General features: G+C 37.4%; 9 protein-coding genes, 1 long non-coding RNA gene and 1 other non-coding gene across 13 annotated transcripts; 7 read left to right on the forward strand and 4 right to left on the reverse strand.

The window, feature by feature from the left end:
• Positions 1-2,896: 2,896 nt before the first annotated feature.
• LOC121740235 (complex I assembly factor ACAD9, mitochondrial) lies at positions 2,897-14,266 on the forward strand. The gene is made up of 9 exons (XM_042132875.1): positions 2,897-3,617; positions 4,018-4,179; positions 5,591-5,734; positions 6,394-6,544; positions 11,292-11,443; positions 12,283-12,398; positions 12,807-12,964; positions 13,712-13,783; positions 14,023-14,266. Exons 1-9 carry the CDS (start codon positions 2,966-2,968, stop codon positions 14,234-14,236), a joined length of 1,821 nt encoding a protein of 606 aa, XP_041988809.1. The 5' UTR covers positions 2,897-2,965; the 3' UTR covers positions 14,237-14,266.
• Positions 14,267-18,585: 4,319 nt separating this feature from the next.
• LOC121740237 (ionotropic receptor 25a) lies at positions 18,586-35,413 on the reverse strand. Its single transcript, XM_042132876.1, has 17 exons — positions 35,302-35,413; positions 34,716-34,919; positions 33,594-33,760; positions 33,021-33,197; positions 32,354-32,544; positions 30,150-30,309; positions 28,660-28,776; positions 28,043-28,147; positions 26,782-26,881; positions 25,612-25,789; positions 25,089-25,272; positions 24,428-24,549; positions 22,472-22,584; positions 20,384-20,474; positions 19,837-19,998; positions 19,159-19,232; positions 18,586-18,914 (listed from the first exon to the last, which is right to left on the reverse strand). Exons 2-17 carry the CDS (start codon positions 34,783-34,785, stop codon positions 18,619-18,621), a joined length of 2,307 nt encoding a protein of 768 aa, XP_041988810.1. The 5' UTR covers positions 34,786-34,919; positions 35,302-35,413; the 3' UTR covers positions 18,586-18,618.
• LOC121740238 lies at positions 27,421-34,891 on the forward strand. The gene is made up of 3 exons (XR_006037619.1): positions 27,421-27,505; positions 33,349-33,350; positions 34,880-34,891. It is a non-coding gene; the product is annotated as an uncharacterized LOC121740238 (long non-coding RNA).
• Positions 35,414-42,959: 7,546 nt separating the features above from the next.
• On the reverse strand, positions 42,960-53,836 carry LOC121740282 (single-stranded DNA-binding protein 3). Of its 3 annotated transcripts, none has more exons than XM_042132941.1 (7): positions 53,388-53,836; positions 51,728-51,946; positions 50,700-50,849; positions 50,147-50,335; positions 47,300-47,410; positions 44,826-44,933; positions 42,960-43,915 (listed from the first exon to the last, which is right to left on the reverse strand). In XM_042132941.1, exons 1-7 carry the CDS (start codon positions 53,731-53,733, stop codon positions 43,782-43,784), a joined length of 1,257 nt encoding a protein of 418 aa, XP_041988875.1. In that variant the 5' UTR covers positions 53,734-53,836; the 3' UTR covers positions 42,960-43,781. The 3 variants fall into 3 exon arrangements, with proteins under 3 accessions (XP_041988875.1, XP_041988876.1, XP_041988877.1); XM_042132943.1 differs by having other exon boundaries at positions 43,846-43,931; XM_042132942.1 differs by lacking the exon at positions 47,300-47,410.
• An 822-nt stretch (positions 53,837-54,658) lies between these two features.
• LOC121740285 (60S ribosomal protein L32) lies at positions 54,659-56,488 on the forward strand. The gene is made up of 3 exons (XM_042132945.1): positions 54,659-54,854; positions 55,520-55,629; positions 56,271-56,488. Exons 1-3 carry the CDS (start codon positions 54,740-54,742, stop codon positions 56,448-56,450), a joined length of 405 nt encoding a protein of 134 aa, XP_041988879.1. The 5' UTR covers positions 54,659-54,739; the 3' UTR covers positions 56,451-56,488.
• Positions 55,784-55,914, forward strand: LOC121725799. Its single transcript, XR_006035438.1, has one exon. It is a non-coding gene; the product is annotated as a small nucleolar RNA psi18S-841/snoR66 (small nucleolar RNA).
• Positions 56,489-58,656: 2,168 nt separating the features above from the next.
• Positions 58,657-61,994, forward strand: LOC121740284. The gene is made up of 7 exons (XM_042132944.1): positions 58,657-58,780; positions 59,074-59,197; positions 59,711-59,865; positions 60,777-60,908; positions 61,202-61,315; positions 61,451-61,549; positions 61,853-61,994. The coding sequence occupies exons 1-7, from the start codon at positions 58,682-58,684 to the stop codon at positions 61,973-61,975; spliced, it is 846 nt and encodes a 281-aa protein (XP_041988878.1). The 5' UTR covers positions 58,657-58,681; the 3' UTR covers positions 61,976-61,994.
• A 3,554-nt stretch (positions 61,995-65,548) lies between these two features.
• Positions 65,549-69,303, forward strand: LOC121725516 (DNA/RNA-binding protein KIN17). The gene is made up of 7 exons (XM_042112518.1): positions 65,549-66,056; positions 66,424-66,616; positions 66,837-66,981; positions 67,086-67,236; positions 67,766-67,925; positions 68,203-68,325; positions 69,190-69,303. The coding sequence occupies exons 1-7, from the start codon at positions 65,749-65,751 to the stop codon at positions 69,262-69,264; spliced, it is 1,155 nt and encodes a 384-aa protein (XP_041968452.1). The 5' UTR covers positions 65,549-65,748; the 3' UTR covers positions 69,265-69,303.
• Positions 69,304-69,549: 246 nt separating this feature from the next.
• Positions 69,550-105,827, reverse strand: LOC121740347 (unextended protein-like). Its single transcript, XM_042133020.1, has 14 exons — positions 105,375-105,827; positions 82,188-82,701; positions 81,569-82,108; positions 81,051-81,167; positions 80,391-80,562; positions 79,449-79,640; positions 78,543-78,686; positions 77,980-78,120; positions 77,381-77,523; positions 75,506-75,632; positions 74,608-74,737; positions 74,010-74,106; positions 73,410-73,487; positions 69,550-71,500 (listed from the first exon to the last, which is right to left on the reverse strand). Exons 1-14 carry the CDS (start codon positions 105,743-105,745, stop codon positions 71,411-71,413), a joined length of 2,856 nt encoding a protein of 951 aa, XP_041988954.1. The 5' UTR covers positions 105,746-105,827; the 3' UTR covers positions 69,550-71,410.
• Positions 105,828-117,802: 11,975 nt separating this feature from the next.
• LOC121725379 (proteasome subunit alpha type-2) lies at positions 117,803-126,578 on the reverse strand. Its single transcript, XM_042112275.1, has 6 exons — positions 126,517-126,578; positions 126,258-126,334; positions 125,942-126,040; positions 124,429-124,585; positions 118,321-118,476; positions 117,803-118,006 (listed from the first exon to the last, which is right to left on the reverse strand). The coding sequence occupies exons 1-6, from the start codon at positions 126,555-126,557 to the stop codon at positions 117,832-117,834; spliced, it is 705 nt and encodes a 234-aa protein (XP_041968209.1). The 5' UTR covers positions 126,558-126,578; the 3' UTR covers positions 117,803-117,831.
• A 12,946-nt stretch (positions 126,579-139,524) lies between these two features.
• Positions 139,525-142,342, forward strand: LOC121725551. Its single transcript, XM_042112559.1, has 4 exons — positions 139,525-139,957; positions 140,094-140,259; positions 140,484-140,646; positions 141,511-142,342. The coding sequence occupies exons 1-4, from the start codon at positions 139,654-139,656 to the stop codon at positions 141,886-141,888; spliced, it is 1,011 nt and encodes a 336-aa protein (XP_041968493.1). The 5' UTR covers positions 139,525-139,653; the 3' UTR covers positions 141,889-142,342.
• Positions 142,343-144,179: the final 1,837 nt, after the last annotated feature.

Genomic DNA, 144,179 nt, shown 5'->3' on the forward strand with positions numbered 1-144,179 from the left:
TTGTTTGGCATCTATTTGTGCCAGAAAAAGACAATAAAAGACAACCGGGCTTATATTGTTGTTCGCTGTGAAAGTATTATTATTAATTATTAGTAAGGGGGTTTTCTCTTTACAATGTTATTAAGCACGTAAAATATTAAGTTAACCTACAAAAACCTAAACATCTTCCCAACCCTAGAACAAGTACTTATTTTATTATTTCGTAACAACTCACTACCGCTCAAAGTTTTCTAAAAGAGAAAGACAAATATATTTGCTCTTATTTGTTTCTAGTTGGCGTCACGTCTTATTACAATATACGTTATTAATGTTAAAATAAAAATTAAAAGTGTTCGAGTTCCAAGAATGGTCTCTGAATTGGCTCAAGATGGTAGAATTTTATTCAAAATATACAATTATTAAATCGCCAAAGCGCGAAGGCCTATAATTAAAACTAGGCCTTTCAATCCGTTGTGGATGATTTATACAGTATTTTTCAGAGCGAAGTAACCACTCCTCAAATACTGTAGTGCCTGGGGACAAGATTTTTGAATGTCCGTTTGGTTGCCCAAGCGCATACGGCATTCTCGCATCATAGTCGGCCTAGTCCAGAGGAAGGAACTAGTCAATACGTCTGGGACCAACTATGTGCGGGTTTCCTCACGATGTTTTCCTTCACCGTACGAGCGTCCGTATTATGTACTTGAGATCAGAAAATGTCTCATAGGTACACGCCTCCACCCGGGCTCGAACCTGCACCCTCTAGGAGTGCGAACCGCCTATAATTAAACTTAGCATAAATAGGTGTGTAGCCTGCACCTGTGCCTGCAACTTTGTGCTCGTTTATCGTCTAGGAAGTGTATTAATATCTTATATCCTTTTCCGGGACTCGAATTATCTTCATACCAAATTTAATTTAAATTAGTTTGAGCATAAATAATTAAACAGACAGGCCGCTACACTTGGGCCGCTATAAAAAGTCAGTACTCAAGATACATCTCGGTCTCAAGACGCGGTTCGGCTTTATGATTGGTCCAAATTTTGACAGACAACCAATCACAGAGCCTGAACCGTGTCTTGAGACCGAGATGCATCTTGAGTACTGACTATTTATAGACTTTTATGCAATATAATATCATTAGTATGGATTAGCTATACCTACTTATCTTTTCAAAACTATTCTACCAATAAAACATTATTTTATTTCCTAAAATTATGTTAAGGGGGCGACTAACCCTAAAGTGTCGATTTTATAATTCATTTTTATACTTGAAAAAAAGCCCCGAATTGTTTCGTTTTCTAAAATTAGATATTACATTATATTTCCGAGAATTCGATCTGAGCAAAAACACGATATCTTAAAATTTTCTCGATAGAAAAAAATCACAAAGATGAATCCGCGTCGTTCTTTTTCACCTGGCATATGAAAGACGGGCGTGAGTGTGAAGAGAGAAGGTCGATGTTTGATTTTTGGGGTTAGTCGCCCTGTTAACTGGGTTTTTAATGTTTAATATTGGTAGAATACAGCGTTGCTAAAAGTTTTTTGAATGTTTATCTTTTTATTTGCGCTAAAATGACGTTTATTGTGACAATAGATAGGTAAAGTAGCCAAAGTAAATCCACCCCTCTACATGCCTCTACATCCCACAGATCTCACACCCATCTTCATTACGCAACTGTTTTTCTCAGCACGCTGCACGTACGTTCTGGCTTTCCCCGAAAAGCGGGACTGAGCCTGTCCCGCGCGGGACATTTAATTTTGATGAAAAAATCGGGACGACCCGCCAAAATCAGGACGTCTGGCAACGCTGGTAGAATATTAACCATTGGTGATTACTGATTAGACATTCGTTATCGCTGACAAGTGTAGGCAAATGCTGCAACTTCCGGAAACGTGTTTTTTTTGTGTTCCCTCCAAAAGTCCGCCGAAACTCGAAAGTTTTAGTAAGGTGGCCCATTCACTATCCTGCATTGCAATCCGCCGTGCCGTCCGCCGGCTTATGCTGGATTGTGATATCCTGCATAAGCCGGCAGACGGCAAGGCCGTGAATGGGCCCTTTTAGGCGTCTACTATCTTCACTGAATTGACCGACTTGACTCCTTGAATGTTTTAGTAGTTTTAACTTTTACTTGACTTTGACTTGACTTTAGAGTTTAGACTTGACGATAATAATTGTGAGAAGATGATGAAAATTATTGTATACGTGGGAGAGCCATGCTTCGGCACGAATGGGCCGGAGAAATACCACGTTCTTACAGAAAACCGGCGTTTCGCCGAGTGAGTGAGTTTACCGGAGGCCCAATCCCTTACCCTATTCCCTTCCCTACCATCCCCTATTCCCTTCCCTACCCTCCCCTATTACCCTATACCCTCTTAAAAGGCCGGCAACGCTCTTGTAGCTCTACTGATGCTGCGAGTGTCCATGGGCGACGGAAGTTGCTTTCCATCAGGTGACCCGCTTGCTCGTTTGCCCCCTTATGTCATAAAAAAAAGAAGAATAATATTCTTCTTACATTATTTTTTGTTCTTCTTCTTCTTCTTCTTTTTTATGGCGGCCTCAGTGAGTTGCCAATGTCAGAGTGATTTTGGGTAAACTTTGCTCTATATTGCAGGTCTGGTGAAGAAACAAGGTACAGTGTCTATTAATATCTTAAATTCTGTTGAATATATCTAAAGCAAACACAAACATATAGAGGTTAGTAAAACAACACAATTTTATATTGTTAGAATGAATATATTATGTACAAAGAATATCAATAAAAGAGGTATTTACATAACATAAAATTGATTTAAAAATTATTTTTTGTTACAAATGTTTTTAATATGACTTTGACATTTAGAATGAAAAAAAAGAAAGTAATTTCTTAATGTCAAAGTCATATTAAAAACAACCTCTTCTATAATTAAAATTGTAGAAATAATAAAGAAAAGTATTAATAAATCGATTTTAATTTACTCATAAATTGAATAAAAAGTGGTTTTATCATGAATATAACACGTAAGATTTGCCATTTACATTATCAAAACAGCCGCAAGAATGTTTACAGGAAATTTAGATTGTCGGCTGCAAACTGCGAAGCCTCCTCATCACAGCCTCAAGTGCACGAGAAATTTGACTTCGAAGACCTTAAAGTTGTAGAGCGTACTGAGCGGAGAAAAGCACAAATCCCACCGTTCATGAAAGATGTGTTCGTTTCAATATTCAACCGTGAACTGTTGGCCTTTCCCGAAATCTTAAACAAAGATGAATCTAGTGATGTCGACAGAAGAGTTTCGTCCCTAGAAAAGGTCTTCAATGATCAAACAAAAACTAGGGACGATAGGAAGGAGGCCTTAAAAAAGATAGGCATGTATAGCGCCCCAGTAGCTTTAACAAAAGGTGGTTATGCAATGAACAACACAGAAAGTTTGAGATATCTCGATGTTATATCGTCTGATGTACAGTTGGGTGTAGAATTAAGCAACCACTGGGTGGGGTTGAATGTAATAAAGTTGGGACTAAAACCGGAGAACTACAACCAAATTGTGGATGAGCTCGTCACAGGGGACGCAACAGTGTCAGTGTGTGTTAAAGAAAAAGTTTCAGAGCGAATATTGCAGGCTGACTTCAAAACTACTGCTGAAGTTGACATGAGAGGTAAGTCTTCTTATTTATAAAAATGGATTTTCAAATGTCTTAGTCGCGCTAAAACTCGAAAACGGCTGAATGGATTAGGCTGATTTTAGTCTTAAAATATTCGTAGAAGTCTAGGGAAGATTTTAAAGTAACACGAAGTTCACCGTGATGGCTAGTAATTCATAAATCAAAATAATATTTTAAATCAATTATTTTAAAGAAGAAGGAATAGGGTCTTTCTGGGATCTTTTCTTTGAGTAAAATGGCAAGAATAAAAAAAAATGTCAGCAATGCAAATAGATTGGAAAAATTTTGTCTCCAATGTTTTTGACTAAACAATTTTCTTTTAATTAAGAAACTTATTGTAAGTAAACATAAGACTATAATTGTTACTTTTATAATATCAAACACATATTTTCAGGAATTTGGCACATAACTGGCGAGAAGATATGTCATATTAAATCAGATTTTCAAGTAGTTCTGTGCTTAGTGGAAGGCATCCAGTATAGAGCATTTTTGGTCCATCGAGGAGCAAAGGGAGTCAACTTTGCAAACAATTTTATTACTTTCGACAAGACACCAGGTAAAAAATTTATTTAAATTCGAAAGGTATGTTATATTGAACTATTTTTTTTTTTTTTTGTTATTTACATACTGAAGATAATTAGAAATACAGAATATAAGTTATATTATAGTAAATGATAACTTTCAGCGAACAAACTTTGAATGCTGCAACAGACTGTCAGCAACTAATAAACTATCTTTTAAATTAATTAAGAATTGACATAGTTTTAAACTACGAATAATAAAAACTAAGGAAAAGTAACTCTGTCAAAAAACATGTTTTTATTTTTTTTTAAATAAGGGGGCAAACGAGAAAGCGGGTCACTTGATGGAAAGCAACTTCCGTCGCCCATGGACACTCGCAGCATCAGAAGAGCTGCAGGTGCCTTGCTGGCCTTTTAAAGGGAATAGGAATAAGGGAGGGTAGGGAAGGGAAAAGGGTAGGGGTTGGGCCTCTGGTAAACTCACTCACTCAACGAAACACAGCACAAGCGCTGTTTCAGGCTGGTTTTCTGTGAGCCCATGGTATTTCTCTGGTCGAGCCGGCCCATTCATGCCGAAGAATGGCTCTCCCACGTGTTCTACAATACTTGTCAAAAATTTGTACCTATAAGTACACATTTCAATGCATTTGCAATATTTAGGTGGCCTTGAGCGGTATCAGACCAGGCTGACTTTACATGACAGTTTGAAAGAAACCAAATTTAAAACGGTAATAGTATGGGAGTTATGTTTCCTTAGTTCTTATTATTCGTAGGTTTTAAAGCATTTAACCTTCAAGCGGGCGCGCGCTATTTTGTAACGGCAGTGGTCGCGCGTAACCTAAAAGACGTCGTAGGTGAATTTGGGAAACAAAACACTTTTCACTAAATATTATTTATTATTTCATTAATTTAATTATTAGTCTTTTTAAAAGTAAACAGTTAACCCTGAAAATTAAATGTGATTTTAGTAAAAACTTAATTATAAAATCCAGTGATCCAAAGAAGCTTATCTTGTGTGAACAGCGGCAGAAAAAGTGATCGGAATTTTCTTATCCTAGTTCCAATTTTTCTTCATCTAGCAATAACACTCGGTGTTATCGATCAACGACGACTTAGTTTATAAATAAACATAGAATTTGCCTCAATTATATGAAAACCACATATAAAATTATAAGAGAGGCGCGCGGAGTCTTTTCGACGCCGGCGCCGAGACCAAAACAATTGAGGTCCTTGCTACAAAGGAGGTGCGGAGAGTAAGTGTAAGCTATTTATTTTGGAGATAGATAAATTATGAAAAGCTACTGAGAGAATGATACAGATTCAACGAGAAATGTCGATACTATCAACGTAAATGTATTAAGGGGAGTCGATTCGACGCCGCGCGACCGCTTGAAGGTTAAGAAAAAAAACATCATCATTTAAGGCTAAATATAATTATGTTTACAGCTACTCCACTGGATGAAGTCTCAGAAAGCGATCTCTCTAAAGCTTTTGGAGTTTCACGCCTCCACGTAGCAGCTTTGTGCAGAAACAGCCTTCTCAATGCCACAAAGTCCTGCATCAAATATGTCCGGCCCAGGTTCCTATCAGGTAATTTCTAAATAAACTTATTATATTGGTCTGTCTCTCTCTTAGCTTTAAGTTTGAACCACTGAACATACTATACTGTACTCGGCGAATCATGGCGATAGCGGTCATTGACTTCCTGTCAAAAACTTATCATTTTCTATACAAAGCCGTGATTGACAACATCTGACACTTCATTGTCAATCGCGGTTTATATATAGAAAATGATTATTATATTGGTCTGTCTCTCTCTTAGCTCTTTAAGTTTGAACCACTGAACATACTATACTGTACTCGGCGAAACATGGCGGTAGCGGTCATTGACTTCCTGTCAACAACTTGTCATTTTCTATACAAAGCCGCGATTGACAACATCTGACACTTCTTTGTTAATCGCGGTTTATATATAGGAAATGACAACTTTTTTACAGGGAGTCAATGACCGCTACCGCCATGTTTCCCCGAGTACAGTATATTGATTTCAAAATCGCAACTATACTTTTAATTATTATTTTATGGTTTTGAAACACTCTCCTGTAAAATTTGTTTTTTGCGGATTCGTAAGTTTACCGTAAAGGTGACGAAATTACGAAGTCTAAATTTGATTTTGATTGATCTTATGAAAACTGAAAGACTCAATGTTAGTGATGATACCTTTGTTTTATTATTTTGTTACTTTTCAGGCCAGGCCTTATCAAGTCTGACATCAATACAGGCTGTTCTTGGAGACTCAATGATAATGTCATACGCCAGCGAGAGCGCCGAGTATTTCACTGCGGGTCTTCTCGACGGATATGTGGACCCTGATGCTGAAGTGGAAATGGCTATGTGCAGGTAGTTTTAATTTTTTTAATCATTTGTATGGCAGTATATTATACATGGACTAGAACAGCAAAAGATAGATACACCTGGAATATGTTGGAGGAGGCCTATGCCATGCTGCAAACAGATAATAATAAATAGAAATTAGTTAAAGGATATAAAAATAAATTAGAAATAAGGATCATTTAGAGTTAAGCATCAAAATTATTATGTAAGTTTTATGGGGGGGGGGGGGGGGGGGTTTATTTTCGATACGGAATTTATTGATTTGATCGCCGCGCTCAAAGCTTAAGGCAGCGTTTCCACTGACGCAGAGCGGAGAAGAGCTTAGCGGTGCCCGAATTGACCAATCGTGCTATTCCAGCGGGTAGACAGCGAAGATTTCGAGCATGGCGATTGGTCAATTCGGCACCGCTAATGCTGGATTTACACGGGTTACAAGCTGCACGATTTACGCCGCACTCCGAAAATCGACCGTCTAAATGGCAATTCGACTATGCCGCATCGCGGTTTATAATATATAGAAAATGATTATTATATTGGTCTGTCTCTCTCTTAGCTCTTTAAGTTTGAACCACTGAACATACTATACTGTACTCGGCGAAACATGGCAGTAGCGGTCATTGACTTCCTGTCAACAACTTGTCATTTTCTATACAAAGCCGCGATTGACAACATCTGACACTTCATTGTTAATCGTGGTTTATATATAGGAAACTAGATGTCCCACGCGGCTTCGCCCGCGTAAATTAGGAATTTTACAGAAAACGTACATTTTCCCATAAAAAATATTTCCCCCGTTTTTCCCGAATTTTCCTGAGTTTCTTCAGTCGTATTAGTCTTAGCGTGACAATATAATATAACCTGTAGTCTTACTCGATAAATGATCTATCTAACACTGAGATAAGTTTTTAAATAGGACCTGTAGTTCCTGAGATTGACGCGTTCAAGCAAACATACTCTTCAAGTTTATAATATTAGGTAGGTATAGATTTTTTTTAATTATCGCTTGACAAACTCGAGTCTCGATCTAAAAGACTATGAAATGGTATAATATGGTAGTGATGATGATGATGATGAATGTAATTTGCATAGTAGCATATGCTTTCTGTTCTTAAAACAACGCCGAAACTCCCAAACTTGTATATATAAAGAATCAGGAGTTCTCTCAGCACCTACCGAACCACGGTATACCAGGTATATCTCGGTGCAAAATCTAACTTGTTGGTAGCATATGCTTAGAATACTTCTCACGAAACCGAAGTCACCACATGTTTCCCTATACGTTTTGAGGAGTTCCCTCGATTACTTATGGATCCTTCATCAGATGACCACTTTTGTGAATATAATACCAAATTGGGATGATACCCTATATACGAAAAGAAAAATTTAGAAAATCGGTTAACAAACGGCGGAGTAATCGTTGAATATAAGAAAACAAACATAACACCTCCCCCATTTTGAAAGTCGGTTAAAATTGTAGCCTATGTATTCTGATGTATAAGCTATATTATTGTAAAGTTTCATTAAAATCCGTTCAGTAGTTTTTGCGTGAAAGAGTAACAAACATCCATACATCCACACATCCATACATCCACATATCCATACATCCAAACAAATTTTCGCCTTTATAATATTAGTAGGATGACAAGTTTTGTCAACAATGTTATAGGATATAAAAATAAATTAGATTTTTTTTTTAAAGGCTCTTTTATTTCTTGCAATCTGCCTGGTTCAGGGCATTTAGCTAGAGGTTATGTAATTTTAATTTATCTTGAATGAATCTAGCCCTTTGACTAATTCAATATTTATATTCTCTATATTAGATCTTATTCTATTAAAAGTTGTCTGATTTTGCATTAGATGGTTTGCTAGTGGGTTTGGGTGATTTTCAATGCGCTTGGCGTAAGATTTTAGTCTTTCTGAGATCTCCTGCTGAACTAGAGGCATGTTGAGGTCGCTGTGTAGTGGTTTGTTGGTTATATACCAAGGTGCGTCTGTTATCATACGAAGAACTTTTGATTGAAAACGTTGGAGGATTTCAATATTAGATTTGGCTGCAGTTCCCCATAGCTCAACGCCATATGACCATATTGGCTTTAGAATACTTTTGTAAAGCAAGAGTTTGTTTTCTAGCGATACTTGGGATTTTCGGGACATAAGCCAGTATAAGTTTCTTAGTTGTATGCCGAGTGCCAATCTCTTGGTAAAGATATGCTTCTTCCAAGTAAGCCGTTTGTCCAGGTATAAGCCCAAGTAGCGTACTTCGTCACTTTGTGGGATTTCAATGTCATTGAGTTTGACCGGAGGACATGTACCACGTCTGAGGGTGAACGTCACATGAGTTGATTTGTTTTCATTTGCCTTGATACGCCAGTCACGTAGCCATAGTGATATGTCGTTGAGACTACTTTGCAGTATAGCGGATGCTTGCTCTGGGTTTTCGTGAATTGCCAGGATTGCAGTGTCATCAGCAAATGTGCCCACTATTACATTTTCATTTACTGGGAGGTCGTACGTAGAGATTAGGTATAGGACGGGCCCCAAGACGCTGCCCTGTGGAACACCTGCCTCTATATCGTATAACTCGGACCTTTCATTTCCACATTCTACATAGAAGTGCCGATGTATTAAGTATGATTTTATTAATTTATAATAGTTTAGAGGAAGGGTCTTCCGTATTTGGTATAACAAGCCTTCGTGCCATACCCTATCAAAGGCTTGAGATATATCCAAGAAGGCTGCAGAGCAGTACTTTTTATATTCAAAAGCGGTATTTATGCCATTTACAATCCTGTGTACTTGTTCTGTAGTTCCGTGGGCTTCTCTAAATCCAAATTGGTGTAGTGGTATTATTTGTGAGTGCTCTATTTCAGATAGTAGCCTTTTTAATAGCAGAATTTCTAGAACCTTAGATGGTATTGGTAGCAGGCTAATAGGACGGTAGGATGTCACATTTTCTGGTTCCTTTCCAGGTTTAAGAATTAGAATTATTTCGGCTGTTTTCCACTGCTCTGGGATGAACTCAAGTCTCAAGATAGCGTTAAACAGTTGTGTGAGAAAAGTTATGCCAACCTTAGGAAGCTCTTTCATAACTTTTGCTGTTATAAGGTCATATCCTGGGGCTTTGTTTAGTTTGAGCTTGCGTATAGCTTGGCGAACTTCACTTTTAGAGAAAGGCTGAAGTGGATCTGTATGATGGTTTGTCTGCGACTGTGTCTCCATAACTTCTTTCTTTTTTGATGAGCCAAGATCAGCATTAGGTGTGAAAATGCGAGATAGGTGTTCAGCAAATAATCTTGCTTTTTCAGCGTCAGTTTTTGCCCATTCCCCGTTTTCTTTACGCAATGGTGATTGGAATGTTATTGGTTTTTTTAAGGCTTTAATGGCTTTCCAGAGAGAATAATCTGTGGCTGGAGTGGCGTCTAGTTTTTTTAAGTAATTTTCAATTTTTTCGTCTCTGATTGTTTTTAATACGTGCTTTAATTTCTTTACCAATTGATTGTAGGTACTTTTGTGAACCGGGTGTCTAGATTGCCGCCACGTTTTTCTAGCGTGCCTCTTTTCTTGTATTAGGTCTTTTATTATTTGGGGATAGGTAGGTATGTATTCAGCTTTTGTCGTCGTTGGAGTTGCTGCCCAAGCTGCCGTTTGGACGCATTTATTAAAGTTTTCGATAGCAATTGATATGTCGCTTTCGGTTTTAAGCGGTATTTGAGTATCCATATTATCATTTATGTATTTTCTGAATTGGTTCCAATCAGTCTTTTTTGTGTGCTATTTGCAGGAAGTTGCTACTTTGATGGGGTCGTTTGACAATTCAGCTATGATTGCTGTGTGGTCGGATGATAGGTCGAAGCAGGAATTACAAGTTATAGCCGAAGCTGGGAGACCTTTAGTTACAAAGTAGTCTACTAAGTCTGGTTTCATTTTGGTATTTGTAGGCCAGTATGTTGGAGTACCAGTAGAGTACACATTGAGTTTAAGTTGGTGGACAGTCTTACACAGTTCACAGGCCTTTTGGGTTGACAGTTCTGGAACCCCAATCGGTATGCTTGGAGTTATAATAAATAGCACCACCCGGGGGATACGTGTAGGGTGGGCCTTGGAAAAGGTGGTAATTTCTACGGACGTCGACGACATCATCCCCCTCATCATCAAATTAGAAATAAGGATCATTTAGAGTTAAGCATCAAAATTATTATGTAAGTTTTATGGGGGGGGGGGGGGGGGCTTATTTTCGTTACGGAATAATTTGATCGCTGCGCTCAAAGCTTAAGGCAGCGTTTCCACTGACGCAGAGCGGAGAGGAGATTAGCGGTGCCCGAATTGACCAATCGTGCTATTCCAGCGGAATGACAGCGAAGATTTCGAGCATGGCGATTGGTCAATTCGGCACCGCTAATTTATTTATTTATTTTCGACTATGCCGCATGCGGCTAAAGCCGCAAGCCCCAAAGTAGTGCGGCAAATGGCCGCATGCGGCTGGTGACTAAAATCGACCGTGCAAACGCTCAGTCGCAAGCGATCGCTTGCTGCAAATACATAGTTTGTCGGCACTGTAGCGAGCGCAGACCTCGGGCGGCACAGGCGATTTTAGTAGAATGTGTAAATGGTGTGGCGATTCGGCTTGGACAGGCGATACGATTCGGCCTTAATATAATTGATCTCTGTACATACATTAAAAAATTGTAACCACCTTTATCAAACCAAGTATTTTACTATCAAACGCACTACTGCAGCTACAGGTCTTTTGTAGGAATTTCATAGCGAAGCACGCTCAGGAGCTCATAGTGAAGATCCTGGCGATCCCCGGCGTGGAGCAGCAGGAGGAGTGCAGCAGGCTGTCGGAGGAGCTGCGGAACCTCGCTCTACTCGGCGAGAACGATGACCATGTCAATATGTTTATTGGTAAGTATTTGTGAAGTAATAATTAAAATGAGGAATAATAAAAATCGGCCAAGTGCGAGTCGGACTCGCGCATGAAGGATTCCTGGATACTATTATAGAGCGAAAGTAGGGAAAAAAATGTGATTTTTTGTATGGGAGCCCCCCCTTAATTATTAGTTTTATTTTAATTAAATATTAAAGTACACTGTATATTATAATTATTGACAATTTTGTGAAAATGTCAATATTTTTCCATTATAGATTACGAGCCAAAAATTGTAGTGTTGCCATTATAGATTACAAGCCAAAAAGGCCAAAATAATGACGTTTGTTATATGGGAGCCCCCCTTAAATATTAACTTTATTTTGTTTTTAGTATTTGTTGTTATAGTGGCGCCAGAAATGCAGTCTGTAAAAATTTCAGAAGTCTAGCTATAGCGGTTCTTGAGAGACAGCCTGGAGACAGACAGACAGACGGATAGACATCGAAGTCTCAGTAAAAGGGTCCCGTTTTTACCCTTTGGGTACGGAAACATTTCTGTAGCAGTGTTGTGCAATTTTCGCAATGGGTAAAATACATTAAACTTGCGTCAGGATTCGTAAGATGGAGACAAAACAGACCGACGCGCGACGCGTCGTAGGACAGCAAGTAATATTTTTTTATGGAATAACAAAAAATATGTGCCTATAACTTCCTTGCCCACGTTCTGGAATGGAATGGAGAGACGTTGAGTTCGGAAAGAGGACATTAGAATAGTTTTTATCGTGGAAAACGTACGGTTCCCGTTACAAGAACAATTTTGCGTGCAGCATAGAGTTTACTGTTTTGGTAAAATGTTTGTGCTTTGTCTGCTTTTTAGTTCTCAGTGGCTTAAACCACGCCGGCAAAATGTTAGCTGAAGAAGTGAAACAGATCAGAAACCCGCTATTCCATCCAGGGTTCATACTGAAGAAGATGGTGGCCAACAGGCATCAGGTATGTTTTATTTCGCGCCAAAAAGAAAAAAATACGCTTTTATCTTATCTATCGCCCCACTCATAAAAACTGATTAAAGTTCCAAAATACTACCCAGTAAATTGGCCAGTGCCTATGACGTCATGTAAGTATAGGATGCTATATTGCACTGGTATTATACCACCATGTAGTACTGGTTGAGACAAGTGTTTATTGTAATGAATTTATTTTGATGTATTCGCAACGACATCTAAACAAAGTCATATACATTATACGTCAATGTACTTGCACCGATTCATGATGTCATGAGCACGGCCCAGTAATCAGTATACTGGGTTAAATTTTGGAACTTACCCCGTATGAAGTATGCGTCTCGTCCCACTACACTCTGTCATGTATCTCAAACTGTCAACTATCAAACCCTCCCAGGAGAACGACAACCCGAAGTTGACCCTCCACCTGTCAGAGCACCTGCACCCGACGCTGCTGCGGCACGCGGAGGGGCTGGAGTACGCCGTGCTGCGCATGCGGTACGCCGTCGAGACCGTCATGGCGCGAAACGGCGCTGAGGTCGAGGGCGCCGCCACGTGAGTCACAGCTATATAATATCCCTATATGAATAGGGTTACACCAGGGGTTCCCAAACTGATTTTGTCCACTGCCCACTTTGAGAACAAAATATGTTTTAGCGCCCCCATTATTTCACCTACTTTCTTTTCCTAATTTAAATTAAGGGGCTTTTGCCACCAGTTGGTAATATTAGCCTCTACAAAACACCACCATCTTTTTTCTGAGTCCCACACCTTTAAACCTTCAGCGCCCATAAAGAAGCGTGGGGGCCCACTTTGGGAAGCGCTGGGTTACACGGTCAGTCTGGCATCATTTCAGTCCATTAGTCTGATCCAGACTGACTAAAAAATTATCGTGTAACCGTGTGATTGACGGACGGATCCTATTTTTTTTTTGTTATGTTCTTTCCGGCCATCATTCTGGCATCAGTCTGAGACTGATGGACTGAACTGATGCCAGACTGACTGTCTAGCCCTAGTCTATAATCTCCATGTTTCGGTACCCATAATCCTGCATCGCTCTATCTAAATCTAAGTGCGTTTGTACACATACGACAGCTAAAATCGATCGCGTAGGCTTCTTCCTGACCGAGCATACTACCTCGCTCGGTCGGAAGATCTTCCTTTGCGGCCACCACGCATATTCCCACATCCACACTCCTGGATCATCTCTCTTGTCAATCAGGTGATCAGTCTTTTTATTTTTCTCTTTTGGCCGAAAGTTTTCTAAAGAGTGTAATTAATAATTATCTTTTACTATTTCAGGGAATTACTCCGGCTAGCTGAGGCTGGTTCGGAAATTTTAGCCATGGCTGCTTCCCTGGCTAGAGCTTCACGGTAAGTGTTTATATCATTTTTGACCTATTATTTGGAGGTTTGTGGTCACTTCTTGGACGTTTCTTCCCAATGGGCTATGGCGCCCAACTGCGCTGACCAAGAAATTTGAATCAGCGGTCTAAAAATGTATGGTAATGAGCTACAACAACATATTTTTTTCATAACATTTACCAGTCTGCATCAATGATTATAGTGTGTTTGAATTAAATAAAAACAAGTAAAAAAACATAACTTTGCAGGTCCTACTGTATAGGTGTAAGAAACGGTGAAATCGAGATGAAGTTAGCGAGCTGTTTCGTCGATCAAGCCAAAGAGAGAGTGAGGAAACTTATTAAAGAAATAGACGATGGGGAATTCTTAAACTTGGACCGCTATAGGACGAGTTTTGGCAAGAAGATGCTGGAGTCCAAGACAGAGCTCATAGAGAAACCGACGGTTAGAGTGTTTTGGTAAATAAATGTTATATAAGTACTGTTACAATTATTATGTTTATTTCTATAACTAAAGTAAAGGTACCATAAGTTAATACAGACTGCGGAATGTGTCAATATACAGTGTGGAAAACGAAATTCATAAATTCACCCTTACCGGCCGCCTAGGCGAGCAATTGTATTGCCAATATCACTCTTTAATTTTATTGAACCCATAGCCCAGTCAAGTTTGACATTTGAGGTTGCAAAAATTTGCACCAAGCTGAACATCGGTATTATTTTAGATTTAGATTTATTTGTAGATTTATTTATATTAATAACTATGTGAACGTGTCACTTTAAAACCTTCCCTGGACTTTTAGGAATATTTTAAGACTAAAACTAGCCCAATCCGTCCAGCCGTTTTCGAGTTTTAGCGTTACTAACACAATTGAAAATCCATTTATATATATATATATATATATATATATATATATATATATATATATATATATATATATATATATATATATATATATATATATATATATATATATATGTGGGATGAGGCTCAATCCAATGCAAAAACGTTTTAAAATTCTCACTAACTTTATTTTTCTATAACAATCGAACCAAACCATCTCATTCATCTTGCTTTTACCACTGACAACTCTACTCCCATCTGACAAGTGTCACCTCTGCCAAGTCATCACTTATCCGGGCTGCTGTACATAGACAATAGAATACAAATTAAAAAGTTAATACTAAATTAATAATTATCCCACACGGTCATCCTGCTATTCATCTGCCTCAGATGAATCATCTTCCTGTGCGACCCAGGGCTTCATGAAATCTGCTGAAGAAGTTGTATTAAACGGACCTTCGCCATTGCCAACCTTTCTTACAGAATAGCGATCGTTTTTGTTACCTTTAATAATCTCGTAAGGTCCTAAGTATTTGGGTAATAGTTTACTTCCTTGTGCAAATTGGGTTCTCTTTATCGCGACTAAGTCGCCTGGTTTATACACATTGGCTTTTTTTCGCTTCTTATTAAATGATTTCAAATTCTCTTCCTGCATTTTTCTTATAGATTCTTTGGCTTTCTGTCTAAGTACTTGTCTTTTTTCGTTGAAAATGTCTATCTCTTCTTCGTCTATCAACTTTTGGAGTTCTATATCTTTATCCTTCATTTTGGTACCAAAAAGTAACTCAAACGGCGTCGTTTTAATAGCTCTTTGGTATGTTCCATTTAGGCATCTTTGAACGTTAGAGACATGGCGATACCATTTATTAGGGTCATCAGCACTTAATTTGCTTAATACAGCTATAATGATTTGGTGTATACGCTCTACTTGTCCATTGCCTCTTGGCTGTTCGGTAGTTATCGTATAAAGTGCAATATTCTCACTGTCACCTTCTTCATCTTCATTTTCCGCTTCGTCTTTAGATTCTTTCTCTGGGCCATCTTCTGCTTCTTGATTTTCGTTATCCTGTTGTTCTATATTATCACCACCATCTTCTTCATCACTAGAAACTTCTAGACCGTTCTTGTTGTCTTTTTCTTCGTCTTCTTCATTTTTATCGTCTTGTTCTTCAGGTATGTTGTCTTTCATGACGTCAATGTCGAATGGATTTTCCGTTTCTGTTTCACCGTCCATATCATCCTCCCCTTCTTCACCATCCGCATTCATATCTTCAGGTAAATTTAAATCTTCTGGCTCCGGATATAGTTGTTGATTGCCGTGGTATGGATCAATCTGATCATCATCAATTTCGGGTTCCTCCATTTCGTTGAAATCTTTCTGTTTCTTTTTATCTTTACCATCCGATCCATCGTCTGTCCCTTTCTCTTGTTCTTTTGCACCCATTTCTTTTTCTCCAGTGCTCTCAACTGTACCTCGTTCTTCCTTATCTTTTATATTCTGCACTTCAGGGTCCTCTTCATCTTCGGAACCCCGTTTTTGCTGGTCCAGTTTCTCAGCAGCGTTGTCTGTTTCACCCATTTGCTTATCAGCATCGTCTTTGTCATTTTCTTCTACTAAAAGCGTAAGGTGACTAATCTTTTCCATAAAAATTCCTTCTGAAGTAAAACAAACTTTAAAGTCGTGTAAAATGGGATTACCTATTATGATATTAACTGGTATCTCATTGTCTTGGACTACGTACAACTTGATATCTGCGTAACATTGATCAATCTGAACATTAGCTACAAACATACCTTCTGTATAAACTTCGTTCTTTGCTATACCAGTTATGCACGTTGTTTTATTTTTGTAGTCTTTTACATTTTCTTTAATTTTCTCGAATTGCGATTTCGTAATAAGGTTAATGTCACTTCCGGTGTCAATCAGAGCTAAAGCGTCTTGGCCGTTAATCTTTATCTTCTTGTAAGGAACTTTCTCGTCATCGTTTTTACTTTGAATGTTTAGTGTCCTCGCCGAACATTCAGTAGCTTTATGTCCAAAGTCATTGCATTTAAAACACTTGACTCCTTTTGAGCAGTTGGATGAGACATGATCTACGTCTCCGCAGTTGTAGCATCTATGGACGCGATTCTTCTTTCCAAATGATGTGTTTCTAGATGGTTGGACATCACTAGTAAAGTTTGCAGGCTTATTAGAAATCTTCTTTTGGAACTCGCTGTAGATTTCCAACTTTTTGCGAAATTCTTTGATATCCGAGGCGCCATATAGAATAACTTTATTTGCATCCAGGTCACGAATACCATCTATCACATACTCAATTAGAGCAGCATCTTCGACCTTGCCGTGAAGCGCCAACTCTTTCATAGACAAGAAGTACTGCTGATATGTCTCGTCATTTTTCATCTTACGAGAAGCAAGCTTTTTATGTACTACTGCACTGTTGATCTTTGGTCCAAACTCTTCTTTAAGTGCCTTCTTAAGACTGGAATAATCTTTAACTCTTCCCAAAGAACGTAAAAACAACTTTGCTGTTCCATCTAACAGTCGCTTCGCATAGATCAGTTTTTCGACTTTTGTCCATTTCATAATCTGCGCAGTATCTTCAAACTCATCAATAAAAGTCTCAATAGGATAGGTGTCATCTCCGGTAAAAATAGTCATAGACTTTTCTAAATCCTTGAACGAAATCGTTACCTCACATTCTATTTCTTCTTCGTCTTCGGTTTCGTGTTTATCGTCTTTTTTCGGTGGCATTGTTACAATAAAGCTAGAACTCTTCAAACTAGAATCTCTATTTAAATTGCGTCTTCTTCTGGCAGTCGTGCAAAATGATGGCTTATCTGGGGTCATTTAGTCTTTCGTCTTCAAGAATAAATCTTTAATCCAAATTTCCAAAAGCTACCATTTTAATAGAATTCTGTATCTAACTTAATCCGTCTTGCGTCTTCCGTTTCACATCAGATTTTACTCCATCCCGGACGAGCCCCCAAAAAGATGTGGGATGAGGCTCAATCCAATGCAAAAACGTTTTAAAATTCTCACTAACTTTATTTTTCTATAACAATCGAACCAAACCATCTCATTCATCTTGCTTTTACCACTGACAACTCTACTCCCATCTGACAAGTGTCACCTCTGCCAAGTCATCACTTATCCGGGCTGCTGTACATAGACAATAGAATACAAATTAAAAAGTTAATACTAAATTAATAATTATCCCACATATATATATATATATATATATATATATATATATATATATATATATATATATATATATATATATATATATATATATATATATAGATAGATAGATATTGCTTAGAATATGATTATAAATGATATTTGAAAGTCTCCCATGGTTCCCCTATATGGTTTTTTTACCCAAGGTCAAAGGTCCAAAAAACGATTTTTTCATTTTTCACGATTTTTAGCAAAACGGTAATGTTTTTCATAAAAATGCCTGAAACAAAATTGTAGGTCATAAAATTATCTACAAAAGGGTTTCAAATTCAAAATTTTTTCCCTACGAACCACCGTTTCTGAAATATTATAACGATTCAAAAAGTTGTTAAAGTTGTAATCGTCGTTTGGGTGTTTTTTTCCACATAAGGGAATAATAGGGAACTTTCAAATTTAATTTTTAATCATGTTCTTAACAATTTTATCGAATTTTAGCTTGGTGCGAATTATGCAACCTCAAATTCTAACTTGACTGGTCTATGAAGGCGCGCGGTATTCAATATCAACCCTAGACGGTCAATAATATTTCGCAATACGTGATATTGTTCAATATTATTGTAGGTCTAGGCGCCCACTTAAGTGTCACGATTTGTAACACTGTTGAAATTTTAATTGCACACTGCAAGTTAAATTAGAACTTGAGTCAGATTTCACGGATTAAAGAAAAGTTTCGATGATATGGCAATTAGAAAAAAGATAGTTTATTATTTTATTAGTGCTACGGTATTAAATGAATAAATAATAACACATAATTTACTTAAGGTAAGTAATCCCCTTTTGGATAAACACTAATGTACGAAATTCCCTGATCGGCGGGTTTGAAACTGTCACCGATTGTCACTGTCTTCGTGACGTCCAACTTCTTCTTTCTCTTTCGTAATTTGCCAACACTGGCTTCTTTAACTTTTTTCTCCGGGAATGCGATAGTTTTGTCTACTTTCGTCTCCATAACTTGCACTTTGGTTTTCTCTTTTCGTTTGTAGTAGAACACTTCCCAGGCTAGAGTTATCATCGCTAATCCAAGACCGAATAGTGTCGCTATGAAGACACCACCTGTAACAGATATGGAATTGTGAGTTATGTTAGTTGTGTGTAGGTTTTTAGATACCTACTAATCTACAATAGCCAAGATAGCAGAAACTCGACCAGTGGGCCGTGACCAATCGCTTGTTTTTAACGCTTACGAATATTTGGCCATCTCATGTCCACCGAAGCACCATAGCAATATTTTTTAATTTGCCGATTTTCTACGTGTCCCAGGCTGTATGGCTATATAGCCATAACATGTAAAAAATACCTAAACTTTCAAGAGTAATTCCTTCTGATTCATCTGCGTCCGGGCATGATTGTCTTGCGGTCTCGTTCCAGTATCTGAAAGAAAAGAAAAGTATTACAAAAATGTTATTACAGTTACTTTTTATATTTCTTATAAATTATACACCTTATCCTATCTTAGTTATACACCTTCAACAATGAATATGGCTATTCGTATCTTAGCCCGGGCGCACACTAGCGGCCAAACCGCAGCGGCCAGGTCGCGACGGCCATCGAGATAGATACCTTAGTATAAAACCGCCGTAGACCACGCGCACCTGGCCGCATGCTGTCAAGCGGCCACACCATACTTTCGATGGCCGCCGCTGCCTGGCCGCTAGTGCGCGCCCGGGCTTACACTAACGCAAGAATGCATTGCTCTTTCGTTGTCGTTTTCACAGGTAAACTTTCTAATACATTTCTATCTTGTTTCTACAAGATAGAAATAGTTACGTGTGTGTGTGTAAAATAGATTCCTATAAGCGATTCAATGTGCTAATTTCTACGTACTCTAGCTGGACTTTAGTTCAAAAAATAAGGCGAGAGGATTCAATTTAATCTGTTGCCTGTTTTGCACACTTACACACCCCATAGCCCGAAAAGGAGATAGAGATCGCACCCCCAACGTCCACATGCCAACAGCTTATTATGCCTAACTCACTTGGCAGTGAGCTGCTCCAGCACGCGCTCCTTCTGCAGGTTGAGCAGGGCCTTAGACAGGTCCTCCTGCAAGCGCGAGCCCTGCTGCACGGCGAGCGCGTACGGCTGCTCAGCGAACACCTCCCCGACCTCCGTCAGGTTGCAATTGTGGGTTATCTCGTATCTGGAGAATAACATTTTTAGAGATTATAAACCTCAAATATTTTTCATGAATTTCATGATGGCTGCCACCGCAGCTCTTTGCTATCCACCGTCGTTGCGCTGAAATTCATTTGTCACGCGGTAACCGTACATTTTTCGGGATCAAAATCCTATGTGCTTTTCTGGGGACTCAAAATATATTTATACAAAATTCCTTCAAAATCGGTTCAGCAGTGTATCCGCACTGTTCACGGAGTTCAGACGTTGTTGTTATTGTGTGTCTAGCTATTTTATAACATGTACAAGGACAAACCATTGTTCAACAATACATAATGTCACCTTTGTTCATGGGGAACTCTTAATAAATAGATTTAAATTATTTGAATAAAAAACAAGGAGCGACTTACTTGATTTCAGCGGAGTCGTGTATGAAAGCGAAATCAGCTTCAGTGTGCTCGTTGACTTGCTGAAAACCTGTTTTAGCGTCGGGCACCGGACCTGAACACAGTAAACGTTTACATCTATATTCTACACATATTATAAAACAGTCGCTTTTTTCCCTCATGTCCCTTTGTTCCCTTTAATCTTTAAAACTACGCAACGGATTTTGATGATTCTTTCAGTGTTAGATAGCCCATTTATCGAGGAAGGCTATAGGCTATATTTTATCACGCTAAGACTAATAGGAGCGAAGAAATAGAGGAAAATGTGGAAAAACGGGGAAAATTATTTGAAAGGGCTAACTTAAATGCGCTAATCTCAGGAACTACGGGTCCGATTTGAAAAATTCTTTCAGTGTTAGATAGCCCATTAATTGAGGAAAGCTATAGGCTATATTTTATCACGCTAAGACTAATAGGAGAATGTGGAAAAAACGGGGGAAATTATTTAAAAGGGCTTATCTCGCGAAGTACTGGAGCAATTGTTTATGTTGTTTGGCACAGATAAGAAGTAGACCACGTGAAGGATCATAGGCTATCGATTTTAACAATTTTTTCAGTGGCTATATATTTTATACCCGTGCGACGCCGGGGCGGGTCGCTAGTATTACAGTAAATCTATGTTGCTCTATTGCGTTGTGGTGCGTTGCATCAGAAACAGTTCATAGAATAATCCATAATATAATATAATACCCCCACACCGGTTTCAGTGACGGTGGCCGGTTTCATTGAAACCAGGCCAGTTACGCAGGAGAAATTTTATAGTGCCCACGTGTGTGCGCAGTACACAAGAGCACACTCTCTTCCTTTACTTAACCTAGTGGGACGGACGACCGACACGACTGGTAAGAGATCAGGCGCAGGACCGAATTTTTTCAGTCCATCCGACGCACCATCATCTTGCTTTTCAGACAATCAGGTGATCAGCCTGCATTGTCCTAACCAAACTTGAAAATAACACTTTTCCAACGCGGGAATCCAACTCACGATCTCCGAGTCGAGAGTCACGCTCTAAACCACTGGACCACGAAGGCGATAAGAATAATCCAATACAGGTATTCTTCGTTACGGCATGTTGAAACAGGGCATCGATTATGCTAATAAAGTTGGCGATTAGTTGTAAACTAGTAATCAAAGCGTCTCTGACGATCTCCGTGGCTCCATGGTTGAGCGCGTGAAGCATGATATTAAATTTTAGTATTGGCACAGAATACATATTAGTTTAACAACATAAATCTCACTCCTGAAATCCGTTTAAATAAATAACGACTCATGCTACGATACTATAAAGTTCAAATAGTTAGTAATATATCTTTTAATAACCCAACCTATATTTTATAGTAGTTTTATATTCGATTATAATAGTGCAGGAAACTTGACAATTTAACATAGTAACTTGTGTTTATTTCTGTGTAGTTTGTGTATTTTTTTGTATGAAATTGGTTTATTTGCTATGTTTGTATAGTTTTTATCTACTTTTTGTATTTAAATACCTTATTCAAATACATATTTCATTGGTCTTTTTTAATTATTCATTTTTATAAGATTTATAATGATTTTGTCACAGCGGTTAAATCAGTATCATGAATAAAATTCCTCTATGATCAGTATACAGTAGATACGCGACGAAAAATCTTGCGCGTGCGTCACCACTCGCTTGTGAGTCCCTTATGATGTGCCACCCGCGGGTGGTACTTACAGTTCGATGCCTACACGCGCGAGTGGGACAGGCCTTTTTTTGTGGGGTTCATCGCGGCGAAGATGGTATGTGCCGCGACCCTACCCACTAAAACTCTGCGACCCTCCTCTCGCCACCCAAGACGAAGCCACGGGCACGACACACCCACCTCAACTCCGTCAGTGTGGAACAGGCCTGGTATAGGCCCTTCCCACACTTCGGGGCAGGGCCGGATTTATATTTTTATAAGTATAGGCCACTTTAATTTTGCCACCCCTATGTGCGAACTCTGCCGCTATCCTAGAACGCTACCGCCCGCCATAGGCGTTGGCCTATACTGCCTATACACAAATCTAGAGATGCTTTGTGTCACTGACCGGAGGCGTTGATGGCGAGCAGTATGTGTCCGTACTGCTCGCGCACGGGGTAGTCCCACACTCGGTACTGCGTCTGGTCCGACGTCGCGTTCAGTGTTATCTCCTTCCACACCCTGGAATATGCCACATATTTGCCATATATTTCATGCCACAGACGCAGTTGAGAAGTCAAAATTAGGTTGCTACTAAGTTGAAAGTTAATAGACTACGGATCTCTAAACTCGTCAATTTAAAGTTTTTACACAATCAGTTAGGAGGGAGGGCGACGCTAAGCGACCGCCCAGGGCGCCGGATAAAATGGTGCGCCGAAGGTAACCCCGCCCCTTTTTAGTTAGCGCTGAATAGGCACTGTGTCAAAGTCTGAAAAGTGAAAATCCCTTATCTAGCATCCAGTGGCAGTATAAATATTTAATCCAATATCCATACATAACTGCAACAGGGAATATGCAAAAAAAAATAATTCCATCTCAAATATATTTTTCTGTAATCTTTATCATACATTATAATGAAAAGGTATTTTTTTTTAATTAGTTATCATTTAAACCATTTAAAAATAAAATGTTGTTTAAAAAATGAAAATTAATGGAGGGAAATTCAAACTTACTAAACGCGCCACCATTGGTCGAAACGAAATGTGACGTCAGATGTTACATATCGGCGTCGATATTCATACTGCGGTTATAGTATTTGTTAGAAAAATAGTTTAAAACTGGCGATCTCTAGTGAATCTATATTTATAGTGAATCTACATAAGTATATTAGGTTTTATAAATAAGTATATTAGGTTTTATCAAATCACAATCGGACTATCTACCGAAAATAAATGCATTTATGATGTTAGAATATTTTGCATCAAACCTTGATTTTACGATTTTATTTAATTAGACTATCTGACTCGGCAAAGTGGTTTTGCCATATAAATTATTTCTAGTATAAATTTAAAAAGTGATCAAAACCTATTCTCAGACCTAACAAATGTATAAGTATACAAAATTTCAACAAAATAAAAAAAAAAGTTTTGGAGGTGTTCGCGCACAGACAGTGACACGAGAATTTTATATTTTTATATATTAGATATTCCAATTATTATGAACAATTTACGTTGAGTACCTACGTAAGTAGCTACTTGTTCGTTTCAGATCTTCTATTGCAAAATTAATTTACTTTTGATTGAATCGCATTAAGATGTATAACAGTAACATAAGTATGCTACATACGTACTACGTAGCATATTTACGTTGAAATGATCATCACCATAGTAATAAACTCGATAATGGAGATACATTATCGCTTTTCATCATCTTACACCATGGTTCTCGTATTTTTACATCGTTTGGAATACGAAAAATACTTTGTCAGGTGTGTTTCTAGTAATGCTTTTGCACTTCAGTATCACACAATACTTGTAAGAAGGTTTTTCAGCCTCTTCCATGATCTCAATAGCAAATAAACCCGAAAATAAGTACGAAGTAACTGAATCACTAAAGGAAACAAACACGGGACATAACATCTGACGTCATCGACATTTAATCAATGTTTTAAATTTCAATTTAAACAATAATTTGAATATTTTGAAGCCTCTTTATGTTTTATTCTCATTTATAAAGATATAAAGGACTAATTAAAGTCATAAAAAAATCGTGCATATTCCCTATTCGCATCACATCGCAAATATCTGCGTTAAAATTTATAATAAAAATGGCATTGCGATGCGATGCGAATTCGCAGTTTTGTGAGGGAACCCTTACGCTTACAGTGTACATCTGTAGCTCCACCATGAGTTTAACGCCGACTACAGTATATTTTTAGTATGGTATGGTAAAATCGCCATACTAAATATTTACGGTAGTCGGTATCGAGTATCGATAAATACTAAGTATAGCTTTAAACTCATGGTAGAGCTACTGCTCTAACATATTATGCTTAATGATAAGAGCGTGGCGACGCGTTACCCACCTGTAGAGCGTATCCTCGGCGAACTTCATGTTGATGAAGTACTGGTGGACGGTGGAGCCCTCCACCACCGTGTAATTGATCCGCGACTGACGCGCCAGCTGCTCCAGCGACGACACCGGCGTCTGTATAAACATATATAAACAAGGTGTAACAAAACTAAATGATAATACTTTATGGCGTGTATGGAAAACCCTGTATAGAGTTCGCTGTGATAATAGAAGCGCTGAAAAAGTAAAATATTATTTGTAATTTATATGAGCAAGCGCCCTCGCGTCCTGATTTTTTCCATACAGAGGTGGAAAAAAGTTACTCCTTCAGAGCTGCTACTTTCACAGCGAACTCTATACAGGGTACCCATACACACCCTAAAATAGTGTTACATAGTTTTGTTACACCTTGCATAAATTGGTTTTAATAGAAGTTTATGTGTGAGTGAAGTCGCTTATGATGAAATGGTCGAATTGCGAAATTCTCAATTCGACCATATTATACGAGTACCTATAATATTGTTTTTTTTTTATGTTTGTTCGCGGATAACTTCGCTTTTTATTAACCTATTTGGATGATTATTATTTTGTTGGAAAGAGGATACTCTAAAGGTGGTACCCATGATAATACTGTTTGAAATGGTTTTTTTTGTTTCTTTTAATTATTTTTTTACCTGCATCCTCTCAACGGTGAGGAAGGCGGCCAGGTTGGCTGTGAAGGTGGCCAGCATCAGCACCACGAAGAGCCAGTAGGCGGCGACCAGCGTGCGCCCCGACAGCGCCTTGGGCGCTTCGCCCCCGCCCTGCGGCGTGAATGACGTCAGCGCGAACCAGAACGACTCCTTGAGGGTGAACTCCCTGAAAATATCGACACAATAATCATAGATCATCTTCATACTTATATACCACTTGAATCGCACGTACGCACATATTTCAGATGACCTCAAGTAGCTAAACAAACCGACTTCTGTGTTAATTTGAAGACGCGATTCCGGCGCGTGGCCGCCGTGCACAGCGTACGCCGCGGTGGAATCGGGCCTTCATTGAAATTGTGTTGAGTTCATTGGTTTCCATGAATCTAAGCCAGCAGCTTGCTACCCAGCACCTAGTTATAGCGCCCAAGTGTGTGCGCAACGAACGAACGAACGTAAAAGCGCCATCTCTTGACAGAAATAAAGCGTTATCAACCACCATTACCTGCACGGATAAGGGTAAGCATCCGGATTATTCCTGGCCGAGTACGGGCTGTACTTCTCGAGGATCCATATCATGAAGCCAGTGAGGACCAGCGCGGCCACGATGCTCAGCCACACCTCCGTCCGCAGCACCGTCATGAACTTGAACAGGGACGTCTTGCGGATCGGCTTGCGGATCGCTGGGAGGATATAGCTTTGAGTATATCAACCAAAGATAGAAGCAAAAGCTATGACAGATGTAATCTGTAACCTCATTTAAACTTTTATTTAAGGCGCAAATTTATCAACAGGCACGCGCCGCATTTAAGAATCCGTTGTATGAAATTATGTAAAACCTCGCACATTCGTCCGCACCGTACGCGACGCATTTCGTGTACTATGCGGTGCGGGTAAATGTGCGAGGTGTCATATATAAATTTTTGCAAAATTAAAAATATACATCAATTACAGCAATAATTAAAATTTTATGGTTTATCCCAAGGGATTTTGGGAGTTTCTTTATGTATATGCCCTCGTAGTGACTAAACTACTTATCCAATTTTAACAAATAAAAAAAAATAGATAAGTAAGTAAGTAATGGTCAATCGGCTATTTTTTCAATTTTCTTACGTAGTCGCGTTATATTTATTAAACTTAAGGCCAGGACACAGAAACACGATACGACGTAGTGTCGTACCACGACGCAGCGTCGTTTCACGATGCGACGTCGTGTCGTGGAAATCTACGACGAGCATAACAACTGTCGTGAGTTTCTACGACGCGACGTCGTGCCGTATATCATGGCACGTCACGATGTCGCGTCGTAGGTTTTTACGATGCTCGTCGTGGATTCCCACGACACGACGTCGCATCGTGAAACAACGTCGCGTCGTGGTACGACAGGACGTCGTATCATGTTTTTGTGTCCCGGCCCTTAGGTATAAGAAATAGAAGTAAGTGTTATCCATTTGTTAACTCTTTAGGATTAAGCAACCGTTGCAGCAGCTTTATCCTAAAGAGTTGCAGTTGCAGCCACGATTTTGATGAAATGTATACTTTATGGCCCGGAAAAGACAAATAAGATAGCTTCGATCCGGAATAGCGGTTTCACAGCAATAAACGATCATTGGCGCAACCAAGCTGAGGGAATCATCTAGTATTCCATATTTAAATGGAAGTTAAAACCACAAACCAATAAGTATCCCAGTCTGCTCGAAGTAGGGCGCGACGAAGTCTATCACCTCCTCCCTCTCCGCGGTCATCGTCAGCGCGGCCACCGCTATGTCAGTCTCCTGCGAAGAATAAAGGCGGCGCACAACTTTAAGATCGCCTGACAAAACTAAAAAGCTGGAACAGCACAGAACAGGCGTAACTACACTGCAGCAGAGCGACGCGACAATTCCAGCCAGTGAACATAAACACGACACGACGTCGTGTCGTGCCACGACGCGGCGTCGTTTCACGATGCGACGTCTGGTCGTGCCACGACGCGGCGCCGTTTCACGATGCGACGTCGTGTCGTGGGAATCCACGACGAGCATCGTAAAAAACTACGATGCGACATCGTGACGTGCCACGATATACGGTATGACGCCGCGTCGTAGAAACTCACGTTGCGTCATCTTTGAATTTCTACCGGCCGGGACACATAAACACGACACGATGTCGTGTCGTGGGAATCCACGATGAGCATCGTAAAAAACTAGGACGCGACGTTGTAACGTGCCACGATACACGGCACGACGTCGCGTCGTAGAAACTCACGTAGAAATTCAAAGATGACGACATCGTGAGTTTCTACGACGCAACGTCGTGCCGTATATCGTGGCACTCGCGACATCGTAACGTGCCACGATACACGGCACGACGTCGCGTCGTAGAAACTCACGATGCGTTCCTGTGTCAGTGCCACAGTTGTTTATCCATTGCGAGGCCCGGGCGGAAGGTCTTTGCGAAGCCCTTTGTCTTCCAAAAACACGTTGTTAGGCCCCTGCAAGAGCGAGGCCCTGGGCGAATCCTGTTCGCTACCTAGGGGGTAGGTACGATACTGATGCTTTCAGCAATGCCGGTTACATCACATAATTTTTAGAATATTTCCGCGTCGCTCCGCTAACTTTAGCGGAGCGACGCGAAACGACTTTTTACTTAGGAGAGGAAAGCTGAAGAAGTAGGAGTATCAGTACTTAATCTCCCTAATGCGGACCTATTTTCATGGAAATGCGCAGTGATCGATTTTTTAGGGTCAATTCAGACCGCAACGCGACGCGTAGATGCATTTCTAAATTTGTACTGAATTGACATAATATAATACGTGAAACGACAACGTGCAAATCTGTCAAATCCATACAAATCTTGACATGCGGTTACGGTTTGAGTTGAACAAATTAGCCTTCTTATTAAAGCTGAGGGCGAAATATACGTAGGTACCTACTTTTCGACTAATTTATACTTACTCCAGTCATCAAGTCTCCGACGACGCCGTCCCAGGAGCCGTTGGGCAGTCGTCGGCCGAAGGTGCCCACTTTCGGCGTCACGATCTCGTAGTCTATGTTTAATTCCTATAAAATGTGTGTAATAAAATGTTGTTTTAATTTTTTAAATAACAAACCTGATGGAAACCAACTTTCGTCGCCCATGGATACTCGCAACATCAGAAGAGCTGAAGGTGCGTTGCCGGCCTTTAAGAAGGATTAGGGTAATAGAGGGTATGGGAGGGTAAGGAAGGGAATAGGGGAGGGTAGGGAAGGGATTAGGGTTAGGGGATTGGGCCTCCGGTAAACTCACTCACTCGGCGAAACACAGCGCCAGCGCTGTTTCACGCCGGTTTTCTGTGAGAACGTGGTATTTCTTCGGTCGAGCCGGCCCATTCGTGCCGAAGCATAACTCTCCCACGTCTTTACACAGCTAATAACTATTCAAGTTCAGCTTGGCTTTATCTGGCATGTTAGATAACGTAAATCGAGTTATGACAGACGCAGATGCCGAGATCTTGAATGGATTTGGGTGTATGTACTATGTAGGTATGGTATTAATTTCCTCAAAGATATTAAAAGGACCTTATTGCACTAACCTCGGCGAGTTTGTCAATGAGATCAATGCAGTATCCCTCGTAGACGGGCTGTCCGTCCTCTGTCATCATCACCTCCCCCGACTCCGGATCCACCTTCGGTATAGTCCATGGTACTGCCTGTTAACAAGTAACTTTAGCTCCAGCTTCTCTTTTTATCCAACTGCGGCTGAACCAAAAAGAAGGATAAAGATTTTGCTAGTCAATGTAATTTTTATGATTTTTATCGATTAGTGATTACCTACCTACACGTCGTATCGTGGTAGCTGTATATATCTTACTCTGCAGGATTTTCTTAACTTAGGTCAAACCCTTAGATAAATGATTGGTCTCGCGCGCGCGCTCGACTAGATACCGCGCTGCAGAGAAAATTTGATTTCAGAATGCGGCAACTCAATATTGTAGTGTGTGTAAAACAATGCACAAATATTGTTGTGTGCGTAGATAATCGGGTTGCCAGATACGTGACTGGTGCCCAATCAATGGGGAAAAATTAGTTGCTGTGGTCTTGTAATTTATTATTATTGTATAGTAAGTGCTGATTTTTCATTCACAGATAAACTTTACCATTGGAATAAAGTCCATTCGAAAAGAATGCGATAAAATAACAAAGTTGTTTAGGTCAACGAAATAATATAATGGGTACAATATTGATGAGAAAACAATACAAAAACAATGGTAGGAAGTTTAACGAAAGTTAAGAATGAGTCATAAAAAAGCAAATGTTAAATTTGTTTTCTCATTTGTTACTGTATTGTGTACATAAAATGTAAACTGTATTTAAGATTTTTATTTTAATATGATACTCCTAATTCATATTTATTAATACACATTCATGATCTAGGAACTTTGAAAACTTTTTGTTCCGTTGGCGGGATTCGAACCAGCTACGCTAGCTAGAGATTTTAATGCGCTCATCCACTCAGCCACTAATCACTATGTATATGTATATAAAAAAAGATATAATAAATAAATAAAAATGACAATCTCAGAAAAATTTAGGAATTTTTAGTTTATGGCAACTGGCAACACTGAACATCAAGCGGTACTCCGATCCGAATTTTCAGGTTTATATTATTTTTCTATGTTTATGACGATTTATATAATATTTACTGATGGTATGTGATGCCAGTACCTTTCTTGTTTCTTGTAGTGTTATTATTGCATAGTCTCACTACGCAAACTGGCATTTTGCTACGGACGTAACTTAAAATTTCGAAAATTATCGACACATCTACCTCACCCGAAGCTTGCGGCGCGACTGGCGCGGTTACGCCGCATCAGGCGTATGATTTGTTGCCGCATTTTTCAAGTACTCCGACGGTATCTAGTCGTAGCGCACGCGCGAGACCAATCATTCATCTAAGGTCAAACCCTATCCGTGCTGAATCAAATTAACAAGTACTTCTGTAATACAACACATTTTCCATAAGGATGATCAAATGACGCTTCTACGATATAATTTTAAGTGTAACTTGGTTCGTCCAACCTACCATAGTGGTGCCAATCCTGAAGAACTGCCGCAGTGGCTCCAGGTCCACACCAGGCAGCAGCTTGTAGTCCTCGTCCGCGGACCACGACGCCACACGCTGCAGACCGGCGTCCGGCTTGTACAGGGACAGGTGGAAACGGGAACGGACGAAGAGACCCGACCTGTGACAGTCACATATTCAGGGATTAACTCTGGGTCCGTTTGCTGCACAATCATTACCTACTTTTACCTAATGTGTTTTGTAACACCAAGGGCCTGTTTCACCACCTTCTGATAAAGTGCCGAATAGGCTATTCACAACTTTTTGACTGATTCTCCATACTTTATCTGTCAAGTTAAGTGGTTGATAGCCTAATCGGCACTTATCAGGAAGTTGTGAAACAGGCCCTAATAATAGTTTAAAAAAACCCTTTTTTTTTCAAAAATGTTAACAAATTGTTGCGTTGTCGTCAGTGACGGATTAAGACTACTTGATGCCCTAAGCAATCCATGTCTGTGTCCCCCCCCCCCCCCCCTATCTGTATGTCAACTAGAATCAGTCCTTAAACTTTTACCGCCTAAAAACATTAGTTTTTTCCTAGAAACTTTTTTGGTGACGAGAGAGTGAGACGTGATGCCCTCAGGACGGATGTTTTTTGTCCTTCTTTTGGTGCCCCCTCAGACGTGATGCCCTAGGCAATTGCTTAATTTTATTAAGGGTTAATCCGTCACTGGTTGTCGTTGACTAATACGTATGCAAAGTTTCGTATTAATTAGGCTACTGGATATAGGTAACACACATAAATGGTGAGTATGTTTATCAAATCAAATCATTTAATTCGGGCATCAGAGGCCCATATAACAAATACCTTAAATCTAACATACATATAATTATTATAATAAATACCTTAAAACTAACATACATATTTTATATATACTTAAAAACTAACACTGTCACATTTTGCCGGCGACGTGACTCGCTTCGTTCCGGAGTCTCTCCCGAAACCTCCGATAGACTACATCCATCGGCCAGAACTCCGGCGCCTCGAAAGTCGACAGAAGATTCGTCGGTACTCTCACCACAAAGGAGCTAAAGTTAACCTTGCGGCGAGACTGCAGACGCTCGACCCTCAGGCGCAGTGTCGTCTTCTTCTGGATGTAGTCCACGACGACCTCCATGGACCAGTGCAGGCGGGATATGTACAGGGGCGTCGCGGGGACCTCGCTCTTTATACCTGAGAGAGCCATGCTTCGGCACGAATGGGCCGGCTCGACCGGAGAAATACCACATTCTCACAGAAAACCGGCGTGAAACAGCGCATGCGTTGTGTTTCGCCGAGTGAGTGAGTTTACCGGAGGCCCAATCCCCTACCCTATTCCCTTCCCTTCCCATCCCTACCCTCCCCTATTACTCTATTCCCTCTTAAAAGGCCGGCAACGCACCTGCAGCTGAGTGTCCATGGGCGACGGAAGTTGCTTTCCATCAGGTGACCCGTTTGCTTGTTTGCCCCCTTATTTCATTAAACAAAATGTGATTGGTTACAAAATACAAACACTACTATTCCGGTGTAGTATGTTAGTTACCCCGGGGCTCAAAGTATCTCAATACCAAACATCATCAAAATCGGTTCTGCGTTTTGGTCGTGAAGAAGTTAGAAACATACAGACAGATAGACACACTTTCGCATTTATAATATTGTTAGTTATTAATTATTATCGGCGAAGCGTGCCACGCCCCCATAATATCTTTTATTTCTAAAATATGTGGATTTAACGGGGCGACTAACCCTAAAGTGTCGATTTTATAATTAATTTGTATACTTACTTGAAAATAAGCCCCGAATTGTTTTATTTTCAAAAATTAGATACTACATTATATTTCCGAGAATTCGATCTGAGCAAAAACACGATATCTTAAAATTTTCTCGATAGAAAAAAATCACAAAGATGCATCTAATTTTCACGAATTTTTCATTTATTGCCATAACCGTGCATTGAACGAAGTTAATATTTTAACACATTGTATAAAATTCTATCATTGAGAGATCGACCTAGCGGATTTTTAAAATGTTGTATATTCATCGAGTTATAGAGAAAAAACTAATTTGGCGGTGAATCCGCGTCGTTCTTTTTCACCTGGCATATGAAAGACGGGCGTGAGTGTGAAGAGAGAAGGATGATGTTTGATTTTTTGGGTCAATCGCCCTCTTATTAGCTATGCCTCACCTCTGCGCGTCCCAGTAGAACAGACTGTCGTTATTACTGGAATAGTCTTCTAGTGCCCTCACTACCTCCTCTTTGGTCTTATTGTCTCCCTTTACATCGTTACAATCGACTGTTGGTGTCAAATCTGACTCCAGCTTGGAGAACATGTCAGTCACGTGTTGGAGTAAGTTGTTGATGATGTGCTGCTTTTTCTGCAAAAAAATAACATGTTAAACAAGGGACTAAACACTAAACAGTCTCCAAACAAATTATCTATAGACTTTAGTACTCCCAAAATTGGATGTAACTGTCCTCAAAATGCGCGAATGACGTCATAATATTACCTAATGGAATGTTCAAAATTGAGCTATATAATGGGGCGCACTTGTTGAAATTCGAAAGACATGTTACTCCAATTAGTGAATTTTTATAATAAATCACTTTGAATATAAAACTTTGAAATTAAGGCAAACGATCTGCACCTTCTGCATACTTACATCTGCCTGATCTCTCGCCAGTCGTGTCGGTCTTCCGTCCCACTGGGTTATGAGAGTGACAGGAATAGAGAGTGCTCTTGTGTACTGCGCACACACTTGGGCGCTATATAAAACTACTCCTGCGTAACAGGCCTGGTTTCAATGAAACTGACCACCGTCACCGAAACCGGTGTGGGGAGTATTATACTTACATCAATATTATCGGGACAGTTGCAAGCTTCCCTCATGCCGATGAGCTTGCAACACTCGTTCAGATCAGCTTGCAGGATGAAGGTTGGCAACACCAGCTGGTTGGGCTCGACGCTCCTGTAGTCGGTCAGCACCAAGTTCCAGCGGTAGTCGCGTTTCACCAACTTCTCTTTTACTGCCTGTTGGTCAATCAATAAAACTTTAGTGATTGTTTTTTTTTAACACGCTTTTATAAGCTTGGGCTGTATTTAACTTTTTAGATATTAGGGTCTATGTCTTTAGCAACACTTAAGTAGGTATTGCCTGCAGCTATTCTGGAAAACCATTAAGATGTTGGCTCGCCGCGTCTTTACGCGAACAGAATAAAGAATCGTTTGAGACGATATTGAATTAATGATCGCAAGCCACATAGCTGCGATCCAGCGTCGTACGATATTGACGGTGTCAGTGCAACTCATGTCTCGTCCGTTGATCCACAAATCGCGACGCCTGACAACGCAACGCATCAATGTGGCATTGTCGAAGCGTCACCGCTGCGGCATCCCAACGCAAAGTAGGAACTTTCAATTACTCACCCGTTTATATGTGGTCGAGACGAAGTTCTCATCCCCCACCAGCATATAGAAGCTGGGCTCCGGGCGCATCGTCTTGAGCGAGTTGGCGGCGTCGCGCGATAGCTCGGAATGCACCCACACGCGGACCGTCGAGCGACCCAGCAGCTCGTATAGCGTGCGGTCCACGTCTGGAAGAGGTTTAGCACGTAGGCTGGTGAACCTTGTGCTAGTAATTATGCTGGCGAAAAAGGCTTACCTACCCAAATAATGTTGGGAATTATACAAAGTAGGTACCTAAGCCTATACTCTGATGGTTGGTTGTTTATTGCAGTAGTTTATTTATTTTGAATTTGAATCTTTAATTTACTGGCGTTTTTGATTAGCAAGCCAAAATGTGTTTAAAATAATATCTATGGATGCTTCACACCACGTCAGTCTGGCCCCGTGCTAAGTACCTATCTGAAGGACTTGTGTTACCTACGGGTACCAGACAACGGAAATACCTATATTTAATAATTTTATATTATGTGTTTAACATTTTTATTATATGATACACAATATATTTAATACACATCCATGACCCAGGAACATTGAAAACTTTTTGTTCCGTCGGCAGGATCAGTGCCGTAAATAGGGCGGTGCCACCGGTGCCCAGGCATAGGGCGTAGAGTCTTGGGGGGGCGCAAAATGGCCAAACCAGGCAGGAGTATTATTTTTTCGGTTTGCTCCCGATAATAGTTCCCGCTGCGCCCCTAGAGCACGATTCCAACAGTATAAAATAGACCTATACATTGCTTTGGGTAATATAATATCTAAAAAAACAAGGGCGCAGTTGTAAAAGCTCGCACAGGGCGCAAAAAATACTGTTTACGGCACTAGGCAGGATTCGAACCCGCGACTCCCGGCATGAGCGCTGACAACGCGCTCAGCCACTGAGCCACAGAGATCGTCGTACCAATAAAAATGACGCCGTTGAATTAATAAACTTGTTACTGCCAAAATAATCACAAAAATCTGTTATCTATATTTACGACAATTAGCTACATATTTTAATCATTTCAACAAACAAAGAAGTCGCAAGTAGAAACATGGTGCTTGCGATGCCTTATCAATTCCATACATTTTTGATTTCTTAGCTCCTACCTCTCTCCGTCTCCACTAAAATAGCAGCATCAGTCGCATTTCTCGACTCCAGGTACTGGTTCGCAGCCATCACCAGCTGCTGCGAGCCAAGCTGCGTGTGGATGAGAGGGATCCCTGCTGATGTGGCCAGCTCGTCCGCCGCGGACCACGCCGACCAGGAGAAGTCGAAGATGACTGACACGCCCTTACTGACAGCCGAGCATACTATAAAAACCACTTAAAATAATATATTGAAGCTACTGCGGGTTTTGAACTAAGTATAATTTTCCAGTTCATTAAGATATGGCATTGTTGTATGCGAACATTTATCATTGAAATGTCTCAGTCCGCGCAAAAGTAAATCCTGCAGGAAACTATTCCGCGTTAAAAGTGTTTCTCATTTCTGCTGGGTAACTCTTTAGGTTACAGTTATCCTATATCATCCGTAGGTACCATTAAAAACGGTACATACATTATAGCAGGAGAATACCTACGCCAAGCCAATACCTATAGGTACTTATTGCTTGGCGTATTTTTCTGCTAGTAGGTATAGTGTAGTTTACAGTAGGTAGGCCGTAGGTATACCTAATGAAGGTTTAGGTCTTACATTTTCTATTCCCTTCATCCTCTTTCTCCCGGTCCAGCTGTATGATGTCGTCATCAATCCGAACTTCTGGATTGTTCTTTTCCAGTGCTTTGATCGCTTCTCCTATCCTCTCTGGTAGATCCGTGTCAGGAGATTCTATTATAAATACTAGAGAGGCAAAGATAGAAGAAGTAAATATATGATTTAAGACAAGAAAGATATTATTTAATATTTTAATATACCTAACCCCTCAGGTAAGTATTAATAGCAAATGAATTGGAAGGCCTAGCTTTTTTACCTCTAAAAAACGATCTCGTCTCGGAAATAACAATCAATGAGTAATGGTGATTTACTAAGGGCTTTGTTTTTTTAGTTTTTTAAGTTAACACCTAACTATAAGTACATAGCTTACTTCCTCTGTTAGCTCTCAGCTACATTCGCTATTTACCAATCTACTTTTGAAAACCATACTAGATATGTGCTATTATAGCTTAGGTACTTCCTCTCAGCTCTCACACACAACGACTACCGGTCCATTTAAAAACGTCTCACCAAACCGCAGGCTCAGCTCAGCAGCCACGCAGCCCAAGTTGATCAGCAATATCATCAGGAACTGCATTTTAACAAGTCCGACAGCTGTTGCAGCTCCGTATCTTATTCACCAGTATCGCTGCTATGTACTCTTGCAGGAAGTACGGGATGAACAGAGTCAGAAATACGTAGAACAGGGTTCTCAACTTTTCGAACATAACCCGAGATTATCAAGCCGTTGAACTACTGTTAAATGAAATTTGAGAAGTTTAAATATGAACCATAATATTACACCTATGGTGTGATAAAATAAAAAAAGTTTAGGCAAATGATATAGATACTGCTTAGTTGTAAAGGAAAAAAAAATAAGGCAAAATATGATCTGCATAAAGTTGGTAAAGAGATTTACGCAAAAAATATTTGTCGAATTTGAACCAAGAAATCATTATGTAAATAAGGTCTTTTCGTTCGACCATACACTCTGCCATATAAGGAATATTCTTTTCAAGTATAACAATTATTTTTTGCTATATACTAGGTACATAAGCAGAAGATACTCCTAACTCCTCTAATCGTTACTTTTTTACCACACCGTTGTGCGTCTTAAACTAGCTTCTAAAAGGGCTTCAGAAGGTCTTGTGATAATAGACAATGGGAATACACGCCTGTAACTGAATTATTAAGCTTTTGACTGATGGGAGCTTAAACAAAGCTTTGATAGGCCATATACAAAATTATACACAACTTGGTATAAGTGTGTCGAAAAGGGTTTTGACTTTTGAGCATCACAATATTATGCTAAGTACTCACATACGGTTTTGCTCGATAGTTTAACTCCAAATCGAAGGAAATGCCATATTTGACATATTTCATTCCATCGAGTCAGAGCGAGCCTTCGAGCTGTCAGTTTTGGCGGTCCACACGGTGGTTATTGCTCGATTTGGAGTAAAACTATCGAGCAAAACCGTATGTCAGTACTAAGCATTATAGTAACTTTCATTTCAATTTATTTTTAAAATGTTATAAGTACAACATAGTATTTTATATACAGACTGTAACAAAACTAAGTGATAATAATTTAGGGTGTGTATACTGTATCTATACTAATATTATAAAGAGGTAAACTTTGTTTGTTTGTTTGTTTAATTGTAATGAATAGGCTCAAAAACTACTGGACCGATTTTAAAAATTCTTTCACCATTCCAAAGCTACATTATTTACGAGTAACATAGACTACTTTTTATTTTGGAGAATATAGGGTTCCGTAAGATATTTCAGTTTTTCGGAAACAACCAGAAAATTTACTTATTTTGCGTACGCTGCCTAAACTATAAAAGATAGAACTATACAATGTTCTAAGTAAATGTAGATCTTATAAATAACTACAAAAATGTCCGCGACACAATATACCTATCTATGTCAAGTGAGGCACAAAAACCATTTTTTTATTTAAAAATCTTGACTACATTTAAACGCATTTATTTTCCTCATGCTAATAATCCTTATCAAAATAAATAATTTCATCACTAAGTACAGTTTATGTAGATTATATTTGCTCTTTGAATGATTAAAATTGGACGTTTGGTTTAGAAGTAATGGCGAAATTAAAATATTGCGATTTACGCCCGTTTCGAAGTGGGCGCTACCAATGCCACAGAATAGATAATAGTACAAGTACCAATGCAGGGGTGCGCATTGTACACATTGAAAAGGTCTACAGAAAACTCCGCGATGGTATTTTTTTTTTATGAAATAAGGGGGTAAACGAGCAAACGGGTCACCTGATGGAAAGCAACTTCCGTCGCCCATAGACACTCGCAGCATCAGAAGAGCTGCAGGTGCGTTACCGGCCTTTTAAGAGGGAATAGGGTAATAGGGGAGGGCAGGGATGGGAAGGGAAGGGAAGGGAATAGGGGAGGGTAGGGAAGGGAATAGGGTAGGGGATTGGGCCTCCGGTAAACTCACTCGGCGAAACACAGCGTAAGCGCTGTTTTACGCCGGTTTTCTGTGAGAATGTGGTATTTCTCCGGTCGAGCCGGCCCATTCGTGCCGAAGCATGGCTCTCCCACGTATAAGTATATCTCTTATGGATATATCCCACAATAACATATTTTTTTGTCATTTACTTTTAACTTCAAATAATGGCTAATTTTCGAAGCGATTTTAACCAATACGGCAATAATGCTTATTCAATTAAATACTTTAAATACATTATTGATTATGGCCCTTTACAGCATAATTATTACGATTTTAATTTTAAATGAATATTTTCGAAGATATTACAGATTTAAAAATTGCGGGACGTAAGTAGCTTTTGCGGCAGTACCGACCAATGCGGGCCACGGGTAGTAATGAATATAAATTATTTAAAATCAAACTACTGGATGGATTTTAAGCATTTTTTCAGTGACTTAGGCCATAATTTATTTTATACCCGTGCGAAGCCTTCGTTTTACGTTCCTTATACAGTGTGTAACAAAAATAAGTGATAATACTTTAGGGTGTGTACGTGTTCCTTGTAGAGAGTTCACTGTGAAAGTAGCAGCTCTGAAGGAGCAAATTCTTTTTGTGATTTGTATGGACAACCGACAAACGCCCCAGCGTCATAATGTTTTTGTCCCAGTTTGCCCATACAAAAGTAAAATTAAAAATTTACGCTTTCTGCGCTGCTATTTTTAGAGTGATAGTATTTAGTATTTTTAGACTCATACACATATTATATTATCACTTTGTTTTGTGACATCCTGTATAGTATAGTATACCCTACTTTTTAATGTGCGATTTACTAGGCTTCTGCATAATATGGATTAGTAACCATTTACATAAACTTACTAAGCAATATTAATAAAAACTTCAAATGATCCTGCTAAAAGCATTATGAAGGATATTATAGTTAATAAGATTTAGATTTTATTTTACTTGCAGGTAGTTAAACCTGCTTATAAAAAAATTTTGCTTACGCTTGTGTCGTTGCCTGTACCTAAATATATAATTCAAGCAAGACGTTTTGTGTAGCTTGCACTGATTTGCCTAACCGCCGCACGCCATGCCTCGCCATCTATTATGTAGCCAAACAATGGTTAAGCCCACAGGTTAAGCCATATGTATCACATAATGACGTACAAACAAGACTGGAAAGTATTTGTGGGGTCCAATTATAAAATTAAGGCAAAGAGTATTTACGCAGCAGAAACTAAATATATTTTAGTGGTTTTACTTTAGATCAGATAATACTTGACTATATCAAAATATAATGTTAATACACTCCATTTTAATTCATTTTATGAAAATATTTAAAACAAAAAAAACTTTTAATTCAATTAATTATTTATAATGTTCCATTGTTTTCCTACATCGCCAGTTTAATTTGTGACATTTAAATTATAAACCCAAGAAAAGGTGGCTGTTGATAAAGATTGGCCAAACACAGCAAAGGTTAGAGACGGGAAAGAGGGGAGGCCTTTGCCCAACAATGGGACACAAATGGCTAATAAGAATAGAAATTATAGATTAGCCACTCAGGTGACCCAGGATAATGAGTCTTCTCATTATTTGAATTAAAATTAATTGACGGACTATGATCACTCTTCATATTAAAATAAGTATCATAATAAATATTATAATATAGTGATAATTTTAATTGCATAATTTTCCTTGCAAAGCTCTGCACTTGTCTTTTTACTTTTTGTATGAGCCTGTGTCACAGCGCTCCTAGCAGCAACTTTTAGTTGCCGTTAGGAGTGCTAGGAGGAGCTTTAGTTTCTATGCCAAATACAAACGCTAAGGTTGGGTTGCACCAACTTACTTTAACTATAACTGTAACTTTAACTACTATGCAAAATGTCAAATCTTTAGTTAAAGTCAAAAATGGACGCCATATTTAACCATAACCAGCTCAACAAGACTATAAATGAACGTGGCGAAAAAAGGAACTAACGCTGTCATCGTACAAAAACGCCATTTTTGACAGTTCTTTACCAGCAACGCCCACGCCCACGTTCATTTATAGCCTTGTCGGACCAGCTGTCATCTGTCAAATTCTGTGGTCAAAGTTAAGGTTAAAGTTAGCCTTAACTATAACCATAACTTTGACTATAACTTTAACTTTAACCATGCCTCTGGTGCAACCCACCCTAAGGAAATACTTCATTGTACAGGTACTTTAATTATTTTCTTAACCTACTTAAATCTAAAGATAAGGTTACCATTGACGAATAATAAAACGACTTATAATATATAATAACTATTTATGTAAGTATATAAACATTACATTGATGAAAAAAATATTCATTTACCTAAATCAATAAAATAGAAACATAAAAATTATTCTTAAACAATTTCCGATTTCACACTACACTTTTTAAATTAAACATTTAAAAGAACCATTTTAAAACATTTAAATCTTTAAAAAATTTCAAATGCATTGAGATAATGGTTGTTATTGGAGATTTCATTGAAATGGTACGGCAAGAATGGCCAGCACAGTACAAAATTATCTTATGTTTTACTTGAATTTTAGCAAAATGACGCGTTGTTTTTTTTAAATTTAAATGAACATCGAACCATAATAATTACTGGACCTTTGATATTATTACTGTAACCTACTTTTGTACTGACCACTTTAACTATAAACAACAGTATTATATCATAGCAATTGTATTAAAATATTATACAGTTTATATTGCATGAAAATGTAACATATTGAATCATTTGCTACAGAAGTACAAATAAAAATTGATAAAAGTGAAAATTATCTTAGTATGCATGATGTGCTTATACAAACTGCGCCTGCGCATTCAAAAAGTTGACGTTTACAATTTATGTGACAGATTGTTCTTTACATCTACCCTCTGTAGAGAGTAAAAGAGACAACATCAAACAAAAAAAGGAATAACACCCACTACCTCAACGGCCGGCTTTTTTTTGTGTTTACACTAATCTTAATACTAATCTTTTCAACTCTGCGTTTTTACATAGCTTTGGGTTCATTTAGTTCAATTCGCTAAAAACTTTCGTATAATCTGTAATTTAAAAACAACAATCCGAATTACATTTATTTACATTTACAAAAAAATATAAACAAAAAATATTATAATTTTATGCGTCGATTTTCAGTCGAGATTCAATTTAGTCTAAACGAACCCAATACCACAGAGCACGGACTTACCCTACCGTCCAAATCTCGCTAAAAATAATCTAATTTATACAATTCCATACACCCCAAAGAAAATACCTATGCTATGGTGATACCAGAAAAAATAATACACATTTATTTTGTATAAAATTTTGCATAAAAACTTTCCGAACCGATGCCGTCGACCAAAACGCGCGCGCTTCGAATCGTGCGCCAATTTTCCCGACGTATTATCTATTTTAGATGCTAAACTTCATTTCGCCCGGTAAATATTACATTAATTGATTAAATGCAAATTTAGATGTGAGAGGAATTCGACAAAATTCATTCACACTTCCAAATTTTCAGGTGCAGCGGATGATTTGACAGTTGCTATTTTTAAACATGGCGACTGTCTATCTGTCAATAATTGGTACCCTACTGCAACTTAATTTTACCCTGATCGTGATATTGTTGAGTTAAAACCACAGTTTCTTTGTTGAAGCCGCGCCATCTGGTGTGAAAAAACAGCAACCACCAAATATTGGTTTGTCACGACTGCGTCAAGAGAGGGTATAAAATAATACACTTAAGTTTGCCTCTAAATACAGTCTGTCAAAAAAGTCATGAAATTAAAAAGTGGCAACATCGTAGTGTCATCCCTTTCAAATCAATCTAAGAAAAAAGGGATGACACTGCGATGTTGCCACTTTTTAATTTCATGACTTTTTTGACAGACTGTAATTATGTGATAAAACTATTTAAGTATATGCGACAAAATGTCTATCTCTAAAATCTATATTATGTGCTATTTCGAAGTAAATTACAATATGTTTGTACCGAATATTTCTGATTAGCTAAAAGAGAAAAAAAAATCACTCTTTGGACAAAAAGCCTCAGAGGCAAACTTAAGAGCACTATACCCTATGAACTTAAAATAAAATACAGGTCTAGGAACATTAAGATCTTAAATAAAAAGTATGCTAAATAATTTAAGAATCCTGAAAAATATATTGTAAGTAACATTTACACGCACGCATCGTTCAAAATCGGTGCGTTATTTTTTATCTGTAATGTATATGTCACACTGTCTAGCGCCCTTCGCGTCAGATTGACACGCCCCTACAAATTACAATACATTCCCTTGCGTTCCGAAGCATTAATTCGGATTTTTTGACTAAAGTGTATATATTTAACAGCGCTTTTGATAAACTAACGTCAAAATTAACCAATCAACAGCACCATAGAATAGATAAACTCACGTCAAAAAAACCCCCAGAAACCTGTCATAAATAATTGTTGTCCTTAATTAAAATACATTTAAGCGATTAAAATTATATACAACTCACTGTCGGAAGAATGATAAATATACATAATAATTAAGAGTAAAAATATAAATTGATTTAGGAGAATACGAGCTATCACAAGATTGTAAGTCACAAAACGACAAATAAATACCACAATACATTACAGTTAAAAAATACAAATAATAAATTCAATCCCATATATTTTTTTTATATAATATACTGTATGAAAAAAAACTATTGCATACGATAAAACACCATCCTGCTATAAGTGCAATGAGATTATTTACAACATTGAATGGATATTTTTGACAAATTATAAATAATTGCTCCATTGTCTTGTGTATGGAATTAATATTTTGTTATAAAAATATTTTACTCGACGTATCTTGTATGAATGCTTTCATACAAACTTATATGATATACATTTATTTAGGTTTAAAAAGATTTGCGAATGCTCATTCCGATGTTTAGCTTGACCCTTATCTATTTTACAAATTCTGTCAAAAATATCCTTTTAAAGTCATCAAAATAAAACAGGTGCGTTTAAAAACTATTTAAATAAAATTTCAACATATTAAGAATGCTCAGATCGCTCGAATGTGAAATGCCAACCCATCGAAAACAACCATCCTGCTATTTTATCCAACATAAAGGCTGCGTTTCCAGATATGTGTTCCGAGAAACGTTTTTGAGAACCAATAGAATCGCTTCATTGACGTAAGCTTGCCATGAAATCGCTCTGCGCGGCGATCCTATTGGATCTTAAAAACACATTCCTCGCAACACATCTTTGTGGAAACGCAACTTAATACAGCTCTGATAATGTTTGGATTCAAACAGGAAAATATTATTCTCACGTACGAGAGAATGTCATTCTGGAATTTTGACCAATCAGAACTCGCTTGACGTTAGGTGACATTCCTATAGCGAATCAAAATCGAAATTTTATCAAAGCTGTAATGATGAATTTAAGTAGCAGATTCGACTGTTGGTATGCATAATTAAGGTCCTTTACACGTAGCCGTAGAAACACATGTTACGAATGTATTAAATAATGTACTAAGTTTGTGACGTTCTTAACAATCTATGTGTAAAGGACGGTAACTAATACCCCACTTGCGCCCGTCCCATTTCTTTGTCGAATATTATCTCTTCTCTTTCATAAATACGAAGGAATATACATGATATTTAAACAACACAGACTGGCGCAAATAGACCTTAGCTCCAATTTCACCAACGCGATAATGTTAGTATATATAATGTTAATATATCTTCCAACATTACGAAGAACGAAAGAAACACATTTAATGGATTAACACCTTGGTAAAATTGGCGCCAAAAATGGTAAGTCACATGACACCGCCACTAGATGACAATACCGTCACCCGATGACTCCGCCACCAGATGACGATATCGACACCAGATGACTCTGCCACTAGATGACGATGCCGTCACCCAATGACTCTGCCACCAGATGACACTGTCGTCACCAGATGACACTAAATGACGATGTCACCCGCAAGTGACGTGGGTTGGCGCATTTTGCACATTCACTGCATGAAATAGTCCGGGTGGTCGGGATCCTTCTCGAACCGCTTGGCCTCCTCCTGCATGCTCTCTTTTATTTTTAAAATGGCCGCCGATTCCGTCTGGTCGTTTTGGTCGCCGCCGGGCCCACCGAAACCTTTGAAAACGTTATACTTTTGTACACATTAGCAATGTTCAGTTTGGGAAAATCTCTTTACTAAACGCCGCGTTCGGTCTGGTGGCCTCGCTACCGCCTCGTACCTGAATAACCTCTAGCTTTTAATATTGATTCAAATGGACAATCAAATTATTAAATTTGGTTCAATTGTAACAAGACAGCAGTGCTACATATCCGATCAAAGAAAAAATGTTATTCAAAATTATATTTTTTTATTTCTGAGATCTGAATATCTACTATATTTAACATGATTCCTTTTCAAGGAGAAATAATTGCAAAACGAATGAACGCCATTGATTATATTATCACTCTGTGCAAGGTGCATGATAATTGATGCCTATCACTACCACCTATCATTATTGTCACTCTCCGAAGAATCACAATAAATTGCGTCGCCGGACAGTTTGAACGAGACCTTACGGCACTTGTCTCTTTCACACACTTCATTTTTACGCCGATCTGACGTAAAGCAGCCTCTACACGTTGGCCGTGTTTGCCGAACAGAAGGGGACGGCGCTATACCAGAAAGAAAGACGCAAATAATTCAATCTCTTTTTTTAGTATAGCGCCGTCCTCTTCTGTTCGGCAAACACGGCCAACGTGTAGAGGCTGCTTAACACACCGACGTTCAATGTGTGAAAGGGACAAGAGGGGTTTAGCCGACACGTTTTCTTCATATCATCTTTATAGAATCGCCGATCAACTATGTCCGGAATCGATAAAAGCATAATATGAGCTCGACATTCGACTCAAGTCATGTCAATTTCGTGCACTTTGATGGGCGTTTCCTAAAAAACGTGGCTAAGCCCCAACAAGCGATAAACCTCATTCTCATTATCCTGGAGTATCATGTGCAGTTACAAAGTGCCTAGTAACGTTCAATACTTACCTAAGTTGTAATCGCCCATCCCGGAGCCCGAGTCCTCGCGGGGAGTCCCCGGCCCTCCCCCGCCGACGCCGCCCGGCGACGACTTCATACCGTCTACTCCTCCCAAACCTGACGTGACAAAACTGTTAGCTGCCCGCCCACGTCAGAAAATGGCCGTTTTTTTTAAATAGAGCCCACAGTATACTCCACGAATTATGTTCGCTAGTTTCGACAGCGAGGTTAGATTTGAAAAATGTAGATACATGACGTTTCGGTAAGTGTCATGACGTTGTTAGGCATAGACTGGGTTGCACCAACTAACTTTAACTTTAACTGTAAATTTAACTTTATTTTTAACTTTAACTAAAGTTTGTGCGTTTTATGATGATATGCGTGACACATTATAATTGACAATTATACTAGGGAAGTTACCTAACAAAAATTAATCGATAGTTTAAAAATATCGAATCCCTTCGTAAAGGAATTGCAATCGAAATTATCGATTTCGTACTGATATTTCAGTGGTGCCGGCGATTTAAGATGGCCGCCCTTTTTTATCGATTTGATTTCGATTCAACAGAGTCAATCTCTATTGACATAAGTTCCGTTTTATGCATATGACATTTTTCAAATGTTTTCGTAACAATAATTTTATACTCTTATTTCACAGTTAATATTTATAATTTTTATTAATAAGATAGCATTTAGCATCTTTTCATTTTTTAACCAACTTCCAAAGAGGAGGTTATATGTTCGGCTGTGGAGATTTTTTTTTTATTTTTTTTTTATTCATTTACAATTATAGGAAACTTTTATTTTTGTAGATGGAATATAATTTATTACATTTTGATTTTTTTTGTTTTCTTGTAAAAAAAACCCGTAGCAAGGAACATGAAAACTGTCACCCATATCATCTTAGAACGCACAAACTATACAATGCAAAATGTCAAATCTTTGGTTAAAGTTAAAAATGGACGCCATCAAGACGCCATATTTAACCATAATCATAGAGCTCGACAAGGTTTTAAATGCATGTGGCGAAAAAAGGAACTAACGCTGTCATCATACAAAAACCGCCATTTTTGACAGTTCTCCTTTACCAGCAGCGCCCCTGCCCACGCGCATTTATAACCTTGTTGGATCAGCTGTCATATGTCAATTCCTCCGGACAAAGTTATGGATAAAGTTAAAGTTAAATTTACCTTAACTATAACCATAAATTTAACTTTAAATTTAACTTTAACCACGCCTCTGGTGCAACCCAGTCTTAAGAGTTAAGTCCCATACATTTTTGACATGTAACTTCGTCACCTAAACTAGCGTCAACTAAACGCAAACCATCTAAGAACCTAGAGTGCTTAGTCATATTATTGAATTCGCTAGTTTTGCCAGCGATGTTATATGTCAAAAATGTACACAGTTGACATAACGCATCGCCCAGTGTCATGACCATAAAGTTAATATACCTCGCGGAATAGAGAAACAAAGGCCTGAGCAAGAGAGATGTCACTATCCACTGAGTGGTAAAAAGAGACGTGTGATACATGACAGCAGCACTCTTTTTTTGACGTCCAGTCGGCACGTGCCGCACGTTGACAATTTAATCTCATAGAATTCATGTTCAATCATGCTTGTGTAAGTGTATACGTACACATATTTTTCACACAGATGAAAACCAATTTTGGTTTCGTTCGACAGCTCGAGATTGTTGCTCTATTCCGCTAGGTATATTAACTTTATGGTCATGACTCATGAGTCATGACGCTTGCGATATGTGAAAAATACGGTTTCGAAAACCGCGCTTTCGAAACTAGCGTACGAAATTCATATAGTGCAACGCATACGTCATACTGAAACTCTAAAATAAAATAATATTGATGCCTGATTATTGGTCCTACAAAGTATGACAAAGCGGGCACTCTTGGGGATATCTATGTTTACATTGAAACTATTGGTCATTCTTTTTGCTTCATTCTCCTATTGCAATAATATAACTTAAAGACTGGTCTAATTTTGCATGTGTATGGGCTCTAATGGTAAAATATTATTTTAATAACTACGGCAAACGTGACACATGAATTGAAATGTAGCTACTGCTTTTTTTCTTTACTATATTTATATTTCTACCATTTTATATAAAATACTTAAATAACTTTAAAAAGCAATAACAAGACATTCTTCAGATGTATAAAAGAGTTGTTTATTCGTAAAAATACTTATGTATTATAACAATAGTTTAACAGTTAGACTTGTAAAATTGGACAGATTCGTGAAGCGTTAATAAACATTGGGCATTACAAAAATCTCGCGATTACGCCTTAGTCGAGAGACAATCATAGATATAATCATAATTATGATCAATCATAATTGTAATCATAATCAATCATAATCGAAATCGTAATCATTATAATTTATAATCAATCGTAGTCGTAAAGGTTTGGCAAGGTTACGTCAGCGTGACGCCTAACTAGTCTTGATTTAGCAAGGCGATAGACCTTCGTTGTTGGCGGGGGGCATGTGCTGCGGCGCGGGGTGCTCGCCGCCCATGGGGTACTCCGCCCCCATCGCGCCGCCCGGCTTCATCAGCGTGTACATGTTGTCGCCGCCTGTCCCATCATCATTGCCATAATTGACATCTCCCCATGACCTCTGCCCTATCCTCCTCATGACATCGATCGACTCAGCAGATGATATGACACAATATGAAAGCACGTGACAAGCGTCTCGATTAGAAGTCATAAAACGTGTGTCCATAGTCTGTACTTTAGTATTAAGTCCTAGTCTTGTGTCACGTTGTACGTAGTTACTAGTTCATCAAACGCCGGTTGAAGTCAACACATAAATTAATATTCTAATAGCCGTACTCCGAGAGATTTAATGATAACTTAACATTAATTTAATAAAGAGTTCGACCTAAAAAATGGAGTTTATGTCAATTTCTTCAGTAAATTACAGTTAAATAATAATGAAATCTCTCTGAGTGCAGCTGTAATAACTAATAAGGCATCTACAAACTACAAGGTATAGCAAATAAATTTTGGGTTGTGACTTATGTTTTATGACTTCCAACCGGGTATGTTGATGTAAGTTCCCAACTAAAATCTGGGTCATATTAATCCTTAATTAAATACTTGATTTTTTTAGCAGAGAGCTAACACAAAGATAACAAAATACTATGTGATAATGTAAACACCATTATCCTCGAAACCATCAAATGAGCCCGTCAAAATGAACAACTTTTTCTATAAGAACAATGCTGGGAACTCAAGAAAAATGCCATCTTCATACCCATACGGATGCCCAGATCGGCAATTTGTACGGGTATAAAGACGGATTTTTTTGAGTTCCCAGCATTGTTCTCATAGAAGAAGTTGTTCATTTTGACGGGCTTATTTGATGGTTTCAAGGATAGCGGTGTTTACATTAACATCTTGTATACTTCAAATATAAAATTCAAAATTTGTTAAAATTACCAGAGCTTTCCTGTAGTTGGAAAAATACTTGTATATTTCAAACACAACTTAGTTACAGGAAATAACAACGAAAAGCAAGATATGACCCAAGCATGATTAGAGGTGAGAATGAAGCAAGCAGAACGGCAAGAAGATAATTGTAACAGTTACAATAACATCTCTGAGTAAATACACCTCTTCACAATATACTGTTTAATAAAGCAAATGAATTAGATGTAACATTAAATAATTTTGATAAAAAAATTTGCAAATTTGTGTCGCAAAAAAGAGGTGCATTTAATTTTAAGTGTTCCAAAACAACAAATTTGTCACTTAAAGTACCTGATCTTGTTGAAATGTAAAAACGGCCAATCAGCAAGTTATTGTAAGTAGCTAAATGTTTATGTATCTTTTTCATTGGATACCAACTCTTGTTGAAAATTAGGAAAATACGAAATTTATGTTATGCTCATCTTTCTAGCTTGATGATAAAAAAGAAATTGCCAAAATAATTACCATATAATTGTAATAATATCATTTTTAGTGGCAATTATATACATTTTTGATACACTTTTTTGTTCATTTGTTGTTATGTCGTCGATTTAAGAAATGCAATAATTCGTATTTACCGCTTTGCGGACTGTAAAAGATTTAGTTTCAAGTTATTATATTTTATTTTTATTTAATCAAGGTACAAAAATAATTAATGAACTAAGTCTTTAAAAATTAGGTTAGTAAGTTAATTATACATTGGTGAGTTCATTAATCTAAATATTGTACACAGCTTTTGTTAGTAACAAAAAGAAATTACATTGACAATATCAGCGTCTTAATTTAGGAAAATATTAACACTGAAAAACTTTAAGGTGCATAAGTATAACTAATTAACATCTAAAATAGTTTATTACAATCAAGCAAAGACTTCTTATAAGGAGAAATTTTTTGATGAAAGATATCGATATTTACATCAGACTTTGAATAAATTTCATTATAGGACTGACACATACGATGTAGCGGATTATTCCGTCCAACGTTGTTGCTAAAAGGTGGAATGTCAAAGAGCACTGGCTTTCGTTTAGAGCGTTTACTAATAGATAAATTGATGTTTGCAAGCAGTTCATCACTGAGCACACCATTGACAATCTTGTGGAGTGCACACAAGTCTGCAATATTGCGACGTTGCCCTAAACTGGTAAGACGGTAATGGAGAAGGCGATCCTCATATTCAGGTAGAGTATTTCTTAGGCGATCTCGGTTGCTTAGGTATCTTAAAAATTTCCGCTGTATTGTCTCTATACTTTCGCTATCAATTTTATATATAGGTGACCATATAGGTGAGCAATATTCTAATTGTGATCTGACCAAAGCGGTGTACAGCACCTTGAGTGATTCAGTATTTTTGAAAGGTTTTGCAGTTCGTAATACAAAATTAAACATTATTTTTGCTGCTGTGATCATAGTTTGATACTGAAATTTAAAATTTAATGAGGAATCATACCTGACACCTAGGTCACGAACTAGATTGACTCGAATCAGATGCGATCCAGCTATAGTATAATAGTATTGCAATGGTTTCTTTTTTTTTTGTGAAAGTTATATATTGGCATTTTTTTACATTAAGATTTATGTCATTTGATAAACAACTTACAAAGGTTTTCAATGGTATCAACTGTATGACTTTTTAAAATGTTAGTTTCAAATATTTAAAAAGCTTCAAACTTTTCTGATATTCAAATCAGGTTGCCCTGGCTCCGTTTTGAATATTTCAAAACTTTACTACTGACTACAACAACAATATTTCTGTGTTCTTACAATTTCAACTGTAAAACTTCTAACCAGATAAGTTTGAAGTGTCTGCGCCCGCCACCTAGAACAGTCTCTAGCACTTACCGGAATTTGACGAGTCCTGTGGGCTTGGCATTATCGGTGTTGGTGGTCCGGGTGGGCCGTTCGATCCTGGGGGGGCTCCGTACGCGCCGGGCGACCCCCCGCTGTAGTTGAGGGGGGCCGAGCCTCCCCCCGCCGCGCCGCTGCCGCCGGCCCACGCGCCTCTGGGCCCCATTCCCATTGGTGGCATACCTGTAGTCATATTTATTGAGAGGTTGAGAAATATGTACTAGTATTTAACAGTGTCACCAAATTAGAATTGCTGACAAACTGCTTAATGACTTGAATAAAAACCCATGGGTTATGAAATAATATTATTCCTTCTAAGCCTAATTTCATCACTCTTTGTTGTGGGCAATTGTTTCACAATAAATTACAATGTCCATGTGGTAAGTTTGCAGTTACAGGGGAATGAGATATCGTTCCCCATGTAACTGCAAATGTTACCAATACCCTTTCTCAATTTCTTTAAAATGTTACTCTCCTCTCTCACAAATGTCACTTCAAACATGACTACTGTCCTTTCCTCCTACTTCTGATTATCTTGTGTTCTCACCTGGTCCCTGAGGTGGCGGGCCGCGCATGCCAGTGCCGTAGGTGCCCGGGGACATGGGGCCCATGCCAGGGCGCGGCGGCGTCATGCGCGGCCCCCCCAGCATCGCGCCGCTTCCGCCCCGCTCCAGCGAGTTGCCCATCATACCCTGGCCTGTGGGTAAATATAAAAATATATGGGTGCTAGGGCCAATCTTATCTTGCTACTTCGTGCATACATTTTTGTAGTCCATGTAACATTCCCATACATCGTCGTGCATACATGTAACATTCCCAACAGTTGGTCCGTTGGGAACATTCTTACACACAATGTCATATTGTGTTAATTCTGGACATCAATTGTATGCCATGATTTATATGCTAGTTAATTCAAAAAGCATATCTTTTAAAAGTATCCTGCATATTTTTTGTGATTATAAATCCTCAATGCATGTCCCAAATATTTTCTTCTGTCTTTTTTCTTGAATGTTTTTCTAATTCTATTTCCATTTTCTTTTTTAATATTACTAGAGATCGCCCAATGGTCGAAATTCGACCTTAGTTTCAACGACATTAGGACTATTCATGGACTACTATGTTTAATTTGTAAAACAATATTGACTTTATCATATATTTTTTTCAACTCTCGTTTCTCGGACTCAGCTGATCTCAGACTGGCGGTGTAAGCATTGTCTAATAGTATCTAAGATTCAATAAAAAAAACTATAATCCATTTTCAATTTGTCAACTTGTTGTCAACAGACTTCAACCATAAATAAAAGAGTATAATTCGTATGTATAGGCTTGTCACTCAAAAATCTGTCATTTCTCATGTGTGTGTGTTGTAGTGTGTGTAATGTTTTATTTGTTAAAAAAATGAATGATAAAAGCATAATTTCAAAATAATATTAGTTCAATGCACTCCTTCACCATATAAACTATAACTGTGCAAAATTTCATGCACCTACGTTTCCCCATTTTTCGTAAAAAGGGTATCAAAGGTTTTCGTTCGCGTATTAATATTATGATTTATGGCACTAAAAAAATTCTTACCAGGTGGCCCATTAAAATCATTGCCCATGCCCATTCTCACTGCTGATCGTGGTCCTCCGGAGTACCAAGGTCCTATAAAAGGTTGTCCAGTGCCCATGTGTGATAATTGTGGCTGCGGTCCATGTGGTGAGGGCTGCGAGCCCGGGTGCGGAGCTGGCGGTGACGGTCGTAGTGATGAGTTGGGGAAGAATCCGGGAGGCATACCTCCACCACCCATTCCTGAAATATGTAATGCAAACATTAAGTCAAAGAGGAAAAAAATTCAAAAGCATATGGGTATTTTATGGTATAGTTTGCAGAAGAAGAATATATTCACTTGACCATACAATGCAATGGTTAAAATGTGTTTATCGGTCTATGTTTGTACCTAGTGTTTGCCGGTCCCTAGATGATCAAATGTATTGTGCAATATCATGCTTCAATTTTATTGAACAGTTCATATCGACCCTAGACGGTCAATAATATTACGCAATACATGATATTGCATAATAAAATTGCTTGTCTAGGGGCCTGCTTACACTATTTATTGAATTTTGCTAACTCTGTTTTGCATTTGTGGCCGTACCCACAATTTGCCTAACATTCCTGCATCGCGCTATCAAAGTTTCGGAGAACGGCAAGATATATTATACAGCATCTTAAATGACGTCAGTGGGCTTCGGCCTGACCGAGCATAACACCTCGCTGGTTATTATACTAATAAGGTCACAGTATCGTTTTAATCAAGGAAGAATGTGTGCTCCCCATGCAACAGAGGAATTTCTGCATGAATGAAGATTCAGGCAACATGTATTTCTTATAAAAAAGAAAAAAAAAATTGTTTGTTATGTTATGATATTAAATTAGAAAAGTACTAAAGAACACAGACATAGATCAGGTGTCACTTCGCATGCCATATCGCACTCCCAAACCACGAGCAGTGCTCATCTTTCGAAAGTCTGTTCTTTAGTCTGCTACAGGAATCAAAAGTCAATCGGAATTTTAAAAATGCCTAAATGCCTAAAAGCGCCGTGTTAATCTGTAGAAACTCAAACAGAAACGTTGGCCTAGATAATGGGCACTTTTTTATCATCGGTATGTCACAGTAGCTATAAAAAAGTGACACACTCGTTTTCATACAAATTAAGAGACATGCGGTATCTATCTTGATCTATGTCTGTGCTAAAGAAGGATAATATTTTAAATTTAAAATTAATAATAATTAACCACCCACTAGCTAAGCTAGCCAACTGAACCTTATAAAATAGAGTTTTTAAATAAAGACTAAAGTAGGCTTATTACTAAGAATTCAATCATAATATTATTATAAACAAATCCAAATTCTTAGCTTATCCCATATAATTAAGCCTAGTTTCATTAATTTATCTGTGCGAGACAGTTCAGAATCAATATAATTGTTGTATTGGATGTTTATTTAACCCAATTTTTGTCATTTCAGCCTTGTATCTTAACACACATAATATCTGTTTTATTAACGTGGAAGATCTTATAATTGTTTTTGATGCTAATAATGTTGACTCTGAGCATCGGGCCTCAATCGAGAAACATGAAATCAGATGTATTTACATTGAGAGATAAGAAACATCATGTCCCAATGAGCTGAGTACTCGCACAAATATTAGTGTCAGCTTCCACCCTACCGTAAAAACAAAGTTCATACCGTCATTGGGTGGTGCTGGGCCAGCGTTGTGACCGATTCCATTGACACCATATCCAGAATTGACAAAGCCATAGTCGTGGAAAGCTTTCGCCTCCGATGAGTGTTCACAAGTATCTCTCCTCTCTGGCGCCGCACAGTAAAGATCCCAGAAGACACACCACCATGAGTGAAGGAACCCAGGCGGTTCGCCGAGTGTTATATTTTTCTCCCATCGGATCTCCGAAAGGAAAGTCTGCGCGGCTTTCTGCGCCCCGACGTGTAGTAAGTACTCGTACACATAAAGGGCTAATTTCTCACGAGCCTGTGCGTCCGAAGGTACCGTAGAGCCTTTGCCCTTGGCATACATATCGACTGAAAGCCGATGTTTAAGTAAAAATTGTTTATTATTTACATTAACGCTTTATATCAATAAATTCAACTACACAAAATGTCATTGATCGATGGCGACATTTGGCGTCTGTGGCATAGACAAAATGGATGGTACTAGTTTACTTTTTCAGCGCATCTTGTAAACTGTCATAAATAATTGTCTATGATAAAATAAGCTCCACGTTCTAAAAAAACACCAAATTAATTGCAAATTAACAATAAAAATACGTAACAAACCATAACATTAACAATATTTCATGAATTGCTTGAATTTCAGTACTTAAAATTATAATTCCCATCTTATTTCAACATTTTCAACTAGTCAGATATTTTTAAAATTGATCAATGCTTGTTTTATAAACCACCCTAAGCAATTTTTATGACTATTTTATTCTTCCTTAACACATTTTTGCTCACAGGTTAGTTTTAACTTTTATATAATACTAGCTGTTACTAATTAATACTAACCGCGACTTCGTCCGCGTCAACAAAATGTAAAACACATAGGTAAAAAATAAAAAAGTAAAAATATGTCCTCCTCCTTTTTTGAAGTCGGTTAAAAAGTAGCCTAAGTTACTCCTTATTACATCAGCTATCTGCCAATAAAAGTCCCGCCAATATCGGTCCAGCCATTTCGGAGATTAGCCGGAACAAACAGACAGACATACAGACAGACAAAAATTCTAAAAATAGTTATTTTGGTGTATGCATGTAGTAAAAAACGGTTATTTTAATATTACAAACAGACACTCCAATTTTATTTATATATGTATAGATTTTCATTTAGAAAAATAGGTACATAAATCGGAAGTAATGCAATAGTTACCATAGACTTGACATATTTACTTTTTAATCTTGAGACAGCTATCTGTGGCCTGAGTCCTGACTCTAGACATTTTAATTATTGTCTATTCCTTTCCTTTCTTTGCGGCCGTGTCACCGCGTGGTTCTCAGGAGCCTTTACAAATAGAAACACATTCAAAATGGCAATCAGGCCGGTATATAGACCAACCATCGTCAAAAAGAGGACGAAAAGATTCATCAGACATCAATCTGACCGATATGATAAACTCAAGCGCAACTGGCGTAAACCCAGAGGTAGGTGCAACAACTTTGTCATTTACCAACCAAATATAACCTTTCAGGATACTATTTGAGTGCTTCATGAACTAAAATAACTACAAGAAGTTTAGTTACGTTCTATAAAATTCCGTTACCGGGATATATTCCTTGATGGAAACCAAGTTACAGTCAAAACAAAAGTTTTTAGGTTACTTCTAGCATGACATGCTCCAAAGTTCCAATTCTATATCATGTCTTTTGTTATTTACAGCTAGTTAGAAAGTGTAATATAAGTAGCATAAAACACGGTTTCTTGTTCGTAAAAACTTTTCTCTAAAATAATTAATACTTTATATGTATATTGCTTATTGTTGTGTGGACATGAAATCATGATTTTTAGGAAAGGCTGAGAAACATGATGAACAGAATCAACAACATGTTAAATAAATATGACTATTTATAGGATAGTAAAGACCAATACCATCCATATTAATATGTTGTCTGTATCAAAGAATTGTCTGCTAACTTAAATAAAATATTAAGTTGTCTGCAATTTTACTGTATGTGCCTAAGTTGTCTGCAATTTTACTGTATGTGCATAATCCGCAATTCTTTCCCCATACATATTTACCTCTTTATAAACAAAAAACAATGACCCATTAGCTTGTACAATTTTTTTCATAACTGGATGTGTGTTGCAGGTATCGACAACAGGGTGCGCAGGCGTTTTAAGGGTCAGTACTTGATGCCCAGCATCGGATACGGATCAAACAAGAAGACCCGTCACATGCTCCCCAATGGTTTCCGCAAAGTGAGTATAATTTAAAAAGTTTTCTCTACAGGTTATTGTTTTGTATGGAAAAATGTAAATAAAACCATGTTAGGAGATTATTAACTTACATAAGGATGTTGTTTGCTTATGTACTTGATGCTCATTCACTTTGAACATAATAATATAGTGACGATGCAAGGGCACTCTGTGTTATACATGATCAATATGTTAATCACAATTTGTTACCTTGCTAAATTAAATCTATTCAATCCTATTCCAATAAGTCCAACATGACTATATTGGTCATAATGATAGATACATTTCTAATGGAAAATTTTTTGTAGATAAACCCTTCAATTGTGAAAAACGAGACACAATAGAATTTTTATTGTGTCTCGGTCACCGGTGACAGTATGGGGCTTGATGAATTAAGAAAATAATAATTTATGTACTCTCTGTTGATACATTTTGATCTAAAAGTAAAGACAGTCAGTCTGCTGAGTTGACTGCTATTTCTACCACAAATTTAAACTGCACAATAACAGTATGGTATATAAACATTGGAATGGAGTGGTTCAAATTTTATTTTTCTTTACACTTAGATCTAATTTATCAAAATAGAGTAACAAAAAAAAACTACAAAGATTCCAATTTTAAAATACTATATTTAATTTTTTCAGGTGCTGGTACACAATGTACGTGAGCTGGAAATACTCATGATGCAAAACAGGAAGTACTGCGCTGAGATCGCCCACGGTGTGTCCTCCCAGAAACGCCTGCAGATTGTCGAGAGAGCACAGCAACTAAGCATCAGAGTCACCAACGCTGCTGCCCGCCTCCGTAGCCAGGAGAACGAATAAATATAAGATTAAAATTAATAAAAAATATTATAAAAATCTGTTACTGTTTTATTCATAGCTAGTAAACTGTTATGCTAAGTACTAACATACGGCTTTTCTCAATCGAGCAATAACGTCGTGCACGGTGCAATACCCGCGGCTCAGGCTTTCGTCCACATATTCAGCATTACTTGATAGTTTTATTCATAAACCTATAATGCTATATATTATAAGTCTATGGTTTTATTCTAAATCAATATATTTCATTCCATCAAATCTTCGAGCGGCTCGATGCGAGCCTTCGAGTAATTATTACTCGATTTGCAAAACCGTATGTGAGTACTTAGCATTAGAATAGTTAAATTGAGGTTTGGTTGCATTGACGTTGCAGTTATGAATGGGAAAGAATAGAAACGCTGACAGTTTTTGCTTCCGTGAGTATAATAATATTATGTGTTCTGTGGTTTTTGCAAACAAACTGACAGATTTCTTTTTCGCTTCGCTTCGACTCTGCGCTAGTATAAATTGACCCGGGAGATCGCAGACGACAGACTTTTTGTGCGATCGAGTCTGCGGCGCCCATACAGTCTGCGTGACCGCGCCGCAGACTCGATCGCACAAAAAGTCTGTCGTCTGCGATCTCCCTAATACATCACTTTGTCTACTTTACCGCAAGAATAAACCTTTCTATGGTGGCCATGCTAAGCCTGCAGCAGACTAGATCTAAAATTACTTCATTTGTTGATGCGATAGGTCATTGGTATTAGATTTTTTAAAAATAATACAAATGAATAGCATGATAAAGCAGTTCCATCATGCTAAAAAAAAAGCCCGAAATTATGTCACACAAGGTCATGTCATCGAAAATGATCGCAAATCAGCCATGCGTGCCTTCAGTCGCGTGCCGACGTGTAATAACTTCTTTGCCAAACTACTGTCGTTGATAAGGGAGGGTAGTATGCAATGTGCCTTCAGCTCTGTGTATGAATTCAGTTTGACTGACTTCCAAAAAAATTCCAAAATAAGTAACTAGTAACTACCTACCTATAAATATTAGTTATATTTTGCTTTGCATTGTTTTTTAGAATAATTCGTCACCGAAATTAACTTACCATTATATAAATTACCTACCATATTATTTTAAAATTAATGGCTTGTATAGGTAAGACTATCAACAAATAATTATGTATGTGATCCATTAAAATATTACAATAAAAGAGAAGACCCTAATAACTAACATTGCCCCAATTTCACCAACGTCTGTTAGTGTTAACAGCTTGTTAAAATGTCATGTCTTCTCTTTCATTCGTAAGAAAAACGAAAGAGGTAACGTAATACTAATGCGAGCGTTAACTTTAACAGTCGTTGGTGAAATTGGGGCAAAAATATAGATAATTATAGCATTTCGTACGGTAATATTGATTGGTTTCCTTGAAACCTACTGCATAACGCCGTCCACGAATGGCAGATCATCGGAAAATGGTTATGATTTTATTTTTTACGATGCACGCGCCCGTACCAAGTACGACTCGTTAACTGCCTTGCACAGGGTGTTCTGAAATTGTGAATGAAAGAATAGATTATTTTGCATTGGTATTTGACAATCCTTTGCAGCTAAATTAGTTAGCATTAGTTCTCGTTGGGTGTCTGACATGCTTATACTTAATTATTTTTTGTCTTTTTTGATATTAATGTGTTGCTACACAATATCAAAAATTACAAAACTAAACTTGGACCTCGACAGCTGCTGGTGAGGTCCGAGAGGAGGAGTATCATAATAATTTTAGGGATCATATTATTATGACCCCTAAATTTACCTTGCCTTGTCTCCCAAGTTTTTACCCAGCTGTAAGCAATAAGTAGCTACGTAATATTTGTTAATATATTATGTAAAAGTGTAGGTATACATACCTAACTATATGACATCATCCTGTATAATTGGTATAACGTTAGCCACTTTAAAATTCCAATATGAAATAAGCTATCTCCCACAGAAGGAGGGAAGGCCGAACACGAAACATCAAATACAGTATTATTAGGCAAAAGGTGCCGCGTCGGTAAGATTGTGATTAATTTATAATGATTATCATTATCTTTATAAATTACCTAGTAGGTAGAGATAACTTTAAGATTTGAAAATTATTCAAATGTAGGAAGAGTGTAAATCATAAATATATATTTTTAAATCAAAGTGTAAAATAAAATATTTATTAATTTTCAGAATCCTGTTAGTGTTAAAATAAAGTCAAAAGATGGCGCTGAAACTGTTGCAACCAGCGGCGCACAAGATCCCGAGAACGCTCCATGGCGTACGATTTTCTAACGAGGAAATGCCGAAGTACAAGTCCCTTGTAAGTTTAATAAGATATTGCAATATATTTCTTCCAAAGTAACAATTTTCTTGTAGCAGAGACCAGAATTTATGTAGGTATAGGTACTTCTGGTCTTTGCTTGTACTTATAACAGCGTCTACCAACTACTACTTAAAACGAAAGGAGTTCGTGGATCTTTATCAGATAAAAAAACTTTTTAATTTTCAAAGAAAACAGGAATGAAGTTGGAAATTATACTTCCTTCTATTTCTTTACTGAAAAAATATCTCTTTAAAGCCTAAAAGTGGGGTAAACTCGAATGTCTCATGCAGGAGTCTCCCCCGGCATCGAGTCTACCGCACTACATGTCTTACCCCGGCTCGGACTCCGGCGCGCCCAGCCCCGACGGCTGCCACTTCCAGCCCGCCGCCCAGAGACTCCGACTCAACGAGCAGAGTAAGCTATCCAGGGGCAGTACCACGAAACCGTTTTGAGACTCAAACTGTCAAACAATCGTACGAGAATGCCGCGTCCTACTCTAACAAACGTGAAATGACGTTGTTAGAGCAGGACGCAGCAATCTCGTCCGATTGTTTGAGTCTCAAAATTTTTCGTAGTAGGCCTACAGTTTTTGGCGCACCATTATTATAAATAAATCGCTTTCCATCGGGTGTTCCGTTTGATCGTTTTCCCCTGTTTTGATAAACAACACAAAATATTGCAAGTTGCACACTTGACAATATCCTTATATTGGGATTAAGTCCCGGGAAAGGACATAGAATATTTTTTATCCCGGAACCGAAACCGAATAAACGAACTTTGGCGTTACCTAGTAGTATCACAGAATATATTATATTAGTTGTACCAAGTAGTATATAACCATTTTTAAAAAGTTCAACACAGTGTTGTCCATAAATTACTTCCTTATACCATAATACTATCATTCTGTCTACTCTGATAATACCATAGGAATCAAGCTGCTGAACGCTATAAACCAAATACTGCAGCAGCGCGCCGAGCTAGAAGCCAACAGGGTTACGCTCTCTGGTCTTCTAGAAGAACTGAAGAGAAAACTTAAGAGAAGGGTAGAAGAATGCCACTTCGAGAAAAAAGAGAAAATGAAGGTGAGATTCAGAATATTATTATTATTATCATTTTTAGGGTACCGTTGTCAACAACGAACCCTTAAAGTTTCGGTCTGTCCGTCCGTCTGTCCGTCTGTCTGTCCGTCCGTCTGTCCGTCCGTCTGTCCATCTGTCTGTCCGTCCGTCTGTCTCTCTGTCTGTCTGTCTGTCCGCGGTTTTGCTCAGAGACTATAGGACATAACATAAAGCTGTAATTTGGCATGAATGCACGTATATTAATGATGCCGACAAAATGGTATATGAAATCTTAAAAAATAGATTTTTTATGGTACCTTCTCTACACGTCAAGCGGGGATGATATTTTTTTTTCGCGTCCACCCTATCGTTGGATAGGTTTTTTAGAAATAATATGAGTAGGTACGGTATTCATAGATCATTTTACGAGTTAGGGATCCGTTTGTGAAATATTAAGTTTTAAGGGTACAGTGTCCCCCTTTCTACCAGCTATACGGTTGCTTCTGGAAATGTGAAAAATTCACGGGAGTAAGAAATATGCTGAATTTAAAAGGAAAACTATCACGGCTAAGAAGACTTCATAAGTTATTGAGTAATCGTCGATTAACTAAAAAAAAAATATTCGGCGAAGTAAAGGAACTTTTCGTTCAAATTCCTTTGAAAGTAACTGAGATGATGTTGTTAGTAGTGTAAAACACGTTATAAATGTACATTCATTGACCATACAAAAAAATTAAAAACCAGCGGTAAGTACGGAACCCTATATTGCGCGTGGCCCGACACGCACTTGGCCGGTTTTATGCTTCCTATTTTATATTACCTTAAGGCTTAAAATCGGATTTCTCTATTTTAGTGTTTCTTGGGTATTGGCCTGCTTAATTATCTTCTAAGTTATGCAGCTATACTAGTCTTGTATAATTTCATTTTCTCCTCAGGCCCTCAAACAAGCTAATCTGCGGTTAGAGAAAGAGAAGAACAGCATCGTCTCCGAGATCGAACACCTCAAACGCCACCTGGAGAAGGAGGAGTCACACCACCTGCAGCACGCCAGGACAGTTGTTACCCAGGTATTTGTGGAAGTGCTGACAGATAGTCGCTGACGCCAGGTACCATAATATACTCATGATACCATAATATTATGCTGGAAGCTGCCGTTGCTGGACATGCTTACTGTATCAAGTGCTGATTTGGTCCCACAATCCTGTTATAGGCCATTCCTACTGTATCAATATAAAGCAGCACTAGAATAGGAAAAATCGCTTGTTATTATTTCTGTTGCTGCTCTCCTGTGCTACTAGTGATAATTATTCTGATCACTTGCCACGGGCTGGTTATCACAATATTTTGTCCGTAATTACAGGCCATCCAGGGAGTGACGAAGCTACATTCAGATCATCTGTTCATGTCCTGCTCGGTGTCCGAGCTGCCCAACATCGTCAGCCGAAACGTGGCCAAGAACGCGCCTTCTAGAGTAGTAAGCAAAGATTATGTTAGAAGTGCGATAGCAATCATAACTCATCAAAATTCGAGTAAAAGAAAGGAGGTATGATCTAATGAAGATCCAAATAGCCATGCTTTGCCAAATGCATTCAAGCTGTTTCTGTTTTAGGCAGACAATAAGCTGGCGGCCGCGCGGCTGATGCGCGACATCGCCGAGCTGCGGCAACGCGTCGCGCAGGTCGAAGCCAAACTCGCCAACGAGCTGAAGGTAAATACCACCTACTTATAACAATAATTTACATGAAATAAAATTACAGTATTCACTATTCAGAGAGAAGCAGATAAGTACTTAAATCAAAGCCTACACCCAGCCTACACTGTACCTACTGACTTTATAGGTTTGTGAAGTCTCTGGGGTAGGTATATAGCTATCGTAAGCTAAGGTCCCCAAACATTTTTGATATCGCCTACGCCTATGTCTAACTTTATTATAATGATACTGTGAATAGGTATAAGTATCGTGTAGGAAAGTAATATAATTAATTTTATAATGGAGTTAGTGTATTTCCAGCGTAAACGGCAGGCTGAGATCGACATTGTGCGACTGAGGAAGGAGCTCTCATCGACCAAGAGCTGCGTCGCGTCGCTGCGCTTGCCCGTCGCTACTAGGAAACCATGCGCTAAGTTTGCTTAGAGCAAACCTTTTGGAGAAGGTCAATTGGTTGAAGGCTGAAGAACGAAGCCGAAAAAATTGAAGATGAAATGACTCTTCGGCTACACGGTCCACGGAGAAATTCCACAAATAGCTTCATAGTTCATCAGCGTTACATTCTACACTACTCCTAGAGCAGTGTTTCCCATACTTTTTCAGCCACGGACCCCTAGGAAATCGAGCACAGTTTACATGGTACTTAATTAAATAAACAGCCAAAAATCCAGATTAGGTACCTATATAATATAAGGTCCACTGGTCCAGAGATGACACCGCGGTCCTCCATGATAAATCCATACTAATATTATAAATGCGAAAGTATCTCTGTCTGTCTGTCTGTCTGTCTGTCTGTCTGTCTGTCTGTCTTGCTTTCACGCCAAAACTACTGAACCGATTGCAATGAAATCCATACTAATATTATAAATGCGAAAGTATCTCTGTCTGTCTGTCTGTCTGTCTGTCTGTCTTGCTTTCACGCCAAAACTACTGAACCGATTGCAATGAAATTTTGTATACAGTTATTCTAGAGTCTGAGAAAGGACATAGGCTACATTTTGATGTGGGAAAATATCTTATTTCCATGAAAATATCGATGAAAATGAATTCGCATTGCGCGTGGCCAGCGCTCATCCCGGGGGTCCTGGGTTCGAGTCCCACTGGCGGAACAAAAAGTTTTCAATGTTCCTGGGTCTTGGATGTGTATTAAAATAAAATTTCAAAAATCTTAAACATATTTTATGTATAATATTATAAAAAATCCAGAAATATATCGATGGAATGAACATTTTAGTTCTAATACGATTCAACAGATGGCGTTTTATTTTTTACTTTATTGTAACATTACTTTATTGTAACATAGAACTAATCATACTTATTAGTTAGTATGTTTTGTTTATAGTTTTTAATACGTTAGAATATTATGTTTAATAATATAATCACTTGGTATAATAATAATCAATCTATCTTATCTTATAGAACTCCTACTGCATTATGACGTGTACTAATATATGTGACAAGTTGACAACAGAAGGCGCTCTAAAATAAAGGAGTTCGAGTGTACCGTGTTGGCTTATATTCCATCCAGAAAATATATCAATACAATCAACATTTTAATTCTAATATATGAAAACAGATGGCGTTTTATTTTTTACTTTATTATTGTAACAGAACTAATCATACCTACTTTACTATATAATATTGTTTTTATTCATAACTAGCTGTTGCCCGCGACATCGTCTGCGTGGACTTTAGTTTATAGCGCGCGGTGTCAACAAAATTTGTGTCAAATTTAAAAACTTTTTAAAACCCTGGTGGTACCCCTCTTAGGGCCGCGCTACACTGGAATGGCAGCGCTGAAAGTGCTCGCCTCGCATGGCAGCTCCATTCCGGTGTAGCGCGGCCCTTAATTAATCAAAATACCCAAAAACAGCTATGCAGTGTGCACATAATCTATACTAATATTATAAATGCGAAAGTATCTCTGTCTGTCTGTCTGTCTGTCAGTCTCGCTTTCACGCCAAACGCCAAAAGTATCTCTGTCTGTCTGTCTGTCTGTCAGTCTCGCTTTCACGCCAAACGCCAAAACTTCCGAACCGATTGTAATGAAATTTTGTATACAGATAGTCTAAAGCCTGAGAAAGGACATAGGCTACTTTTTTACTGGAAAAAAGGGTTGTAAGGGGGTGAAAATGCGTAAATTTGTTCAAATTAAGTTAGTTCCAACAATTCATAATAGATGGCGCCGTGCGTCTTCTACATCGCGCTGACGCTTGCTCAAAAGTCTTTCTATAAGACGTGGTATCATCTTACATTTAAGTTTCGATTTTTTTCGATTGTTATATCTATTCTACGGTATTAAATAACTCAGTACTTTATCTGTGCAGTGACGTAACCTTAAATCTATCAATGATAAATAGTTTATGGGTAAAGTTGTGTAATTGGAGGGCTAAATAAGCTTTAAAATTTGGCATAAAATATAAAGTTTAATATAAAAAAATGAAATACTTATTGTGTGCACACTGCACAGCTGTATTGATTTAAGGGGTACCAGGGTTTTTTTATAAAAGCTTTTGACACCAATTTTGTTGACATCGCGCGCTATAAACTGAAGTCCACGCGGACGAAGTCGCGGGCAACAGCTAGTATTAATAATAATCGCGGACCCCCAGGTGCCCGCAGACCACAGGATGGGAAACACTGTTCTAGAGTTATGTTATATAGAAAACTTAAAATATGATTTAAAGTGAATATTTTTATATTTAAGGCAAATCGTTGTGTTTTAATTAAATAAAAGGCAGTATTTATTTGTATAACTTAAAATTTTAATATATTGAGTTTGAGTTTGTGGATCACGTTAACTGACTCTTGAGTCCTGACTCCTGCAGTCTTGCACCTGAGGACTGAGAGACTCTTAGGTCCAAAGCCATTCCTAAAGTCCTAACAATATTCTTAATTCCTATTTCCTATCAGTAAAGATCGTAAAGATGGAACTGCTGGAACCACGTTATTTCATGTACGTTTGTACATGAAATAACGTGGCTCCGCTACAAATAATAGAAAATAAGGAAGAGTCTGTGTCAAAAACTAGTATTTCCGGATTTATAAAGAGAACTGGTTAACCCATTTTGTGCCCTTATCAATCATAGACTTAATATATACTGTTATCAACACGGAGCTAATACTAAGAGGAGGTGTTGTAATCAAGTTTCCTTATAAAACGACGCGTGACAATTTGCGGGGTGAGGGGGTGTCAAGCTCCGCCCACTTCTCAATATTTCATCTATCGGCTAAAAGCCAAACTACTAGCTTAGGTCGAAGTTGATGTTACTACGTAGTTCAACTATCTTACACTAGATGCCATTTTGTCTTGAATATTTTGGGACGTACTACGGCCCTGGATATTTTTTACGTTTCAAATAGTTATCATAGGTGACGACAGATGGCGGTTTATAAGTAATATCATAATAAAAGCTATATAATCACGGTTTTAGCTATTAAATGTGTTTAAGACTAAGTGTATAATAGTTTTCAGTATTCAAGTATGATTATTGTAATAAACTTATGCAAAATTATACGCATTTACGTCTGTATTATCTTTCAAAGGTTTGGCCACCTAGTGTCAAGTAGTATAATTAACGCTGAAAGCTGAAATGTTCTAGAACTTTTATATTTAAATTACATTTAAAATTATTTCCAAATGAAATGTGATGGTATTTATATTATCAGAACGTCTGTCTGAGTGTTTTCGACATTGTAAAACACAATACTTCATCCTTTCCTTGTAAAATACGCAGAAAACACCAATTTATTGGGAGTCTCGTTACGTGTGCACCTGACAAACGCTGAAAGTGTACTGACTTAAGCCCCGCCCACAATGATGACGTCAGGACCTAGTTGAAAATCACAGTGCACAGTTGCTTAGGCCAGCTCCTCTTTGTATGAGCTCCGTGGTTATCAATCATTGCGTTTTAAAAAAATAATTTGATATCAAAAATGACAAATACTGTCACATTGACATTTGTCACTTGTCAGCTCATTTGACAGTGTTGAGTTGATTTTTGTGGATGTGTGTTTATTGTTTAATTTTTAAAAAAACTTTACATATTATTTTATCAAGTAATCCATAAACTACTGGTAAACTATCTTACCGAAAATCTTATAGAAGTACAGTTGTTATAAAAGCATCAGAAATACAGAATTTATGGTAAAGTACTTGTACATTCTTTGGCACCAATTTCCGCAAAAGCTCTTCAACAATGGGTGGGAAAGCAGAAAAGGGTACACCCAAGTATATAGCAAATAAGATAAAAGCTAAAGGTCTCCAGAAATTGCGATGGTACTGCCAGATGTGTCAGAAACAATGTAGAGATGAGAATGGTTTCAAATGCCATACAATGTCGGAATCACATCAAAGGCAGCTGCTGCTCTTCGCAGATAATGCTTCCAAGTACATAGACCAATTCTCTAAAGAGTTTGCGGACGGCTACCTCGAGCTACTGAGCCGACAGTTCGGCACAAAGAGAGTAAACGCAAACAAAGTATATCAGGACTACATCGCTAATCGGTAAGTTTTAACAATGTTTTGCATGATAGGCTAAATAAGCGAACAGATTTAGAGTGACTGCTTTGGCCCATTGAGCAACTTATAATTAATATTTATAATATTTATTTTCATTTAGGTGCTGTGCAGACGACAGACTATCCGTGACACACTTTTTAGTCTGTTTAAATAGAACCTATACAATAATATGCAGTAACACACACAACGCACAGGGCAGACGTTTGCATTATTGCATATAATTGCATAGGTTCTATTTCCACAGACTAAAAGTGAGTCACAGATAGTCTGTCGTCAGTACAGTAACATTATTGTTATACTTTTTTTTGTTATACTTTTAATTATTGTTAAAATTAAAAAAAAAACTTTTTAGTGACCATCTTCATATGAATGCTACACAGTGGGAAACATTGACTGAGTTTGTGAAGTGGCTCGGACGGGAGGGCAAGTGTGTAGTTGACGAGACGGAGAAGGGATGGTTTGTGACATACATAGACAGAGACCCTGCAACCATTGCCGCTCAGGAGGCTAAGGCAAAGAAAGAGAAATTAGACAAGGATGATCAGGTAAACATTCACTACATACATTTTACAAGCAAACCTCTTATAGGTATTTGTTAAATTGTAAGTAATTATACATGTATTGTTGTTGTTGTGTAGTCTTCAGATATTACCATGTTGCATTAAAAGTAAAACAAAAACATATTTTATTAAGTATTTTTTAAATTTGAATAGCTTATGAATTTATGAAGTATGTGCAATATCTAATTTATTAACCATCTTTTAGGAAAGAATGTTGGAGTTTATTCAGAGACAAGTTGAAAAAGGCAAGAAAGAAACCTCCACACGGGAACCCTCATACACTGAGTTTAAGAGGGAAAACAGTCAAGAAAAACTGACTTTAAACCTTAACATGAAAAGAAAACATGAAGGTAATAAACATTATATTAATAGTTTATATAGAAACTATAAAATCTATTACATTTAATATTAAAAACACATAATTTACTGTGCTCATTCAATATTCGCTTTTCAGAGAAAAAGCCAGAAGTACCAGTCAAAACTGCATTCAAATTTAAACCCAAAGAAGAACTGACCAAGAAACAAAAGACTGAGGATAAAAATAAACAATCAGCTCTGGACGAAATCATGGCAATACAGGAGAGGGAAAAAGAAAAAGCTAATAGGTAAAAAAATGTTGTTGTATTTATACTTGAAATAATTTCAATAACCTAATAGCTACAAATAATAAAAACTAAGGAACTGTAACTCCCTTAAGTACTTCTATTGATTTGAATTTGGTTCTCAAGGTTCTTTTCGCACACTAAAATATGTTTATGGTTCCCTGGATGACGCCATTTCAAACTGGTTTTTTCCCTCTTTCTTTGTAACCTTTGTCAACTGATCTGTTACATTAATGGTTTGAATAAAGAGTTTTTTATTTATTATTAATTTATTTAAAATAATATGGCAATAGCTACGATACACTACATTCAAATTGACAAAATAAAGCCGTTGATAATGGTTGTCACTTCTAACTCATAAAATTCTTGAATGTGTATGTATTTTCTTTTTGCAAATATAGTATAAATGTATTCGAGTCACATTTTGTCGAATCGGAACAATTTTTTTGACACAGTTACTCTTCCTTAGTTTTTATTATTCGTAGCCTAATACACAATGACAATATAATGATGGCTCTTTTTGTATTTTCAGAAAAGACTACTGGTTGACTGAAGGTATTATTGTGAAAATAGTAACAAAATCCTTGGGAGACAAATATTACAAAAGGAAAGCGACCATAGAGCGCGTCATAGACAAATATGGCGCGCACGTCAAGCTGACAGATGAAAACGTCAAATTAAAATTAGATCAGGTAACACTGTAAAACAAAAAAATTCAATGCGACAACTAGATAATTTTGATGTTGCCAGCATCAAAATAGTCTTTTTTGTTGTAAAATTTTGCAACTTTTCCGTGCCTAAATGTATACAAAATTTTATTAAAATCAGGTCAGCAATCTGATTGTGAAGATATAACAGATCTCCTAGTGATTTTTATTTGTTATACTAATTATTATGGTAGTTTTTAATATTTGAAATAAAAAAATCATGCAATCTTTCCTTAGAAACATTCTCTTCTTCTCTTTTCAGAATCATGTTGAAACAGTAATACCATCTCCAGGGAGGCTTGTCAAGTTTGTGAATGGAGCTTACAGAGGCGAAAAAGGTGTACTGAAAGATATTGATACTGACAACTTCTGCTGTACAGTTGAGGTAGGATATTTTTAATAAAATCACCTAAAGTTTTAAATTAACGTACCTTTGGTTTTTGTGTTGACCAAAGAAGAAGATTCAAACTTCTTCTACTACTTTTATAATGTTAAAAAAAAAAGTTTAACATTGAAACAACTGAAATTACTTTAAATTAACTTTCGCTATTTATAATAAGGAGTAAACTTTAACTAAGCCAGTTACCATAACCCAAGATACTACTAAACCATATCTATTAGCAACATTATTTATTAAAATAGTTGATTCAGATTTTAAATAATAATATTGTGGTAATAGATTATCCTTTATGGAACTATAGACTACCAAAATACTTTTTTATTTTGGCTTTGCTGTAGCTGGATAAAAATACACTAATGCTATGGGATCTTAAGATCACATAACATATATCAACTCGGAATGGGATCGGCACCATATCGCCTCGAGCCGTTTAATATTGTTTGTATGAAACTCCCCACTGCATCGCACACTAAGCGGAACCGTAACGTAATCGCTTCGCCTCGGAACAGGCTCCGAACCGGGATGCGACGCGTGGACTGCTCGTCGTCCACCCGCTTACGCCTCGTCGTCCACCCGCTTACGGCTCATCGTCCACCCGCCTACGGCTCTCCGTACTCAAGCTTACGTTTCTTCGTCCACCCTTGCCCCTTACCCCTTCCGCGAGCCGTAAGCGAGGCGAAGCCTAACCGTAGCCGAGTTGACGTACAGGAGCTACTGCCCTTTGGTTACGTGCATACGTTAGGTTGACGCCTGGTTGTCGGCGAGGCGAAGGGCGATACGGTGACGATCCCTTTCCGAGTTGATATGTGTGCTGTGACCTTTATCCATGAATCTCTCGTTTGTCTTCAGATTGCCGAAGGAGTGCTGATGGGACGGTTGGTGAAGAAAGTCCAGTACGAGGACATCAGTAAACTGGCTACGTGATAGACATAAGTATTTTTAAATATATATTTTTTTTACTGATTTAATTCTTTTTACTCTTATCCAAATGCTATTATAGCAAGTAATTTTTTAAACTCACGATATGTTAAGACGTATTTTTGACAGTGATATCTCCATATCAAAAAATGTCCCCAAGTTATTGCCTATTGTCTATTTATAACCTCAAAGGCGAGAATGACATTTGAGGGCCACTTTTGCCTCAACAGTACAGTAATTATACGTCTGTGTATAATAGTTTTTAAACACAATAAAAGAAAACAAATCAAACATTTTCATTATAAGTAAATTTATTTCGTAAGATACTAAAACTTTGATAAAATTCAATAAAAAACAATTTGTCCAGTCCAAACCTTTGTGAGGGATAAGGCACGGGCGGGTAAGGCACAGGATCTTAAATATTGATATACATTATACATTTTTGAAAATATCAAAACAAAAAATATTATAAATGGTTTCAACCATACTAGAGCCATTTTACGGTCCAAAAATTTATTTGCCTGTGTTATGAATAGGCGTTACGTTCTTTCCTTTTTAAAATACTTTTAAAGGAGCTTGGTGTAAATAAAAATATATTTTTCAATATTTTTGTCCCTATGATAATATAACGCTTACAGCGTTTTTATATACGATCTATAAAAATATGAATCACGGTATACTACACGCAAAATAATGAAAACGTTAAAATAAGCACTTACAATTCATAAATTCTAAACGGTTATAAAAACTATGATAATAATATATTCTCATAAGTAAATGTCAAGCTTAAACGTTTAAGGCATCGAGGGAATAATCTGTTATAAATTGTAGGTATTAAAAAACTGCATTTGGTACAATTTTGTAGGAAAAAATGTAAACCTGGCAACACAGTGATGTCATTTCTGACATAAGTACAGTTGACATAAGTACTTTTTCTAAGGTTTTTTTACAAGCAATAACATTTAGTTAGTGAATACTTTTGCGTTCATCTAAATATTATTTCATACTTTAAACATTACGTTTTGTGTAAATAATATGCTTTAAAACTTGTTCTAAAACTTTAAAAGTATTTAACAATAGTGGCAGTACAGTACATAAATGTATTGTGTTTGATAATAGACATAACATCCAGAAAACTTTGTCCCCCCTTAAAAATGCTGCTATCTTTCTCTAATACGTTGGAAAAGTCAATAGAGAAACAAAGATAGCAACATGGATTGTAAGCGTGGAGTAAATATTTTTAGTTAAATAGGGGGTTTCACATTAACTCTTAAGATGATGATGATGATGATATGAAGTACAGGAACTAAGCCGTCCACTGCTAAGACATACATTTGGATATTTTAACCTGTCGATCGTGGGAAAACGAGACACAATAGATATTCTATTGTGTCTCGTTCACCGGTGAGCGTATGGGGCTTGAATTAATAACATACATTGCCATACTCATATTTTGTGCCGAGAATCACACTAAAATTATATCAACAAAGAAAAAAGTTAATCACACTTTTAAAAAACTATGTATACTCATTTTTGGTAACATTTTAGTTATAAAGGATTTAAATTTATGAATTCATCAACTTTTCATTAAACCTACATTTAAAATGCCATTTTAAATACAAAATAACTAAACTACTGAATCGCTTCACCTATGCTTTTTGGATTGGGTTGAGCTTCTTCAACCTTTAATTTTTACCAAGTCTTACGATGCACAAAATGTCACCTAATATGCTAGTCAAATTATATAACTGCCATATAACTTCCATAAAAAGCATAAGTAAATTGATACAATATCACGTTACATATAAAAACACCTTCTATTAGTTCTGATACAATTTCTGATACACTGTAATAGAAGACATTTTCATAACGCTAAAATAAAAACAGTGATTCTTACATCTACCTTATTTAGTTTTAAGCATTTCACCGCAAAAATTGTCATATATTAGGTGTTGCCTGCAGAAAACATAAATCTACTAAATCGGTAGAAAAACTGGTTACACTGCATCCAAGTGAAAAGTTTAATTTAAATATTTCTACCGATTGACCGGAAACTCGCAATTATTTCTACGAATTTAGTAGAACCTACTTATTCTATTGTTGTGTGATGTGTCTACTGAATTCTTGATAGAGTTCAGTAGTGTATTTAGTGTTATTTCAGCAGCTTCTCCTCTTCAGAGCGGTCCTTGTCGTGCGACTTGAACGACGAGTTTGTCAACAGACTCGCAGACGATGGCACGAACTGGAAAGTATTAAAATTTAATAAAAACTCAAAAATGCCAGAACTCTACTCGTATAGGGTTGCCATCCGTCCGGATTTCCCTGGATTTGTCCTAGTTTGAAGGGCGTCCGGGGCGCGTCCGGCCGGTTTTTTGAAATCCATACACTTTTGATGAGAGAAATTTACTTTTAAGTCATGCAGCAATAAATGAAAGATAAAAACTCGCTAAGCATACACACTGTTTCTTGCACGGACTTGAGTTAGTCAGATTTTTACAAATTCTTGTTGGAAAAGCAAAAATTGGCAAGACCCTGTTTAAGAGGTGTCCGTAAACGTTATCGTAAACACTGTTTAAGAGGTGTCCGAGGAAATAACCACATTGCGGCCGAATGTCCGGGAATTTTGTCGTGCCTGACCGGCGAAGGGAATTTGGGTGATGGCAACCCTATACTCGTATAATAATCGTACAAAAATAGGACAATCTTGGTCTTCAAAAATGTGTATAAAATATGTCCAGTAATGTCTAAAACGCTTGGGTATTTTCCCATTTTGATTTAATTTTGAAGCCGATAAAATTAAGTGAAAATAACAGAGTTTCAAGTCGAATACGAAGAGTGTAGACTTTTAAATTGCTGGCATGTGGTGTCATATATTATATTTTTTTAAATCCTTTTTTTTTGTGTTCACGCAATTACTACTTTACCTTAATTTAATATCTAGTTTTTGGAACATCCAACGTCTGTTAGCATGAAATGTAATTGTTCACATTATCATTTGAATAATTGCAATATGTTTCAACTAATAGGTCAGTGTACTCCAACCTTTTAGGGTTCCGTACCCAAAGGGTAAAAACGGGACCCTATTACTATAGTTTGTGCGTTTTAAGATGATATGGGTGACACATTATAATTGACAATAGCAGGGAAGTTACCTAAGAAAATTAATCGATAATTTAAAAATATCGAATCACTTCGTAAAGGAATTGCAATCGAAATTATCGATTTTGTACTGACGTTTCAGAGTGGCGCCGGCGATTTAAAATGGCCGCCATTTTTATCGATTTGATTTCGATTCAACATTGTCAATCTCTATTGGCATAAGTTCCATTTCATGCATCTGACATTTTTCAAATATTTTCGTAACAATAATTTTCACAGTTAAAATTTATAATTTTATATTAATAAGTTAGCATTTAGCAACTTTTCATTTTTATTCATTTACAATTATAGGAAACATTAGTTTTTGTAGATGGAATATAATTTATTACATTTTGTTTTTTTTTTGTTTTCTTGTAAAAAAAACCCGTAGCAAGGAATATGAGAAGTGTCACCCATATCATCTTAAAACGCACAAACTACTTCGCTGTCTGTCCGTCCATCTGTCTGTCTGTCCCAGGCTGTAACTCAAGAACCGCTATAGCTAAACATCTGAAGTTTTCACAGATTGTTTATATCTGTTGCCGCTATAACAACAAATACTGAAAATAAAATAAAGTTAATATTTAAGGAGGGCGCCCATACAAGAAACGTGATTTTTTGGCCTTTTTTGCTCGTAATCAATGATGGTAGCACTTGAAATTTTCACAAAATTCTTAGTTATATTTGTAATAATAAAATTAAAGTAAACTAAATATTTAAGGGGGGCTCCCATACAAAAAACACAATTTTTCGTCTGCTTTTGCTCTATACCGGTACGGAACCCTTCGTGCGCGAGTCCGACTCGCACTTGGCCGATTTTTTTATGATGCGATATGAAGAAATATTTTGCGACCTCCCTTTACTTGTTGAAAAACACTGGTACTTATAGGTTATTTTATTTGAATGTTTAATGTTATAATGTTCTTTGAACTTTAGAGTTGTATAAATGTAAATTTCAACATCATACCACCAAATGTTAGAATAAGGTATGTATAGTATAACATACGGCATACCTGTTTTTGTTTGTTTGGTGTTTTGTCGTTCTCCTTTATTTCCGGAAGGTCTTCCACATGATCACCCTCAAGCAACAACTGGAAAATAAATTATAAATGTACTCAAATGTTTTAACCCAAATCACTTGTAAGTATGTGGGTAGGTTCAAAGGAAGTAATGGTTGCCTTTATCCCTTTTCAGAGATAAAAAAGCAATGTTATTACACTCTTACTACAAAGTAAAACTACAAAGTTTATAATCATTATAACTAGCTGTCCTGGTGAACTCCGTGTCATCTTAAAACCTTCCCTGGACTACTACGAACGTTCGTCAACGTGCGGCACGTGCCGACTTGACGTCAAAAACAGAGTGCTGCTGTCATGTATTACACGACTCTTTTTACCACGCAGTGTTATTGATAGTGACATCTCTCTTGCTCAGGCCTTTGTTTCTCTATTGCGCTAGGTATATTAACTTTTAACTTTATGATTCATATGCAGACCTACATAATTTGGTCGCGTTCTGTCAAATCCAGACGACGGATCACAACTTGATCCGACCAAATGACGTGGGTCCGTTAACTGCCTGTGAACCATTTTCTTCGATGGTACAAAACATACCTTGTCGACTTCGGGCTCGATCTGCTCGTTAGTTCCGCCTCTGTTGAGGGCCCCCTTCTCCATCAGCGTCGCGCGCTTCGCCGCCAGATACAACGATCTGCGAAATTGGTTATAAAATCGTTTTTTTTTAATCTTCTGTGGCATATTGGCATACGGACAAAGAATGGACTTGATCTTATCATTATGGCGCAAAGATCTCTAAACAAGTCATTCTATGGAGTCAGTCTATGGAGTATTACGTCATAAAAACCAGCTTAGTTTCGTTTAGGTATTATACGTTGTATTTCGCCGAGCGGGGTTACCAGCAAAGCATAGACAGCGGAATTACATACAATTTTGCCATTGGAGAATCTGGTAGTCCAACCGGTTTAACATTCCATCATAGTTTGGATAGAATGAACAGAATTGAAACATAGTTTGGACTCGATGTTTATAAATGTAAGTTTTAAAACTTTCCTATCTTGTTTTTAAATTACTATCTAATACTGGCCATACACCATCCTTCCTATCGTCCAATCGGTAGCGTCATGCAGATTGGACGATAGGAAGGATGGTGTATGGCCACCATAAATAAACTTGTGTAGGCTGGATGCTATACCTCTTGATGGTGAGGTAGTAGACTTCAGCGATGGCCTTGACGGAGTAGTCGGGGACGAAGGAGTGACGCAGCATGGAGTCCATGTTTAGGTTCTGCAGCGAGCCCAGCGTCGACGGCGCGGGAGTGTCCGCTGAAAAGGCAAATAAGATAACTCTCTGAAAGTTTGTTATGCTAAGTACTCATATAAATAGTTTAACTCGATTGAGCTATCAATTTGGCTTGGGCTTTCGTCCTCACATTCAGCATTAATCTATCGAGTGACGCGCGCCGTTCAGTATTCCCTGAACCGTTCGAGCCAAAAGATGTCTGTTCAACTAAGGAGACGGTGGCGGGTATCCACATTTAGCAAGTCTCGCATTTTGTACACACGCTTGAGTAAAGCTCGACGGCTCGGGTCGAGTAAATTCGAATGAAATTAGATTTATTTAATTCCATCGATTACGAGCCTTTTGGGTATATGATCTATGGACATACTGCTTTATAACGGCCCACCACACATTTCAACCACTGCAACTCCTGTATCGCCACTCGCCAGAATCTGGCGAGTGGCGATACAGGAGTTGCAGTGGTTGAATATCTCCTGTATCGCCACTCGCCAGAATCTGGCGAGTGGCGATACAGGAGTGGTAACCCACCACGAAAACCCTTTGATATGATCTCAGGGACAAGCTAAATCTGTCTTGGGACCCGTAATGAAATAGATCAGAAGAATCTAGAATTTCAGAGCCGCAGAGGTAGTTGATTTCTCCTTCGATTGTATAAGATAATTTATGATGCTCGCCGCCATTGCCAAGCTGCTTGTTTGTTTAGGAAGCAGCATTAGTCCCAAAATAAGCTAAAAGAAATTTGTGAGTCTTTAGTGAGCAGGTCCATCAACATTAATTGTTGAACTACTTACCCAGTCCCACGTTCTGCGTGAGCGCCTGTACTCCGAAGTACGTGAAGGGTCCACCCTCGTAGACTAGGTTCTCCCGACCAACCGTCACCTCCACGCGACCCTCCAGGATCAGCACGAAGTAGTCCACCTGAGGAGTTAGAGTTACGCCATGAGCTTTAATCCAATGTTTTTATTGTGGTAAGTGCCGATTATAATTAATAAGCAAAACATTTCGAAACAAACGGACAAACAAGGGACAACCCTTATCTTATCGATGCTTGTCTCCTACACTCGGCTAACAAACTCTCGTGTTCCAATCGCGTACTTATGAGAACGCATGACTACGTCTCATTCACTCGCTAAGAAAATATTTTCCTTACCGAGTGAATGAGACGTAGTCATGAATCATTGCAAGGCTTTAGATATGCTCAGCAATAGGAATATGCACACATTGACTATAGTCTATACCAGTGTTTTTCAATCTTTTTGATTTCGCGACCCCTTTACAGATTGAAATATACTGGCGACCCCCTCGTGTCATAGAAAGCCAAAGAAATAATTTTATTAAAAGGCTACCTACGTAAGGTAATGATTCTTTTTCTAGTTACCGACTTCCAAAAAGGAGGAGGTTATACGTTCGGCTGTATGTATCTTTTTTTTTTTTGTATGTTCAACGATAACTCAGCCGATAATCTGCCGGTAATCCGATTTTCAAAATTTTTTTTGTGTTGAATAGGGTTTAACTCGAATTTGGTACCATGTTCACAAAAGTGGTGATCTGATGATGGGATCCTTGAGGAATCGAGGGGATTCCTTAAACTTTGTATGAAAACATAATATAATGATTTTGATTTTTTCTGAAGCATTCAAGGTAAATGCTACCAAAAGGTAATACTTCGCACCAGGTACCCTGGATCCGAAGGTACCGAACAGAACTTTTGAATGCTTATAGGTACAGGTTCGGGGATTTCGGCGTCGTTTAAACAACTGAAAGCATAAGCCAACACATCCAATTGATTGATCATCATCATCACAACCATAAAACGACTTCAAAGTAATGAAGACTGTTGTATGTACAGAAATAGTGGAGATGTAGACGAATTCTGAAAAAGGCACTATTATAGAGTAAGAGTTATTTAATACTTTTTAGTTCATATTACTATTGTTTTTACCTTGGAAGTCGGTTTTAATATTTTGTTAAAAATAATAATTTGGTATATTTATCTATTATACGTCAGCTTTTTCTATCTGTCGGCGACCCCCCGAGTAAGGCTTCGCGACCCCCCTGGTCGCGAAAAACACTGGTCCATAGGTACCTATCATAAACATATTCATACATAGGTCAGACGGTATTTAAGTTCCTAGATAAAAAAATCTGTCTAATTTCGAATGATGTAGCAGTATTAAAATGCCATTTAAAGGTGCGCCGGATCGGATTGTTGCTTTGTATTGATTTCTATGGTACTGCGGGCACTGGAACGTCATTTCTGCGCCTGACAAATTATAAGGCGCTTTGCAGAAGACGGGGCGGGGCGGGCCGGTAAATTTCGCCGCGTACGCCCGTCGATGTCTGCGGCTACCCGCGCTGCGTATACAAAGCACACGCCGTCTGCGTTACTGCATGTACTGGTTTGTGTGATCCACGGCAGGCAGCCGCGGACATGCGCCGCCAGTGCCCGCCAGGACCTGCGGCGCGGTCTTTTTGCCCACCGTGTGCGTTGGTAATATAGAGTTCCCTTTGTGCTATCGTTTGCGGCGAAATTGACCGGCCCGCCCCGCCCCGTCGTCTGCAAAGCGCCTAAATGACGATTGAAGACACTTCGTCCGCACCGTACGCTCCAATTCCGACCCGGTGGACGCGCAGCTTAAAACGGCTTGAAAATACCAGGTACTTACCGGCTTGCCCTCCTGGAAGACGTAGCGTTTGGGATCGTTCTTGTCCTCGTCTCCCCGCAGCTTGATGTGCTGGAACACGTCCTGCTTCAGCAGACGACGCAGCACCGTCTCCGAGATCAAGTCCGGACGGAACGGCTCCACGGCTGGTGAGGAAATATTGGTGTTAGAAATTGACGTGGCAATATGCTGGAGAATGCAGGAGAATGTATGCTGATGTCTAACTTAGCTACAGTTTGGCACTACTGCTGCATTAAGCCTTCACGAAATTTTAAAAGAAGGACTTTAAAAACTCTTACATTCTAACAACAAACATCCAGAGAATTTGGCTTCTTAAATATCGCTAGAGCAAAATATGACTATAGATTCAACAAACGCGCTGGTTCTGTCTCAACGGCTGTCAGACAATTTATGCAACGAAAGTTGTAACTTTATACAAAATGCATCCGTTTCCTAGGAAAGAAGTCGCTTATTTGTCGTCGTCGGAAACTTACATTGAATTGACATAATTCGACCAAATCAAGTAATAAATTTTTTCGATGGGATATTAGTATATACCCATTTTCTGGAAACCTCCTTAGGCCAGTATTCGGTATACTCACTGGTATTGAGGAATTGGAAGGTGGCGAGCACGAGCTGCGGGGACACGTGGACTCGCTGGTGCTGGTGGTGGCCCGCGAACGCCGCCAGGTCTTGCAGCCTGTTCACCGGCCGCGGCAGGCGCTTCTTGGTGCGGTTGTCACCTGGAAAGTTGTCTCAAGGTTACATCTACGGTCTCTCTGGTGACAAAATATGACATATCTAAAACCCTCATTAGAGGAGATATACTCATTGGTGTACTCCGTCCACTAGCTCCGTCCGAAGAACTGATGGTACATAAGTAGACGGTGGACTATCGTAAAACTAAACTACTAAATTAAAAGACAAAACAAAGATATTGTTCTTGTAATTCAAATGAGCCAGGCAGAGTCCAGACTGATAAATATAATAGGTATATAAATAATATAATATATAAAATATATAAATAATTCTAGGCTGAGTTTACATCTCAAAGACAGAATAGGCCATTAAAGAACCAAGACCAATCTTACTATTACCGGAAAATTTACTTGTGGTATTTGCACGTACATAGTTCCAGAAAACATCTCGAAATAAAGTTACTCACTGATGACGTCACTCTCGTCCACGATCTCCGCCTGGATCATCTCCTCGATGACGTCCTCCAGCGTCACCAGCCCCACGGTCTCGTACACCGGGTCGCCGTCTCCCTCCTCGATCCTCTGCACGAACGCCATGTGACCCTTGTAACCTGCAAACGTACTCGGAATGTGACCTTGGTAAAAGTAACGTATGGCCATGTATACCCAAAGTGTGACTATATGACCCTTGTATCCTGCAAACGAATACCTACTCAGGCCTTGGAATTTTCTGGATACCCAAAGCCAAGTTATTTTAAACATGCAATCTCTTGCTCCATAGTTTGGGCCTCAAAGCTGCTTCGCGTCTCCATCGTATCGATATTTATACAAAACTCAGTTTAGCTTTAGGTTCAGATGAGGTTCAGAAATGTTGTTTTTCCTAAGCGCGAAATCGACCAGCTGTTGTATGAAAATAATTTTCTCGTATTACTCATAACGGTCTAGACGTGTTTATTTTTACAAAAAATTCGGGCCGCATCTGCGTTGTATCCGTCATATTTCACCGATTGATCGGTCATAAAGTGTGCCAGGAGCATAAATAATTAACCGCTAAAATCGTTAAGGTTAATATGTCCTCGATATAGGAAATCGTCCGCTTCCTGTTATAAATCATGCAAAACTTGACGTAATCATTATTTCTGAATCAGTAAACAGTTCATCCAGTGTCTAAATCACAAACACACTTTGCCGAAGTTCCGCGGCGGAAATTCCGCATGATTAGGTCAGCAATGTCAAACACATACAACGCGAGCGCGACGAAATTTCGGCATGGTGTGTCATCGGTAATTTAAAATACATTCCAGGAGGAATCAAGCCGAACTTCCGCCGCGGAAATTCGGCATAGTGTGTTAAGACAGTTAGGGAATATTTACCTTCCTTGAACTGCTTGAGCATGACGTCAAGAGTGACGTCCTCGAAGACGAAGTTGCAGGGGTTCTGGTAGTACTGGCAGAGCGTGCGCAGCGGCGTGTTGTCGTCGGGGTCCACGAACGCCAGGTCCTTGATGAACAGCACCGTCACGATGTTGGTCCGCTCCGTGTCGTATACGGGGATACGGGAGTAACCTGTTGGAGAATCCATCATGTAGAATCCGTCATTTTAGGGATCTACTGTGGGAAATGCGTGGAGGCCGCAAAGATCCTTCAAGCGAGGTGTTAGGCTGCGTTTCCACTGAAGCGAAGCGGAGCTTAGCGGTGCCCGAATTGACCAATCGTGCTATTCCAGCGGAATGACAGCGAAGATTTCGAGCATGGTGATTGGTCAATTCGGCACCGCTAAGCTCCGCACCGCTTCAGTGGAAACGCAGCCTTATGCTCGATCACACTGTCACCGTTTGCGCAATTTATTGCTAATTTAACGCCATTGAAGGTCAAACAAAGGTTAAACGTTTTTGTTCAAAAATATAAGTAACTAATGGGTATTTTTTTCGTTTATATACAGGAAAACGATCACTGACCTTATTCCTCGAAATGTTTTTGTAATGAGCAAAATTTAAAAAAAATAGACAATCCCCATTGTGGGTAGTGGGTACCGCCACAGTACAACGCAACGCTAATGCCGCCCAGCTGAGCCATCAGTTTACTTTCAGGAACTTTACAATTCTTGTAACTATACTGATGACTTCATTAATTGCCATCATTTATGGTATTAACCATATTTTGATGGTGTTAACCAGATTATGCTGGACAAAGAATCGGCCTCTTTCCCGAGCCACAAAAGACGTAACTCAATATTTTCATCATTTACAAAGGTACTGAAGGAATGCTGCAAATATTTCACTATCGTGCTTGTACGCTTGTGGCGCATGCATTTACCTGATTTAACAATTTCGGACATAGTCTCGAAGTCCAGTACACTGTTGATGGGCAGCATGAAGCAGTCTTTGAGCTTGGTCATGACGTCCTTCACGGTCTTCTTGCGGAGGTCCAGGGCTCCGGAAATTATGTTCACCTCTTCCTTGTCAAGGTCATTCACGTGATTCGTTACCTGAATAAACATTATTAGAAGGAAGACGTTACGATGGAAAAGATAAAATGTTTGGGGTTTGAAAATACTGTTATGGCTTTCTCCTTATTTTATTTCTGTTGTGAAAAGCGAAAATTAATCTACTTCAAGTGTAATGTTAGTATCTTACAACTTATTGCCTAGGCAGTAGGCACTGTTTGTTTGTCAGGGTGTCTATTTCTTAAAAGCTGCAGGCTGCACCCTGATTTTTATCTGTGTTTGTGCAATATTTTGCAGTTTTTTGCCAAATGGAAATTAATTAAAATTCTCAAGAATCCTAAACTCTGCCGTAGTTAAATATAATTCTGCGTAATAAACGCAAAAATCTTGGCAACGTATCCAAATACTCGAATATTAAAACTACAAAACTGCCAAATGAACGTATAAGGGTATAAGAGGTTTAAATTGCACCATATTTAAAAACCTTTTGATTGATGATCTTTCTTATTTTTGTGGCTCTCTTAACATACCTTAACAAGCTCCTTTAGCCTCTCCCTGTTGTAATGTGTTCCGATTTCTTCACCCAGGAAGTAATCTAACAGTTTACTTGTTGGCCACGCCAGCGGACCACAGATACCCATCACTATCTAAAACAATAACAAAACAATTTTATGTCCACGTGAAAAGAGCATTGTCATCATCTGAGACTGATGGGCTATTAAAATGGTTTTGTGCTCAGAAATGTAAACAAGGTTAAACATTTCCAATAAACGCGTGACGAGCAAAATTCTGTGAATGAATTTATTTCATTATGCGGTATGAATCATCTTTTCCCTCGAGTAAAGGTCGTCATCAAGCGAGTATTAGTTCTTTTACGTTTACGTGGGAACTGGGGTTCAAGTCTATTATTAACGCCATAATTATAACACTGCAGTTATCGATCGCTTATTTGCTCATGCATAGTATATATTTATTTGACAAGGCAAGATTGACTGTGTTTGCGATCGGCTTGGCTGAAGGATTCGAACTCAGAAATGGATGACCTTACCTTCATTATCCAAATACTCTTAGCACCAATAAACAGTCCGTGTCTTGCGCAAATCGCCTGAGGAGTGATCTCGGCTATGAACACGATCGCCAGGGTAGATCCGATAACAGCAAACAGACCAGACGTTAGATCGTCCAAAATCACAGTGAAGGTACTGTTGACTGCGACGTTACTCAGCAAAATTGTACATAAAAGGTAGTTTCCGTGAGCTCGAACCGGCATGATGGCTCGGGCGTACTTTCTCTCCTTCTCGGTACCGGTGTTGGCGATGATTCGTAGTTCAGTCCTATCTAAAGCCATCAGACCGAGATTCAAGCCCGAGAAGAGTGAAGCCAACATCAGCAATATGACGATGAGTATCAAGGAAGCCCACAAGGGAAGCAGCTTGTTGTGGGTCGCGAGGACCTTCCACGGCTCGTTGCCCTGGTGGCTGAACTCCTCGTCTGCCGAGTTCTTCGTGCAGATGTAGAATTTGTAATCGTCTGTTGGAGGTGGAGCCTTCAATATAAACAGGGCTGAATCCTTCTCCGCCTTTGTGACCTGTTAAAAATTAACGAAAATTTTAGTAAAGACATTGTTTACAGGAAATGGAATGTAATCAATGGTTTAACGAACAAACCTTATATTCTCCGCTTATTAGGAAGTGACACTTCGATCCGTACTTTTCCGGAACGTGCGTAAACGCAATCACTGTGTTGTCACCGAACCCTGACCCGAACAGCCTCAGGTTGAAGTTCGTGTTACTGAGCACACTCGGTACCATCTCGTCCACAATTTTGGGTTCCTTATCTGACTCCTCAATTCTCAACCCCATGAGGGTCACCGGTCCCGATGCTATGATGACTGCGTTAGCTGCTGCAGGATTCTCCGCGTTGTTAGGAGCATTAGCTTCCTCTGCGTTAGGTTCTTCAACTGTTGTGTTGTCCGATGGAGGAGTAGTTTCTGGTACACTTTCAGCTTGACGCCTAACTCTCGACTTCAGGTTTGGTTCCGCGAACGTCTCGACAACTTCCTCATCCGTGCTCTCCCCATCTCTATTCACTTTCAAGTCTTTGAAATAATTCGCTAAATCTAAGTCATCACCGAAGTCTTCTAACCTATCTTCTGTATCATCTATCTCGTTTTCGGAGTCCCTGTAAAACAGAAACGAAAATGTTAGTTTACTTTTGACTGGTAGGTCACAAACTTAGAACTCGGTATGATATGAAAGATTAATACTGAACGTATTATCCACACCATAAGGGTTAGCTTTATTTGGCTTATAAATATTTACGTAACCATTTCCTACCTAACCAGAATTTAGGAAATATAAGCCTAGATTTGATAAAAACTAAAAGGTCATAATCATTGATCATGTCATGTCTCATCACTCACGATTAGATAAGTAAAACAAATCCGCATTTATTACTTGTTGGGATAAAGATGTGGATACTTTCTGGGTAACTATTATATAGGACCTATGTCGTATTTTTATTCTTCTACAGTGGTTAATTGACATGGCTATACTAGCTGGTTCAAATAGTAAATACCCGCTCATTCATACTCACTATATTATTTCAGTACTTCAATGCCCATATTGCACTGAGCACTTGGTTGATTAGGCAGTAGGTAATGATGAGGAAAACATACCCTCGGACTGTTATCAGGCCCTAGTATATCCCACAACCTTTACATTTTGTGGTACGCTTTACTGAAAAACTATCACGCCCATTTTTTATTTATATGTAGATGTGTCATCATCAGTCAGTCAAGGTTTGACGACGCGAGCACTCACAAAGCTCGGCTTTTAGCTAGTTACTAGCTGACCCGGCACGTTGTCTTGCCATATAAATTATTAACGGTGAACAACCCTTATTATGTATACAGTGTGTAACAAAAACTAGTGATAATACTTTAGGGTGTGTACATGTTCCTTGTAGAGAGTTCACTGTGAAAGTAGCAGCTCTGAAAGACGAACATTTTTTTTCACTTTTGTATGGGCAAGGGCCCGAGCGTCACGAGTTTCCCCATCCCATACAAAAGTGAAAAAAAAATTTGGTCTTTCAGCGCTGCTACTTTCACAGTGAACTCTCTACAAGGAACACGTACACACCCTAAAGTATTATCACTTGTTTTTGTTACATCCTGTATATGGAAGAAGACAAATATATCTGCGAAAACCATATTCAAATCGGATCAGTAGTTTTCATGTTAAAAAAATGTTTGATACAATATCTGACCCCCTCTTCGGTCCCCATAAAGGGGTGGGGGAAAAATTTTATACACTAGATGTTAAATTTGAAAATACAGTTAATAATATGAAGTTAGTCCATTGAAGAAAAAAGTTTGATACAAAATTTGACCCCCTCTTTGGTCCCCTTAGAGCGGTGAGGGGGGAAAAATTTATACACCAGATGTTAAGTTGGAAGAAGATAAATATATCTGCGAAAACCGTATTCAAATCGGATCAGTAGTTTTCGTGTTAAAGAAAAAAGTTTGGTACAAAATCTTACCCCCTCTTTTGACCCCTTAGAGAGGTGGGGGGAAAAAATTTTGTACACCAGATGTTAAGTTGGAAGAAGACAAATATATCTGCGAAAACCGCATTCAAATCGGATCAGTAGTTTTCGTGTGATGCTGGAACAAACATACAGACAGACAGACAAAAAACTAACCACAGTTTTGGCTTCTATAGCGATGTAGTAACAGCCCCCGCTTATTATTTTTTGGATATCTTTAATGTACAGAATTGTCATTTCTACAGTTTTATTATATGTATGTATAGATTTATAAGTATGCATATCGAGGAAATTGATTCCTAATCCTAGGCAGGGAACTCGATTATGTCAATAATAATTCAATGTTAGCTGTGACCGGTCGGGCGGGTTTGACTTAACGCGACCATTGACCAAATTACTTAGGTCCCCCATGACCCATCTGCCTAGCCCCTAGGAATCAACTTCTCTGATAGTACATACGATAATATACACCAGCCTTTCCCAAAGTGGGCGACAAGTGACAACCCATAAGGGGTGTGGGCGCTGAAGGCCTCAAGGTGACCCAGAAAAAAATGGGAGAGTTGTGTCGGCTTTATTTGATTTGGATGCATTTTAAATTAAATTCATCTATTCCCTCACATTACTTTTAAGTTTTAACATTTTTGGCTAGCAATTTTTGGAGGCGACTTCTTAGAATATAATTCAGGAATGCAAAATTGGTAGATAATGGTAAAAATATGGTTTGAAAACGACTAATGCAGGATTTTTTTTATGAAATAAGGGATCAAACGAAAAAACGGGTCACCTGATGGAAAGCAACTACCGCCGCCCATGGACACCCGCAACATCAGAATAGCTACAGGTGCGTTGCCGGAAAATTTTGTGTTTTGTATTTTGTATTTATTTTTATAAAATTTTGCGGCAAAAGCCCCATACTTGATCTTAGAAATAAAGATAAGTGGGGGCGCTAACAACAATTTGTTCTAAATGTGGGCAGTAGACAAAATAAGGGTGGGTTGCACCAGAGGCGTGGTTAAAGTTAAAGTTATGGTCAAAGTTATGGTTATAGTTAAGGCTAATTTAACTTGAATTTTAACTTTGACCACAGAATTTGACAGACGTTGCTGGTCGGCTTTATAAGAACGTGGGCGGGGACGCTGCTGGTAAAGGAGAACTGTCAAAAATGGCGTTTTTGTATGATGACAGCGTTAGTTCCTTTTTTCGCCACGTGCATTTAAAGCCTTGTCGAGCTCTATAGTTACGGTTTAATATGGCGTCTTGATGGCGTCCATTTTTAACTTTAACCAAAGATTTGATATTTTGCATTGTAGTTAAAGTTATAGTTAAAGTTACAGTTATAGTTAAAGTAAGTTGATGCAACCCACTGTTACCGCCGTACTCAGAGACATTTAATTATGATTAACCTTCAATTTAATGAAGAGTTTGACAGATAATGTAGGGGGCTTACGTATGTCAAAATTTTGAATTAATTACATTTAACTAATTAATGTTCCACTCTGAGTGTGGCAGTTAGTTTGGGAACCTCTGGGCTCTGATAGACACCGATGTATATTATTTTGAAATGTCCTTCGATTCCTAATTCACGCTAGGGACGAAAATTTGTTAAAGTACATAAAATCGATATCGATAAAATAAAATTAAACTTACTTTATATTTTATTATCATTCATTACAACAATAAAAGTGCAATCTATGACGCATACTAAGCTTATTATAGAAAGACCTTTATTCTATATCTAGGTCGCAAGTGCAGTGACCTAATAATTGCTAGAATATTATTATTTACCTTTTGCAATTTATGTCTCTAACTTGACCTACATTTCAATAAGCGGTGGATACCTACCTACTTGAGAATTAGATTGTGTTCATTAAAATCATTACTTTTTAGCACTACATTATTTATATTCAATAGAAAATAAATTGCTGAATTGAATACAAAGTGTTAAGTAGGTATAATAAAATACTTTATAAAATATTGTAAATGTTCTTAAAGATTACCGTACAAGATTTTAAAATGTTTACAGCTTGTTTTATCTAAATTGCGTGAATGATGGTTTTTATTGTTCATTGTTTAGCTTGTGTTTAGTCGGTGATAATACTTGAAAATTATAGTTTGAAGGATCAAATATTCTTTGAACTTCTTTCTGGAAGAATTGATAATAATGTTTGACTATTATTATATAACATTGTCTTAACTTCATCATCACATCTTTGGCTTGGGACAACTACCCATTGTGAATACGAATGATATGGTAAATCCCTGTCCTATTCACTTAAGGAAGAACGACAAGAAAACTTCTTTAAATCTAGGTGGAGGAAAATGTCCACGAAAACTAATTTTGAATGATTCATAAATTGTTACGTTTGTTGCATTTGTGTTTGCGGATAAAACGTTCATGGATTTAAGTTTGTCACACTTCTTTTGCGGACCGCTAACCCCTATTACTGTTCAGCTTTATAAATGCTAACATGTTTTGTACATGTTTTGTAATCTAAAGACCATCCCACTATTTATGATTCATTATGTGCGCAAGCGCCGCGCGCCGCGAGCGAAGACGACACAATAATGTCGTTTAAGTTTAAAATGACACATACTTACAATAATTATTGTTCTGTGATCTGTCGCATTCGAGATATTGTGAACTCCTTTGACCTAGAACCTTAGATCTGTTTTCAAAGATTACATAATCGAATGCGATTCCATATGCAAGGAAGAAATGATTTTCTTGTAAAACGCTCATACCGTACCATAACCACCATAATTGAGTTTAGACTAAGCTATTACTGTTTACAAGCACATGTTTCAGTAGCGTGAATTTATTACTATGTAAGTATTTATAAAATCATTATTCAATTCAATCTTAACAGAAATCCCCTTGTTTGCTATCCTATTTAGTTATACGGTATGCCATAATTTTATCTAATATATAAAAATAAGTCGGATTTTCCTTCCTGACGCTAGGTATGTATAACTCCAGAACGCACGAACCGATTTCTACGGTATTGCATTCGTTGGAAAGATCTCGGGCTCCCTGAGGTCTATAGAAAAAAAATCAGAAGAAACTTCAAGAGAAAAGCAGGAAAATAGGGAAAATCATTTTATGGCAAAACAACCTTTGCCGGGACAGCTAGTGCTACGTAAAATATGAGTTCATTTTATAGTTATCCTTTTCTTTTTTTACCTTTTTACTAGTATTATTTCTTACTTATGAATTTGCTGTCTTTTGTTTAAGACCCAAAATTGTAGTAAGTAATTGATTAATTTAAAAATTGTTTAATACAAAGAGATACGTATTTTATCAGCAATAATTGTGACAGCACTTAATGTTATTGAAAAGAGGGGAAGGGCTTGTTTGCTCAACACAATTGTATCAATTAAGGACATTTCTATTTGCCAACAGAAGGTCTATCGCCAATCAACGGTCTAGTTTTTAGGGTTCCGTACCCAAAGGGTAAAAACGGAACTATCTCTAGTCTATCAGTAGTCTATTACTGAGACTTCGATGTCTCTCCGTCTGTCTGTCCGTCTGTCTATCTGTCTCCACTCTCTCCAGGCTGTAACTCAAGAACGGTAATAGTTAAAGAGTTGAAATTTTCACAGATTAGATATGTATTTCTGTTGCCGCTATAATACTAAATACAAAAAACAAAATAAATTAAATATTTTAAGGGGGGCTCCCATACAACAAAAGTCATTTTTTTTGCAATTTTTTACTCAATATCAATGATGGCAACAGGTACGCCCCTGAAACGTTCACAAATTATTCAATTGTATTTACACTTTAGTCTTTAATAAATAGTAATAAAATTTAAATAAAATAAAAATAGGCATAGTAATAAAATTTAAATAATACAAAAAAAACACAAATTTCTCCTATTTTTTGCTCTATAAAGGTACGGAACCCTTCGTGCGCGAGTCCAACTAGCAATTGGCTGATTGTTTGTTCTATGACGAGACGGCATTACCTACGCTTAATAATTAAAGTATTTAAGCTAAACATTTTAAAATTAAAGCTACATCAGCGTTGCCAGATTTTTTTTGTGCCAAGTCGGGACTTTGGAACTTTTTGAGTGAAAAGCTCAAAGTAAAAAAAGGTATAAAATCAAAAGTTTTTGAATTTTTATCTTTCTATTTGCGTTAAAATAACGTTTATTAAATACGTGACAATAGATAGCTAAAGTAGCCAAAGAAAATCCACCCCTCTACCTGCACTCTTATCTTCATTATGCACCTTTCTTTCTCAGCACGCTGCACGTACGTTGGGGCTTTCCCCGAAAAGCGGGACTGAGCCTGTCCCGCGCGGGACATTTAATTTTGATGAAAAATGGGGACGTCCCGCGAAAATCGGGACTTCTGGTAAGTGGCAACGTTGATACATTATAGCTACATAATACAATATATATTACATTCTCCACGAGAATCCATTATTATTAACACACAAGCAAAGTAAATAACTAAAACTTTATTTTTACCACAAGTACAGCTGTGCTTATTACATTGTACATGGCAGAAATAATTATTGCATCAGCGTCTATATATATAGTTAACCAAAAACAAAAGAACCGAATTGATTTCGGTGCGTTAGCACTTAGCATAATGTAAATATGTGGGGAAACAAAAGGCCATCAAACGCTGGCCATGATGTCGCGTGACAAACATTCATTTCGCTAATATCCCCTGACGTTCCCAAAAATTTCCACGGTCAAACACTTAGCTGGAATGAACGAAATGGATTTAGGTCAAATATTAGTCAAGTGTCGGAAAAGCTTGATCTACCGCGAGTCTCGTTTCGTTTTTAATCTTAAAATTATGCTAATTCGTGCTTACAAATTAGGCCATTATTTTTGTATCTTTACAACATTATTTTTTAACAAAAAATTGTTTTACCTTGGAAGTCGGGTTCTTCCAAGGTAAAAATAATATTCTTAAAATGATCTAAAAAGTATGAAATAATTCTTATTCTTCATTAGTGCCTTTTTCAAAATTCGACTAAACCTCAACTAATTCTGTACTCAATTTTCATTCTTTTGAAGTCTACTACTACTGCCCTATATGCCAAATTTGGATTAAACCCGATACAGTAGCGAAAAAATCTTGAAAATCGGTCCTCAAACGGCGAAGTGATCGTTGAACATACAAAAGAAAAAAAAATAAACAGACGAACATGTTAAGAGCTCACCTGACTCTAAAAATCAAACATCGTCCTTCTCTCTTCACTCTCACCCCCGTCTTTCATATGCCAGGTGAAAAAGGACGGCGCGGAATCATCGCCGAGTTAGTTTTACTTGAACTATAATGATTATGAAAAAAGTGTTTTGAGCAAATTTAGGTTTTATCTATACCTTTATAGATATTAAAAAATATTAAAGAAAAGACAGCAAACTTCGAAGATCCAAGCAAAAATGTGTTTAAACAAGGTTTTTTGTAAAAAATAAACTATCGAGCATTTTTTGAGTAATCGTGTTTTCATCTTGAGCATTTAATCTTCATGAACTGAAGTTACTTGTGTCAAAAAATCAGTTTTCTAGACCTTACAGATTTTGAGATCTAGGTTAAAGTATGTAGTCAAGTTAGGGTCATATGCGCTCTTAAACCTCCTCCTTGTCGGTTAATAAAACATAGGTTTAAGACAAAACATCTGGATTAATAACAACATTGGCGCTTAGGAGAAACTAGCATTCAGACATTTTAAATGTAAAATTAAAAATCTTAAACGGCAACAAATAAGTTCTGAATTCTGGTGATGATATAGGTATATCATCACCAGAAATAATCAAATAGTCTACTTAGATGACTATCATCTATCACCTACAAATCTCTGTATGTATTGTAGACATATTTTCATAAGCTATCTCTATATAGACGTGTAAATAAGATAATAGTCTGCTTTTATTGTCGGGTTTCCTTTATCTTTTCTCAGAAGTAAATACGAAACAGCAGTCGTTATCCCAAGCAAATGAAGACCTTAGGGTGGGTTGCACCAGAGGCGTGGTTAAAGTTAAAGTTATGGTTATAGTTAAGGCTAATTTAACTTTGACCACAGAATTTGACAGAAGACGTTGCTGGTCCGACAAGACTTTTAAATGAACGTGGGCGGGGGCGCTGCTGGTAAAGGAGAACTGTCAAAAATGGCGCTTTTATACGATAACAGCGTTAATTCCTTTTTTCGCCATGCATTTAAAGCCTTGTCAAGCTCTATGGTTATGGTTAAATATGGCGTCCATATTTTACTTTAACCAAAGATTTTACATTTTGCATTGTATTTAAAGTTATAGCTAAAGTTACAGTTATAGTTAAAGTAAGTTGGTGCAACCCACCCTTAGAAGCAAAAAATATACTTACATAATTAACAATAAGCGATTTTCGAAATACCTTTATTTATAGTCTTTCAATAAATTCAATTTATTGACACACACAGACTTAGTCTTGTCAATAAATTCACTTTCATTTGACGTAATAGTTTGTAATATTGTATCTGTGACGAGCGCCTTTTGGTTTGGCGCCAAGATTCTTGCCAGACAGAGTTTATGACACGTAAGATGGCCGCCGTAAAATTAATACAATTTTTACGAGGATTACTCTCAAATACGGGCAATAAATACTGTAATTGATATCAATTATTTTTATAGGTACTGCACTCCCAAATTTAATACGAATAGGTAGACCGTATATACCTACTTACTTAGCTTTCAAATATGAACACTGAAGACCAATTCGAGTGATCAAAAGAAACGAATAAGTAAATAAGTACTTACTTAAAATAAATTAAAAATAATAATACACGCCGTTTAAAAATACAAAACATGCAATTTTATCGATAACATGGTGCATCACTATGACTATGTTGCCATGTCAAGTTCAGCCATTGCGTCATGAGTCATGACTCATGATTGTCACGAAATCACACAGGTTGGGCACAATATTGGCACAATAACAATAAAATGTTATTGAATATAAAACTGGAATAGAGTCTAGACCAATGATTGTGGATATAAAAAGAGTATTTTATTAAACGTACGTTTTTTTACGGCTTTAATGTTAAACGTGAGAGTGGATAAGGAAATCCCATCAAAAACATCCTGTAAAAAAACCAAGTCTCGCAACTCAGTTTTTATACTGTAAAAATTTATGAGATCCATGCAATATCAAGTCGGTTAATTTATTCCGTCCCTACTCCCTACCTAGGGGACCTTCTGTCTCAAGTTAGTACGTAAGTTATTATCATAAATCAATATTAAAAATCTTATTCGTTTTAAATAAATAGATCAACTTGGACATCGCATGATTAGATTGTTTAGTATAACACTATAAAGTATCACACAGCACTACGGGCCTGCATCAATCGCATGGAGCGCAATAGACTAAATAATCTAATAATATAATAATTATGTAAGTATTTAAATCATAAGATACATTGTGTTTTCATGCGATGTCCAAGTCGATCTATTTATTTAAAACGTAAAAGATTTTTAATATTGATTTATGATAATAACTTACGTACTAACTTGAGACAGAAGGTCCCCTAGGTAGGGACTGAATAAATTAACCGACTTGGTATTGCATGGATCTCATAAATTTTTACAGTATAAAAACTGAGTTGCAAGCTTGGTTTTTTTACAGGATGTTTTTGATGGGATCTCACTTCTTTTTGTAGAGTCCTACTTTTCTCCTTTTTGATACCTTTTACTACTATAAATATCAATAACGATTTTTATAAGAAACAAATAAAACTTACAATTAATAATAATATAGTCATTATGTATACAGTATTACTATACTACTTGCCTTTCATGACTATCCAATATCCATACTAATATTATTATATAAATGCGAAAGTGTGTTTGTTTGTTTGATTGTCCTTCCTTCACGGCCTAGCGAAGCAACCAATCGACTTGATTTTTGACGTAGACTTACGGCCGTTCCCAATATATGATCTATCTCTGGTTTTGCCCTACTAGAGATATGAATAGCTCACATTAGACATTAGACATATATTTTATGTCAATTGTGAGCTATTCCTATCTCTAGTAGGGCAAAACCAGAGATAGATCAAATATTGGGAACGGCCGTTAGTTGAAAGGATGAAAAGTCACATAGGCTACTTTTGGTTTTGGAAAAACGTCAGGTTTCCAAAGGAGGTTTACAAGAATATTCGTATTTTACGCGATTTTTGAATTCCACGCGAGCGAAGCCTCGAGCAAAAGCTAGTGCTTCATATTTATAAATATTAAATACCTATGTGCAACTATTACTCCTTCGAAAATACGTACGGAAATATCGATGGTACCGGTACAAAGATTCATAAATTGCAATTAATGTGACTTTGTAATCTTATACATGTATAGTGTATACCTATATGGGATTACAAAGTTATTCACGAAGTTAGAGAAAGAAGAAGAAAACAGGACAGTAATTATTATGAAATGTTTATTAGGTTTTCCCTTAATTAAGACACTAAACACTAGCTAGATATCTCTATACCGACGATAAACCGGAGATATTGATGGTACGGGTACAATGATTTATAAACCGCAAATGTAACTTTGTAATCCTATACATTTATATGGGATTACAAAGTTATTTACGAAGTTAGTGTATCTAGAAAACTAGACATAAATTTTGAAATATTTGATTTTTTCCTTGATTTAAACACTAAACACTATTTAAGGTAAAAGCACTAATGGTAGACTCGGAACTAATAGATGACACTTACGACAAAAATACCATAATTATTTTTAACAAAAAATAAAAACCGACTTCCAAGGTAAAAACAATAATAATATGAACTAAAAAGTATTAAATAACTCTAACTCTATAATAGTGCCTTTTTCAGAATTCGTCTACATCTCAACTATTTCTCTACATACTACAGTCTTCATTACTTTGAAGAGTTGAGATAAATCAAGTTTGTTGTATGGGAGCCCCCCTAAAATATTTAATTTATTTTGTTTTTAGTATTTATTGTTATAGCGGCAACAGACATACATAATCTCTGAAAATTTCAACTCTCTAGCTATTATCGTTCTTGAGTTATAGCCGGAGACAGACAGACGGATAGACAGAAAGACAGACAGACGGACAGATAGACGGACGAACAGACAGACAGACAGATGGACAGACAGATGGTCAGGAAGACGGACAGACATTAAAGTCTCAGTATAGGGTCCCGTTTTTACCCTTTGGGTACGAAACCCTAAAAAACACACTCGGCCAATTTTAGGAGCTCATAGCGAGGCAATGATTGGAGATAGATACAAAGTGTAAAGGACAAAGTTGTAGAGAATTTAATTAGCTTTTATTATGTAGTACAAGAGAATTTCGTACGAAGCATTGTTTATGATGAGTAAGCAAAAAACCAAAAAACGGGACCTTCTTTGCCCCTCCCTCCATCGGGCTCACCTCGGAGGGGTCAGGACTTTTTGTATGTTTATCTCCTAACTAGTCTAAACAAGGTACTAAAGTCAAAATTTCTGCTTTCGACTTTTCCAAGCAGAATCATTCGTTTACCAGGCTATTTATTATTTAATAATTGAATTCAAAATAAAATAAATATTATATTGGGCCCGGCTCCCATACAAAAAAAAAACTAAATTTTTATACCGGTACGGAACCCTTCATGCCTTCGTGCGCGAGTCCGACTCGCACTTGCCCGATTATTTACTCTAAATCTGTTGAATGCACGCATAATTCATTGTATTCTTAAGGCGAGGATAAACCCCAATTTGTTATTCCGTGACTCCCGGTTTACCTAGTTCCAATATAATAACGAAGTGTTAAAAAATATGAGATGTAAAGCACAATATTCAAAATACCTTAAACCATAAACATTTTAATAAAACGTAACACTTTGGCTGTAATTAATTTACAAACTCACCTCCGAAAAAACTCTATTTCATCGAAATATAAGTATTAACTAGGATAATTATACATTTTATTTAAATAAATTGTTAGTAAATCTATATTAAAACTTCTTTAACCGAACAATTTTGTTTCTTAATATTTATTTCCAAAGATATTTTAAAAAAACATGAAAAATAGAGAAGATCCGCCAGAGTTGTTACAGTTTTATGTTAAGCTAAAATGAATCTTATTGCGATACGTTTACGCTTGGTCTTTGCTTGTGTGCAAGGTTATCGTTTTTGATTGAGATTAATCCCCGCCTTAACGCGAATAGACTAGTCACTAAATTGTTAACATGCACACGAATATTGTACGAGCTAATAAGGCAGCTTTAGACAGAATGAAAAATCAGATAGGTATTCACAATGAATCATTTTGCACCGTATCTATACTTGTTAATTTTTTTCTATGATTTAATATATGTCAGTTTCTTGCATTTATACGAAGAGTGAAAGAATGTGTGGTAAGATTTTCCGACCGAGCGAGGTGGTGCCCAATTGATTGATTTCAGCTGTCGTATATTGTAATATTAATAATTATACCGACGCACTTCGAAAACTTCGTTAAACCGCGATGTAGAAATTGTAGGATTATGGCGCTAACAGTACTAACTATTGTTGGTACCGTTACAGATGACAGAGATAGCGTTATTTTACGCGGACTTTAATTTCAATACTCAATAGGCTTTGGTGAAATTGGCACTAAGTTCACTTAAAAATTTCTTCGAGACCTACTTACAGTAACTTGTTATATTTCTCGTTTTTCGAGTGTGGCAAAGCGAAGCCGAAAGCGTGATATTTTAAGAAAAGATCAGCTCAATCATATTATGTACTCCAGACCAGACTCAGAGTGGCTGAAATGGGCCTAAGACCACAGAATATATATTAGTAGCTAAGACTTAAGTATTAAGATTGTGTCTTTCGGGAAAAGATAAACACTACTCAATTATTTATAAACACACAAGCTTTTGCCCGCGGCTTCGCTCGCGTTAAGAAGTATTATTATATACAAATTTCATCCCCTATTTTCACCCCTTGGGGGTTGAATTGATCAAAATCCTTTCTTAGCGGATGCCTACGTCATAACAGCTACCTGCTTGCCAAATTTCAGCCCGATCCGTCCAGTGGTTTGGGCTGTGCGTTGATAGATCACCATGTCAGTCAGTCACCTTTGAGTTTTATATATTTAGAAGACAAGTCTAGACCTTATTAATTTATCATTTTAATTATTGCTCTATATTGCTTGTCCTTGTGCCGTTTTTTATTACTTACTTCAAAATAATAATATTTAAATTAAAAATGTGTGTCAGTAGATAGATACAGTGAAAGTTGATGCTGTTTCTAGGTGTATTTATCACTAAAAGTTGATAACAATGTTACTTATAATATAATTTTTTACATTTATATTTTTTTATAAAATTATGTTTTAAAATATAGAGCCGTATCGTCTATGACCGTGGCTAACCGCTGGAAGGCCTTACATCCTGAAGCTTTGGAACATCAACTAAAGGCAAAAATAATTCTGAAAATCGGACCACAAACGGCTGAGTAATCGTTGAACATACAAAAAAAAATACATACAGCCGAACGCCCTTTTGGAAGTCGATCAAAAATTACGAAACCCCACGAATCTCGTGGCTCGACTCGCGCTTGACTAGCTTCAAACGTTACAGTTTGACGTAAACATTCGAGCCATGTGCTAATTGTTCAAATAAAAACGAATTATAAGTTTAATTGTCGACAGTGAAGGCCAGGCGCGCCTGGATAAAGCAGAAGGCGCAGACTGTCTCGTCTCACATTGATACTAGATCTACACCTCGGAGTAAGGAATTCTATTCTATAATAATAAAAAGGCAAAAGTTTTTCGTGGTTTCACTCCTTGGCTATTATAGTCTGGGTCAAAACAAAAAAACCAATGGTAACAAAATGTAGCGATAATACTTTAGACAGCGGCTCTCAAACTTTCTTGTTGGTGGACCCCTTTTAAAAAAGAAAATCAAAGAAAACATTATGTGCATTATTTAATACATAATATTTATTCATTGTTAAATGAACATTAAATATAAACGTAGTTTTTAAGCGACATTAAATAAAAAAAGTAATTTGGACACTAATTGATGCAACAATTTCTATCATTATTACGAGGGCTGCTATTTATGTATCCGGAATTAAAAAAAGAAACAAACATATATCATTTAATATGGTTTTATTGCTTTTCAAAATATTCGCCGCGATGATCGACACACTTTTGCATACGCTGGATCAATTTTCATAGCACTTTTTCCATTCTGATTGAGGTATCTCCAAAACGTGCATTTTGAACGCATCAACAGCCTCTTCGCGGCTCGAAAAACGTTGACCACGTAATTTGTTCTTCGCGTATGGAAATAAAAAGAAATCGTTAGGTGCCAAATCAGGGCTGTACGGCGGATGACCAGTCAATTCGATCTTTTGACCCTCCAAAAACTGAGTTGTTTCAGCTGAGGTGTGACAGCTAGCATTGTCGTGATGTAATATGATTCTGCGTTGTCGGTTGTCCTTTCTTATTTCTTCAAAGACTTCTGGTAAACAAATGGTCGTATACCATTCAGAATTAACCGTTTTACGATTCTCTAATGGCACTGTAGCCACATGTCCATTAATTCCAAAAACACAGGCGACCATTTGCTTCAAAGTACTTTTTGCACGAGTAACTTTTGTTGGTTTCGCCTCATCTTGGAACACCCACACCGTTGACTGTTGTTTAGTTTCGGGGTCATATGCATAGATCCAAGATTCATCACCTGTGTAGATATTATAAACGGCTTTTGACGTACCACGGTTGTATTTTTTTATCATTTTTTTGCACCAATCGACACGAGCCCGTTTTTGATCGATTGTCAAGTTGTGCGGAATCCAACGCGAACATATTTTTTTTACAGCCAAATGTTCGTGTAATATCTTATGTATGCTCGTCATACTTATGCCTAAGGACGCCTCTATCTCGCGATATGTAACATGACGATCACACATTATTAGTTCCCGCACAGCATCTATATTTTGTGGGACAACAGCTGTTTTTGGGCGACCTTCTTTATTTTCATCCGTGAGCATAGACCGCCCACGATTAAACTCACTGTACCAGTGATAAACAGTGGTTTTTGATGGTGCTTCATCTCCAAAAGTTGCGGTGAGTTGAATAAAGCACTGTTGTTGATTTAGCCCACGCCGAAAATCGTAGTAAATCATTGCACGAAAATGTTCACGCGTTAAATCCATGGCAAATGAAGACACGCAATTTTCAAAATGACGCCACAATGGAAAAATAATTGACAGTCACATGAAACAAAATGTATTCTTCAACCAAAGAGTTCTATTTTCAAATGTTGTAATTACTTTTTAAATATTGTTCTTGTAAGTGGCCAGTTCCGGATACATAAATAGCAGCCCTCGTATAGTATTCTCGTCAGTCGTCACTTTTTTTTTTATGAGATAAGGGGGCAAACGAGCAAACGGGTCACCTGATGGAAAGCAACTTCCGTCGCCCATGGACACTTGCAGCATCAGAAGAGCTGCAGGTGCGTTGCCGGCCTTTTAAGAAGGAATAGGGTAATAGGGAAGGGTAGGGATGGGAAGGGAAGGGAATAGGGGAGGGTAGGGAAGGGAATAGGGTAGGGGATTGAGCCTCCGGTAAACTCACTCACTCGGCGAAACACAGCGCAAGCGCTGTTTCACGCCGGTTTTCTGTGAGAACGTGGTATTTCTCCGGTCGAGCCGGCCACGTTGTAAAGGCTCCACTTGCAGAATGACTTTAGGGTGTGTGATGTGTCCCTTACAGAGTCTACTGTAAAAGTACAGCAGCGCTGAGTTTTTATTATTATTGTTTAGGCAAATTCATGGATTGGTCCTTGGGGCATTTCTCATAGTAACATAGAAGTCAAAAGCGCGGTCCGACTAGACAAAGTATTAGGAGTTAGGACATAGGTATGGTGTGGGCACAGGTATGGACATAGCTATATGGTAATGGGTTACCATTCGTGACAAAGGTTATACTAATACTAGGAAACCAGACTCATCATGATTCATGCAGACACATCGAGACGGTCATTGATACAACTGCTTAATTGGGGCTATACGCTACACCAGCTACTCTCAAAGTGTGATCCGCGGAGCTCTAGTGCTCCGCAAAGGTCTTGTAGGGGCTCCGTCAGCGACGCATAAATTATTTTTAAAAATTTCATCCTAAACCAACATGGAAAAAATTTATTCTAAGACAAAATATACTTTTTTGGGGATCCGTCAAAAATTACTCTTCTTAAGAGGGTTTCAGCCACCAAAAAAATTTAAAACCGCTGCTATGTAACACGGCACATCTAAATATACTTTTATCAAATTGGCTAAAGCGGAAGATTACTAATAAAGCCGTAAACATGTATTTTAATGGAAGGCAAATACATCTCTACAGTCGCAAACGTTATTATTGTTTCAACTATGTAACTATAGGGATGTTGCGAATATCCGCATCCGCATCCGTAAATGCGGAGCATTCGCATAGATTTGGACATCCGCATCTGCATCCGCATCCGCATTAAATCAATGCGGATTTTCATGCGGATGCGAATGTCATACGAGTTGCGACAAGCGGCGGGGTCTGTGAATGGCGCGTGCCGTTTGCGCGTGACAAATGACCAATGGGAGCGAAAAAGCCGGCCAATTAATCGGCCACGCACAATAGAGGGTTCCATTATAGTACCGCCAGTTTTTGATAAGTTTTGTATCGTCAATGAATTTAGAATTATAACATGTTTTGCACTACTAACAACATGATCTCAGTTACATTCAAAAGAATTTGAACGAAAAATTCCTTTGTACTTCTCAATAACTTCAAGTCTTCTTAGCCGTGATAATTTTCTTTTTAAATTTAGCATATTTCCTACTCCCGTGAATTTTTCCACATATTTTTCAGAATAAACCGTTTAGCTAATAGCTGTTAGAAGGGATAGACACTAGACACTAACGATTTCTTCCACTTTAAAACTTTGCATATTTCACAAATGGATCCCTAAATCGGAAAATGATCTTGCAATACTTGTAATATTTTTAAAAACCCTATCCAACGACATCACACACGGTGGAGTGGACGCGAAATAAAAAGAATTATCCCCGCTTGATGTGTAAGGGAGACCCCATAAAATTTTTAAAGGTTTTATATACCACTATATGATGCCCGCAACTCTGTTGCGCCATAATTCGTTTATCGCGCGTGAACCGTACATTTTTCCGGGATAAAAAGTATCGTATGTCTTTTCCCGGGACTCAAAGTATCTCCATGCCAAATTTCAGCAAAATTGGTTCAGCGGTTTGAGCGTGAAGAGGTAACAGACAGATAGACAGACAGACAGACAGAAAGACAGACACACTTTCACATTTATAATATTAGTGTGGATGGATTTTGTCGACATCGTTTATATGTATGCGCATTCATGCCAAATTTCGGCTTTGTAGGCTATTCTCTGAGCGAAACCGCGGAGAAACAGACAGACAGACGGACAGATGGACCGAAAATATAAGGGTTCCTTGTTGATTACGGAACCCTAAATGACAGGAGCGGTGACAAGATCTTACGCGTTTAAATAAATTTTTGTGTAAATTAATCACTACGTGTTTGTTTGTACGTACACTTAATAAAAAGCAGCATTATTACTATTTAATAATTTAAGTATAATGCTTTATGCTCCTATTTACTAACAAAAAAGTGGTAGAGGTTAATACAGGGGAATTAATGTAATTTTCATTTACAAATTATTATCTCTTTAATACAATAGTATTATTATAGTACAGGTTCCCTAGAACAAATTTTTTGATTACTATCAAGGTAATTTTTCGTGAGCAGCTTCATTTTGATAAAACGAACAACAATTTCCTCTGCGAAAGTGGTAGCTAACAGAGATGAATATGATTTAATATTTTGATTTGATGGTCCTAAAATATGGATTGTTCTATTCAAAATGCGTTTCAAAATGAAGCTACTGACGAAAAATTTGCTTGATATTAATCAAAAAATTTGTTTTAGGGAACCTGTACTATTATTTTGTAATACATTAATAAAAATGAAAATACTTTTTCATTTTATAAACTATATTTATGTAGGATCCGCAACATCCGCATCCGCATCCGCGGATGTAAACCTCTAAAAATCCGCATCCGCATCCGCGGATGTAAACCTCTAAAAATCCGCATCCGCATTCGCATCCGCGGACGTGAAAAAATCGGGATCCGCAACATCCCTGCTATAGACTATAATAGAGAATATCTAGGTCGAATTTCGATAATATTATGTGGTTTACATAGAAATTCGACTAACGGTGCATTTTTATATAAACTACCTCTCCTGTTCTCTCCTAGGCCTAAGTATCTCTTTATGCCAAATTTCATCAAAATCAAGTTTAGCACACCAAGCACGAAGAGATAAAAAACAGATAGAAATTAAGTGAAAAGCCGTATATTTATTGGTGACATTGGAGGCCAGACGAATCTGGATATAGCAGATACAATAAACAAACACAGTCCGCTATTTTAAGTGACGTTTCTAGCACTAGAGCAGGGTTTCCCAAAATGGTCTCCGCGGAACCTGAGGGTACTTTTTACACTTAATCCGGGCTTAACAAAAAATATTTTGAATTGTTTCAATTATGACCTAGTAAAACCGACTCATTACTTTTACGTTAGTAATTAAATGCTCGTAATTTTATCGCACATCTTACTCTACATATTATAAAAATGGTACCAACGGTATTTAGATTGTTTTTTTTTTATGAAATAAGGGGGCAAAGGAGCAAACGGGTCGCCTGATGGAAAGCAATTACTACCGTCGCCCATGGATACTCGCAACATCAGAAGAGCTGCAGGTGCGTTGCCGGCCTTTTAAGAGGGAATACGCTCTGGTTGGTGTTTCTTAAAAATTTAGGAACATCTGGACTGTCTAGAGCTCGGTTAAGAGGGAATTTGGGTCCTGGTACGGACCACGAAACGGTTTTGAGACTCAAACAATCGGACGAGAATGCCGCGTCCTGCTCTAACAACGTCATTTCACGTTTGTTAGAGTAGGACGCGACATTCTCGTACGATTGTTTGAGTCTCAAAACCGTTTCGTAGTACGGACCCTGTATCTGGAGGACCGTAAACTTTAGAGCACTTACGTCACAGTATAAAATTAAGGATACGGTTCATATATTTTATTGACACCACTTAGGTACTATGCCATTCGCTATTATCGACGGCAAATACATTTCAATGCGAGTCTTATCACCGTGTATTATTTATATATTATTTAACATTATTTATATTACACACTCGCTATCATAACATTTAGTCGCTCTTAATTTTTAAGGACAACTTTTATTACTGTTTTATTGTAATCGGAATTTTATGTCTAAAAGTAACTAAACTTATTTTAATACATAATATATTATATTGTATTTTTTTTTATTAAAATATGATGTGTGCTGTGGAACGTAGTCAAATTAGTTAATGCTGCTTAGGTTTGCCCAGCGCTTCTCAAACTTTAGCTAGTTGCATTTTTAGGAAGAAGATTAAGGAACAATACATCGTGTTGTTTTTAGATTTTATAACATCTAGTCTCATCAAGCGTCTAGACCACGTAGTGTTTGATGCTCGAGACTTAGGCTGTCTGCCAGAAAATAAAGGTTATCTCTATTGACTTTGACTTAATAGAATAAAATTGTAAAAAAGTTGGCAATATAAATAAATTTTGGCAAACCACCAGACGCACGCGCAGACGTCTCCAAGGATTTTCTAAATGTGACTTATGTAATGAGGTCAATATGGAATCGCAAAATACATATTTTGATTCAGTATTTAGTGTCTTTTTACAGCGTTTACCTTAGTAAAGCCAAGCTTTCATACTAACGTATTGGCCTTGCCTGAAAGGTACTCTCTGGTAAAAACTAACTTGCTCTATGTTGTTCATCGAATTAAGTAAAATATATTGCTCGTATATTATAATCGAAAGGAGTGAGAGTGCAAAGACTAATATAAACGGAGTTTTTTCTACTACTCTACAAGTCACAATACGTCTTTTCTTTTGCCAGTTTTATCCATTGCCATATTACAATCATTACGTAATACGTATAGTATACATATTACTATTTTTTAACAAAAAATTGAAACCGACTTCCAAGGTAAAAAACATATGATCTAAAAATAATTAAATAATTCTTATTCTTTGTTAGTGCCTTTTTCGAAATTCGACTTAACCTCAACCAATTCCGTACTCAATTTTCATTCGTTTGAAGTCGATAGTCGATACCAGCCCAGAACTGGATCAGATACTTACTTGACATAAAACTTGGCCAGTACCGACTTCAAAAGAATGAAGTGAGTGACATAGGCTATGTATTTTATACCCGTGCGAAGCCGGGGCGGGTCGCTAGTATTATTAATAAGACTGCACTATAACTTTTAATGAATGAAATCTATTGAGAAGTACAGATATTATTCAACTGCAGCTTCACCGACACTCATTGGTGCGAAATTACTTTTAGTGCAATGGCTAAGGTTGTAAAAGTAATATAATGTATAATAATATTCAATTTTATTCGTGTAAACAATAAGTTGCAATATTATCTTAAACTGGTAAAACTTTGGCAGATCATCTTCGAAATGTGACACTTTACGTGGTTTTGTCCAAGATTATTTTTTGTTTGTATTGATGTTAGCTTAGATCCATTTTTGAAAAAATATTCGTGAACGCGAAATAACACAATAGCGGACAGTAGGTCGGCCAAAATCTTCATACCCCAAAAATATAAAGTTTAAGAGAACATGCCTTACTTTTACAAAAAGTTTAACCAAGAGTTTTTAGGTTGGTTGAAGTTTTTGACCCTACATTTTACATAGCATGTCGTATAGCAATACGACATGCTGGCATACCAACTGATAAAATAAAATGTGTGTTAAGGTTAACTACCTACTTAATAAGTATAACAATTACCTAGTTTAAAACAAATTATTTTTCTAAATATTTTCAGCACGTTTTCCCCATTTTCCCTAGATTTTAGAATTATCCATACTATAATATTATAAATGCGAAAGTATCTCTGTCTGTCTGTCTGTCTGTCTGTCTCGCTTTCACGCCAAAACTACTGAACCGATTGCAATGAAATTTTGTACACAGTTATTCTAGAGTCTGAGAAAGGACATAGGCTACATTTTGATGTGGGAAAATATCTTATTTCCATGAAAATATCGATGAAAATTAATTCGCATTACGCGTGGCCAGCGCTCATCCCGGGGGTCCTGGGTTCGAGTCCCGCAGGCGGAACAAAAAGTTTTAAATGTTCCTGGGTCTTGGATGTGTATTAAAATAAAATTTCAAAAATCTTAAATATATTTTATGTATAATATTATAAAAAATCCAGGAATATATCGATGCAATGAACATTTTAGTTCTAATACGATTCAACAGATGGCGTTTTATTTTTTACTTCATTGTAACATAGAACTAATCATACTTATTAGTTATTATGTTTTTGTTTTTAGTTTTTAATACGTTAGAATATTATGTTTAATAATATTATCACTTGGTATAATAATAATCAATCTATCTTATCTTATAGAACTCCTACAGCATTTCTAATATATGTGACAAGTTGACGACAGAAGGCGCTCTATAATATAGGAGTTCAAGTGTACCGTGTTGGCCTATATTCCATCCAGAAAATATATCAATGCAATCAACATTTTAATTCTAATATATGAAAACAGATGGCGTTTTATTTTTTACTTAAATATATTTTATGTATAATATTATAAAAAATCCAGAAATATATCGATGCAATGAACATTTTAGTTCTAATACGATTCAACAGATGGCGTTTTATTTTTTACTTCATTGTAACATAGAACTAATCATACTTATTAGTTACTAGCTGTTGCCCGCGACTTCGTCCGCGTGGACTTCAGTTTATAAAGCGCGATGTCAACAAAATTGGTGTCAAAAGCTTTTATAAAAAAACCCTGGTACCCCTTAAATCAATACAGCTGTGCAGTGTGCACACAATAAGTATTTCATTTTTTTATATTAAACTTTATATTTTATGCCAAATTTTAAAGCTTATTTAGCCCCCAATTACACAACTTTACCCATAAACTATTTATCATTGATAGGTTTAAGGTTACGTCACTACACAGATAAAGTACTGAGTTATTTAATACCGTAGAATAGATATAACAATCGAAAAAAATCGAAACTTAAATGTAAGATGATACCACCTCTTATAGAAAGACTTTTGAGCAAGCGTCAGCGCGATGTAGAAGACGCACGGCGCCATCTATTATGAATTTTTGGAACTAACTTAATTTGAACAAATTTACGCATTTTCACCCCCTGACAACCCTTTTTTCCAGTAAAAAAGTAGCCTATGTCCTTTCTCAGGCTTTAGACTATCTGTATACAAAATTTCATTACAATCGGTTCGGTAGTTTTGGCGTTTGGCGTGAAAGCGAGACTGACAGACAGACAGACAGACAGAGATACTTTCGCATTTATAATATTAGTATAGATTATGTGCACACTGCACAGCTGTTTTTGGGTATTTTCAATAATTAAGGGCCGCGCTACACCGGAATGGCAGCGGCGAGGCGAGCACTTTCAGCGCTGCCATTCCGGTGTAGCGCGGCCCTAAGAGGGGTACCAATTACCAGGGTTTTAAAAAGTTTTTAAATTTGACACAAATTTTGTTGACACCGCGCGCTATAAACTAAAGTCCACGCGAACGAAGTCGCGGGCAACAGCTAGTAAAAAATATTTTTTATAATTATTTATTTACAAGTACTAAATTAATGTTGAAATTTAACTAAAAAATTAAAAGTAACAACAGATCACAAAAATGAAATCTAAGCATGTAAGTATAAAGTTTGAGAATCAATGGACCTGGACTTTTTTTAACTTTAATTTTTATCCTGGACATCATCTTTCTCGACAAGCTATTTTTGGAATGATGTCTCATGTTTTTAAACCCACTTATCATTCATGGAAGGTAATGAAACAGTTAAATTTTAGCGATGGATGACGCACAGTTTCTGTCTGTACCCAACCACGTGATAACGCACAATAATTTAGCAAATGAATCACTTTATCCCACTACTATGCCATTATGATCTACTGTAAAAAAATAAGTTATTTGCGAATAACCAAAGTTTTTACAATTAAATAAGTATTTATTTTAAGCTTGTTAAAAGGTTTGGAATTTGGATATACTTAATAGTACTTAGGTACATACAAACTTTTTTTATTAATTTTAAAATATTTAAAATCTACTTTTTGCAACTTGGAAGTGAAGCACATGACGTAAAAACGTAAACAAAACATTAAATAAACCATCAAAATCTAATCGGGTTCACACTCACCGCAAAGTTGTGATGACGTCATCCCCAACCAAATATAAACCGTCTCCTTGATGGAACCATTCACCGTTTTCACTTTCAGAACAGAAATATAACTTCTTCCCATCGTTCCTCGTCACAAATTTTACATCAGAATTAGCAGTATTTTTGTAAAACTTAGTCAAACACACGCCACCTCGCTCGCCCGCTTCGGGGGTTAACGACCATGATTTAATATTTCCAAACACATTCAATAAATATTCACATTTCTCCTTATCGCACGAAACATGCTTAACGTTAACAGATAATATCCATGGCGCGGAGGATAAGGCATTGTTCAACAGGAATAATAATAAAAATACACCACTAGTCCGTAACACACACACCGATGCCATGTCTGGTGTCGACGTCCGCGACTGACCGCGTCCCGAGGTCGAATGAGTGCCGACTGCGAGTGCCGAAGTGCCGGACTCCGGAGTGCCGAGCCGGCCGTATTTATTTCGAACTCGCAATGATGTTCCGCTACGTGTTGCTACGTATTCAATTAATTTTCCCTCCGAACATATTTGTTGTCTCTGATGCCGACGCGTTTTCACCGAGAGAGCTATACGTCGCACGGAAAAGTCACGGCTACCTAGAAAACCGGCGTGAAATAATACTTGCGTTCCGTAGTCGATACGTCTTCTAGTGCACCAGTCAATAATTATTATTGTATTAATCACTATTACCGATTAGTTAACATCTATATGTTAACTAATCGGTAAGCGAGCGTGCTCTGAAAAGAGTCACCATAAAATCCAAGATGAATGCATGAATTAATGAAAATCCTTTATTGCACCAAAACAACCATGACATACCTGAGAACTTAGAAGTATTGAGTAAAAAGTACAAAAGGCGGTCTTATCTTAAGATCTACTTGATTTCATGTTTTTGGTAGGTTAAGGTACGTAAAATATAATATAATCTAAGATCTACATTTGGAAATACTACAGTAAAATCTAACGATAATGATAAGATTCGATAAAATTATTATACGTACGTATTTACGCAAATATATTTTGATCTATATCTATTGATAGTATACCTAGTACCTACATACGCATCAGTACCCAACTACTCACTATAGTCTATAAGGTCAAGAAAATGACTATGAGTTTCCATTGAATATACTTAGTACAAAATAAAGATAAGATTTTTTATCACGCAATACTTATTATTATTATCATACCTAATGTTTTATTACTTAATATTCACGGCAATAACTAAATTTTACGATAAATACGCAATAACGGCAATAAAATTAACTAGGAGTACATACGGTAGCTTTATAAAATAAAGGGGAGGTTCGTGAAAATAGTTTGGGAATCACTGCGCTAACTCATAAGACGTATGACATGACAATATGACACAGCCCGTGGATCACATTAGGGACGAATAAAAACTAATTTTTAAACGTCCAATGCGTCCATAATAAGTTAAGTAAGTATATTAATACGTTAGGTATACCGTATAAGTAATACATACTTACATAATACAATATTATTACTGTAAGTATAATAATATGTACATTATCTACCTGTACTTTTAATTTAGATAGAACTTATTATAGGAATTTAGGCAATACAACTCTTCATTTTTAAATCTATTTTTTATGTGGGGCGTGGTTCGACATCGGTTAAACCATAATATGGCTAAACCAACGTTTAAACCGATTAAGATAATATTTCTGAAATTGGCCATACTTCTATAATTCTAATTTCTATTTCAGAAACGACAAGCTACTGACGACTCCAATCTAGTACCTTCCATGTACAACTTAGATAATATTTAGATAATATTAATTGGACACTTAAAAGTGCTATTTTTTGTCATGAAATCATTCGTGTAGGTACCTACAGTATGTACTAATACTCAGTAATAATAAATTAAAGCGACACGTTGTTTATTGGGAGGATATTACATAATTATTGGGAGCTTCGACAAAATACTTATATCTAATTAAGTAATTACATAGGACTCAACAAAATTTAATTAACTTTTTTTGTCATACGAACATTGCATTGTGATGATTTTTATTATTGGAGTATGAGGGTGGATTCATACTTCAATAAAAATAATTGATGAGGATCAACAATTTATAATATAAGCCGACTTAATCTTCAGGATGTAAGGCTTATAAAATAAATAAGATAAAAAAAAACAATTTATAATATATTAATTTTCTTCAGTCACGGGTCAACCTCTAAAAATATAAATTCGGCACTGCCATGTCCTTCCCGGAAGCCGGGACTCAAATTATTAATTAGCAAAGTCGGTTTAGCGGTTTGGGCGTAAAGAGGTAACAGACAGACATAGACAGACACTGTAAAATGACAAGCATACGAAGTCTGCCGAACTGAAACGGCGCTATCACGCTAGACGAGAGTTAGGGTTATTTATGAAAGCCACAGGTAAAAGCTTAAAAATATTCATGGGCGTACCGAGGGGGGGGGGGGCAGCTGCCGCCCCCCCCCCCCTCCCTGGATCATGTTGACGTCCCTACTAAGTATATTATCTACTATCTAAGTACTTTTATCTATAAAAATTAAGAAAACGAATTTTTGCCATTTGTTTGCAATACAATATTTTTACAACTAAAAATTATTAATTTTTTATTCTTTATATCTTTCCCCTGGCCCAGAAACTTGGTAATTTGATGAAAGACGGGCGTGAGTGTGAAGAGAGAAGGACGATGTTTGATTTTTAGAGTCAGGTGAGCTCTTAACGGGGCTTACTAATTACTTCTATATCTGTTCGAATAAAATCGCGATTTTATTCAAACAGATACTTAATATTATGATTGTCCAGTCCAACTTCATTTTACAATTTTTCACTAAGTATTGATATTATGCAATAATAATTATTAGTTTTTGAAAAACCGGAGAAATTATCGTTATCCGGGAGGACGGAGTCTCCCGGGCAAACCGGGAGGGTTGGGAACCCTAGCCGCAGCCCATATTGCCTATTTATAAATCCGGGCCTGCAAAGCAGTAGCTACTGTGATACTATTACGAATACCAATTACTTACCAGGCATTCCAGTATTTACTACGGAAGCGACTAATGTCTTCGTAGTATCCAGTGAGTGGATTCAGAAACATGAAGCGCAGCTTTGAATGGACTACAAGTTACCTGCTAATTATGTTGTTGACGCTATCGTATTACAATTTACAACTTATTTCTTAGTAGCATTTGTGGCATGCGTGGTGTTTTAGGTCAGCAAGAAGATAATGATATCTTTAACACTATTTGAGAGTTCCGTAGTCGACAAAGAACCCTTGACTTGTCTGTCTTTCCACGGTTTTGCTCAGACTATAGGACCTACAAAGCTATAATTCGGCATGAATGCACATAATGGTGCACTGCCGACAAAATGGTAAATACTTATATTATTATTAAGTATACTTAAAATCTTTATATTTTCTTTTCTTTTTATGGGACCTTCCCTACATATCAAGCGGGGATGAATTTTTTTCCTCGCCCACCCCACCGTGTGGGGTGTCGTTGCATAAGTTTTTAGGGTTCCGTACCCAAACGGTAAAAAGCACAGATATCAGAAACAAGAGATAGGCCGCCGAGCGCACTTTGTTTGGGTCCTGATGTAAACTACACATACGTTGACACCTAAATAATTACACAAATTACACCCACACATTGAGAAATCCCTGCCACTCACACATTCAAGGCGATGCTCTGATTGCTGCGCACACATTACTATCTACTGTGCAAGTACGCGCCTCAGTCCAGAAAACACATTCAAAGAATTTCACACCTACGCTAGTGTTTGACTGTCGATAAATTTACTATCGAGCAGTTACGTTGCTGCATATCGCGAACAATTTTAGCATTAATAGCTGGCCCCAATACAATTTTAAACAAGTTTTTTATTTAGATTCATCTTGACTTAGATAATTAAATCTTGCAAACTTAAAATCTACCCTACTTTTTAACGTGTAAGTTGCCTCACAGTCACAGTGTAATGCAAAGTCATGAGGTCAAAAATAAAAGATTATTTCGATTTTTAACCCCCGACAAAAAAGAGGGGTGTTATAAGTTTGACGTGTCTGTCTGTCGGTCTGTCTGTCTGCCTGTCTGCCTGTCTGTCTGTCTGTCTGTCTGTCTGTCTGTCTGTGGCATCGTAGCATCGTAGCATCCAAACGGGTGGACCGATTTTGATATAGTTTTTTTGTTTGAAAGCTGACATGATCGAGAGTGTTCTAAGCGTATAGTTCATCATCATCAGCCTGCTCCGTCCTGGAAAATCGCGGTTCATCTGGTTCGTGAAGGGCCGATTAGCAACTTGCAGTCGTTTGGTGGGCTTTATATTTTGCATTCTAGTTCGTGACATTTATAAATATTTGCACATTAATGGAAAGTTGACCTGGTGCTGCAGCATCACCTGGTAATCAATAGGATACCCAACTCCTCACCAACTTAGAGCAATAGTTTCGACTCATTTTAATTGCGACAACTAGTAAGACTTAGATAAACAATAAATTTTTGCATGCTGCTGCAGCATCACCTAGATTCTATAGGAGCCGAGCTCCATATGACCTCAAAGTGGAGGTTTCATGTTTGGACTCATATTGACGTCCTCACCCAAAAGGACATTCCTATATGGTATTTATTGGGATATAATATGATCCTGTTGATAGGAATTATTCTGTACTTTAACGAACACAAGTTTAAAAAGCATGAAATAATATTAAATTAAGAAATTTAAAAAACCCCGGCCAAACAACTTTAAAAAGTAATGAAATAATATATTTTACTGACTTTAAGTTTAAATAATTCCTAAGTGTAAAGTGATATTTTAGTCCATAATCCGCATTCGCACATCTAGGTACATTCATTTGGGTACTTTGCTAGTTGCTACACTTATTTAATAATAAAAGAAAATAATAAAGTAATTCCTTAGATTGTTTTACATGTTTATAAATACTAGAGATCGCCCAATGGTCGAAATTCGACCTTATTTGCAACGACATTAGGACTACTACCTATATTTTGTAAAAAATATTGACTTCATCATAGTTTTTTTCAATTCTTGTCTCTGGGACTCAGCTGATCTCAGACTGGCCGTTTCAGCATTGTCTAATAGTATCTAAAATTAAATAAAAAAAACAATAATCCATTTTCAATTTGTCAACTTGTTGTCAGCAGACTTCAACCATAAAAAAAAGAGTATAATTCATACGTATAGGCTTGTCACTCAAAAATCTGTCATTTTTCCTAGTAGTAGTGTCGTAGTGTGTGTAACGTTTTATTTGTTAAAAATATATATGATAAAAACATAATTTTAAAATAATATTAGCTCGATGCACTCTTTCACCATATAAACTATAACTGTGCGAAATTTCATGCACCTATGTTTCCCCACTTTTCGTAAAAAGGGTTACAAAGTTTTTCTCTCACGTATTAATATATAGATTTATTAAACTATCAAAATCATCTACTTAATATTTGTTATTAGTTTATTGATCGTACTAATCGCGGCAATGCAACGTGCCGTATCGACAACAAGAAATGACAGGTACATCACTATCTCACGGCGCTTATCAGCGGCCGTGCACGGAAAGCGACCGATTCAATATGCGCAATTTTCATTGCTCGCTTAGACTGTTTTCAACACCAGGCACGCTACACTTAGCGAGCAATGTTATGCGTTCAATCGTTAGGTTACATATTTCTCTCAGTACCCGACTGAAAATTTCTAATGCAATTATTTTAACGAAAAAAATGAGATTTTGGTGGAAAATGCTGGAAATACAAAATTGTTTTGGTACTTAGCGATGAAAAGTGACCCCTTCAAGTTTATGGTCACTTCGATTCTTGCACACAACCACCGAACAGTTAGGCATATCAAAAAAACACTCCCGTAGTACGCGCTTAGACAATCACGTCCCGACTAATTGTGTTTTCGCGTAGTTTGCCCGTTTTGGTCATACTTCACTTACACCGGCCACGCCCCCACAGCCTCTCTTGTTGGTTTAATATCTCTATGGTAAAAAGTAAAAACGATGTCTGCCAGTCTGTCTGTCTCCAGGCTGTATCTCAAGATTACTCAAGAACCGCTATAGCTAGACGTTTGAAATTTTCACAAATTGTTTATATCTGTTGCCGCTATAACAACAAATACTAAAAATAAAATAAAGTTAATATTTAAGGGGGGCTCCGATACAACAAACGTGATTTTTTTTACTTTTTTTGCTCGTGATCCGTAATGGCATCAGGTAGGCACTTGAAATATTCACAAAATTCTTATTTATAATTGTAATTAATAAAATTAAAATAAAATAAATAATTAAGGGGGGGCTCCCATACAAAAAAACACTATTTTTTCGCTCTATAACGGTACGGAACCCTTTGTGCGCAAGTCCGACTCGCACTTGGCCGATTTTTAAAAAAATATTACGAGTATTCATAGATCATTTTCCGATTTAGGGATCCATTTGTGAAATATGAAGATTTAAAGTGGAAAAAATCGTTAAGAGTCCAAGGGTTCTACCAGTTAAAGTCTAAACGGTTGCTTCTAGAAATGTGAAAAAATTTCATGAAAATCGTTGGAGCCGATTCCGAGATTCCAATTATATTATAAACAAGAACATGATGACAAGAATTGCTCGTTTAAAGATATAAGATAAGACAACGCAACTGTTACATACAGGGGCAAACAAAACCATATTAGATTGGGTGATCAAATCAATTAATATCAATAAATCAAAGCCGCTGCCTGAGATAATGCTATCGCTATCAATTCTGTGATATTGTTACTATCCTCAAAACCGCCCTTGAAGTTAGATAAATGGATCACGTGTCTATAAGCCCGGGCGCGCACTAGCGGCCAGGCCGCTACCAGCGGCCGCTGGTCGCGTTGCGGCCAGGGGCCGTACCACGAAACCATTTTGAGACTCAAGCAATCGTACGAGAATGCTGCGTCCTACTCTAACAAACGAGAAATGACGTTGTTAGAGCAGGACGCGGCATTCTCAGCCGATTGTTTGAATCTCAAAACGGTTTCGTAGTAGGCCTACAGGTGCGCGTCGTCTATGGCGGTTTCATACTAAGCTATCTATCTCGATGGCCGCCGCGGCGTGGCCGCTAGTGCGCGCCCGGGCTAATCCAACCGTTTGACATAGTATAAGTAATATTCGAAAATATTTATATACTATAGTTTGTGCGTTTTATGATGATATGCGTGACACATTATAATTGACAATAGTAGGGAAGTTACGTAACAAAAATTAATCGATAGTTTAAAAATATCGAATCACTTCGTAAAGGAATTGCAATCGAAATTATCGATTTCGTACTGACATTTCAGTGGTGCCGGCGATTTAAGATGGCCGCCCTTTTTTATCGATTTGATTTCGATTCAACAGAGTCAATCTCTATTAGCATAAGTTCCGTTTCATGCATATGACATTTTTTAAATGTTTTCGTAGCAATAATTTTATACTCCTTTTTCACAGTTAATATTTATAATTTTTATTAATAAGTTAGCATTTAGCATCTTTTCATTTTTATTCATTTACAATTATAGGAAACATTTGTTTTTGTAGATGGAATATAATTTATTACATTTTGATTTTTTTTGTTTTCTTGTAAAAAAAACCCGTAGCAAGGAACATGAAAACTGTCACCCATATCATAGAACGCACAAACTATAGAGACTACAAATAATAAAAACTAAGGAAAAGTAACTCCGTCAAAAAACATGCTCCACAATACTTGTCAAAAAAGTGTACCTTAGGTACACATTTCAATACATTTGCAATATTTAGGTGACCTTGAGCGGTTCTAGGCTGACGTTACATGACAGATAATAAAATTAAATTAAGAAATTAAAAAAAAACCCCGCCAAACAACTTTAAAAAGTAATGAAATAATATATTTTACTGACTTTAAGTTTAAATAATTCCTAAGTGTAAAGTGATATTTTAGTCCATAATTATTGTTGTCACGGTGTGTCGGGGGACCGCCAACAGTGTATTGCAGTGGTGTATTTTGTATCGCCATGTCACTGATTGTCTCGATTCGGTGCGCCGTGAACTGACCCTTAAACTATAATGTTATGTGAAATCAAACATCTACATATTTAGCGGTCCCCCGACACACCTTGACAACAATAATTACGGACTAAATATCACTTTACACTTAGGAATTATTTAAACTTAAAGTCAGTAAAATATATTATTTCATTAGGTACTTTTTAAAGTTGTTTGGCGGGGTTTTTTTTTTAATTTCTTAATTTAATTTTATTTCATGCTTTTGTAAAGTTGTGTTGGTTATATTGCGGAATAATTCCTATCAACAGGATCATATTATATCCCAATGAATACCATGTAGGAATGTCCTTTTGGATGAGGCCGTCAATATGAGTCCAAACATGAAACCTCCACTTTGGCTTCATATGGAGCCCGGCTCCTATAGAATCCAGGTGATGCTGCAGCAGCAGCATGCAAAAATTTACTTTTTATCTACGTCTTACTAGTTGTCGCAATTAAAATGAGGCCAAATACGAAACCATTGCTCTAAGTTGGTGAGGAGTTGGGTATCCTATTGATTACCAGGTGATGCTGCAGCACCAGGTCAACTTTCCATTAATGTGTAAATAAAAAATGTCATAAATGTGACGAACTAGAATGCAAAATATAAAGGCCACCAAACGACTGCACGTTGCTAATCGGCCCTTCACGTACCAGATGAACCGCGATTTTCCAGCACGGAGCAGGCTGATGATGATGAAATATTTTTTATTTTTTTATTTTTTTTCAATATGTGATTCTGCAATCTGTTTCATCGAACATTCAGCAAAAGTTTAAATATGTATTTAATCTTGTAGGGTCGGCTAGCCCAGTGGCTGCTCCCTCTAATTGTGGCTTTCCATATAAGTCTCTAGGGGTTTTTCTCTTGAGCCTTCGAAATTTTGTATCAATGTTCATTAACTGTGTTGCAAGTATGTTTGGATGATTGTTTAACCTTTGCTTGTATGATTCAATTATATATTTTGTCTCCTCCTGTACAGTTCTTATTTTAAGGTCGTGATGAAGTTGTTTGTTTGTTATGAACCAAGGAGCCTTTGTAATAATTCGTAGTATTTTTGATTGAAATCGTTGAAGTATTTCTAGATTTGAATTTGAGGTTGTTCCAAAGAGCTGTAATCCATATGTCCAGATTGGTTTAAGAATACATTTATAAATTAGTAGTTTGTTCTCTAATGATAGCTGTGATCTGCTGCCAAGCAGCGAGTACATTTTTGTTAGTTGGATTCCAAGAGCTTTTCTTTTTATTGTTATATGTTTTTTCCAGGTCAAGCGTCGATCCAGATATAGTCCCAGATATTTAGCTTCGGTCACTTGGGGTATCTGGATACCATTTAGAGTCATGGGTGGGCAGTTTTCACGCCTCAAAGCGAAGGTTACCTGTGCCGATTTAGATTCGTTAGCTTTTATTCGCCAATTCTTTAACCATTCTGTGATCTTATCCAGCGATTGTTGCAGTATGCGACTTGCTTGTGTCGGATCATCAACAGCCAATGCGGCCGTGTCGTCGGCAAAGGTGCCGATCAATACGCCATCTGACAGAGGTAAGTCTGAAGTAAATGTTAGGTATAGACTCGGACCGAGGACACTTCCCTGGGGTACTCCTGCGTAAATTTTATATAGTTTGGTTGATGATTCTCCTTGCTTGACGTAGAAGTATCTGTCAGCGAGATATGATTTTATGAAGAGGTAATAGTTTAGTGGAAGTAGTTTTTTCAATTTGTAAAGTAGTCCTTCATGCCAGACTCTGTCAAATGCTTGGGAAATATCTAGAAATGCAGCGCAACAATATTTTTTATTTTCGAAGGCTTTGTGTATCTCTTCTACTAATCTATGTATTTGTTCTATTGTGCCCTTTTTTTTTCCTAAACCCAAATTGGTGATCAGGTATGATTTTATTTTCTATAAGAACTGCGTTCAGCCTTTTCAAGAATAGTATTTCCATCACCTTTGATGTTAAAGGTAGTAAGCTGATTGGTCTGTATGAAGATACCTCTTCTGGAGGTTTGCCTGGTTTGAGGATCATTTTGATCTGAGCTACCTTCCATTGTTCCGGGAAAATTGCTCGCTTCAAAATGCAATTGAAAAAGTGTGTCATAAAAGAAATTGCTTTTTCTGGTAGCTCTCGGAGTACTTTAGCAGTTATCAAATCGTATCCAGGGGCTTTGTTTAGGTTCAATTTGGAAATGGTTTCTATGACCTCAGATTTACTAATTTTTGTAATTGGTAAGTCAAGTTGGTAAGGTTCAGCTAAAAAATTGCTTATTTCTTGGTGTTTATTCTTCGACTCGCAGTCATTTGGTGTGAAGGCATTAGCTAGATAGTGTGCGAAAGCTTCGCCCTTCTCTGAGTCACTCTTAGCCCAGGAGCCATCTTCTTTCCTTAAAGGTGGATTGGAAGTGGTAGGCCTTTTAAGTCGTTTGGTAGCTTTCCAGAGTGAGTAGTCACTGTTAGCAGTCGCATCTAGGTTACGTAGCTGGTTTTCAATGTGTTTTTCAGAACGCAGCAATAGTTTGAGTCTTGCAGTTAAATAGTTTAGACGAGTTTTGTCACCTGGAAATCTGGTGGCTTGCCATTTCTTACGTGCTTCTCTTTTTTCAGCTACTAGTTCTCGGACCGGTTTAGAGCAACACGGTTCCGTTTGCTTTTTATCAGGTGGAGTGCTTTCCCAGGCTGCATTTTGAATACAAGTGTTAAAATGTTCTATAGCTTTCGTAATGTCTTCTTGCGTTTTCAAGGGCAGGTTAAGGTCAATAGAGGATTCCACCAAACATCGAAACTTATCCCAATTCGTTCTACTGTTATGAAGCTTTGGCGCCGGTTGGATAGTCTTTACTTCTTGGGTCACCTCTAGTACTACTACACTGTGATCAGACGAGAGGTCTTGAAGTGATGTACAGAGGAAATGCTTTCGAGGAATTCCTTTAATTACACAAAAATCGACCAAGTCTGGAATCTTTTTAGGGTCACTCGGCCAATAGGTTGGTTCTCCATGTGAAACCGTATCAAGGTGTAAGTGATTTAAGGCTGCCTCTAGTTGCCTTCCTTTAGGAGTAGTTAAACGTGAACCCCATCTTGTGTTTTTTTATGAATGATGAAATATAGCTAAGAACACTTTTGATTAAGTCAGCTTTCAAACAAAAAAAAACTAGATCAAAATCGGTCCAGCCGTTTGGATGCTACGATGCCACAGACAAACAGACAGACAGACCGACAGACAGACACGTCAAACTTATAACACCCCTCTTTTTTGTCGGGGGTTAAAAAGGAACCAAATTTAAAACGGTAATAGTATGGGAGTTACGATTCCTTAGTTTTTATTATTCGTAGACTAGAGATCACCTTTTGAAACGCGAAATTTCCGACGGAACCCCAAAATAAAAGGATATGGACACTTCACACCAAGTCAGTCTGGCCCCGTGGAACCTACGTCAAGGACTTGTGTTACGGGTAACAGACAACGGAAATATATTTAATACTTTATAGTTTACCTATACATACTATCTATACGTAACCAAAGGACCCTATTACCTGCTATTACTAAGACTTCATTGTCTGTCCGTCTGTCTGTCACCAGGCTGTATCTCTAAAACTGCTATAGCTAGACTTCTGAAATTTTCACAGATTGTGTATAATATCTGTTGCCGCTATAACAACTAATACTAAAAACAAAATAAAATTAATATTTAAGGGGGGCTCCTATACAACAAACATGATTTTTTGGTCGTTATCAATAATGACAACAGGTAGGCACTTGAAATTTTCACAAATACCCTAATTATATGTTTACTTTAATAATTAATAATATTATTAAAATAAAATAAAAATTTAAGGGGGCTTTTGCTCTTTAACGTTACGGAGTCCGTCTCGCACTTGGCCGATTATTTCATTATTACTAGTATTCTTGCGGAGCCCCTACAAAGCCTTTGCGGAGCCCCAGGCCTCCGTTAAGCGCACTTTAAGAATGCCTGCTACAGATTAAATGCATCCACAAAATATTACTAATAGAGATATTTAGTTATAAAACTATAAGGAAATTCTACAAAAGTAGATTTTCACTTTTCAGTTACCTAATTTTTGCGTGTTGTAACTATCTATGTACTCGTTAGGTTTGTAGTAGCCAGTAGGCGCAACTTTTATTGGATAGAAATTCGTTTAATGATTTGGACATTGCACGGAGCTAATACTAAGATTGAGTCCCGGAAAAGGACAGGATACTTTTTGTGGCGGAAAACGTATGGTTCCCACGCGATAATCAAATAACACGGGCGTCACCTATAACTAAATTAAAAGTATAAGATCTATATTTTTAAACTTACCGTACATATTTATAAGAATTGAAATCATTGTTAGTGATTAAAAAAACGAATTTTACAAAGAAATGCAAATTTAATACATTTAAGGGATATTAGCTAGGTAGTCTTTAACATGAGCGGGGTCCAGTCTCCGGAAGCCGTTGGCATCACAGATTCCCACCTCGATATTGTCTGCAGTCATCTGACCTTCGAAACCCTCCTTCAAGGTCAGGATAGCGGTGTGAACCGCATCATCCAACTCCAATTCCTCTGTGTATCTGGAACAAGTATAGTCATTTGAAGTTAAAAATTGTAACTCTATTATTAACTAAGTAGTTTATATTAGTCAACCCTCGATAGGTCGCGTGGAGTTTTGTAAAATGCGAAAAAACTATATTTAAAGTAATCGTTGCTACTCTTTAGGTAGCCTGCATGTTAAATTTTTTGACTTGCGGCAAACATACTTACAAAGACCATTTTTTTTTTTTAATGATGTTGATAATATAGTTTTGAGGGTAAATTGTTGTTGATTTAGTAAATACCTGAACATCTAACAAATCTAAAAAAAGTATTTTTTATTTTTAAACTATACCTCTTCTCCAAAAATGTTTTTCCGTTGTTAAAGTTCTTGCCCATAGCCGTGGCTTTCCAGGCAAAGTATGCTCCAGAGGGATCACACTGGAACAGGTAGGGCCGCCCTCCATCCCATCCACAGATGAGAAGGGACACTCCAAATGGACGCACGCCACTATAAAAAGAGAATTAAGTACATGTTATGGTTTGTTCGTAAGTTACAACAGATTAACTTCTGTTGTAATTTACGAACAAACCATTTGTTCGTTTACATTCAGCCCAGGGCCTGTAGACAAGTGACAAAGCGCTAACGCTAACGCTAGCGCTACAAAATGTATGCGATTTGACATAAGTCATCGCTTCGTTAGCGAATACTAATGTCAAATCCATACATTTTGTAGCGCTAGCGTTAGCGTTAGCGTTTTGCTACTTGTCTACGGGGGCTGTTGGGAAGGGAAGTGTCAAGTGGGCAGGGAAGTGATCACTGATCAGGCAAGTGGGCAGCGCGAGAATGTAAATAGTCTCTAGAGCTGCAACTCGTGATGCCGCTGCCGCTGCCCGACGCGGCAAGTGTGTAGAGGGCTGAGTGTAAACGCTCACTCGCGTCGTCACTGCCGCAGAAGTATTGAGGGATATAGCCGGCAGCGCGAGTAGCAGCGGCAGTGGCTGAATAAACGTCCCATTAAGGACGCTATCACATTTTCTCACAAATATCAGCGATTTTCAGGTAGGTACCATTTTAAAGAATTAGGAGTCACACTGCGAGGATATTTTGGTCTCAAATGAAAGATAATATATTCATCTCCAAGTCTACACCATAAAAATTTTATATAGTCGCATACAAAATTTTCACATAAATACGTTTTAACTTTTAACCATCACAATAATCGCAAAAGATTAAAAAAAGACGGGTTGCAATCCGGGAGTGCCGGCAGAAGTGACAACTTGATTATTAACGATGTGCACTATTTTTTTTAACTCATTTTTTATGAAAATCTATTTTTAAAAAACGTTTTTTTTAATTAATCGAAACCCTTACAATCGATTAAATTTTTAGCCCATTTTTTATGAAAATCAATTTTTAAAAAATCGATCTTTTTAATTAATCGAAACTCTTACAATCGATTAAATTTTTAACCCATTTTTTATGAAAATCGATTTTTAAAAAATCGTTTTTTTTTAATTAATCGAAACCCTTACAATCGATTAAAAAATATCGACAATCGAAAAAAAACAATCGATTGTTCGATTAATCGATTTCGATGTTACAACACTACTCTCCAACCTTCTTACGGTTTTTCGATCAGCACGAGAATCAGACGCGAGTTTCACAGTCGCCACTCGCCACACGGCACACAACAAAATCTCGGCCAGTTTAGCTTCGTGGGTACCGCCGAGATTTTGTTGTGTGCGGTACGTGGAGACGCATTGATACTATGGCGCACACATACAAGCCGCGCGCGGTGCCTTTGTATGAAGATAACTTACTTCCCCTCCTTTTACTATGACACGGCGAGCGTCGTAACCGCCACTGTACAAGGCGCGCTGATATTAATGTTATTTTAATGTCAACGTCGATATTCGTACTGACAGACATCGACCTGCTAATTTTTATGTGATAGCATCCTTAAGACATTGTAAGTCATTTCCATTCTGCACAGGTACGATCTGCGTCCAAAGTTATAAACGTTTCTGTTACTGCGTCCAAAGATTTATAACATTTGTTTGTGATAAAAAGTAGCCCTTGTTTCTATTCCGGGCCTATAGCAACTTGCTAACTAAGGCCGGGCTATTAGCAAGTGTAGCAAATCTGTTGTCATTTTGCATGAAGAAGAGCACAGGCACAAAAGTTCATATCCATACTACAGTAGGGCCTCGACAGTCCGAACCCCGGCTAATCCGAATACCTCTATAATCCGAACGACCTCCCATCCCCGCACAAGTCACTCCCGCAGCCGCGCCGCCGCATTCAAGTGCAAGTAACAATGCGCGTAGTACTTTTCGTCTAACTGACGTCTAAAAGTACTATACGCGTATTGTTTTTGACCGCCCCGCGCGCTATTTCGCCATTTTGTTATAGGTACATATCATTGCACTGTATTTGTGCTTTTTATCATGGCTTCAACATCCAAAAAATGCTTTTAAAAATGTCTACATATAATAATGCGAACGCTGCGTACATCCGAACAGGTTATATATTTTAGGTGTTCGGACTTTCGAGGCCCTACTGTAATTACTTACTAATATTATTAATGCGAAAGTGTGTCTGTCTGTCTTTTTTTTTTAGGGTTCCGTACCTCAAAAGGAAAAAACGGAACCCTTATAGGATCACTTTGTTGTCCGTCTGTCCGTCCGTCCGTCTGTCAAGACCCTTTTTCTCAGGAACGCGTGGAGGTATGAAGCTGAAATTTATATCAATTACTCAGGTCTACTGTCCCTTGAAGCTGTGAAAAAATCAAACTTCTAAGCCAACGCAATCAAAAGATACAGCCGTTTATGCCGCAAATTTTCGACACTTGCAAGGGAATCAAAACCTACAGGGTGCTTCCCGTGAACTCAGAATCTTGAAATTTGGTACGAAGCAACGTCTTATAGCATAGATAAAGGAAAAATTACGAAAACCATAAATTTTTAGTTACATCACATAATATATTTTTTTTTAATAATTTTAAACTTACTACCCATTTCCTCATAAACGCGTAGAGGTATTAAATTGAAATTCATACCAAATACTCAGGTCTATAATACCTTTAAGCTGTAACAAAATCAAACTTCTATGTCAACGCAATCAAAAGAAACAGCAATTTAAGCTGCATATTTTGAAACTCGCAAGTACTCGCAAGGGAATCAAAACCTAAAGGGTACTTCCAGTCGACCTAGAATCTTGAAATTTGGCATGAAGCAACGTTTTATAGCACACATAAAGGAAAAATTCCGAAAACCTTAAATTTTTAGTAACATTACAAAATATATATTTTTTAATAAATATAAACTTATTACTTTTTTCCTCATGAACGCGTAGAGCTATCAAGTTGAAATTCATATCAAATACTTAGATCTAATTGCCTTTAACCACTTTCGCAAGTCTGCTGCAAGGCTAGTATAAGTGTTTCAGTTATATTATAGATAAATGATATGTGTTAATATAAAATAAAGGATTACTTAAACGATAAAGAGATCTTTGTCTTAAATTTATGCTCCTCCATCTTTCCCCATTGTAATGTTATGAATTTCATTTTGCAATAAAAATACCATAGTTATGACTCGATTGTCGTAATGAACGAACTTTGTAAACCTTGCAGGTTTGTACGGAACCCTCGGTGCGCGAGTCCGACTCGCACTTGGCCGGTTTTTTTTTTATGAAATAAGGGGGCAAACGAGCAAACGGGTCACCTGATGGAAAGCAACTTCCGTCGCCCATGGACATTCGCAGCATCAGAAGAGCTGCAAGTGCGTTGCCGGCCTTTTAAGAGGGAATAGGGTAATAGGGGAGGGTAGGGAAGGGAAGGGAAGGGAAAAGTTGAGGGTAGGGAAGGGAATAGGGTAGGGGTTAGGGGATTGGGCCTCCGGTAAACTCACTCACTCGGCGAAACACAGCGCAAGCGCTGTTTCACGCCGGTTTTCTGTGAGAACGTGGTATTTATCCGGTCGAGCCGACCCATTCGTGCCGAAGCATGGCTCTCCCACGTATGACTGTTACCTCCCACGTTAGACTGTTACCTCTTCACGTCCAAACCGCTGAACCGATTTTTCTGAAATTTAATATGGAGATAATTGGAGTCCCGGGAAAGAACATAGGATAATTTTATCTCGGAAAAATGTACGGTTCCTGCACGATAACTAATTTTGGCGCAACGCACAGTGTTTATTGTAGCCCAAAAAACGGACATTTTTATTTGTTAATTCGAAAAAGTACTTAATTACAAATCCCCGAGTAAAACACCCAGATGTCTCGCTTTAATAGTTTTTGAATTGTCTCGAAAAGAAAATCCCAATCCCACGTTCATAAAAAAGTGAAAAGTTATTATATTTCAAAATTGGTACAGATTAGAAAAAAACATGTGATATAATACTTGTAGGACATACAAAAAGCTACATTATGAACCCTTTTTTAGTCGGCTATCACTTATGAAGGCCATGAAAACAAAGAAAATCGATTTTCAGTTTTTATTTTTTTCTGACTTAACTAAGTCGATGTCGAAAGCGCATTTTACTTTAAAAGAAAGGTAATCATCACCACTACCAATAGTAAAAATACCAAATCCCTAACCCGTGGAACTTTTGAGTTCTATGACTTTAAAAAATCCGGGATTGGCGGGATTCGTGAACTTTGTTTTTTATTACACTGTTCGATCGTGTTGCTACTTGCTAACAAGGAACAAATTCTGCGAAGTAACTATAGTTATCAAACTCTAAAAAGTATCAATTTTCTAAGAATGTAATTTTATATATATATATATATATATATATATATATATATATATATATATATATATATATATATATATATATATATACATATATGTTTGTTCCATCGAGCGCTAGAGTCATCCGACCCAATAGTTTCCCATTTAAACCTTGACTCCAGACAAAAACGCAAAAAACGAGTACCTTATCCACCTGAAGTAATAAACTTATTAATACCTTTTAAACCTGCACCTATAATAATAATTTTAATAACAATAGTGAACTCAGTGACGATGGTGAAAGTAATTAATTAATTAACACCGACGCTGACGTCATAACAATTATACTATCATACTTTAAAACGATAAAAAGAAGCTTGATATCTAAGTTTTGTGGCTAATCCCATATTTTTCAAAACACATTGGTAGTGGTGATGATTACCTTTCTTTTGAAGTAACATGCGCTTTCGACATCGACTTAGTTTAGTCAGAAAAAAATAAAAACAGAAAATAGATTTTCTTCGTTTTCATGGCCCCCATAAGTGATAGCCGACTAAAAAAGGGGTCATAATGTAGCTTTTTGTATGTCCTACAAGTATTATATTACATGTTTTTTTCTAATCTGTACCAATTTTGAAATATAATAACTTTTCACATTTTTATGAACGCGGGATTGGGATTTTCTTTTCGAGATAATTTAAAAACTATTAAAGCGAGACACCTGGGTGTTTTACTCGGGGATTTCTAATTGATCCGATTTTTGTAATTGATTGAGCGTCCGTGGCCTAATGGGTAGACCTTTGGTTCGCACTCCTAGAGGATGCAGGTTCGAACCCGGGTAGAGGCGTGTACCTATGAGACATTTTCTGATCTCAAGTACACAATACGGACGCTCGTACGTTGAAGGAAAACATCGTGAGGAAACCCGCACATAGTTGGTCCCAGACGTATTGACTAGTTCTTTCCTCTGGACTAGGCCGACTATGATGCGAGAATGACGTATGCGCTTGGGCAACCATACGGACATTTAAAAATCTTGTCCCAGGCACTACAGTATTTGAGGAGTGGTTACTTCGCTCTGAAAAATACTGTATAAATCATCCACAACGGATGTAAAGGCCTAGTTTTTGTAATTGAGTACTCTTTCGAATTAACAAATAAAAAGACGATGTCCATTTTTTGGGCTACAATAAACACTGTGTGCAACGGAGTTGCGGGCGTCATCTAGTCCATTATATTTTGATTTTAGGCTATGGTATAATGTCACGATGATAATGAAACGACGGGCGACGGCCGACGGGCGCAAGGAATCAGTGGAAAATGTGAAAAAATATTAATTTTTGTACATAGTGATGCAGACAAAGTTATTGGCAACATCCAGTTTCAACAAATAATGTAAAGTGTGAGTATTTCTGTTTTATTTCTATAACTAAAGCACTTCTAGAGCTAAGTATCACATTCCCAAGGCCTACATAAACATTCCATCAATCAATCAATCAATCAAATATTCTTTATTGTGCACACAATACAGAGAGAATACAAACAAATATAAACAAGATATTACATAGGTGTCACAATGGCGGCCTTATTACTAGGTAGCAATCTCTTCCAGGCAACCACGAGCGAAGGTGAGATTAGGAGAGATGAGCGTGCATGTGCAAACAAATGAATACAAAACATTATACATATTCAGAAAATAATTAAAAGAGGATTAGCCTTACCCAGACTGTGTGTACTCCTGCATGACAGTTGCCACTCTTTGCACAAGCTGGGCAGTCGGGATCGGCTCCTGGTACATCAGGAAATACTGCTGCGCCATCTTCCTCGCCTGGGTCACGAGGAGACGATAGTCTGGACCCATACCAGAGTACACCATACCTGAAACATTACAATATAAGGTGGAAATAAGAAATTGAAAAACAACTCCGATCTAACTCTAATTACTGTCAGGAATCAGAGTGTAATATTATGTATATTGAACCATTCCTAAGAACTAAATTATTTCAGCTTTCAAACAAAAAAAAACTAGATAAAAATCAGTCCACCTGTTTGGATGGTAGTTGGTACTGTCACAGACATAAAACTGCACTTGCCGAGGCTTGGCAAGCGTCCACAAGGCACAAGCGCCCACAAATCTCGCTTGGCATTTGCAAGTCGTTTACACGCTTGTGAATGCGTCAATTATCCAAGCGTGGTGGACACAGAGCTTGTGTCGGCTATCAACATCTTTGGGGTTCCAGGTACATTTTTCGGTTTGGTAGTACAGTAGGGCCTCGGTAATCCGGACACCCGCTTGTTCGGTGTTCGCTGTAATCCGGCCGGCCGGAGCTTTAAGCATTGCTTTAAAATGGGCTGAAGATAACAAATTTGATAGCCACGAAGTTATGTTTCTCCATCAACTTAGAGACTGAGCTTTCGAAATGAAGTGTGAAAATCATAAACAGAAGAGTATTACAGACATTTTCAAAAGAATAGACATGGGAGAGCCATGCTTCGGCACGAATGGGCCGGCGCGACCAGAGAAATACCATGCTCTCACAGAAAACCGGTGTGAAACAGCGCTTGCGCTGTGTTTCGCCGAGTGAGTGAGTTTACCGGAGGCCCAATCCCCTACCCTATTCCCTTCCCTACTCTCCCCTTTTCCCTTCCCTACCCTCCCCTATTCCCTTCCCATCCCATCCTTACCCTCCCCTATTACCCTATTCCCTCTTAAAAGGCCAGCAATGCACCTGCAGCTCTTCTGATGCTGCGAGTGTCCATGGGCGACGGAAGTTGCTTTCCATCAGGTGACCCGTTTGCTCGTTTGCCCCCTTATTGCATAAAAAAAAAAGGAATTAACTAATGTTTTATTTTAACTTACTGATTTCTTACATGGTTGTAATTATGAACATGTACATTTTGTCTGTATGATATGAAGTTAATAGTAAATGACAAAAAATGTTATTGTGGGATATCCATAAGAGAGACATAATATACCATCACATAATTTTCTGTAGACCTTTTCATAGTGTACAATACTTAGTACATTATTTTGATAAATCTCAGCCTGCGGTTGGCAATGTAAGCAGAAAAAATGTAATGATTATTTATGAGATCACATTTAAAAACTTCTTCAAGCCCCATAAGAGCACCGGTGATCGCGACAACAATAGAATACAATAGCATTTCCTGGAATCCGCGATCAAAGTATTATTTAGTTTTCTTCATCCTATTTATGGAAAGAACCATACGTACCAATGTGTCCAGTTATCATCTCCACTTTATGGACACTGTGTTCATCGTACAAAATACTCTTGTGCTTATTTTCAGTTGCAATAACCACTCCATTGGAAGCTAGAAACAAACAGCAAAAATATAATTTTGGCCTGAAAAACGCTAATCATGACAAATTGTTTTTGTCTCTTACATATAAAATTAGTGTAAAATGTAAAATCAACGGTATTATCTTTAGCTCAACATTATTTTCTACCGAACTTTTTTTTTTAATAATTATCTTGTACTTTGAATAGGTACTAATGTTAATAATATAACCTACAATTAGGTTTTTTACCTTTTATGCCTACTGATGTGCCTCCGGCTGCTACTGCTGCTAAAGCATATTCGATTTGCACTAATTTACCTGAAGGACTGTAAATAAAACAAAATTTAACTACATTTCATACTCATTGTACAGTGAGTCGGCATAACAAAAAATAAGTTATAATCACATTGAAAAGTTGTAAAACAATGAACACATTACATGAATCATTAATAGGTGCTTAGCAAACCATTTTAAAGCACTTTTATATTGTAAATAACTATAAAATTACCTAAAAGTAGTAAGAGAGAAACTGTATCGCTCAGACGCCATGATTACAAAGCAAATTGTCAACAGTCAAATGTCTGATGTCAAATTTGTAAACTGTCATTTTTTTCTTCATAATATGGCGCTCGGCTTTTTAACCATGGCCAGTGTAAAGTATAGTATGGCTGGAAAAAAAATGTTTTTCGTGAAAAGTTAACAAAATTTTGAAGTCGTTTTTCCAGATGATCGTCAAGTCGAAAGTCTAGTAAGTCTAAAAAATGTAGTCAGTAAAAGTCAACGAGTCAAGTCAGTTGTTTTAGTAAAGTGGTAGACCCTTTACTAAAACTTTCGATGAAGTTTTGGAGAGAACACAAAATGGCACGTTTCTTGAAGTTGTAACACTTGTGCACGACATCGAATATTAAATGGTTAATAGTCTACCAACATTACACATTAAAAACCGAAATAACACAATTTTAGGAAAATAATACAAAAACACAACATCACTCTTTCGGATTCCCACATATCCCAGCAAAACTCCGTAGTATCCCATGAGTATCCCTAAGTAGGTAGTCTGTGACTCCCTGTCATTTTTTATTTTTAGAATCTACAGCTGCTGGCAACAGCCATAAAGAAGCCTCTCGCAGACAGGTGCCATATATCGCAAAAAAAAAAGAAATATTGGACGATAAAATCGCAGTTGTGGCCTGTGTGCAAGGAATCCACTGTCCTCCAATATACGCTGGACTAATGATACCCTTTGAAATGACAGCTATTTTTTTGTGCTCTATTTGAAGCGGAATCGGCCCCCCAAATCGGGGAATCTATACTTACTAATATTATAAAGCGGAAGAGTTTGTTAGTTTGTTTGTTTGAACGCGCTAATCTCAGGAACTACTGGTCCGATTTGAAAAATTCTTTCAGTGTTAGATAGCCCATTTATCGAGGAAGGCTATAGGCTATATTTTATCACGCTAATACTATTAGGAGCGAAGAAATAGAGGAAAGTGTGGAAAAAACGGGGGGAAATTATTTGAAAGGGCTTATTTGAACGCGCTAATCTCAGGAACTACTGGCCCGATTTGAAAAATTATTTCAGTGTTAAATAGCCTATTTATTGAGAAAGGCTATAGGTTATATTTTATTGCGCTAAAACTAATAAAAGCAAAGAAGTAGAGGAAAGTGTCGAAAAAACGGGAGAAATTATTTGAAAGGGCTTATTTGAACGCGCTAATCTTAGGAACTACTGGTCCGATTTGGAAAATTATTTCAGTGTTAGATAGCTCATTTATCGAGGAAAGCTATAGGCTATATTTTATCATGCTAAGACTAATAGAAACGAAGAAATAGAGGAAAATGTGGAAAAAAACGGGGGAAATTATTTGAAAGGGCTTATCTCACGAACTACTGGAGCAATTTTTCTGTTATTTGGCACAGATAAGAAGTAGACCACGTGAAGGATCATAGGCTAATTTTTGTGGACTAATTTGTTTGTGAAATATCTAATTTACGCGGGCGAAGCTGCGCGGAACGTTATATTTCGCGTGGTCACGATATCACGCGTAAACGGCTGGACCCATTTTGCTGTTTGGTATAAAATACTTTGAGTCCCGAAAAAGAACAAAGGATACATTTTATCCCGGAAAAATGTACGGTTACTGCACAATATACTTTTAAGATTTGCGCGATTTCGTATAGGTAGACTATTTTGAGGGAATTTGGTATGGAGATACTTTGAGTCCTGGGAAAGCACAAGGAATACTAATTTTGTCCCGGAAAATGTACGGTTCCCGCACAATAAACTTTTATGATTCTCGCCTAAACTATTTAATCTATTTTGGTGAAATTTGTCATAGAGATTGGAGATACTAATTTGAATCTGGGACAAGGAATATTTTTTGTCCCGGAAAAATGTGCGGTTCCCACACAATATACTTTTCTGATTTGCGCGTAAACGACTCAATCGATGTACGGGAACAACTATAAACTAAAATCCACGCGGACGAAGTCGCGGGCAACAGCTAGTAGGAACTAAATTTGACGTAAAAATGACGTTTGAAAGTCGCCATATTGGCGCTAATAGCAGTAGTGGGAGTACTTGTTAAACTAATACTAGTTTCTACTTTCTACCACCGCGCGCGTAGTGCATTGAGAATAATTTGAGATATATACTTACTATACTAGCTGTCCCGGCAAATGTTGTTTTGCCATAAAGTGATTTTCCCTGCTTTTCTCTTGAAGTTTTTTCTGATTTTTTTTTCTATAGACCTCACGGACCCGAGACCTTTCCAACGAATGCATAACCGTGGAAATCGGTTCGCGCGTTCTGGAGTTATAGCGTCAGGAAGGAAAACCCGACTTATTTTTATATATTAGATAGCGGTCGCCCGCGGCGGCTCCGCTCGCGTGGATATTGGTTACCGCTGCAATTTGCAAAAAGCCTACCCAAGAGAGGCACGGTCAGCAAAATGATTCCCAGGTCAATTCACAGACACCGACATTAACATCGACGACGCAGTCATTATCCGCAGGCTGTAAGATTATCTTTCTAGTTTCTGTAGAAGTTAAAGTTGTTAATGATCAGAATATTCAATAATTACTTAATTATAAGTTTTCACTTCTGACGGTAGTCCCGGAGTGCAACCCGTTGTTTTAGGAATTAGGATAGATAACTAAAGCGATTATTGTAGAGCTTCTCTATAAACAACATTTGACGTTTAGTTATTTTCGTAACAAAATATACTGATGGCCGGGAGCCCCGACTCGTAATAGGCCAATGTAAAGTTGCCCATACGTAAAACATTCTTTTTAACCAACTTCCAAAAAGGAGGAGGTTATTACTTCGCCGTTTGTTGACCGATTTTCATGATTCTTTTGTCGTTGTACAGGTTTGAATTCGGATTTGGTACCATGTTCACAAAAGTGTTGATCTGATGATGGGATCTATGAGGAATTGAGAAGACTCTTTGAAATTTGTATGGAAACATAATATAGTGATTTCGATTTTTTCTGAAGCATTTGAGGTAAATGCTACCAAAAAGTAAGACTTCGCACCAGATTATACCCTGGATCCGAAGGTACCGAACAGAAATTTTAGATACAGGTTCGGGGATTTCGGCGTTGTTTAAACAACTAAAAGCATAAGCCAACACATCAATTTGATTGATCATTATCATTACAACCATAATTACACCATGGGACATCACATGACCCAATTTTTGGTACTTTTACTTCAAACGAGTGAAATTTTAGTACAGAATTCGTTGAGATTTAGTCGAATTTTGAAAAAGGCACTAATGAAGAATAATAATTATTTCATACTTTTTAGGTCATTTTAAGAATATTGTTTCTTCCTTGGAAGTCGGGTTCAATTTTTTGTTGAAAAATAATAATCGTAAATCTATTCCTACTAATTTGAATGTTTGGCCCTGGGATTTATTTATTTATCGTTAGTGCAAAAAATTTTTTTACAAAAAATTGGAGCCTTTTGAAGGCTACTTATAGGCAAATCAGTAGAGATCACTGGTATTCTTGGTATATGAGCTAATTCACCAGCTGCAGGGCCGGTCATAATCTTCGCTCTTAGATAAATGATTGGTCTCGTGCGCGCGCGAGACCAATCATTCATCTAAAGCTGGCTTCCCACGACCTGATTTCTCACAGGTCAGGGCGCGCCAGGACAGACCGACAGGCCATGGGAACCGTCGCATCCGATGAGGCCTGTGGTGGCCTGTTGTCGCCCGTTCGATCCATCGGAAGTCGGTAAGTTCAAAGGCGCGGCGCGGCGTGGCGCAACGGTGCCTGTCGCGGCCTGTACGGGCGCGTCTACGTCGGTTGTAATCGTTCATTTTATACTACGGCCGCGCCTGAGCGTACACGCACATGATGGAGTGGACGAACGAGCTGATATTCGAGTTTTAACTCTTTCTGAAAATTAACAAGCTTTGGAATAGTTTGTTGCCTCAACATAAAAATAAGAATGATGTCCATGATGCGCGATTACGCATAAAAGCTAATTTATCAGATGGAGCTATCCCTATCACGGAGTTAAAAAATTTAATGTCTACCTACAGAAAGTTGAAAACCAAAATAAATGATTCTAGGTATGATCTTCCGTATCACTGCTCATGTTGGAATGTCAGGCAACAGGCCGACATCTGCCGTGGGAACGCTCACGTACAGGAGGTGACAGGCCTACACAGGCGGGGCAGCGCCTGGCGAGGCCTGTCGCCTAGCGGGTCGTGGGAACCCACCTTAAGTCTTCGCTACTGCGCACCCCTGCCTTGGTAGCGCCCACTTCGAAACGGGCGTAAATCGCAATTTTTAATTTCGCCATAACTTCTAAACCAAACGTCCAATTTTAATCATTCAAAGACAAAATATTATCTACACAAACTGTAATTAGTGATGAAATAATTTATTTTGATAAGGATTATCAGCATGAGTAAAATAAATGCGTTTGAATATAATCCAAGAAAAAATCTAGATTTTTAAATAAAAAAAAGGTTGTTGTGCCTCAATCGACATAGATAGGTATAGTGTGTCGCGAACATTTTTGTAGATATTTATAAGATCTACATTTACTTAGAACATTGTATGGTTCTATCTTTTATACTTTAGGCAGCGTACGCAAAATAAGTAACTTTTCTGGTTGATTTTTTTCACCTTGTGTCAGAAAAACCAAAATATCTTGCGGAACCCTATATTTTCCAAAATAAAAAGTAGCCTATATTACTCGTAAATAATGTGGCTTTCGAATGGTGAAAGAATTTTTAAAATCGGTCCAGTAGTTTTTGAGCCTATTCATTATAATTAAACCAACAAACAAACAAACAAAGTTATTTATCTATACTTCTATAATATTAGTATAGAAGTATAGATAAATAAGAGAGCCTTATAATTATTATCGGTGTATAAGCGTCAAAAGCGTGTAATGTTATGTCCTACCTACTAGGACATAACAAAGGAGTCGGTCTGCATATTTCATGTAATGAAAGTTTTAATAAAGGTTTTTAGTGAACATTTTATACTAGATATTGTTGAGTTTTGTTGTTCCGCTAAATATTAAACCATAAGAATGGCCAAAGAATGCCTCAAACACGTGGATTTAACATTAAATACGTAAGTTATGAACAACGTTTTTTGGGCTTCTCAATCGGTATTTTTGTAAGCTAAAAAGATAATTTATAAGTTAAATAATCCCTTATTCGTGCTATATAAGGCATTAGTGCTAAAAATGTCACATCATTTAATAATTTGACTACAAAAATTGCATAGCTTTTTACGTGTGTCTACGGATGCTCATTACTTGAACTATAGTTTATCGATAACATGAACTAAATGACTTTCTTTTCTGGATTATAATGTGCTTCGAAATGATCGACAAATATAAATATTCAAAATAAATAAAATATCTTTTTATTCAAAATGGGTATCATGATACACTTTTTGAAAGTCGAACGAAGAAACTACGTTGCCTACCACCGGTTCGGGAACTACCCCGCCGAGAAGAACCGGCGTAAGAAACTCGCACGGGGCCATCTTTAATTACTAAAAAAATGGAAAATTACAATGTTATGGCTTACAGCTATGTAACAAAAATAAAGGCTAAAGTTTAGAATCATGCCCAACGATTTTGGTGGTGAGATGGGTTGAGGAGGGACAGGTTGGATGAGGAAAACCCCCCGGTACCACTTCCACCCTCAGGAGACCCTCCGTTTATGAGAAATTCGCATTTAAAATTTTCGTAATTTCGAGGTTAGGTCTTCTATTCTCTGATGTTTACGAAGTGTTTTTAAGGCATCCCAAGGCTGTGATGAGTGGGGGATGATTATTTTATCATTCCAAAACTATATAATTCAAGGTTTCTTGATAAAAATTAAGAAAATTATCAAAATTCACTACTCTATTAGAAATTGTATGGGTTTAGACTTGGCTAATGCCTATTAACCCGCCACCCGCACTAATAAATATTTGGCTTCTTCTTCTCCTTCTTTTTCCTTTTATTTGCCTGGGATTTGTCACTTGGCATTTCTTTGATGTTCCGTTAAGGATAACAATTTAAGTAGGTAATGTAATAATTTATTAATGATTCTTATAATAATTATGTATATAAATATATTTCATGTTATTTGTTATCTATACTAATATTATAAAGCGGAAGAGTTTGTTAGTTTGTTTGTTTGTTTGTTTGAACGCGCTAATCTCAGGAACTACTGGTCCGATTTAAAAAAATATTATAGTATTAGATAGCTCATTTATCGAGAAAGGCTATAGGCTATTTTTAATCACGCTTAGACTAATAGGAGCGAAGAAATAGAGGAAAATGTGTAAAAAACGGGGGAAATTATTTGAAAGGGCTTATTTGAACGCGCTAATCTCAGAAACTACTGATTCGATTTGAAAAATTCTTTCAGTGTTAGATAGCCCATTTATCGAGGAAGGCTACAGGCTTAATTTTATTACGCTAAGACTAATAGGAGCGAAGAAATAGAGGAAAATTTGGAAAAAACGGGGGCAATTACTTGAAAGGAAATCTCACGAACTATTAGTGCGTTTTTTGAAGTAGAAGTTGAGTGTTTTAAGAAGTAGGCCACGTGAAGGATTATAGGCTTTTTTGTGTACTAATTTGTCTGTGAAATATCTAATTTACGCGGGCGAAGCCGCGCGCAACGTCTAGTAAATTAATGATAATTATATAAGTATTTTTAACAACAAATATTCGTATGATAAAATGAGAAAAGTCGGCAAACATCGTTTGTCAAATGACAGAAAAATTATCAAAAACATCAGTCTTACTTAACTACTTAGCCACGGGTACCAAAGCGGGGGGGGGTTTTTGTTTTGGCGGGGGGCTGCGCCCCCCGCCAAAACAAAAACAAACACAATCCAGAAAGTCCAAAAGTAGGTTAGGTTAGGTTGGAACTTAGACCACAACACCCAGAAATAGGAGCCCCGCGTAGCGGGGCTCCGTCAACTGATAATAATTGAAGCTAGTTGTGCCATATTGAGGGTCATTGGTCTCTAGGTATGACTGATGATGGATCTGAAGATCTGAGGTTGAACCTCTAGAGTGCAATTCCTAAGCCGAAGGCTTAATTCTCATGAAAAAAAAACAAAACGTCAAAGTAATGTCAAGTTATAACACGGTAGCACAGTATAGCAATATGACATATCCCTACAGTAGTGAAACAAATGTACTTGCGCAGAGCAACGGAGGGGTACCCGCGGGGAAGCGGGCGGCGCGGGCCCGCGTACACAAACTCGCGGAGTTTGTGTACCTGCGCCCACAGGGGTGACGTTGGCGCGTTGTCTACGAATTTTGTGTTGTAAAACGATAACTTATCTTATAAACAATGGGATATTATAATAAATGTTCAGTGTAAGGATGTAAATCTGATTCAAAAAACAAAAAGGATTTAAATTTTCATAAATATCGGCTCACAGTTTACACTAATATTGTATTGGCCTTGGCGGCATGTATTTGCATCTCTGTTTTATTTTTTACGTTGCAAGAAGTGTAACAAGGAGAGAAACAATATAGAATAAATTAAAAATCTGTCAAATACCCTGTTACATACTAATTAGTACCTACCTACCCAGGTACACATATCAGTTTTGAAGTGCTTCTGTTACACCTGACGTGTGATTAATTATTGGATATTTTATATATTCGAAATTTCGAATGCGTCTTCATTATTTTAATCCTTCGATCGTGATTCGTGGATCCTTGGAAATCTATTGTTATTCTATTGTGTCTCGCTCACCGGTGAGCTTATGGGGCTTGATGGGTTAATGCCGACAAACTCGATAAACTCGACCGATTGTTTAATAATTGCCTCCGATTCATATTCAACCTTCGAAATTACGACCATGTTTCTTCGTATCGCTCCAAGCTACACTGGTTACCAGTACGTCAGCGCCGCTCTGTGCAGGCACTGTGTGTGCTATATTCACTGCTGCATCATCCCCATACTCCCGAACATCTCGCATCACTTTCAATACCGTTGCAGCAGGCACGATAAAAACCTCCGATCCACTTCAAACCAGCTTTTAAGTTGCCCTTCTTACAAGTCAAGTTCCGTCCACTCTTCTTTTAATATCCAGGCTATTCTCCTCTGGAACGCTCTTCCTCCGGAAATCAGGATGTCAAAAACCAGAGATACTTTTAAGCGCAGGATAAGTGAGTTTCACTTGAAACAGTTGGCAGACTCTTAGTTTTCATAATTTATGGCATAAATTGATATTTATAATATTTTTAGCATCATCATTGATCAACTATATATTATTATAATATAGTTATTATATAATAATATATTACGTATGGTTATTGGTTTTATTTATATATAATTTTATGTGTGATAATTTGTATATTATAAGTATAGTATAATATTATACAATATATATTTTATAAGTATAATATATATATTTTTTTTTTCTGTCTTTTCCTCTTTCAACTCGACTGGCACCTATACAACTTTGTCCTTGTATCGCCCAAAGGTTGACTGGTAGATAATGCCATACGGTATTAAGTCCACCTTTGTACCTTTATGTGCATAAAGTTTTTAAAATAAATAAATATGTAAATATAACACGCTGATTAAACAGATTAAATGATAACATTTGCATTACAAGCACAATATTTTATTTTTATTTTATTTCCCTTTTCGTGGCAACCCTGGCATATCTGCTCGGTACCTGTCATCGGTGGCGGCATCGTGCGACGTCAAAGGCGTTTCGTTACCAATGTTCGTTACTGTAGGGACTAATATTGCTATACTGTGACGGTAGATTTTATGCACAGTTCGACAAGGCTTTAATTGAATGTGTCAATGTCAGTCAATGTGCGCTGCAGGTAAAGGAGAACTTTCAAAAATGACGTTTTTGTATGATAGAAGCGTTAGTTCCTTTTCTCGCCACGTTCATAAACAGCCTTGTCGAACTCTAGTTTGTATGTAGTAAATTTTGTTAATTTTACTTAATTTTTCAACAATACTTGGATTGTATCGTGAAACAAAATTGAAAATATATACATCCTTCAGTCAATCACAGCCTTGTGATGCTTCAAAAACACTTCGTAAACACCCGAGAACAGATGACCTAACCTCAATATTACGAAAATTTCAAAAATGAGTAGCTCCAAAACGGGGGGGCTCCTGAGTGTGGAATTGGTACTGGGGGTTCACCCCCCTCCCCCTCTGCCCCCTCCCCCTCTCCCCCTCTCCCCCCCTCCCCCCAAACCGTTGGGCATGATTCTAAACTTTTACCAAAATAAAAGAAAAGTAACCTGCATGGTGCCACCCTATTCCCAAGGTGTGCTGTCCTCGATGAAATCATTGACTTTATAATACGCTTTAGCACACAAACGTTCTTTAACTGCTTTTTCAAAATTGTTTAAAGGTAGATTTTGATCATTTTCTGGGATTTTATTGTATAGGCGTATACATTGGCCTTTAAAGGATTTGCTTACTTTGGCTAGTCTGAACATTGGTATTGCTAACTTGTTCTTATTTCTAGTGTTTACATTATGATTATCACTTTTCTTTTTGAAAATATTTATGTTCTTTCTAACACATAAGAGATTTTCCAAAATGTATTGAGATGCGACGGTCAGAATTCTTATTTCTTTAATTTTTTCTCTTAGAGTTTCAAAAGATGACATCTTATAAATAGAACGAATAGCTCGCTTCTGCAGCACAAATATTGTATTAATGTCCGCCGCGTTTCCCCACAAGAGGATGCCGTAAGACATTATGCTATGAAAGTAGCTAAAGTAAACTAATCGCGCGGTCTCTACATCAGTGATTTCACGAATTTTTTTAACAGCATATGCTGCAGAACTTAGCTTATCTGCCAGCTTTGCAAGAAAATAAACGCACACTACTTGTATGAAAATAAGCACAAAATGGCCACGCAATGACGGGCTAAGATTACATCTATACTATAATACTTTATCTATGGCGTAGTGATTATAATATTATTATCTTTTTTGGTTTCTACAACCAATAGCGACTGAGCGGCCATTTGCAAGATACGTCAAATTTAGTTCTCTTCCCTCATATGCCGGCACTAGATATAGGCGAACGCGTTGGCCGACGCGTTGGCAGACGCGTTGGCCCAATGTGTAGAATGGGCGTTCGCGCGTTGGCCGTAGGTATTTAGACGTTGGCCGACGCGTTTGCGCGCTTGCCGCGCGGTGTCGGAAATGTCGGCAAAGATCAAAGGACATTTGTCGCAAGCTTCAAATTCAAATCATTTATTTCGGCCATCAGTGGCCCATATATTAAAATAATATAATTATTTTATAACTTATTATTTAATAATTATATAAAATATAATTATTAAATATAAAAATTATTTAAGTACTTATTATTATTATTATTATCATAATGATTAATATATATTTATTATTAAATAAATATTTAATTTATTTTGTTTTTAGTATTTGTTGTTATAGCGACAACAGATATACCTACACAATCTGGGAAAATTTCAGAAATCTAGCTATCTTGAGACCTGGATACAGACAGACGGACAGACAGAAATGCAGACAGACATTGAAGTCTTAGTAATCGTTTTTTGCCCTTTGGGTACGGAACCCTAAAAAACATCGTGAGGAAAATAGCATATCCAAGAACCTTATTTTTTTGCAATTTTGATATGATTTTTTGGTATATTATTGTCTATCAACATCGCTTTCACGTGAAAGATCACAAAAACAAAGGAAATAACTAGTTGATTCGAAGTAGATACAACTCTGTGTATCTCAGATTTATTTTTTAAAATTATCGGTTTCGGTTATGGTTTAGAAAAAAATTAATTGCATATTTTCAATCTACTATTTATGCTCTACTTTGCTGTACATAAATGGGGATTGTCCATTTTTTTTAAATTTTGCTCATTACAAAAACATTTCGAGGAATAAGGTCAGTGATCGTTTTTCTGTATATAAACGAAAAAAATACCCATTAGTTACTTATATTTTTGAACAAATATGTTTAACCTTTGTTTGACCTTCAATGGTGTTAAATTAGCAATAAATTCGACCAACATTACGTTTCGAACTTTTGGTAAGCTTCTCGTATCAGCTTTCACATAATGAGAACTTGCATTTGACGAACCAGCCATTATAAATAAGATTGAAAGGAAAAAAACATACTGCAGAGGTCAATTATTGGCCGCCGATGATGACGTCAGAGCGAAACTTAAAAAATTTATTGAGAAAAAACTAGCCAATGAATTTCAAAATTATTTAATTTATATTCTTAAAATACCCTATTTTAACTAAAAAAAATATAAAAAGTGCATGTGATTTTTTTTGGACAATGCCCATTATTTTAATCGACTATGGGTTTTTTTTTGGCATTGTCCTTTATTGAGCTTTATCAGAGTAAAAACTGCTTGTGGAGCCAAAAAATCATATCAAAATTGCAAAAAAATAAGGTTCTTGGATATGCTATTTTCCTCACGATGTTTTTTAGGGTTCCGTACCCAAAGGGCAAAAAACGATTACTAAGACTTCAATGTCTGTCTGCATTTCTGTCTGTCGGTCTGTCTGTATCCAGGTCTCAAGATAGCTAGATTTCTGAAATTTTCCCAGATTGTGTAGGTATATCTGTTGTCGCTATAACAACAAATACTAAAAACAAAATAAATTAAATATTTATTTAATAATAAATATATATTAATCATTATGATAATAATAATAATAATAAGTACTTAAATAATTTTTATATATTAATAAATAATAAGTTATAAAATAATTATATTATTTTAATATTACAAAATACATTATATTATGTAAAAGTGAGTTTATTTCTTTGTTTGTTACGTCTTCTCGTCTTTTACTTATTTCGAGAATACCTTTTAAAAACTTTTTATTGTCCACATATTTTACAAAGTAATTATATGCTGTGAATAATATTATACAGTTGCAGCTCCTCAACATCCATTTTGAATCCGTCCATGCGTTAGCATTCTATAATCTATATAGTTTGTGATCCGTCCGCACATTGACGCGATCCAAAGCATACTGAACGACCTTCCTATGTGTGGATTACTCACAAACGGCGTTGCAAGCGCACTGCCAACGCGTCTGCCAACGCGTCGGCCAACGCGTTCGCCTATATGGGGAGGCGGCTTTACTGGAGTCTGGAGTCTGGAGACTGGAGAGTGGAGACTGGAGGCCCGCGCCATGGCATTATCAATTATTTTTTTGTGTTTGGCAACAATGCAAATGACAGCAGTATAAACATAGATAAACTATTATAGTATAGATGTAGTCTTAGCCCGTCATCGCGTGGCCATTTTGTGCTTATTTTCATACAAGTAGCGTGCGTTTATTTTCTTGAATATTTCTATTTGTCGATTATTTCGAAGCACATTATGATACAGGAAAGAAAGTCAATTAGTTTATGATATCGATTAACTATAGTTTAAGTGATGAGAATCCGTAAACACACGTAAAAAGCTATGCAATTTTTACAGCCAAATTATTAATTGATGTGACACTTTTAGCACTTATGCTTTATATAGCACGAATAAGGGATTAATAAACTTATAAATTATCTTTTTAGCTTACAAAAATACCGATTGAAAAGCCCAAAAATCGTTGTTCAAAACTTACGTATTTAATGTTAAATCCACGTGTTTGAGGCATTCTTTGACCATTCTTATGGTTTATTATTTAGCGGAACCACAAAACTCAACAATATCTAGCATTAAATGTTCACTAAAAACCTTTATGAACACTTTTATTACATGAAATATGCAGACCGACTCCTTTGTTATGTCCTAGTAAGTAGGACATAACATTACACGCTTTTGACGCTTATACAGTATACACCGATATAAGGCTCTCTACAGTACCTCAATGAGTATAAAATTAAAAAAAAAAACTATCTTTCTAAATTTTATTCTAGACTCGTTGGTCTACATAGAAATGGCTGTATGGGCAACGCTCCCTTTGCCTGTCCCGACCGGGACGAATTAACAAAAAAAAAACTCGTTGGTCTGACGTCTATCATCAATCATCATTCATCATTCATCGCTCATAATATTATTTTGAAAAAGCTTTACAAAGCTTTCCCAATAAAAAATCGAAGTGGGGTATTTATACAGGTGGCTAAAATTCTATTTCAGTGTTGTTTATTAAATCCTAGGAATGTTAAACACCTTGCGCGGCACTTCGCCTTTATCTGAAACAATGTCGGACACAACCTTAGAAAGAAATCGAGCTGAAAAGGCCTTATTGACAAAAAACCATTCACAGAGCCAAGTAATACTCCACAAAATGCATACGAACCTGAAGAATTACGCTGACAAAAACGGCAACGATGTGTCCAAGAATGTACACACGGGTAGAAAAACTTTTGCATTTTGGACACTTATTTGCTTGTTATTCTTACTAGCGATTTGCAATCTTGTACTTACTTTTACGATTCTTGCTGTTTTAAGACTTGGTCACGGTAAGTTCTTTGATAATTTCAACAAATCTGATTATCACTTTTCTACTTGTGTTATAGAAAATACTCAGATATATTTTGTAAGATGTAAAATTTTGTTATAATTTATTAATGGATTAATTTAACTTATAAATTACAGGTCTCGAAAGCATGGAGTTTCTCCCTGAACACAATGCAATAAAATTTTTTGGTGAAACAAACCTGGATCATATTTATAAAAGAGATGGACTAATTGAGAGTTTTCAAGATGTTCCCATGAGTATTTCAAGTGACGAAGGATCTGTATTATTTAACTTACAGTCACGGTAAGAATTATCAATTTTATAAATTGGATCAAACTCTTATGTTTGTTTGATCTGGATTTCTTATCATACAATGGCAATTGGAAATATTTAATAATAATAGTTGTATTTGTTAACTACTATTTAAGTATGTCTATGAATAAATTCTAAGTTATTCTTGTATGAGTGGAAACACGAATCTACATAAAAAATTGAAAGAATTATAAAGTATAATACCATATTTTCAGTTTATCGAGATCAGATACGAAGATATTGGTTAACACCTCAGGAGTATATTTCAAGGGTGTGAACACGTTTGAGGTGACAGACCCGGTGACAGGAGAGCAGGTGTTCAGCACTGCCAATCCGGAGATCACAGTCGCTGAGTCGTTAAACAATTTGATTGCTAAGGTAAATATTGACATTAGTTTCCAATTACGGCTCCACTGAAAGCAAATGTTGGTGAATACAGTATGCCATGGAAAACAATTTTTTTTATATAAAAGAAGGCAGGTTGTTGTAGCCCTGATGTCACTGCGACCCATAAGGATCTATTGTGACTCCTTCGCACTAGAGTACTGTCCCCAACCCAATGCTGCTCATAAATTGAATGATATGGTTGGGGTTGGTGCCACGAATTTCCTCTGTGGATTAGTATTCGTAGCGACCAAGGTGCCTGTTCCTGCTCTGTAGTAGAGCAGATCAGTAGAGGAGAAGGTGAATAGGTGTCTCATCCTTCTCCTTACAGAATCCAAACAAATCCAAATGAATCGAAACCAATGTACCACCACGTTTTATCAGGGTAAAAAGTATGTGGCTAAGTAAAAGTAAAAAGCATATATCTAGATTCTAGAGCCTAAACTTTTACCATACTAAATTTAGTTAAGATCTGTAAAGGAGTTTTTACATAAATAAGCAAACACATCTCCGAAGATTCACATTGTATATTAACATTGTTATGACAGTAAGTGTCTAAACACACTATGCCGAAGTTCCGCGGCGGAAATTCCGCATGGTGTGTCATCAGTAATTTAAAATACATTGCAGGCGGAATCGAGCCGAACTTCCGCCGCGGACATTCGGCATAATGTGTTCAGACACTAAGGGCCTGTTTCACCACTTCCTCATTCCTGATAAGTGCTGGATAGGCTATCCACCACTTAACTTGACAGATGAAGTATGGATAATCTGTCAAAAAAGTTGTGAATAGTCTATCCGGCTCTTTATCAGGTAGTGGTGAAACAGGCCCTAAGTGTTATTTCTTGTCATTTGCAGCAAATCTCCACAAAACGCATATCATCACCTGTGGACAAGAACCTGACCATTCGTTCGGAGTCCTCGGCTTATTTACGAGGAGCAGAAGGCACAAGAATGGAATCCAAGGAACTCTACTGGAATGCCGATCAGGATATTTATCTTAAGTCTATAAATGGATCAGTAGTATTGAGTGGCAAAGAGGGTGTCTATGTTGACGTGAGAAACCTACCGATGGCGATGCCCATGAATAAAACGGAGAAATACCATGTGACGGGTCAATTCAAAGTGTGCGTATGTATGCCACAAGGTAAACTGTTTCGTATTGCGGTGCCCACCGGACAAAAAGTTACATGTTCTCATGTTAATATGACAGGGGACTTGAATCCTTGTAATTAATGTTATAGTGTGATAGATGTTTTTGGGTTCTGTTACTAATAAAAACAGTTACACAATGCATTAAGTTACACAGTTTTGTCCTAGTCTGTCAAAACACTTTTTTACTTTGTAAGTCATATTATCCAATGCTCCTTGTCAGCAAAGTTTTCCGACATGCTAGACAACATTGATAACTGATAAGTAATGCGTGTAATTATTTATGCGTATAATCGTAATTTAGTAGAAACATACGTATAAAGCTGGCATTCCACCGCGGCGCATGCTGTGCACGGCCACGCGGCGCACGGATTTATTAGTTTGACTACGTGGGTCAACGTTTCCACTGCAGCACACGCTATGCACACGGCCACGAATATGTACAACTGTAGCGCAGCAGAGTTTTGAATACTATGTACACGCTTCCGTGTATCCCGTGCACAGCATGCGTAGCGTGGCCAGCGTTGAGCTACGTGTGCACCATATTCGAGCAAGCTACGTGAGTAAATTCGTGCGTAGGTTGCAGTGAAAACAGTCACATATCGACGCCCCCACCGAATAATCGGACAATCGTAAAAATGAAAATGTTCAGGAGAGCCAAAAAACTGATTTTTGTTAATAACTCCGTCTAAAAAAAGCATCAGAGACTTTTTATATCTCAAATGAAAGCTAATTTTTTTGCCTATCTTGCTATCTTAACAATATTTAATTACCACCGAAGGTTTTTTTAAAATAAAGCAATACGCAACTTATCGTTCTGGAGTAGTCCAAGCTCTAATCATTATTGTCCATTGCATGATTATTCGGGTAATTTTGCGTTTCGATTGCAATAAAATGCACATATAATATCTCATTGCAATATTATTCGGGGAAATTCTTTGGGATAAGAATATTGGTAAATACCTATTACTTTACTATTCGGTGATTAAAAAATATTGTACACTTTATAATTATAGTCATTGTCGTTTATTCCAATGATTTTCTACTATAGGTAAAATAAAATAATATGTATTTTTGTTTTAATAAATTCATTATTTGATGACATAAATGACATTCTTGCAATCGAAACAGCTCTAGGTTCAAAAAAATACACTCTGGAGACTGGCTCTAACATTTTAGTAGTACTTATAATCATTGCAGTTAACCAAAATGTTATTCATAAACCTCATCGCCACCAGAGTTGGTGTCACAATAATCAATATCATATTATGTTCTAATAAAATGAATGATAATGGCAGGAAATTGCTTTAGACAGACTTCCGAGAGCATCGTAGGCCTTTCTTATATGACGGTGCTTTAATCGTCGACTTCTATCTACATCGTAATACAGTTCAATGTAATCAGGATCAAAACTATGTTAAAAACTTCTCAAGTTACAATACAATATTCACACAACACACCATAACAGCACATCTTATAGTAGCTAGCAATCGCATTCCTAATTAAATACTGAATTGGGTCCCATTAGGACCTGCAGGACAACTTCCACGAATAATGTTTGACTGTCTGACAGATGCTTGCAGGCGTGAACCTGTAACAAGTGCTGTCGTGACAGTTTTAAGCACTTCTTAGGAGTCTTTGCGAAAGAAGAAAATATTTAAATACGTTCTCGTTAATTTGTAACAGATCTCGCTGCTTATCGGTCACGATTAGTTTATTTTGTAGCAAGTATTGCCCGATGCCCATACATCCTTGTTTGTGAGAAAACCCGCATGTTGATTACAAAAATCGAAACAGAATATGATTATATATCCTGAAAACTGAAGAAGACGGATTCCTACAATAGCCGTAAAGTATAAAATAAAAATATGAGCAATGTACATAATTTAACGAATGTTAGGAAGGACTTTACCACTTGATGTCTTCCAAAACGACTGCTGGTCGTTCTTAAGTCTATGACGACTTAAGACATCCAAAAAAGCTAGCCAGGGACAGTCAGACATTCTTATTTTTTTTAATGAAGAAAGTCTGACTATTCCTGACTCTTGGGTCCTGTGTAAACCTCTGCGATGACTGATCTGATGCTGGTCTGAGACTGGAAGCTGGAGGTGAGTGGACTGATTATGATCACTGATCACCGCGAAATGATGGTCGTCCGACTCAGATTCTACAAGTTGTCTAAAATTAAAAGCCAACCAATATGCCCTTATGCCCCAAAGGTGCACCGAAGACGCCCTCTATAGGTTAGTAAACCACATCAGAAAGAAGAGAGAGAAGGAGAAAAATTTCTGTTGTGGTATCGCTGGACATAGAGGGGGCCTTCGACAATGCTTGGTGGCCAGCTGTAAAGGTTCGGTTAGCTGAAGTTAGATGTC

Source organism: Aricia agestis, chromosome 3, assembly GCF_905147365.1.
Source record: "Aricia agestis chromosome 3, ilAriAges1.1, whole genome shotgun sequence".
In the NCBI taxonomy this organism is placed as follows: domain Eukaryota; kingdom Metazoa; phylum Arthropoda; class Insecta; order Lepidoptera; family Lycaenidae; genus Aricia; species Aricia agestis.

Coding starts and splice junctions, on each gene's coding strand:
- LOC121740235 (XM_042132875.1), top strand. CDS start 2,966: ATGAATATAACACGTAAGATTTGCCATTTACATTATCAAAACAGCCGC. Junction 6,545..11,291: donor GTGGAAATGGCTATGTGCAG/GTAGTTTTAATT, acceptor GGTCTTTTGTAG/GAATTTCATAGCGAAGCACG. Junction 12,965..13,711: donor GAGGTCGAGGGCGCCGCCAC/GTGAGTCACAGC, acceptor TTACTATTTCAG/GGAATTACTCCGGCTAGCTG.
- LOC121740237 (XM_042132876.1), bottom strand. CDS start 34,785: ATGGCTGCGAACCAGTACCTGGAGTCGAGAAATGCGACTGATGCTGCT. Junction 33,761..34,715: donor TTTAGTGGAGACGGAGAGAG/GTAGGAGCTAAG, acceptor AACCTCTTCCAG/ACGTGGACCGCACGCTATAC. Junction 19,999..20,383: donor CACGACTCCGCTGAAATCAA/GTAAGTCGCTCC, acceptor GTTATTCTCCAG/ATACGAGATAACCCACAATT.
- LOC121740282 (XM_042132941.1), bottom strand. CDS start 53,733: ATGTATGCCAAGGGCAAAGGCTCTACGGTACCTTCGGACGCACAGGCT. Junction 44,934..47,299: donor GCCCCCCGCCAACAACGAAG/GTCTATCGCCTT, acceptor TTGTCACGTCAG/GTTTGGGAGGAGTAGACGGT. Junction 43,916..44,825: donor GATGGGCGATTACAACTTAG/GTAAGTATTGAA, acceptor ACGTTTTCAAAG/GTTTCGGTGGGCCCGGCGGC.
- LOC121740285 (XM_042132945.1), top strand. CDS start 54,740: ATGGCAATCAGGCCGGTATATAGACCAACCATCGTCAAAAAGAGGACG. Junction 54,855..55,519: donor CAACTGGCGTAAACCCAGAG/GTAGGTGCAACA, acceptor TGTGTGTTGCAG/GTATCGACAACAGGGTGCGC. Junction 55,630..56,270: donor TCCCCAATGGTTTCCGCAAA/GTGAGTATAATT, acceptor TAATTTTTTCAG/GTGCTGGTACACAATGTACG.
- LOC121740284 (XM_042132944.1), top strand. CDS start 58,682: ATGGCGCTGAAACTGTTGCAACCAGCGGCGCACAAGATCCCGAGAACG. Junction 59,198..59,710: donor ACTCCGACTCAACGAGCAGA/GTAAGCTATCCA, acceptor ATAATACCATAG/GAATCAAGCTGCTGAACGCT. Junction 60,909..61,201: donor CCAGGACAGTTGTTACCCAG/GTATTTGTGGAA, acceptor CCGTAATTACAG/GCCATCCAGGGAGTGACGAA.
- LOC121725516 (XM_042112518.1), top strand. CDS start 65,749: ATGGGTGGGAAAGCAGAAAAGGGTACACCCAAGTATATAGCAAATAAG. Junction 66,057..66,423: donor CAGGACTACATCGCTAATCG/GTAAGTTTTAAC, acceptor AAAACTTTTTAG/TGACCATCTTCATATGAATG. Junction 66,617..66,836: donor AATTAGACAAGGATGATCAG/GTAAACATTCAC, acceptor ACCATCTTTTAG/GAAAGAATGTTGGAGTTTAT.
- LOC121740347 (XM_042133020.1), bottom strand. CDS start 105,745: ATGGCATCGGTGTGTGTGTTACGGACTAGTGGTGTATTTTTATTATTA. Junction 79,641..80,390: donor GTCCGAAATTGTTAAATCAG/GTAAATGCATGC, acceptor ATTCTCCAACAG/GTTACTCCCGTATCCCCGTA. Junction 78,121..78,542: donor GGACGAGAGTGACGTCATCA/GTGAGTAACTTT, acceptor ACAACTTTCCAG/GTGACAACCGCACCAAGAAG.
- LOC121725379 (XM_042112275.1), bottom strand. CDS start 126,557: ATGGCGTCTGAGCGATACAGTTTCTCTCTTACTACTTTTAG. Junction 126,335..126,516: donor TTCTCTCTTACTACTTTTAG/GTAATTTTATAG, acceptor TTTTATTTACAG/TCCTTCAGGTAAATTAGTGC. Junction 118,007..118,320: donor AAAACATTTTTGGAGAAGAG/GTATAGTTTAAA, acceptor TACTTGTTCCAG/ATACACAGAGGAATTGGAGT.
- LOC121725551 (XM_042112559.1), top strand. CDS start 139,654: ATGTTAAACACCTTGCGCGGCACTTCGCCTTTATCTGAAACAATGTCG. Junction 139,958..140,093: donor TGTTTTAAGACTTGGTCACG/GTAAGTTCTTTG, acceptor TATAAATTACAG/GTCTCGAAAGCATGGAGTTT. Junction 140,647..141,510: donor TAAACAATTTGATTGCTAAG/GTAAATATTGAC, acceptor TGTCATTTGCAG/CAAATCTCCACAAAACGCAT.